This window comes from Alosa pseudoharengus, unplaced genomic scaffold (assembly GCF_046254945.1).
Source record: "Alosa pseudoharengus isolate Yale_2024_CS ecotype anadromous, Long Island Sound unplaced genomic scaffold, YU_APseudo_1.1 YU_APseudo_1.1_scf_18, whole genome shotgun sequence".
Taxonomy (NCBI): domain Eukaryota; kingdom Metazoa; phylum Chordata; class Actinopteri; order Clupeiformes; family Clupeidae; genus Alosa; species Alosa pseudoharengus.
The window spans coordinates 35,576,345-35,686,538 of record NW_027468650.1 but is presented as its reverse complement, the minus strand read 5'-3'; the positions used below and the strand labels follow the sequence as shown (position 1 = coordinate 35,686,538).

The 110,194-nt window shown below is 41.9% G+C and overlaps 6 protein-coding genes across 9 annotated transcripts in view; 2 read left to right on the top strand and 4 right to left on the bottom strand.

Moving 5' to 3' along the window:
- Window positions 1-24,040: 24,040 nt before the first annotated feature.
- Window positions 24,041-60,492, bottom strand: fen1 (flap structure-specific endonuclease 1). 2 transcript variants are annotated; one of them, XM_076291077.1, is made up of 12 exons: window positions 60,420-60,492; window positions 58,900-58,994; window positions 58,601-58,703; window positions 51,667-51,769; window positions 51,231-51,294; window positions 51,002-51,111; window positions 50,582-50,718; window positions 49,817-49,883; window positions 49,602-49,733; window positions 28,177-28,328; window positions 25,364-25,478; window positions 24,041-24,130 (listed from the first exon to the last, which is right to left on the bottom strand). In XM_076291077.1, the coding sequence occupies exons 1-12, from the start codon at window positions 60,479-60,481 to the stop codon at window positions 24,053-24,055; spliced, it is 1,218 nt and encodes a 405-aa protein (XP_076147192.1). In that variant the 5' UTR covers window positions 60,482-60,492; the 3' UTR covers window positions 24,041-24,052. The 2 variants fall into 2 exon arrangements, with proteins under 2 accessions (XP_076147192.1, XP_076147193.1); XM_076291078.1 differs by lacking the exon at window positions 60,420-60,492 and adding an exon at window positions 59,295-59,396.
- tm9sf1 (transmembrane 9 superfamily member 1) lies at window positions 59,534-76,551 on the top strand. Of its 3 annotated transcripts, none has more exons than XM_076291074.1 (9): window positions 59,534-59,950; window positions 60,489-60,709; window positions 60,837-60,968; window positions 61,209-61,331; window positions 61,905-62,263; window positions 65,141-65,295; window positions 65,721-65,906; window positions 73,340-73,613; window positions 75,194-76,551. In XM_076291074.1, the coding sequence occupies exons 2-9, from the start codon at window positions 60,497-60,499 to the stop codon at window positions 75,585-75,587; spliced, it is 1,836 nt and encodes a 611-aa protein (XP_076147189.1). In that variant the 5' UTR covers window positions 59,534-59,950; window positions 60,489-60,496; the 3' UTR covers window positions 75,588-76,551. The 3 variants fall into 3 exon arrangements, with proteins under 3 accessions (XP_076147189.1, XP_076147190.1, XP_076147191.1); XM_076291075.1 differs by having other exon boundaries at window positions 60,463-60,709; XM_076291076.1 differs by having other exon boundaries at window positions 59,534-60,006.
- A 1,136-nt stretch (window positions 76,552-77,687) lies between these two features.
- Window positions 77,688-79,650, bottom strand: nanog (nanog homeobox). The gene is made up of 4 exons (XM_076291183.1): window positions 79,269-79,650; window positions 78,479-78,837; window positions 78,265-78,387; window positions 77,688-78,014 (listed from the first exon to the last, which is right to left on the bottom strand). The coding sequence occupies exons 1-4, from the start codon at window positions 79,648-79,650 to the stop codon at window positions 77,688-77,690; spliced, it is 1,191 nt and encodes a 396-aa protein (XP_076147298.1).
- Window positions 79,651-82,187: 2,537 nt separating this feature from the next.
- Window positions 82,188-99,003, top strand: ipo4 (importin 4). Its single transcript, XM_076291073.1, has 30 exons — window positions 82,188-82,616; window positions 82,942-83,028; window positions 83,121-83,200; window positions 83,312-83,353; window positions 83,474-83,603; window positions 83,870-84,049; window positions 84,350-84,415; window positions 84,502-84,603; window positions 85,713-85,796; window positions 86,239-86,397; window positions 86,511-86,564; window positions 86,673-86,782; window positions 86,973-87,081; window positions 87,524-87,653; window positions 87,842-87,955; window positions 88,050-88,163; window positions 88,970-89,093; window positions 89,278-89,389; window positions 89,483-89,610; window positions 89,770-89,847; window positions 90,038-90,095; window positions 90,412-90,517; window positions 91,960-92,153; window positions 93,114-93,164; window positions 94,521-94,646; window positions 96,361-96,587; window positions 96,877-97,009; window positions 98,013-98,117; window positions 98,265-98,334; window positions 98,439-99,003. The coding sequence occupies exons 1-30, from the start codon at window positions 82,551-82,553 to the stop codon at window positions 98,567-98,569; spliced, it is 3,270 nt and encodes a 1,089-aa protein (XP_076147188.1). The 5' UTR covers window positions 82,188-82,550; the 3' UTR covers window positions 98,570-99,003.
- Window positions 99,004-99,890: 887 nt separating this feature from the next.
- On the bottom strand, window positions 99,891-103,288 carry LOC143131539 (uncharacterized). The gene is made up of 4 exons (XM_076291182.1): window positions 103,285-103,288; window positions 102,043-102,268; window positions 101,240-101,481; window positions 99,891-99,991 (listed from the first exon to the last, which is right to left on the bottom strand). The coding sequence occupies exons 1-4, from the start codon at window positions 103,286-103,288 to the stop codon at window positions 99,891-99,893; spliced, it is 573 nt and encodes a 190-aa protein (XP_076147297.1).
- Window positions 103,289-109,144: 5,856 nt separating this feature from the next.
- The window catches only part of rec8b (REC8 meiotic recombination protein b), a 13,783-nt gene continuing 12,733 nt past the window's right edge, over window positions 109,145-110,194 (bottom strand). The window contains exons 15-17 of the mRNA XM_076291181.1: window positions 110,121-110,194; window positions 109,868-109,974; window positions 109,145-109,639 (exon numbers count right to left, since the gene is read on the bottom strand). The exon at window positions 110,121-110,194 is cut by the window's right edge and continues 52 nt beyond it. Of these exons, the coding sequence (XP_076147296.1) occupies window positions 109,554-109,639; window positions 109,868-109,974; window positions 110,121-110,194 (267 nt within the window). The 3' untranslated portion in view covers window positions 109,145-109,553. The remainder of the gene's footprint in view (window positions 109,640-109,867; window positions 109,975-110,120) is intronic.

Below are 110,194 nucleotides of genomic sequence, written 5' to 3'. Positions count from 1 at the left end.
GTTTCGGTCCTCCAGGACGTTTACATTCGGACCAAGGGAGGAACTTTGAGAGTCTGTTGATCCAACAGTTGTGCCAGTTGTATGGAATCCAGAAGACCAGGACCACCCCTTACCACCCCCAAGGAAATAGAGCTTAGATCGGGCCCAAAAAATCAAGCCCGACCCTACCCGAGCCCGTGCACATTGTGCCCCAGCCCGACCCGGCCCGACACATTAACTGTAATTATGAGCCCGAGCCCGATTTAAACCCGACATTTTTTAAATACGTGGGCCATTATAACTGACGTTCTCAATTACAATTTCGAGTTGTTTGAGCTACAGAAATCCGTTAAGAATTATATTAATGAATAATGCAACAGAGGATGAAGAATGTAAACTGTTTGTTTATTCAGAATGGAATGGATCGCAAATGAATCCGAATGAAGAAACGTAAGCCACTTACAACGTAAAATTATGTCCCTGCAGCAAAACTCAACGCATTTCTCTGTGAGGGCTTGCCTCGCTCTCAGGTGTATGCTTGGAGAAGTGACAAAAGAGGACATGGAAGGCTGGCTATCATTATTTCTGCCATGGCAAGCCTGCTTCATGTTCATCTTAAAGTCTTTTTGCTGTCATAGGTGAACATCGTTACGTAATGCACACAACAAAGCATAGCCTACCTGACAAATGCATACCTCCGACTTTTCTCCAAACTTGCTCGAAGTTATTTCTCCTGTTTTCATTTTTTCTTTACATCTTCAAGCTTCACGTTGCACTTAAGCTACACAACACAGCACAGCAGGCCCGGTGTAATGCGTGCGAGTGGAGAAGCTGCGCATGACACGTGTTGCGCAGATGACATTACAAATGACATTTTGTAACTCTGAACATACAGTATAACTTTGTACACCCTTGTTACGTAGGCCTACTTTGTTAAATATATAATATTTCTGACTATGGCATAGCTTTAGCTCTCCACCCAAGTAGGCTAATGATTTAAAAAAAAAAAAAAAAAATCTTGATCAAGAACCCGGCCCGGCCCGGCCCGAGGATATGATTGGATATATCGGCCCGACCCGGCCCGCGGGCTCGGGCTCGGGCAGAGAATCTAAACTCTACAAGGAAATGGGCAATGCTAAAGGTTTAATCGCACCCTGCACGACCTGTTGCGCACCTTGCCCCCAGCTGAAAAACGCTGCTGGCCTCACCACCTCACCCAGTTGACCTTTGCCTACAATTCAACACCTCATCAGACAACAGGGCATACCCCCTACTACCTCATGTTCGGACACCATCCCAGACTACCTGTAGACTTCCTTTTGGGGACCGGGGAACCAATGCAGGGAGAGAGCACGCTGGACGACTGGGTTCATGAACATCAGCAGAGCCTACGGATAACCCAGGAACATGTCCGGCAGAGGGCGGGGAAGCTGGCACAGCGTCGGAACCAAGGCCACAATGATGGGGTGAATGATTCGGGACTCGATGAAGGGCAGCTGGTATACCTGCGGAACCACCCACCAGGTAGGAATAAGATCCAGGACCATTGGAACCCGGCTGTCTTCCAAGTCCAACAGAGGCCTTCGGGAACTGGGGCAGTGTACACCGTGGCCCCTATTGACGGGGATGGACCGTCACGGCAGGTACACCGGGCTGAACTAAGGGCAGTCCCTGAAGCACTACAGCCGGCAATAGAGACAGCCACTCCCTCCACGAGCAGACCAGAGTTCCCCACCCCCTCCACGAGCAGACCCGAGTCCGTCGCTTCTGCAATGAGCAGAGCTGAGTCCGCCCCCTCGGCATCCGCTGAAATGCAGGAGGATGAAACTGTAGCCATGGCTTATCCTGACGACTATCAGGAGGCCCACATGTCACCCAGGTCCCTTCCCCAGGAAGAAGACACCCCAGAGGAAATGCCTCCACCCCCACGCCGCTCGGACCGAGTGACAGCAGGGCAGCATGCCAACCCACACCGACTCCCGAGGTCACTGTCCATACGGAATGACGAAGCGACTCTGGCAGAGATGTGAGGGCAAGGCGGCCAGCTCCCAGCCACCATCGTCAGGGCGCCGATTCATTTGGAGGGGGTGAATTGTAGCCTGGGCCAGTAATAGTTTGCTGTTTTCCCTATCTCTCCCGTTCTGCACAGCTAGTCTCATCATTCTCTCTCTCTCTTTCTCTCTCTCTCAACATATGCTCTACGTCATTAAGTGGGAATGGGGTGATTGATTAAGCTACCTGCCGCATTACCGACTGGCTTATTTATAGGCACCTGGGGTCCTTAAGCCGGTAGCTCGTAGTAAACACAGCTGGTTCCGGGTTGGTGGTACCGCACCGCGAGTCCACAGGTATGTCGGAGTTTCTTTCACGTTCTGTTGTCACGATAACTAGTTTGCTAAGTGGGCATTTGTTTAACTGTTGTATAGGAGAGCAGACGCGGGCAAGACCGTGGCAGGCTTGTGTGTGCATGTGTGCGAATGCGGCCGTGTTTTTAGTAACGTCAGCTAGAAGGTACGTTATAGAACTGAGCTGTGTGTTTGCCTTCTTCTGTCTGTAGTATGATACTGGACTCAATGTAGCATTTTATGTACTATTTCACCAGTGTCCGGCAGCACGGTTACTGTAGCGGTGGGTGACTGGTTCTCCAGAAGCCATAGCCTCCTTGGACAGGTATGTACTAAACCTGATCTGTACATTGCTTTGCATATTGTCAGGCCATAGCGGCCATTCATGTTGGTTCTAATAATGTAGAACACTGCAATGCTGACTGGCTAATATTTTACCATGTATTTAATTGTTGATGCTCTATTGCCTTTTTCATGTTGGCTGTCTGTAATTGCTACTTTTGCTCGACAGTGCAACCATTCTTACCGTGTTTGTTTTTATGCTTCCAGTGTCAAAGATCCCTGCAACTATACAACGTTGCTAGTTGCTGTTCTCTTTTTACTTATATGTTTGGTGCCGTCCATAGTTTATTTGTTTGTTTGGGTTGTCTATCTTCCTCTGGCCTACCGGCCGTAGTGTTTGTGTAAAAAGGGTGAGCCGTAGGCTAGAGTGGATTTATTTTGTTCTTTTTTTTATTAAGTGTGCTTGCAAAGCAGCACACTTATTGTTCTTCTTAAGTTTTCTTATTATTAATTAGTGGGTTTGATCCAGCAAGCCCACTATTGTTCTAATTTCGTGTCGCTGGCCCTTGTCGTTTTCGCGGTATTCCCGTTTTTCTGCGTTTTTGGGCCCCATTGAAATGAATGGCGGAATGTTCAAGGATTCTAATTCGATTGTGACATCACAGCTCTAATTGTTTAAGCTTGCACCTGGCAGAGTTCTAAGCCATCTGGCAGAGCTCTAATGGGCTGGGCTGGGCTGTCTGTGTATATGAAGGTGTGTGCATGTAACTTTTGACCCGTATGTCCGATTTTCATAAATGAGGTACCGTTGGAATCCTTGGATGAGGCCGAGTTCCATGCCCCTGATCAAACCCACTCTTGCAGTTCCTCGGAACCGCAATTCTAGTTATATCTTCTTTTTCACCCACTTTTTGGCCGAACTACTGCTCCTAGACCGTTTGAGCTATCGACGCGGTTCGAACTCCAAAAATTCAGGCCCGAACCGGTGTAACTTGCTTGTTAATTTCGTGTCGCTGGCCCTTGTCGTTTTTGCGGTATTCCCGTTTTTCGGTGTTTTTGGGCCCCATTGAAATGAATGGCGGAATGTTCAAGGATTCTAATTCGATTGTGACATCACAGCTCTAATTGTTTAAGCTTGCACCTGGCAGAGTTCTAAGCCATCTGGCAGAGCTCTAATGGGCTGGGCTGGGCTGTCTGTGTATATGAAGGTGTGTGCATGTAACTTTTGACCCGTATGTCCGATTTTCATAAATGAGGTACCGTTGGAATCCTTGTATGAGGCCGAGTTCCATGCCCCTGATCAAACCCACTCTTGCAGTTCCTCGGAACCGCAATTCTAGTATTATTATTATTATTCCCGTCTCCCTAATTTTTTTCCAGCTCCTGTGCCTAGGCCCTTTGAGACAGAGACACCGTTCCAACTTTAAAACGTCCGGGCAGTACCGGTGTAACTTGCTCGAGAAGATGACGTCAAGTGGGCGTGTCGTTCGTCCGCCATATTGGATTGAATAGAAAGCGAAACTAAATTTTCACAGGTCACAAATTGGTCCGAACGCCACGAAACTTGACGTACATTATCATTGGACCAAGCCTCACAAAAGTTACTAGAAGGATTTTTGATTTTCGAAAGCGTTTGCCCGTCACAGCCAAACGAAATCGGCGGCGAAGCTCCGAAACAGGAAGTCGTCCATATCTCAGGAACACTGTCACATATCGATACCAAATTTTGTATATGAACTGGGGACTCCAGTGTGAGGGTGCATAAGCTAAAAAAAAAAAGAAATATTCCAAAAGTTTCCATGATTTGGCAAACCACCCACAGGTATTTGGTAACTCTCACCATTCACCTTTGCACCATTCACCTTCTATCACAATGCCTTCCAAGTATGCTCAATGTCTCTGGGTAGCCACAATGTCTCCGGGCAACCTTGCCCAATCATGAAATCCTTGCTCTGCCATGGGATAGTATGGACTTACGAACTGAAAGAGCAAGGAGAACAGTAGCTATATATAGCTTACATAATAGAGTTGTTTTCACATTGACGGTATTCAAATTAAATTTTTCATTATTGTTAAATATCATGATGGGAGTATTATTAAACATGTTACAAGTATGCAAATGCATATGTTTACGGGCATTTAGGTTTTACTGTGTTGTTTTGTTGTAAAGACATGCAAGGCATTCTGGGCCGTAATGAAAAGTGGTCGGCAGCACTCCATAGGCTACGTATTAATATGAATAGGTGTTTCTGTAAACCTAGGGACAATAAACAGCTATCTCTGTTACAAAAACGAGCTGGTAATCGCTCATTGAAGAGGGGACTATGATAAAAAGATTTTTTTCCTAAAAGCATGGAGTTGACGAAAGAATAAGCAAGCAATGTCACTTTAATGTTAAATAGCCTAACGCTAGGTTGGCAACGTTGTATTACATTTCACTGAATACGTGTGAGCTTCACAAGTAAGGAAGGTGCAAATATTATGTAATTTATCATGGGAAACCTCCCAGGGCCCGTCGCTACCCCCGCAATGCAATTGCTGGAAAATTCTATACAGGTCCTTTCTGACTACCGGCGTGCCTTTGACCAGGCCAAGGCTACAGCGCAGACGCTCACAAATTAATTGGGGGTTCAGAGTACATTTGAAAATGTTAGAGCACGGAGAGTGAAGCGAACTATCGGAAGATGAGCACTTAACCGATGCAGAGAAATTCTTCAAAGTGCAGGTATTTAATGCAACTCTGGACATCATAATCAGTCAGCTCTCCCAACGATTTGCAAGTATGCGGGAAACTTGTCATGTGTTTGAGTCTTTACGTCCTATGACCCTTCAACTCGCAGGTGATAATGAACTGCTTGAAAAGGCAAGACGTTTGTCAGACCATCATAGCAGGGACATTGCACCGTCATTCCCAACATTCAGGTCTTGCTTTAAAGCAGAGATTTCACAGAAGTCATCTATTTTTCAACTTGCCAAAATGCTGGTGGTAGATTATGACAGTGTAACATCCACATTCGGGTAAGTGTGTACTGCTCTCATGTTGTTTCTGACATTGCCTGTGACTGTGGCAACAGCTGAGCGATCTTTTTCCAAACTCAAACTTATTAAGGAGCAGCATGGGGCAGGAGAGGCTCAGTGGGTTAGCTATCCTGTCCATTGAAAATACGAGAGCAAGAGCATTAAATATTGGGAACATCGTTAACGATTCAACGAAAGGCTCGTAAGATGGCCTTCTTCTAATGGCCTAATTCACGCATATTGGGGATTGTATGCATATGAATGATTTTATTTGGTTTCTGCACGGTTAAATAAGTTAGGCTACATTAAGTTTTGTTTCTGCGCAGTGCGAGTTTTTAAGCAAGCAACGCTTGCAGTTTCAGCAGAGGGTTGAAGAAGCGCATTGAGCGCATTGAGTGTTCCCATAATTCCATGCGAGTTGATGTTAATGCAGTAATATTAGATTACCATGGCCTGCAGGCTGTTAATACAATTATTTTTAATGTTTTCACATGTAATGCATCCTATGTAGTTGTGTGTTTTTATTTGAAATTGTAATATGTAATTACTAAACTACTTCGGCGCCTTAGGCCCTTTGTATAAACAATTGAAGTCACCCTTAATGTGTATTGCATGTATCAGAGCTAATTCATCCTGGGCCAAATTATGTCGATAATGGCCCGCACAGTGCTCTCACTCCTGGGCCCACCATTGGTTTGTTACGCCACTGCGTAATGCCATGGTGATTTGATATGAGATGCTAGCACTCGTAACTTCGTCACATGTAAATTTTAGGACTGTTACTATTTATTACTAACAGTAATTCACGAAGCACTGTAGCCCTAAAAGTAGTACCTACGTCTGTGACAGTTTAAGGGAACTTGCATTGTAGTCATAACTAAGGGATGCAATAACACCACCAACAACCAAAACTAGCCTATACTCATTGTCAACATGTACATGAAATGTAAATTTTCAAATTAAAATGTTTTCTTTGCAAACGTAGGTATAGGCGTATGGTGACAGATTAATTTAATAATGCTGCTGTGTGAATCACGGTAAGCGTGAATGAAGTGGCCACTTCTTAATGGGACCCACTGTATGGAAGTGGGCTAAGTAAAATAGAGATGTTTTAAATAAGATAAGGTTAATCAGAATTCTACGATATGCCCGCTTGACAACGGCAGAGATAGAACTGGCCTTCATGGCAACCAAAGATCTGAGCTGTGTTGCAATGTGAGGCAAAGTATAGAAAGGTGATGAAACATACAGAGACAGGTCAAGAAATATAGTGCAGTGTAGACAGTAGTATACAGTTGATTTACAGACTGTGGTTTAGATTAATATGAAGTATTCCTTTATTCTGAGATAGGCTACATAGGCTCTCAAAACAACCCCAGGCTCACAAAACAATCCCAAACAGACATAAGGTCTTTATAGAGCAAATCCATATAGATTATTTGTCAAAAAAGTAATACCACATTAGGTAGAAGCTTTTTATTATTAATCGTAATTCACATTTATTTATTAAATAATCGATTGCTACTGACTGTCCACGAGATCTGCCAGTCAGCTGGAAGGAGCTCGTGACTCACGCATAGGGAATCACGGCAGATATTGTGCGAAATTTTGGTTTATGGCTATCGTTTAGGTGTCCTTCCTATTCATTAGCATCAACATGATGACTGACTAAATAAATGACTATGACGTTTAATAAACCATTGTAGGCATACAAGTTATCATTATATCACATCACATCAATTAAGTGTTTTCTGTAGGCTAGGCTACTGTGTGACATGCTTTACACTAGGCTACAGCATATAAACAACAATAATAATCAACAATAGGCTATCAACATGTTTGCAGTATCACTGTTGCAGAAATCACATACAAGAAGGCATCCTCTTGATTGTTTGTAAATTTTTGCACATTCCAACATAAGGAAGCAGCATGAGGAAACTTGTCGTTTTTCTGCCTTATTTTCTAACTACTTTTACGAGTCTGCAGTATCACAGCTGTTACAAGAGGGTCTGGCGTCCCTTTGTTGTGATGCACTTCCTGCGACGCGGTCATTCGTCTCTAAATGACTTAACTCCCTCGGTCAAAAGTCCGTAAGCATAGAGTGTCCCAGTGACTTCCGTTTTACTTCCGCTACAAGGGACCTATCTTTCAAAAAAATATGAACGGGAGTTAATGGAGAGATAACAATTCTTTTTTGGTCCAGTTTGAATTGTGCCACGAATTTCACATATGATGTGTGTGAATTTAAAAGATAATTTTTCACGTCAAGAAAGTACTGTTGTTCGATAGACTTCAAAAGTTATGTTGGCCCAACGGTATAGCAGCCGTTGGCATGACTTTGGGCCAACGTCATTTTTGACAGTCATTAACTCGGTTGGCTTATGACCAATTGCCAACGTTGGCTTATAACCAATTGCCAACTTTAGCCATGTTTTTTCCTTTTATAGTTATAAGCATGATATTTGAGCTTCTAGGATCTTACAGAAGTCCATTCATAGCTTAAATGTCATAAGGAATTAAAACAGACAGCAGTTATAACCTACAGGTAACAATATAATTTATTATAAACAATACAAACAAACAAACAAATAAATAACTTAAAAGTCGTCATCATCCATGCTGCTGCTGCTGCTGTCGTCCCTGGACACTGTATCATCACCTGAAGTAAAGAAGATGTTCATTAGACCTACAGATCGGCAGACATTCGGCTGCAGGTAATGTTTGTTTATGCCTCCTAATAAAGTTGAAGGGAGTCAATTGGCCTAATTTTCAATTGTTGGATATGTTTGCAACACCATGTTGAGAACACATTTGTAAAGAATACTGAATGATAAGGCTGCCATGATGCAGAGCTAGGGAAGTTGAGGACAGAAAACAATCATATTTTATTAGAATTTCTGTGATAAAAAGTAAAAGCGCTGTAGTTTTAGCTCCTAATGCAGAGCTATAGACAGTCAGCGTGTGCATGCGTCCTGATCAGACCTGTATGATTCACTCATTTGGATAGCCTATTCAATTGAAAAATAATAATAACAATAGTCTATAGGCACAAACAAACAACTAAGTAATAATTGAATATTTTTTTTTTATAATGCATTATTGCAGTGTCAAATTGTTTAGTTTTTTATTCAAATAACCAGTGCAGGAGTAATGCATTATCACAAGTAATGTACTGCAACACCTGCATGTCATGACTCATTGTGTCTTCATTTCTTTTTTCATGACTGCCTCACAGTCCCTGGCGGTTATTTTCTGAACAGCCGATGCACCTGAACAGGTAACAGTTTTTTTTAACTCTTGGCAATGCAGTACAGCAGTACAAAACTCATTAGATGCACACTCACAAGATGCTTATGTCAGCATTAGAGTGATTTGGTTACACACCTCGTATCACAGCAGTGATCTTAAAGGCTGAAAAAGCCTTCTTTTTCCCCCCTCGCCCCAGCCAGTTGAATTGCTGTGCGAATTCGTCATCCAGGATGTGGCGCAGCATTGGCCTTACCACATCCCCGGGGTTGCAACCTCCCAGTGTTGCGAGGTATGCAGTCTACAGATGAGAACAGAATGGATACTAGTGTTTCAGAAAGATTAGATTAGATTAGATTCAACTTTATTGCAGAGTACTAGTACAGAGACAACGAAATGCAGTAGACAACGAAATAACTTAATGTGATTTACAGAAAATTAACAGTGTTGGTCATTTGGTCTTTTGAATCAGGGCCCAGGGGGCTAATATTTTTGATTATAGTGAATAATTATTGATAATTATTAACAAATTGTGACCATACCAGGGCTTTCTTTTGTGGTTTGTCTAATAACTCCTCAACTCTTGTGAGGTCCTCATCACAGGTCATTGGGAATTTGTACTCTTCAGACAACTGGCTGGTGTTCTGGACCGGTTGTCTGCTAGTAAGAGCCTGCAAAAGCAGGGTGTTCTGTCGAACCTGTGCCCGTAGTATGATGTGATCACGGTCTGTAGGACGGAAACAATTCACAAGTTATTGTCTTCATGCTTAGCATACAGATTCTTAGTATTCTTGCTGAAATCAAGATGTTTGTGTACCAGATTGCACAGGGGTAAGGGCCCTTGGTGGTGTAGCCGATGTTGATGGCTGGACAAGTACTGTGGATAAGAAGAGAAATGCTTTATTGGACAGTGGACATACTTGGGTCATTGTCTTGCTGAGTGGTTCAATGGCAATAACATGTAATGTTCATACACACCGCCTGAATGGCGGTTTTATTTCATCAGACCAAAGGACAGACTTCCATTGTTCACTCAGTAACACATCATAGTCTGATTTAGTTTTGTCTTAGTGAAATTGCAACTGTTTTGTACCTGTGTCTTCATTCTGAGGCATATGGCGGGGGAAAACAGGAGGTGGCTGGACGGGGTTCTGCACGTTTTTTTGCTGAGGGCCTGCATTGGGACAAAAAAAACAAAACATAAAAAGGCATAAACTACTGCAATGTTGGAGTCTTCTAGCCTGATTATCTGTTATCTAGTGTGATATTAAAGAAAGAACGCTTTTGAACACCTCTTTTTGGACAGGTATGGAGACAACTCCTTCAGTTTTGTAGAAGGCCTGCAATAGAACAACAGAATTATAAACTATGTTGGACTTGATTTCTTTTTTGTCAGTGTACATAATGTGTACTGCACAATTCTTACATTCACACTCGTTTGGCTCCCTCGTCCTCCGATGTAAGGGAATTTTTCCTCATAGCTTTTGGCAGATGTTGCCTGGCTGCTTCGTAAGTACCTGCATTTAAGAGAAGCATAAGTAAGTTACCTTGTTGAAGGCAAAGGTGGGACATTTATTGCAAAATCACATACAGTAGGCCTAGGCTACTTCCAATGAAGCTATACATGGATTTTTTACTAGATGTTGGTATGAACCCAAGCAGTCCACATATAATAAAACATGTTTTGAATTATATCCATAAATTGAGTCATTTGTAAAAACACAAGGTGGGAAATATTGAACGTGTTAAAAAAAAGCAGTGTCCCAAGGCTACTGAAGGTAAAGAATCAGATTAACCCTTACGTGCCCTACCATTCTAATTTCGTTACAATTGTAACGATGACCAATCGTCTAATATCTCAGCTGTCCAATCACTGATTTTATTTCTGAAATCTTCCCCGTAATGTTGACAACATAAACTTCTATTTGATGTGATTGGTTAAGGGGTTTATGGCGCGAAATGTTTTGGATACTTGAAGATGAGTCATGCAACAATAGGGAGGGAAAGTGAAAACCAGCGCCCCAAGTGGTTGCGTTCCTATCGAAGAGCAGTTCCAATGTTAAGTCCCATAGACCTATTTTAAAAAAAAATAGGTAACACTCCATAATAAGGTGCCATAATAAATAGCAAACTAGTAATTACCTAACCCTTTGTTAATTGTTACTAACATATCTATTTGGTACAAGTTAATAATTTTTTCATCATTAATTAAATATTAGTTGTTTGCATAAAAACTGTATGTTAATGCTTTAGCAAATCTATTAACTAATATTGCATTAATATGTGATTACTAATTAACAGTTATATTTTACATCATTTAAATGTTTATTTGCAAACTACTGTATATGTTAATAGAAAAGTTAATGACATATTATTATTTAACTAATTGTTATTAAACTGTGCTTCTGCCTATCCCAATATGAACCACTCTCCATAAGACCCTTAGATAGATACTGTAGATACTTTATTGATCCCCAAGGGGAAATTCAAGAAAAAAACATGGAGCCACCTTGACATGTTGCCACTGTTGTCAGCGCCGGAACCGCTTGCGATAAAGTTGGCTAAGCTTAATTAATATATTAGTGGTATATAGCTATAAGCGTGGGGTCCCTTATAGTGTTGCACGGTGTATCGATACTAAAAAGGTATCGCGATGCCTTCACGAAAAAAACGATACGATTTCAGACGTTTTTAGAATCGATACTTTATTAAAATAATAACTTCTGTGTCTGTGTCAACTGCTGCTCCCACTGCTCCTTGCACGCATCTAGGCAAGTGGGCGTGTCAAGCAGGCAGCTCTGAGTGAGTGCGTGCGCAGCCAACGTCAACATAGTTCTTTGCCGACAGTTCTGGTGCCTTACCTGTGTGAAGCTGGCCCCCCATGTTACTCAAAAATGATTAAAAACACTGATATTCGTTTGTGCTATGTTTGTGCCGGTTTGTGCCGTAAAAAATATCGTTTGTGCTGTTAAGGGTTTTAAGTAATTAAACTTTACATTTTTCTGGCCAGTGACGTCACTCAGCCCCCCATACTTGTCCAAATTTCCCCAAAATAGTCTCAATCGTTTGTGCTACATTTGTGCTCATTTGTGCCGTTAAAAGTAACATTTGTGCTACTATGTTTTTAAAGATATTCCACGTTATTTGTTACACGTGTGACGTCACTCAGCCCCCCATCAATGTCGAAATCTTTCCAAAATAGTCTCAATCGTTTGTGCTAGGTTTGTGCTGATTTGTGCCGTTAAAATAAACATTTGTGCTACTATGTTATTATGGTTTATTTATTACTCGCGTGACATCACCAGCCCCTCGTCAATGTCCAAAACTCACCAAAATTGTCTCAATCGTTTGTGCTATGTTTGTGCTGATTTGTGCCGTTAAAAATAACATTTGTGTAGCTATGTTTTTAAAGTGATCACGCTTTGTTACAGGTGTGACGTCATCCAGCCCCTTATCAGTGTCCAAATCACCTCAAAATAGTTGTGATGGCTTTGGCTACGTGCGTGTTGATTTGTGCCATTTAAAGAAACGTGTGTGTACTATGCAGTGCGTGTGTGTGTATATTCACTCCAAGTTGGCCTACCATAACTCATCACTGCACTGTAGCCTATATTCTCTAAGATAAACAAATGTATTCTTCAATAATTGTATGCATCAGAATTACAGTGGATTGTGCACACAAGCAGCACTTAGGCTTTGTTGCTGACCCAAGTCTCCAAGGCCACCGTGGATATATGAAACTTTGCAAACAGCAAAGGAAGGAGGCAGCAAAGCTAGGAGTTATTTTAGATGGACAAGAAGGTAGGCTAAATTGGTATGTTTGTCAAAATGATGTTTAAACATTAAAGTCATACGACAGTAGGCTATACTAAAACTAAAGGTACATTTGTAGCCTTTTTAGCACTTTATAAAGTTGACTAAATTATTAGGCTACTCTTTAGCTATAAACCTAAGAAACAGCTTCCTTGCACTTGTGTTTTCTGCTCAGATCAGGAGAAACATTTGGTAGGCTACAGTTTGGGACGATTTGGCCAATGTGTGTGAGACTGATGTCATGCGCATAGCAGATAGAACTTGGTAGGCTAATGTAAAAATATAGTTACAGAAAACACATTGATGGGCTGGGCATCACGTGTAATAAACATAGGAGAAATGTCGGCGCAATCAGCACAAACGATTGGGTAGGCTATAGGCCTAGGTTTGGACATTGATGGAGGGGCTGGGTGATGAGCTAGGCTACAATTGCTGGACAAGGCCGCTGGACAATTTACATAGTAGCCTACCCTACAAACGTTTATTTAAATGGCACAAATCAGCGGCTATTTTGAGGAGATTTGGACACTGATGATGGACTGAATGACGTCACACATGTAACAAAGCGTGTTAACTTAAAAAACATAGCTGCACAAATGTTATTTTTAAAGACACAAATCAGCACAAACGTAGCACAAACGATTGAGACTATTTTGGGGAAATTTGGACAAGTATGGGGGGCTGAGTGACGTCACTGGCCAGAAAAATGTAAAGTTTAATTACTTAAAACCCTTAACAGCACAAACGATAATTTTTATGGCACAAACCGGCACAAACGTAGCACAAACGAATAGCAGTGTTTTTAATCATTTTTGAGTAACATGGGGGGCCAGCTTCACGGAGGTCTAGGACCTGTGGATAAAACAAAAGGTGTGCTATTTCTATTTCGGATACATCGCGTGAAGGCAAGTCATCAGGTACACAAAGTCATTTAAAAGCAGTAGGCTACGCATGGAACTTGGCTAAACACCTCGCAGATATATCCCAACATTTTTAAAGAGTTCAAAGAACGACAGGTTAACGAATATGCTATAGAAAACACGACTACATGGTTAGTGCCAAGTTCTTCTCTTATGTTTTAGTCTAGCCTAAGTGAAACGAGTATGGTTCTCTGGGATAAAGCGAACCTTCCTTCATCAATGAATTTTGACGAGACAGAGCTGTAATCATTTTGACGAGACATAACGAGCTGTAATCAAGGGTGCTAACGCGATGAAAGCGCAATGTTCACGCCAGAATAACATTACCATAACTTGTAAACGATCTATTTCATGTTCGGTCAGTAGCAGCCTACTACTGGTAATATTTGTCATGGCATGTAGACTGCAATTTGTTCAATAATTATTGCCCAGATGTAGGATAGGCTACCCGAAATGCGCTAATTAAAGCCCACATCATAACACCACCAAAGCGTGTTGAGTACGTGGTAGCAAATCATGTTATCAAAGAAATAGACGTAATGTAGGAATGCACACAGATATATTGCAACAGACCGTAGGCCTATCTGACGAAGACCTGAGTGGTTGGAACGTCGTACTTGTACACTGGGCACAAAGAAGACTATCCTCACATTTTCCCCTTTGCAACTGTCAAAGAAATCCCATGAACACGGGAAGGCCTAGGGTAGCCTATACTGTACATCAGATGGCCTAAAGATTAGGCCCCTCTGCATAGCATTCAGTGATTTGCATGCAGTAATTTTAACACTGACCTTGATCTAGCCTAGTTTGGCTATTTAAAGCTACGTTATTGCCACAACACAATGTAAATGAACTATAACAAACAATAAAGGACTTAATCACACAAAGTAGGCCTACTATTTTACTGACTATAAAAAAATAATAATTATGTAGGAAGTTTAGAACCCAGAATTGACCTACACACTACAAAAGTGCACCAAATTCAACACAAATGACTCAATACACTTGGAGGAGGTATGAGTCCTTTCTTCTCCAGATATCTTAGGATTTCGCCGTAGTATCGTTTTAGTATCGAGCATCGTGATATTTATGGCAGGTATCGTATCGAAGTCATAATTTTGGTATCGTGACAACACTAGTCCCTTATAATAAAGTTGGTTAAGCTTAATTAATATATTAGTAATATATTACTATCAGTATGGGGGACTCTTATAATAAAGTTGGTTAAGCGTAATTAATATATTAGTAGTATATAGCTATCAGTGTGGAGCCCCTTATAATAAAGTTGGCTAAGCTTAATTAATATATTAGTAATATATAACTATCAGTATGGGGGACCCTTATAATAAAGTTGGTTAAGCTTTATTAATATATTAGTAATATATAACTATAGTCAGACGGTGAAGGGACTGAGACCAAAACTGGCTTATCACATTTATTCTTTTAGGAAAAGTTAAAACAAAACAACAAGTAGTTGAATGGGCTATATTACATGCATCATTCCTATACCATCACTGACAGCCCTACTAGCAAGGGAGAAATGGAATGTTCAGGTGCACAGAACGAGTTTATTAATATTCTGAGACTCACTAAACACTCACAGACGTAGACCATACGGAGGTAATGCATAAACATAATGCTAAACTAAATGTACATTAATTTCCTGCTAGACTGAATTGCACTTTCCATGCACACTAAGCTAAACTGCTTAACTACACTGAATGCATGGAAAGTTGCTAGCGGAGTTTACAGCTAGTCACGTTAGACTCAGTGTGTATGAACTCGTGGTCATAATGAAAACATTAATAAACATTCTCTAAGTCGCTAGAATTGCACCCAAATCGTTAGCATCGGCTAACTAGCGCCAGATTTTGGAGTGCAGGGGACAAGCCGAGATGGGCTATGAGACATACGTTCAAACTCGGTATCATGTTTCAACACACTTTAGGTCAATATCACACCGGAATTCTCCTTTAAGGAGAAATGGGAGAAGACACTTTTTTTATATTGACTTATTTTTATCATACATATGATATTTTTGGCCACAACAATTTTTTTAGTGATTTTATAGTTTGTTTTCTTTGTAAATCTCTGGTTTTGGGCCATTTCATACTCCGTGGAAGCTATGCACTATTGTCACTTCGCGTGCCCTTCTCACCTTTTTCACCCCTGACCAGTTTGCATGCCTCCACTAAATACCCCTCATCCCCCCTCCTCTGGACAAGGGGAATAGTGCTGTGAGTATCAAGTTCCTTGACTTCTCCAGTGCTTTTAACACCATCCAACCCCTCAGACTGGGTGAAAAACTCCTGCAGATGATTGTGGATGCTCACCTGGTATCCTGGATTGCAGACTACCTGATAGAGCGGCCACAATTCGTCAGACTGAAGAACTGCCTCTCCGACACCGTGATCAACAGCACTGGAGCTCCACAGGGAGCAGTGCTCTCTTCAGTCCTGTTCAACCTGTATGTCTGACTTCTGCTACAACACAGAGTCATGCCACATGCAGAAATTTTCAGACGATACTGCAATTGTGGGGTGTATCAGGGATGGGCAGGAGGAGGAATACAGGAGCCTGGTGAAGGACTTTGTGCAATGTCCAGAGGTCTAAGCCCGCTCTGCTCCCAGTTATCATTGAGGGGGTCAATGTTGAGGTGGTAAGCACTTACAAGTATCTGGGGATACATCTGTACAATACACTGGACTGGTCAGTCAACACTGAAGCACTCACAAAAAATATGAACACATTTCCCCCATCCTAGCATCTTTAGACTGGCTACCTGTTAAAAGTCTCATTGACTTAAAAATATTACTTCTAACATACAAAGTCATAAATGGCTGGGCACCTATATTAAAGATCTTTTAGTACCATATTACCCACCTAGACTGCTACGATCACAGAATACTGGAATTATTGTAATCCCAACAGTAGAGGCAGAGCTTTCTGCTACAGCGCACCCCTCCTCTGGAATTAACTCTCTCCATCAATTTGATTAGCAGACACCCTCCCTATTTTCAAGTCTAGAATTAAAACATACATCTTTAGTGCCTCCCATAGTTAGGTATGGTGTAGTGTGGAACTTCAGGGTTTTTATTGGAATGGACCACCTCTGCTGTGTCCTCATGTGACTGGCGCCCTAGTCATGCGTGTCATGGTGGCAACTGACTACCCTTCACCATGCCTTAGGTATGCTGCCGTAGCATAGCGCTGTCATGGACTTTTCATGCGTCACGCCGTACAACTCTGCTTCTTTCTCTCTCTCAACTCCCCCTCTTACCTCTTGTCTTTGTCTTGCCATTCAACTCCCTCTCCTCTCCTAGGCAAGTTCAACTCCCTCTTCTCTCCCTCTCTTGCCTTTTGTCTCTATAGTATAACAGTAACACTATATAATACCATTGATATACTTATTAATACTAACCATCATGACTTATAGTAATACCTACTATTTATCTCTCTTTCTTACCTCACTTGTGAGATAAACTATTACCAGTTATCAGCCATCCTTGTGTTTGGCCCTCATCGCACCTGAAGTCCCATCCCTATGACTGCCCTATGTGATGACCCTGTGCCCCTTCAGGCCTTCTCCTGTCAGTGCACAGGCTGGGCATGGTTGGGCTAATACCCTCATTGATGGTTAGGGTGGGGCTATATAAGGGGTTCCTTATCTTTCTGATTAGGCATTTTTCTTACTTCTTGCAGGCACTCACTTTGATTCTCTCACACTTGCACTTTGCTCTCTCCCCTCATTTCTAACTCTCTTTCTCTTTCTTTGTCTTTAGGCCTACTTCACTAGCTCCTTTGCATCCATACACTCATACACGCACGCCACCACTCCCATTCATTTCCCCCAGCCTAGACATTTTGCATTGGTAACCTTGTGCTTTACTTTAATAAATTAATATATTTGGTTTGAACCTTGTTGTCCGTGTCCCTCTTTATGTTTCGGTCTGGGAACGAGCTGGCCGTAACACCTACCATTGCCTATTGCAGTCCCCTTGTCTGGATTCCTGGCCCGTGCAGCCTAGCTACCCAGTACTTGACATATGACAAATCCTAATCCCTATGGACAATACATGCCCTACATTGGACTATTTGAATTTTCTGACACTAAATAGGATTCATGCATACATCGTACTGGTTATGTAACCATCTTACCTCTTTGTAACATACCTCAGGTTGTTGTGTTCTATTCTGTACACCTAACTAACCTATTCATTTATTATGTATACAGTACAGACCTTACTGCCCTGTAACTGACCCTAGGCAGATGGGACAGGCTCTTGAGTCTTGTATCCACTCGAGGTTTCTTCCTATATGCATCTCCAATTCTAGGGAGTTTTTCCTCGTCCCTGTTACTCATGGGCACTCTCTGAATGTTTAACACTCTGTTAAGTGCCATGAGACATGAGTAATGTTTTGGCACTCTATAAGTAACATTAAATTGAAGTTGAAATTGAAATTATTCACTGCAGCACATTATACTGATTGCTTACAGTTTTTTTTTTTTCCAAATCCAATTCCACTCCCTTTTGTTAAGTTCTATTAATTTAATAAATCTAATATATGTATTGCTACGGCCATGTGTGGTCTTTCCGTACTCTGTTACTTTGCTGAAAAAAAAAACCAGCTATAAACCAGCTTATGCTGGAAGCTTGTTTTAGCTGATCTTTGCTGGCTTAGTTGGTTGGTTGTCACCAGGATGCTGTTGGTAAAATATTACATACCAAAGTGAAACATGAAATCCATGAGAATCATACAAGGTTTAAGTACAGCAAAGCATAGATATTCATACAGTAAGAGTGGCAAAGTCAGGAATCATCCAGGCTACCTTAATCAACGACACAAATGGCTGTTGACGCAAAACAGACAACAACAAGTGATATCAACACTGGCGCCTTACATTATCCATGTTCAGAAGAACAGCGCAGATGTTATACAGGGTCGTGACGCAGACGTAGAATCATACTCGAAGCTGGTGTCACACTCCACCTCAGTCCTATTGATGAGAATGGGGCTGTGTATGCTAACATATACTTGGTGTGAGAGCTAGGGACCAAATCCTGAGGATATTCATACAATATTATGTTGACTTGTGACCACTATGGGGGTGCTAGAGTTATGAAAATGAGCTCATATCTCAGCAAATCTTATTAAAACTAAACTAGGTATGAGAGGTTATGTGGTGTAAGGGGGAGGGGGTTTATCAGTGTGAGTGTGGGTGTGTTGCCATGACAGCCCCTGCTCTACTGCTTGGCCCCCAAATATAGCTGCAGAGCTGCAAATTTAGAGAGAAATGGACAAAATCCATGAGCTGTGAAGCTTTTGGAAAGTTTTCAACTTGGTCTGTTGGTGGCGCTACAGTGCACATGATAAAGTCTTGTAAATTAATGGGTGGGACCTTACCTTTTGCATTAATCCACTGATCAAGTTTGAGCTTGATACATCAAAGCATTGCAGAGCTATTTGCATTAATGCTGTTAAAACATTGATGGATTTTGACCAGTTGGTGGTCCTAGATATTTGAGGTTTTGGGGGCTGTAACTTGGTGAAATTGGTCAGTGGCCTGAGTAGAATAAGTGTGCAAAGTTTGACCATTTTACTATGCACATTTGTATGTGCTGCCATGGACTCCCATGGCACTAGAAAGAAGCATAATAACAAATCCTACTAGCCCTATAGGGTCCCTACACAGCTTCAATGCTTGGCCCCCAATAAGACAAGGTAGAAACACTAATGGCCCCAAAAATGACAGAAATGTGGCAAATGACTTTTAAGTGATAGGGACCAAATGTAGTGCTGAAAATGTATAATCAGAAAATAGGCCAAAATAAATTTCCCATGACAAATGCATTATGGGAAGTCTAAACCAAATCTAGTGCTGAAAATCATCAATTTCTCAAATACATTTTATTTTCAAGGGCCATTTTTCACGATAGAATTTCATATAGGGGGTGTCATTGGAAATTATATTTTCAGAGGGGCTAAAAACGCCATTTTCCACCCTAGAATTTCACAAGTGGGGTGTCATTGGAAAGAGGAGAGAGTGTAGTTTCAGAATGTGGTGAAAGATCCCTTCCAAAATCCTTCTTGAGATGATTGTGGCTGTTTTAGTGCTGAATTTCTGCAATTTCACAAAATACATACTATATTTTCAAAGGGGCTAAATATGTGATTTTTCCACCATAGAATTTCACAAGTGGGGTGTCATTGGAAAGAGGAGAGAGTGTAGTTTCAGAATATGGTGAAAGACCCCTTGCAAAATCCTTTGTGGGATATCTGTCGCTGTTCAAGTGCTGAAATTCTGCAATTTCACAAATACATACTATATTTCCAAAGGGCAAAAAAGGCCATTTTCCACCATAGAATTTCACAAGTGGGGTGTCATTGGAAAGAGGAGAGAGTGTAGTTTCAGAATGTGGTGAAAGACCCCTTGCAAAATCCTTCGTGGGATATCGGTCGCTGTTCAAGTGCTGAAATTCTGCAATTTCACAAACTATATTTTCAAAGGGCAAAAAAGGCCATTTTCCACCATAGAATTTTACAAGTGGGGTGTCATTGGAAAGAGGAGAGAGCGTAGTTATAGAATGTGGTGAAGGATCCCTTGCAAAATCCTTCCTGAGATGAGTGTGGCTGTTCTAGTGCTGAAATTCTGCAATTTCAACAAATACATACTATATTTTCAGAGGGGCTAAATATGCCATTTTCCACCATAGAATTTCACAAGTGGGGTGTCATTGGAAAGAGGAGAGAGTGTAGTTTCAGAATGTGGTGAAAGACCCCTTGCAAAATCCTTCGTGGGATATCGGTCGCTGTTCAAGTGCTGAAATTCTGCAATTTCACAAACTATATTTTCAAAGGGCAAAAAAGGCCATTTTCCACCATAGAATTTTACAAGTGGGGTGTCATTGGAAAGAGGAGAGAGCGTAGTTATAGAATGTGGTGAAGGATCCCTTGCAAAATCCTTCCTGAGATGAGTGTGGCTGTTCTAGTGCTGAAATTCTGCAATTTCAACAAATACATACTATATTTTCAGAGGGGCTAAATATGCCATTTTCCACCATAGAATTTCACAAGTGGGGTGTCATTGGAAAGAGGAGAGAGTGTAGTTTCAGAATGTGGTGAAAGATCCCTTGCAAAATCCTTCGTGGGATATCTGTCGCTGTTCAAGTGCTGAAAATCTGCAATTTCACAAATACATACTATATTTTCAAAGGGCTAAAAACACCATTTTCCACCATAGAATTTCACAAGTGGGGTGTCATTGGAAAGAGGAGAGAGTGTAGTTATAGAATGTGTTGAAAAATCCGATGCAAAATGACATATAGGCCGTAGGGTATACATTTACTGTTGAAAAACGTCAAAATCTGCTACCAACTACATAACGACCCCCCCCCCCCTCTAAATTACCAAATTATTTAATAGAACACAAAAGGCAACATTTATCAAAACATTTGGCAATGGAGTCAACAGAAAAAAGATATACAGGCTTTTAAACGTCTGAACAATGCCTGTTCATTTGCAACAGGCACATGCCTGTGTTATCGCGGATTTGCGGACAACCCTGCCCCCTTGTGGTAGAAAATTGCAATATTTAAGGTGGAATCGAAACTTAACTCCCCGCGATCTGAAAGTGGTGCTAACTTCAGTCTCGTGGGCAGTCTGGCAGTTGACATTAACGGTATTTTTTATTTATAATAATCGCGTGGCTATTGTTATGTACAAAATGTTCTCTCTCGCGCTATCTTTCTCTCTATCTGCCATAGCCTAAATGTAGTCCACAATCTGTTGTTAGAGATGCAAGATACATACAGTACCTGATCTGTGATGAACTGTAGGTGGAGATGTCCTCGATGTTTAGCCATTTTTTCTTAGGAGAGCCTTCGTCCAGTATCTTTCCAGGGTCTCACTTCCAGATTTTTGAATATTTTTTTTTATCACCATATGATGTACTGCACTGCACTTTATGGACTGTCTTCTTTCAATTATTATGTAAACAAGTTATAGACCGTTGCATTGAAAAGGAGGTTCTAAGTGATACTGGTAGCAGCAGTGACTGATCAGATTGGATTTGCAGTGGAATATTCTGAAAGTGATTGCAGAGACATGGAATCACAAAATTGGCAACATCCTTGATGAATGCTTGAATTTACTCCGGTCACACAATAGCAGGATTCGACTTGATGTAGCCGCCTGCAGCTGTCTTAAGCTGACTGAATAATGTGGTCATTTGAGATTCTTATACATTTTTCAACCATGGCACAATTGCAGGTTGAAAATGTATCAGAATCTCAGAAAATAATCATGTTATGCAGTCAGCTTAAGACGGCTGCAGGTGGCTACTTCAAGTCGAACCCCCCTAATTTCTATGGCCACCAGTATGCTTTTAATACTCATGTTTAAAATGATACACAATGTAAGTGGAAATCAACTTAATGACTTGCTCATCTTGATCGGTTGTCACTGTCTAACATCACTTCCTGGGTTAACTTCTTTCTGGGTTGGGCCATTTCTAGGCTTTCCCCCCCCGACATTGCACTGTGTCCCAGCTCTTTTGGCCTACCATCAAAATTTGAGGAGGTTGTCATGTATGGATTCCCAAGAGTCCAAGGTTTCAAATGGTGTATAATATTACTATGCGACATAGCAATATGGTGCATACAATTGATTTAGAATGTTACTGATATGCAAGTTGTTACGCCAGAATAAATACAGATTCCAAACAATCTCCAAGCACATTCTGTATGTAAAATACAAAATTTTATACTATTGAACAACAAAGCACAAAATGGGTAAAAAAAGGTGACGGCGCACAATAAATTAAACAAAATGAGAAAAAAAAAACAGGATTGACCAGGGCCCATAAGCAGTTGAAGTTTACCGATAGCTATACGCTCATGCAGAAAATGGTGAAAATATTTCATTTTTGTAAGGGTCTGTTAAAAACACAGGTGTAATTCCAACGTTGGGCCAACACTGACCCAACGTCAGCTGCCCAACCAATTGCAATTTGATATTCTTGGTTGGGCAGCTGACATTGGTTCAATGTTGGCCCAACGTTGGAATTCCAACTCTTGACGCTGCCAACCATTGCCAACTATTACCAACGTTGGGCCAACCTCTGCTTGCTATCTGGGTCGGTTAAAACCTATCCACCTTTTGTAGTACGGGTTAATCGGGAAGTTACGCCACACGTGATCAAGTTACTCTCGAAGTTACCCAGATAAGCCAGTAACCCCGCTTCGTAGTACAGGCCCCTGCAGTATATCGGGTAAACAGCGCCTTTCTCCGCCCCCTACCGCAATTTACGAACGTTAACAACTGAACGACATACTTTAATCACAAGCACATTTGAATAAAGTTAACTGATGACAACATTAAAAGGAATCAAACATTTAGCGATCATGAAATAATACATGTTTACAAGCAGGAAGATAATGAAGAGCAACAGTGCTACTCAAACTACTTGTGCACGTAGGCTATGGAAGATTGGTCAAATCTAGCAAGTAGGAAAGTTTAAGTGGATGACGTGAAAGTAAGACTTTTCGTCGGATACATCTTGTGCACTTAAAAGCCCAATACCCAAAGCATTTAGGGATCATTATTTGTGTAGCCTAAATCCTTACTCAATAATGACTCGCATTATTTATTATAACATATGAACATCACATTATAGGACTTCGAGACACAGGGCAAAACTTCTACACCACCATCCCCAAAATGTTATTCCAATGAGCCAATGAAATAAATTTGCACCTGTAGCAAGGGTATAATAGGTCAACAATTACTTACTTTTGCATGTTGAAACTATGCAAACAATGTCAGCCATTTATAGACCTCAAAAAGAAACCAAAAGCTGCCCCTGCAATCTTTGCCCATATAAGGAGATCTGGGTACCATATTTGGGATCTTTTTGTAGGCGAACTTCAGAGGTCTATGGCAGCATATCTGATGGAGATATCTAAAAACTGTCCTTTCTGATCATCATTGTGAATATGTTGTGCTTCCCCTCTTCCATTTGCTTGTTAAAACTTTGCAAATGGCAATGCCTCTGCATCAACTGAGCATTAACAAACATATTTTGCCTGAGTATTTGATTAGATGAGAGCATGTCTAAAAGATATTTTTCTTCCTCATCTATTCTTGTAGATACTCGACTGTCCTTTCTGATCATACACACTTATCATGGATCATCATTTCAACTGAAAAAAACAAACAAAAAAACACGGTGAACATAGACAAAATGAATAGAATCTACAAGTAAATACGCGCTCAAACTTTATTCAAGGTACACACACACAAAACTATTTATTAAAACATTTATCAACACAAGTTCATTAAAAGGATATTGCAGCCAGTATTGCTTTGAATCATAAAGAAAGAGTGAAACAGAATTAAGAAAAAAGGAATAGAAGAATGTACTCCAATGATTTGTCCTCCTGCCTTCTTTTATTTGCCCTTCTTAAATTTACCAGGTGTCGCTCCAGTCTTCTGCTTCTTCTTGGCTGAGCCATTCAGTTGTGGCTCCTGTCAACAAACAGATACATTAAGAAAAGGCCATCATTTGCCAATGGCCGGCAGCCATGCTGTTGTTAACTTTGTAGTGATCATTTTAAATTTCTTGCAGTCATATGACCAAATGGTGAAGGATAGTATCTCCAATTTTGGGTGTGTATACTAATACTTCAGCTCAAAGGTTTCAATTTAATTTCACTTATAGAGCGCCAAAACATTACACATGTCTCATGGCACTTTACAGAGTTTGATCCCCGACCAGTGGGAACGGCTGAAATGTCCAGGGGTGGGTAGTAACGCGTTACAAGTAACGCACGAGAGGGGACTTCTGGGAATGAGGTGGGCTGAGTAGACATGTGACGAGCTCGCTCCCACAACCACGCTTCCAAATGAAGGACCTGGTCAATTTTCTCCTGTCCATAGCACTTCCTCCCGTATTGATTACTTTCGCATCGATAATAAGCTCCTCTCATCAGTCAGATTATGCTCGTACAGCCCCATTGTGATATCAGACCATGCAACAGTAGTTCTTGTCATCTCTCTTCCTGGCAGATCCGTGTCCCGTTCCCCCGGCGCTTCAATTCCTTACTACTTTCTGATCCTAACTTTATCACAACAATTAGGAGCCGCATTGATCTTTTTATTTCCACCAATGTTAACCCAGATGTTTCTATTTATTTCCACCAATGTTAACCCAGATGTTTCTATGTATTATTTGCTACAGTCCCACTTTTGCGAGCTTGTGGCCTTTCTCACAGTTAGCAAGACGAATCACATTGTTACACTGGAAGAACCCCCGCGCTCCCTCTCACTCCCAGTGACTGCTTTTCAATCAATAGCCACTTAATGCTTATTCTGGCTATGACAAGATAGCCTACAAAAGTGTGTCAAATAATATTAAAGTATATTAAATAAAATATATTTGAATTGGGCTGTTAAAATGTGTTTGATTATATTAACCTACAGGAGGAGAAAAGCAAACAAGCGTAAAGGATACTTTTGTATATCTTTAAAGGGCCATCAAAAATATAAAAATGTACAAAAAAAAGTAACTTGTTACTTAAGTAAAAGTAAAAAGTACTTTGTTAATAAATAACTCGAGTAGATTTCTCAGTTGGGAATATTTAAAAGGAATGTCTGCACGCTGGAGTAACTCTTCTGGAGCTACTCCGACACACTGGAGTATCTCGGGAGTAGTTCTCCAGTGTGTGGACATTCATTCTTTCCCTCTTGCTTGTTACCAACCTTGCGTTTGGAGGACAGTGAGCCTGTCACTGTGAAGAAGGTATCCAGACGTCCCTGAGTGCTCCCCTGGCGACTCTTCATGATCTTCTTGCAGCCGTTACGTATGCGTTCCTCACTGCAGACACAACAGGCCACATAACAGAACTGAGGTCAGCCTCAACTTCCTCATCCATGACAGTGAGTACTACCAGCTTAACGACCACTCATCAAAATGTTAGTTACTGAATAAAGTCTGGAGTCATTGCTTTATTCTAAGAAAATGAATGTGTATTACTGATGCATTAGCTGCATTAGAATATTACTGATGACTACATCATTGTTTTATCCAATGCTTAGCTAGACACACGTCATGAAATAATGCCGTCCACTTTACACCAAGGGCACAGTTCTTTTAAAGAATGTAAAGAGTGAGAATACCACCTAGCAAAGCAGAAAAATATATACGCTGCCAGTACATCACCTTATATTATAGTATATCTGTCTATAAATGACTGGAAACTTCACAGGAGTCTTGCTACGGGCACGAGTAAATGCAGTGCCAAGTTTGACGTTGTTTAGATAAGTAATGCAAAAGATACCGTTAAATATATCGTTAAAAGAAGCACACATTGGCTTTCTCCGCTCTACTGTAGCCACTCCCCCTCTCACACAGCATAGCGCAGGACCAGAGACAGAGAGGGTAAGCGGAGTTTTGGCAGCACTGAATCAGGGCTGCAAGATATTTGGATGATTATCATGTCTTACCTCAACAATAAAGACTCCCTGTATGCAGAACAACACGCCAAACACGGGTACGCAGTGGCTATTCAAAATGACGTAAACATGATGTGTAAAAACTGACACTTAAAATAGCCCAGGCTACTTTGGACTTGAGACTTTGAATAAACAAATGAAATTCCGACTGCAAGGTCCCAAATTGAAAAGAGCGATAGGCTAATGGTCCCAAATTTAAAGACGTTTCAGAATGCCACACAGCTAGACAACGAGTGTCAGACAGAGCGGCATGTCACTTACAGAGGTGTCAATTAACGAAGTACAAATACTTTGTTACCTTAGTTAAGCAGAAATTTTGGGTATCTATACTTTACTGGAGTAATTATTTCTTTCCTTCTACTCCTTACATTTTCATACAAATATCTGTACTTTCTACTACTTACATTTTAAAAATAGCCTCGTTACTTCTATTTCATTTTGGCTTGTTTTCATTTCTTTCATTTCATTTCACACTCCAGCAAGGAGGTTGGTAGCCAGGAAGACCAGCCAACCCGTGTGCATCCCTGGAAGAACTTTTCAAAATCGTTGGATGCAAAATCAACTCCTTTCGGATGCTTTGATGCAAGCTCTGCAAGCTCTCCAAAAAGCTAACAAAGCTAATGGCTTTCAAAAACTCGCCGTCTAATTTGAAAAAGCTTATTGAGGTAAGCTGAGAGTTTGTTATTATCAGTCGATTATTGTGGTAACCTAGTAACGTACTAATAGTAAATTCGCAATGTTTGCTATGGCTAGGTTGGCCAATCGTTGGATGCAAAATCAACTCCTTTCGGATGCTTTGATGCAAGCTCTGCGCATCCAAGTATCCAAAAAGCATCCAAAGCTAATGGCTTTCAAAAACTCGCCGTCTAATTTGAAAAAGCTTATTGAGGTAAGCTGAGAGTTTGTTATTATCAGTCGATTATTGTGGTAACCTAGTAACGTACTAATAGTAAATTCGCAATGTTTGCTATGGCTAGGTTGGCCAAGAGTACATGCCAAGATATACCATGGTTTGCTTGCTAGCAGTAGGTTATGATTCAATGTTGCAAGTTCGTTTGGTGGGCACTGTGTGAGATTTCAAATTCAACTTTAGCCCAACGTTATCTGAGCTTATATTATTGCTATATGCAATATTTGTAAGTTAATTGTGCGAAGCTATATTCTTAGTTGGTTGATAAAGCATGTACTAAGGGTAGGCATGATCCTGTCTGTCTGTGTATGAGTGTGCGCGCGTCTGTGTGGGGCAGTCCCTATGGGTCCTCGTAAACAGGTAATTGGCCCAACAACCAACTATCAGCCAAATGTGGTTTAAAATTAATTTAGTCTGACTATCTCATCATTAATGCTACTTTTCAGTCATGCCAGCAGCTGCTTGTCCTAAGCCGTCCTAAAACAATATTCTGGTCTGCTCAACATAACTGCATAGACCAGTGAAACTGCTTCCTAATAGGCTACCAGAGATTGTTGAGTCACATCCCTCGGGCTATGGGTTTTCTATAGGAATGGCATGTATGAACACAGCACTAGTAGATATAATGGCGCTCAAATCTGTAGTAAAAATGAAGGCCACAAGCAGGACAGGGATTGAGAGGGATTACGTCTGTAAATGAAAGGTCAATTGTATTAATTTTCCAGGGTGCCTTACTTAAAGGGCCATCAAAAATATAAAAATGTAAATAATAACAACTACTTGTTACTTGAGTAATTTATTAACAAAGTGCTTTTTTACTTTTACTTGAGCAGATTTCTCAGATAGGAATATTTACTTTCACTCAAGTAATTTTTGAAGGGAGTAATTGTACTTTTACTTGAGAATAGATTTTCAGTACTCTACCCACCCCTGCTTATATCTTACTTATAGGCTACCAGAGATTGTTGAGTCACATCCCTCGGGCTACGGGTTTTCTATAGGAATGGCATGTTTGAATGGGCACAGCACTAGTAGATATAATGGCGCTCAAATCTGTAGTAAACATTAAGGCCACAAGCAGGACAGGGATTGCTAGGGATTACATCTGTAAATGAGAGGGCAATTGTATTTATTTCCCAGGGTGCCTTACCTAAACTGTTTCTCGTCACACATGAACTTGAGGAGTCCTTCCTCGTCTGGCTCGTTCCACTTGAGGTCCACGGTGGAACAGTCCACCACCTCTGGTTCCAGAAAGAGCCTGCGGGCCTCCTTGTACAGCCAGTCTTCGGGTGGCGGGTATTTCTACAGAAAGCACCAGTCACACAAACATCAATGATGCATTGGCACTGTTAACCCAATAGATAATACTTAACAAAGAAAAATCAAAAGAATTGAGGCACTGCTGTACAAAAATAAAAAGCCTTTATTGATCAGTGGCTACATGCCAATGCATTTCGACTATTCAGCCTTCATCAGGGCATGTGGAAGAAGCATAGGTGTGCACATTTAAATTTTGTGAGCACAGGTAGAGAGAGGTAAGAGTGTTAATATTTTACCATTGCATGCCAAATATTTTAAATTAAGCAGGACAAATCAATCTCTGAGCCTGCTCATACAAATTTGACCACATCAGGAAATCTGAATGAGGACAGTCAGTCACCTATGCCAGGCATGTGCACACTTAAACGTCAAAGGGGGCTTGAGCACCTAGAGCGCCAAAACATTGCACATGTCTCATGGCGCTTTACAGAGTGTTAAACAATCAGAGAAGGCCGATGAGTAACAGGGGCGAGGAAAAACTCCCTATAATTGGAGAAACATGTAGGTAGAAACCTCGAGCAGATCCACAACTCAAGGGCCTGACCCATCTGCCTAGGGTCAGTACAGAACAGTAAGGTCTGTTTACATGATAAATTAATAAGGTGTAGCGAAAAGAACATAGTGTTTAAAGCCACCTGAGGTGTATGTTACAAGGAGGTGGGATGGTTACATATCCAGTATGATAATGCATGAATCTTATTTAGTGTCAGAGAGTTCAAATAGTCCAGTGTAGGAAATTAATTGTCCAAGGGGATTAGGAGTTGTCATAGGGCAAGTAGTGGGTTGTTAGGCTGAGCCCCTGCCTAAAATCTCTGTGCACACCCCTGACCTATGCAATTGAACAACATCGCCATTAGAGGGCACCATTTTACCTTTGATGTTATAAATAGGGTTGGGTATCGTTTGGGTTTTATCCGATTTCGGTGCTAAATCGATACTTTTAAAACGGTGCCGGAACCGGTACTTTGTTTTTACAATAAAATAGTCTAAAGCATGAATTGCTTTTTTTTTTATTGATAAGACAAATTTGAACATGAAATGTTCAAACCCTAGGAAATTATATTCAATTTACTACCAATATCTCATTGCTCCTACGCATAATACATTTAAATGTTAAAACAGCTTGCCATGGATGCACACACAAGTAAGCTCTGCTTTCAAGTTTACCCAGTGTTCAAGCCAGCTAACTTTTAACATGATCTTCATATTCATTGTGATGCTATATGGGCCTCATGCACATGAAAGATTAGTATCATGCCATTATGTTGTTTAGAACACACCGTGAAATAATGTTTTCATCTTACAACTTGCTGATAACATTTCAAATAAATGCCAGTTAGCGCATTAGCGAGGATATTGTGTAACGTATACTGTTGATGTTGTTTCATAGCCTTTTGCTTGTATGTAAGGCCCACTGCTAGATTTTGACAGGAGCTCGTGATATCGCTTTAAAGTAAGCTACGTGGGCTCACGCAAGCTGTCAAACACTGTCCACTCGCCTATGTATTGCACCCCTCTGGTTTATACATCCAGTGTTTATGTTAGCTAACTGTATCTGGATGTGCTGCTATCAGAGCAAGACGTTAGAGATGGCGCATGACATGCAGTGATGCCTTGTATAAAAAAAACGTGATTTAAGCACCGAAATGAGGCACCGAAATCCACATTATTATTCGATGCAGTTACTACCGTTTGCGTCGGCACCAGTGCCATATTAGAACCGTGTTTCGGTGCCCAACGCTAGTTATAAAATAAAATACCACATCCTACATTTAGTTGGTATGACGCCCACCTGGGTGCAAACCACGACCCCTATGGGTCTAGTGCAGTCAGTGGGGGGCTTCTCTCTCTCTTTCAAGTGGGCACTCTTTCCTTTCATATAAGCACTATTTGACTTCTTTCCTTCACGGACACGCTCTCTATCATTCTTCATCTCACTCTATGATCATTTCCTTCCTTTGCAGCCAACATCCTGATACTGATCTACTAGACGCTCACCACATCCATACACGCACAACATTGCACCAACATACCCTAAACACATATTATTGACCTGATTTGATAGCACTTCTTTAAATAAATTATTATTCTTTACAACTGTTTCTTGTCCCTCATTATGTGATGGTGTGAACGAGCCCACGCCGTTACAGATGGCAATCAAGAAAAATGCTGGATAAAACATGTCCATGTAGAGATATGTTGTGTTGATTGTATTTAATTATTCATCACAGGAATGATTTTACAGTGAGCTGACTAAGTTGTTAGCTGCTTCTCTCACTGCTCCTCCTCGTCTGTCTTCTCTCTCCCCCTGTATGTACACACTGCCGCCGACTTGAGCTTCAAAATTACAGAAGTCACTAATTTTCAATGGAAGCCGGCTTCTCTCAGCGGCAAGAAGCTGCACATCCGTCGGCATTGCTTTTTCAGCGCTTTGGCCGTGTTAAGCAACTATATGGTAATGAGCTATGACGTGGTTCAGCGGCAAATGACCGGCAACCAATTCAAAATGAGGAGTACACAGACGAGAGCAAAACCTGTGAACTTCAGTTCTTACCATAGACTCTATGGTTCCTACATAGTGCTGGGCACGAATGCCGATGCCTTTACAACACTGACCGAAATGCTCCAATCCTATTGTATATATCGAAAAATTTATTATATTCTGGTGCCAAATTCTGATAACCAAAAAACACTTGTGTGAAGAGATCTAAAGTGGCTGGTGATTGGCTGCCTGGCTGCATTACTTCAGAAACAGAAATGCATGCCACCTGTAGTGCCAGCATGATTAACAAGAGATAAGGGTTCTCCAATCATGCCATGATGAATGGTTTCTGTCCTTTTGTCCCCAATTAGCTAATTGGGGGCCAAGCAGCGAAGCTGCGAAGGCACCCATTGTGTTTCTATGATTTCTTATTATTAGAGTGCATGAAAATGCACTCCACTGTTCTTCCTAGGCTTCTTCTTCTTCTTCTTCTTATTAGAGTGCATGAAAATGCACTCTACTGTTCTTCCTAGGCTTCTTCTTCTTATTATTATTATAGTGCATGAAAATGCACTATATTGTTCTTCCAAGTCTTCTTATTAGAGTGCATGAAAATGCACTCTACTGTTCTTCCTAGGCTTCTTCTTCTTCTTCTTCTTCTTATTAGAGTGCATGAAAATGCACTCTACTGTTCTTCCTAGGCTTCTTCTTCTTCTTCTTATTACAGTGCATGAAAATGCACTGTACTGTTCTTCCTAGGCTTCTTCTTCTTCTTCTAACGCAGTTAATGCAGCTTCAACCGTTTAACGTAGAAACTTCATTCAAACTGCGTTGCGTAGGTCTTACTTACATGTGGGCTTTGTATTTTTCATCTTTGTAACTTTTATACTTTTTAAACTATTAATTAAAAACTGTTCAAAATTTCCCCATAGAATTAACATGGGCTGATGACATCACAATAGAGCCGTTAAGCAATTAGAATCCTATGGCAGGTGTTCGGGCCACCTGGATCTCAACTGCCAGTCTCAGGCTTTAAGCATACAAACTGGCCCTATTAAGACTACACATCCTGTCCAACTGCTTCCTCTGCCAAAAACTGTTTCAAAATAAAAGTCCTCACTACAATATTTCACTGTTAAACAATTTAACCCTTTAAACGACTGAACTTTTTAACTGTTTAGCCATTGTAACTGTTACTTGTCATCAACTATGACTTCTACCCACTGTAGCTAGTTAGCATGGTTAACATAGTTAGCATGTTAGCATGCTAGTTAGCATTTTTTGTAAAACTGCTAAAAATGATTAGCTAAGTTAGCTAAGTCACATGGTTAGCATAGTTAGCATGCTAACATGTTAGCATGCTAGTTAGCATTTTTAGCAAAACTGCTAAAAATGATTAGCTAACTTAGCTAAATCATATGGTTAGCATACTTAGCATGCTAACATGTTAGCATGCTAGTTAGCATTTTTAACAAAACTGCTAAAAATGATTAGCTAACTTAGCTAAGTCACATGGTTAGCATAGTTAGCATGCTAACATGCTAGTTAGCATAGTTAGCATAACTGCTAAAAATGATTAGCTAAGTAACATTGTTAACATAGTTAGCATGCTAGCATGCTAGTTAGTATAGTAACTTGGTTAACATTATTATCTTTGTTAACATAGTTAGCATAACTATTAGCAAACATTGGAGACATTCCAACCGTCAACTATCTGCCTAAATAATTTAACCATTTCAATTATCAACCTATTTAACTGTTCAGTCATTCCAACTATATTAAACCTTATCTACCAAGCAAATAATTTAACCATATGAACTCATCATATTTTTGCATTTTCATGCACTGTATTTCCTTCAGGAAATGCTTTTCTAGTTATAGTGCATGAAAATGCACTGTACTGTTCTTCCTAGGCTTCTTCTTCTTCTTCTAACGCAGTTAATGCAGCTTCAACCGTTTAACGTAGAAACTTCATTCAAACTGCGTTGCGTAGGTCTTACTTACGACATGTGGGCTTTGTATTTTTCATCTTTGTAACTTTTATACTTTTTAAACTATTAATTAAAAACTGTTCAAAATTTCCCCATAGACTTAACATGGGCTGATGACATCACAATAGAGCCGTTAAGCAATTAGAATCCTATGGCAGGTGTTCGGGCCACCTGGATCTCAACTGCCAGTCTCAGGCTTTAAGCATACAAACTGGCCCTATTAAGACTACACATCCTGTCCAACTGCTTCCTCTGCCAAAAACTGTTTCAAAATAAAAGTCCTCACTACAATATTTCATTGTTAAACAATTTAACCCTTTAAACTACTGAACTTTTTAACTGTTCAGCCATTGTAACTGTTACTTGTCATCAACTATGACTCTTACCCACTGTAGCTAGTTAGCATGGTTAGCATAGTTAGCATGTTAGCATGCTAGCTTGTTAACATGCTAGTTAGCATTTTTAGCAAAACTGCTAAAATTGATTAGCTAAGTTAGCTAAGTCACATGGTTAGCATGCTAACATGTTAGCATGCTAGTTAGCATTTTTTGCAAAACTGCTAAAAATGATTAGCTAAGTTAGCTAAGTCACATGGTTAGCATAGTTAGCATGCTAGCATGTTAGCATGCTAGTTAGCATTACTGTTAAAAATGATTAGCGAAGTTAGCTAAGTCACATGGTTAACATAATTAGCATGTTAGCATGCTAATTAGCATAGTTATCATAACTAATACAAATTATTAGCTAGGTTAGCTAAGTCATATGGTTAGCATAGTTAACATTTTAATATTGTTAGCATGCTAGTTAGCGTAGTTACTTGGTTAGCATTATTATCTTTAACATAGTTAGCATAACTACTAGCAAACATTGGAGCCATTCCAATTGTTAGTTATCGTCAACTATCTGCCTAAATAATTTAACCATTTCAATTATCAACCTATTTAACTGTTCAGTCATTCCAACTATAGTAAACCTTATCTACCAAGCAAATAATTTAACCATATGAACTCATCATATTTTTGCATTTTCATGCACTGTATTTCCTTCAGGAAATGCTTTTCTAGTTACAGTGCATGAAAATGCACTGTACTGTTCTTCCTAGGCTTCTTCTTATTCTTCTTCTTCTTCTAACGCATTTAATGCAGCTTCAACCGTTTAACGTAGAAACTTCATTCAAACTTTGTTACGTAGGTCTTACTTGGGATAAGAGTGCTATGTATTTTTCATCTTTGTAACTTTTATACTTTTTAAACTATTAATTAAAAACTATCAAAATTTCCCCATTGACTTAACATTGCCCTTTATGACATCACAGCAATTAGAATCCTGTGGCAGGTGTTCGGGCCACCTGGATCAACTGCCACTTTCAGGCTTTAAGCATACAAACTGGCCCTATTAAGACTACACATCCTGTTCAACTGCTTCCTCTGCCAAAAACTGTTTCAAAATAAAAGTCCTCACTACAATATTTCACTGTTAAACAATTTAAGCCTTTAAACTACTGAACTTTTTAACTGTTCAGCCATTGTAACTGTTACTTGCCATCAACTATGACTCCTACCCACTGTAGCTAGTTAGCTAAGTTAGCTAAGTAACTTGGTTAGCATAGTTAGCATGCTAGCATGCTAGTTAGCATGCTAGTTAGCATTTTTAGCAAAACTGCTAAAAATGATTAGCTAAGTTAGCTAAGTCACATGGTTAGCATAGTTAGCATGCTAGCATGTTAGCATGCTAGTTAGCATTTTTAGCAAAACTGCTGAAAATGATTAGCTAAGTTAGCTAAGTCACATGGTTAGCATAGTTAGCATGCTAACATGTTAGCATGTTAGTTAGCATTTTTTACAAAACTGCTAAAAATGATTAGCTAAGTTAGCTAAGTCACATGGTTAGCATAGTTAGCATGCTAGCATGTTAGCATGCTAGTTAGCATTTTTTTCAAAACTGCTAAAAATGATTAGCTAAGTTAGCTAAGTCACATGGTTAGCATAGTTAGCATGCTAGCATGTTAACATGCTAGTTAGCATTTTTTACAAAACTGCTAAAATGATTAGCTAAGTTAGCTAAGTAACATGGTTAACATAATTAGCATGTTAGCATGCTAATTAGCATAGTTATCATAACTAATAAAAATGATTAGCTAGGTTAACTAAGTCATATGGTTAGCATAGGTAACATTTTAACATTGTTAACATGCTAGTTAGCATAGTTACTTGGTTAGCATTATTATCTTTGTTAACATAGTTAGCATAACTGCTAGCAAACATTGGAGCCATTCCAACTGTTAGTTATCGTCAACTATCTGCCTAAATAATTTAACCATTTCAATTTTCAACCTATTTAACTGTTCAGTCATTCCAACTATAGTAAACCTTATCTACCAAGCAAATAATTTAACCATATGAACTCATCATATTTTTGCATTTTCATGCACTGTATTTCCTTCAGGAAATGCTTTTCTAGTTCTTATTATTTTTCTTCTTCTAGCGCAGTAAATGTAGCTTCAACCGTTTAACGTAGAAACTTCATTCAAACTATGTTGCGTAGGTCTTACTTAGGACATGGGGGCTTTGTATATTTCATCTTTGTAACTTTTATACTTTTTAAACTATTAATAAAAAACTATTCAAAATTTCCCCATAGACTTAACATGGGCTGATGACATCACAATGGACTAATTAACTTGATTTGCACCTGGTATCATCTTCCAGCTGCTCATCTAGGCCCCATCAAAGAATCAGTTCAACTGATTGCACCTGTATCAACTGCTTTCTACTGAACTAGACCAACTCTCTCTGTCTCTCCATTCTACAAGGATATAAGACACATTTCCTCCAACTTTCTATCCATTCATCCTCTTCAAACCATTCACTCATCCACCCATTAAACTATCCATCAACATCCATTAAACAATCTGCCTATCAACATCCATTCAACTTCTGTCTATCAACATCCATTACACTATCTACATTTAACTTTTAAACTATATACTCTGTCTCAGGCTTTAAGCATACAATATGGCTCTATTAAGACTGCCGTTAAGCAATTAGAATCCTATGGCAAGTGTTCGGGCCAGCTGCATCAACTGCCAGTCTCAGGCTTTAAGCATACAAACTGGCCCTATTAAGACTACACATCCTGTCCAACTGCTTCCTCTGCCAAAAACTGTTTCAAAATAAAAGTCCTCACTACAATATTTCACTGTTAAACAATTTAACCCTTTAAACGACTGAACTTTTTAACTGTTTAGCCATTGTAACTGTTACTTGTCATCAACTATGACTTCTACCCACTGTAGCTAGTTAGCATGGTTAACATAGTTAGCATGTTAGCATGCTAGTTAGCATTTTTTGTAAAACTGCTAAAAATGATTAGCTAAGTTAGCTAAGTCACATGATTAGCATAGTTAGCATGCTAACATGTTAGCATGCTAGTTAGCATTTTTAACAAAACTGCTAAAAATGATTAGCTAACTTAGCTAAATCATATGGTTAGCATACTTAGCATGCTAACATGTTAGCATGCTAGTTAGCATTTTTAACAAAACTGCTAAAAATGATTAGCTAACTTAGCTAAGTCACATGGTTAGCATAGTTAGCATGCTAACATGCTAGTTAGCATAGTTAGCATAACTGCTAAAAATGATTAGCTAAGTAACATTGTTAACATAGTTAGCATGCTAGCATGCTAGTTAGTATAGTAACTTGGTTAACATTATTATCTTTGTTAACATAGTTAGCATAACTATTAGCAAACATTGGAGACATTCCAACCGTCAACTATCTGCCTAAATAATTTAACCATTTCAATTATCAACCTATTTAACTGTTCAGTCATTCCAACTATATTAAACCTTATCTACCAAGCAAATAATTTAACCATATGAACTCATCATATTTTTGCATTTTCATGCACTGTATTTCCTTCAGGAAATGCTTTTCTAGTTATAGTGCATGAAAATGCACTGTACTGTTCTTCCTAGGCTTCTTCTTCTTCTTCTAACGCAGTTAATGCAGCTTCAACCGTTTAACGTAGAAACTTCATTCAAACTGCGTTGCGTAGGTCTTACTTACGACATGTGGGCTTTGTATTTTTCATCTTTGTAACTTTTATACTTTTTAAACTATTAATTAAAAACTGTTCAAAATTTCCCCATAGACTTAACATGGGCTGATGACATCACAATAGAGCCGTTAAGCAATTAGAATCCTATGGCAGGTGTTCGGGCCACCTGGATCTCAACTGCCAGTCTCAGGCTTTAAGCATACAAACTGGCCCTATTAAGACTACACATCCTGTCCAACTGCTTCCTCTGCCAAAAACTGTTTCAAAATAAAAGTCCTCACTACAATATTTCATTGTTAAACAATTTAACCCTTTAAACTACTGAACTTTTTAACTGTTCAGCCATTGTAACTGTTACTTGTCATCAACTATGACTCTTACCCACTGTAGCTAGTTAGCATGGTTAGCATAGTTAGCATGTTAGCATGCTAGCTTGTTAACATGCTAGTTAGCATTTTTAGCAAAACTGCTAAAATTGATTAGCTAAGTTAGCTAAGTCACATGGTTAGCATAGTTAGCATGCTAACATGTTAGCATGCTAGTTAGCATTTTTTGCAAAACTGCTAAAAATGATTAGCTAAGTTAGCTAAGTCACATGGTTAGCATAGTTAGCATGCTAGCATGTTAGCATGCTAGTTAGCATTACTGTTAAAAATGATAAGCGAAGTTAGCTAAGTCACATGGTTAACATAATTAGCATGTTAGCATGCTAATTAGCATAGTTATCATAACTAATACAAATTATTAGCTAGGTTAGCTAAGTCATATGGTTAGCATAGTTAACATTTTAATATTGTTAGCATGCTAGTTAGCGTAGTTACTTGGTTAGCATTATTATCTTTAACATAGTTAGCATAACTACTAGCAAACATTGGAGCCATTCCAATTGTTAGTTATCGTCAACTATCTGCCTAAATAATTTAACCATTTCAATTATCAACCTATTTAACTGTTCAGTCATTCCAACTATAGTAAACCTTATCTACCAAGCAAATAATTTAACCATATGAACTCATCATATTTTTGCATTTTCATGCACTGTATTTCCTTCAGGAAATGCTTTTCTAGTTCTTATTATTTTTCTTCTTCTAGCGCAGTTAATGTAGCTTCAACCGTTTAACGTAGAAACTTCATTCAAACTATGTTGCGTAGGTCTTACTTAGGACATGGGGGCTTTGTATATTTCATCTTTGTAACTTTTATACTTTTTAAACTATTAATAAAAAACTATTCAAAATTTCCCCATAGACTTAACATGGGCTGATGACATCACAATGGACTAATTAACTTGATTTGCACCTGGTATCATCTTCCAGCTGCTCATCTAGGCCCCATCAAAGAATCAGTTCAACTGATTGCACCTGTATCAACTGCTTTCTACTGAACTAGACCAACTCTCTCTGTCTCTCCATTCTACAAGGATATAAGACACATTTCCTCCAACTTTCTATCCATTCATCCTCTTCAAACCATTCACTCATCCACCCATTAAACTATCCATCAACATCCATTAAACAATCTGCCTATCAACATCCATTCAACTTCTGTCTATCAACATCCATTACACTATCTACATTTAACTTTTAAACTATATACTCTGTCTCAGGCTTTAAGCATACAATATGGCTCTATTAAGACTGCCGTTAAGCAATTAGAATCCTATGGCAGGTGTTCGGGCCAGCTGCATCAACTGCCAGTCTCAGGCTTTAAGCATACAAACTGGCCCTATTAAGACTACACATCCTGTCCAACTGCTTCCTCTGCCAAAAACTGTTTCAAAATAAAAGTCCTCACTACAATATTTCACTGTTAAACAATTTAACCCTTTAAACTATTGAACTTTTTAACTGTTCAGCTATTGTAACTGTTACTTGTCATCAACTAGGACTCCTACCCACTGTAGCTAGTTAGCTAAGTTAGCTAAGTAACTTGGTTAGCATAGTTAGCATGTTAGTTAGCATTTTTAGCAAAACTGCTAAAAACGATTAGCTAAGTTAGCTAAGTCACGTGGTTAGCATAGTTAGCATGCTAGGGTGTTAGCATGCTAGTTAGCATTTTTTATAAAACGGCTAAAAATGATTAGCTAAGTTAGCTAAGTAACATGGTTAGCATAGTTAGCATGCTAACATGCTAGTTAGCATTTTTAGCAAAACTGCTAAAAATGATTAGCTAAGTTAGCTAAGTCACATGGTTAGCATAGTTAGCATGCTAGCATGCTAGTTAGCTAATCATTTTTAGCAGTTTTGCTAAAAATGCTAAGTCACATGGTTAGCATAGTTATGCTAATGCTAATACGTGCTAATACATTAACATGCTAATTAGCATTTTTAGCAAAACTGTTAAAAATGATTAGCTAAGTTAGCTAAGTAACATGGTTAACATAGTTAGCATGTTAGCATTGCTAACATGCTAGTTAGCATAACTACTAAAAATGAAAACATTAGCTAAGTTAACTAAGTTAAGTATTATCCACCTATTTAACCGTTCAATCATTCCAACTATATTAAACCTTATCTACCAAGCAAATCATTTAACCATATAAACTATCCACCTATTTAACTGTTCAGTCACTCCAACTATATTAAACCTCATCTACCTAGCAACCAATATAGTTTGTTTTTACTCTGTATGATATTTTACATCATATTTTTTGCATTTTCATGCACTGTATTTCCTTCAGGAAATGCTTTTCTAGTTATTATTCAACATCTTTCCTCTGCCATTGAAGTCTATGGCAGCCCATAGAACCGTCTGGTAAAAAGTTGTGAAATTTGGCACACTGATTAGGGACTGTCCCATGATTAATATCACCAAGTTTCATGATGGCACCACAAGCACTCTAGCGCCACCAACAGGCCAAAGTTGGACATGCGTTCACGCACGTAACTTTTGACCCGTCAGTCCGATTTTCAAAAATGAGGTATTGCTGGAATCCTTGGACCATGCCGAGTTCAACGCACCCTATGACGTCATTTTCCGCCATGATGGATTTTCCGCCATTTTGGATTTCATCAAAATCACTTAAAATGTATCAGAGGTCACAAATTTTGTCCGATCGACACCAAACTTCAAAGATATCATCTACACACCATGCCTCATTAATGCATTGCTTTTTGTCTCCGGAACTAAAACCGTTCGCGCGTAACAGCCAATCGAAATTTGTGGCGAAGCCGCCAAACAGGAAGTGAGCTCATATCTCAGCAACCCATTGATCTATCATAACCAAACTAAGTACATGGACTCAGGACCCAATCAGGGGGACGCTCAAGAAATCTGGTGACCTTTGACCTCTAGGGGGCGCTGTAATTAAGAAACATGCCTTTTGGCCTGTAGCTGCAGTTGTGCTTAGAATTAAAATGCACTAGTGGTGTCTGGTAATACTGTTGGAGGTCCAAAGGCTAACCCAAGCCAACTTGTGATGTCATCGTAATTGATTCGGCCGCCATATTGGGTTCAATCAAAAAAACTTACACATTTTCGCAAGTCACAAATTTCAGTGGATCCTCACCAAAATTGGCAGAGACCATCTTCAAACCATGCCTTATCAGTGCATTTCTTTCTGGAACAATTGACAGAAGCATTCGGCTGTAACAGCCAATCGAAATTTGTGGCGAAGCCGCCAAACAGGAAGTGAGCTCATATCTCAGCAACCCTTGCATGTATCAAAGCCAAACTGGGTGCATGGACTCAGGACCCAATCAGGGGGACACTCAATAAATCTGGTGACCTTTGACCTCTAGGGGGCGCTGTAATTGAGAAACATGCCTTTTGGCCTGTAGCTGCTGATGCGCATTATTTTGCAATGGAGGTCAATGGCAGCCCATAGAACCGTCTGGCAAAAAGTTCTGACATTTGGCACACTGATTTAAGACAGTCCATTGATTCATGTCACCAAGTTTCATGTCGGCACCTCCCGCGCTCTAGCGCCACCAACAAGCCAAAGTTGGACATGCGTTCACGCACGTAACTTTTGACCCGTTGACCCGATTGTCAAAAATGAGGTATCATTGGATTCATTGGACCAAGCCGAGTTCAACGCACCCTATGACGTCATTTTCCGCCATGATGGATTTTCCGCCATATTGGATTTTAGTGAAAGTGAAACTAAAACTTCACAGGTCACAAATTTTGTCCAATCGTCACCAAACTTGACTCACATGATCTTCAGACCAAGCCTCACAAAAGTTGTGGTGTTTTGTCTTCGGAACTATAACCGTTCACCCGTAATATCCAATCGAAATTTGCGGCGAAGCCGCCAAACAGGAAGTGAGCTCATATCTCAGCAACCCATTCATCTATCATAACCAAACTAAGTACATAGACTCAGGACCCAATCAAGGGGACGCTCAAAAAATCTGGTGACCTTTGACCTCTAGGGGGCGCTGTAATTTAGGAACATGCCTTTTAGCCTGTAGCTGCTGTTGTGCTTAGAATTAAAACGCACTAGTGATGTCTCGTAATACTGTTGGAGTTCCTTAGGCCGACCCAAGCCAACTTGTGATGTCATCGTAATTGATTCGGCCGCCATATTGGATTTAATCAAAAACACGTACAAGTTTTCGCAGGTCACAAATTTCAGCGGATCCTGACCAAAATTGGCAGAGACCATCTTCAGACCATGCCTGATGAGTGCATTGATTTCTGGAACAATTGAAAGAAGCATTGGCCTGTACCAGCCAATCGAAATTTGTGGCGAAGCCGCCAAACAGGAAGTGATTTCATATCTCAGCAACGCTTTCATGTATCAAAACCAAACTTAGTACATGTACCTCCGACCCCATCAGAAGGACGCTCAAGAAATTTGGTGACATTTGACCTCTAGGGGGCTCCGTAATTGACAAAAATGCATTTTGGCCAGTAGTTGCTGATGCGCATTATTTTGCAATGGAAGTCAATGGCAGCCCATAGAACCGTCTGGTAAAAAGTTATACAATTTTGCACACTAATTGGGGACAGTCCAATAATTCATTTCACCAAGTTTCATACCGGCACCTCAAGCGCTCTAGCGCCACCAACAGGCCAAAGTTGGATTTGTGTTCACGGACGTAACTTTTGACCTGTTGACCCGAATGGCAAAATGAGGTATCATTGGAATCCTTGGGCCAAGCCGAGTTCAACACACCCTATGACGTCAATTTTTGACCTTTGTGTTTAAATCACAGCAAGTGTGATCATATATCAGTCAATCTTTTATTTTTGATGTGAAACTGATGACAGCAAGTTCCATCCAGTTCATTCTAAAGCGTGCGTGCAAGGGCGGGGTGGGATGGGCAGGGGCGGTTGCGGCGGTGGGCTGGCTGGGGGAGGGGGCGGCGACACTCAGCCCTGGTTCAGCTCCACAAAATCAGTTATGTTTTGATGTGAAACTTGACCTTGTAACTCAGCCAATCTTGGGTTGTATGGCATGGAACTTGCTGTGACTGCTTAAGGCTATATGTCTGATGCAACGGCATTGACTTACATGGCAAATCTGGCCTGCTGAACTGCCTGCTTGGCCCCCACATTGCTGCTTGCAGCTATATTTATGCTTAGTTCTACTATCCATTTTACATTGGTGTTCCATACAATCTGCTTTCCACAGCTCTGCTGTCTGTGACAGAAGCCTTAAAGGTGCCCTGCCACACAAAACCGTTTTTACTTGTATTTTTTTTAAACATGTTAGTACCATATGTGTTTGTGCTATGTCGTGAATGTGAAATTGAACAGCCAACTCCTCTGTCAGCTCTAGCCACTGAAAAGAAATAAGCGGAGAAATTAGGCCAATTGCAAAAGCTCTTCAGATTGACGTGGAATTAATGAGCTCATTACTATTCATGAGCTCGCCCAGTTGAGACCTTGCCCACAAAATTTGTTTAGCTCTGTGACCGTTTTCGTAGGCCTATGCAAGGATGGCTGAATGTCAACGGACTTGTGCGATATGCACAAATATAATTTCAAATATAGCTGCAAGCAGCAATGAGGGGGCCAAGCAGGCCAGCTCAGCAGGCCAGATTTGCCATGTAAGTCAATGCCGTTGCATCAGACATATAGCCTTAAGCAGTCACAGCAAGTTCCATGCCATACAACCCAAGATTGGCTGAGTTACAAGGTCAAGTTTCACATCAAAACATAACTGATTTTGTGGGGCTGAACCAGGGCTGTGTCGCCGCCCCCTCACCCAGCCAACCCACCGCCGCAATCGCCCGTGCCCGTCCCACCCTGCCCCACTCTTGCACGCACACTTTAGAATTAACTGGATGGAGCTCGCTGTCATCAGTTTCACATCAAAAATAAAAGATCGATTGAAATATTATCATGCTTGCTGTGATTTCAATGCCCCCATAGAGGTCAAAGGTCACCAAATTATTTGAGCATCAACAGGATGAACCAGACGGTTCTATGGGCTACCATTGACCTCCATTGCAGAATAATGCAGCAACTACAGGCCAAAATACATTTTTGCCAATTACAGAGCCCCCTAGAGGTCAAAGGTCACCAAATTTCTTGAGCATCCTCCTGGTGGGTCCTGAGGACCATGTACTAAGTTTGGTTTTGATACATGAAAGCGTTGCTGAGATATGAGCTCACTTCCTGTTTGGCGGCTTCGCCGCAAATTTCGATTGGCTGTTACAGGCGAACGCTTCTGTCAATTGTTCCAGAAAAAATACACTGATAAGGCATGGTCTGAAGATGGTCTCTGCCAATTTTGGTGAGGATCAGCTGAAATTTGTGACATGCGAATACTTATTCATGTTTTTGATTAAATCCAATATGGCGGCCGAATCAATTACAATTACATCACAAGTTGGCTTGGGTCGGCCTAAGGACTTCAAACAGTATTACCAGACACCACTAGTGCGTTTTAATTCTAAGCACAACAGCAGCTACAGGCCAAAAGGCATGTTTCTTAATTACAGCGCCCCCTAGAGGTCAAAGGTCACCAGATTTCTTGAGCGTCCCCCTGATTGGGTCCTGAGTCCATGCACAAAGTTTGGCTTTGATACATGCAAGGGTTGCTGAGATATGAGCTCACTTCCTGTTTTGTGGCTTCGCCGCAAATTTTGATTGGCTGTTACTGGCGAACGGTAATACTTCCGAAGACGAAAAGTGATAACTTTTGTGAGGCTTGGTCTGAAGATGATCTGTGTAAAATTTGGTGGGGATCAGAGAAAGTATGTGACCCCTGATACATTTTAAGTGTTTATGATGAAATCCAAAATGGCGGAAAATCCATCATGGCGGAAAATGACGTCATAGGGTGCGTTGAACTCGGCTTGGTCCAAGGATTCCAACGATACCTGACTTTTGAAAATCGGACCTACGGGTCAAAAGTTACGTGAGTGAACACACTTCCAACTTTGGCCTGTTGGTGGCGCTAGAGGGTTTGAGTTGCCGACATGAAACTTGGTGACATGAATCCTGGGACTGTACCCAATTAGTGTGCCAAATTTCCCAACTTTTTACCAGACGGTTCTATGGGCTGCCATTGACTTCCATTGCATATAAAAACGTAGAAACACAATGAAGTCCTCGCAGCTTCGCTGCTTGGCCCCCAATAATAATAGGAAAACGTAGAAACACAATGAGGTCCTCGCAGCTTCGCTGCTTGGCCCCCAACAATGCATTTTGCCCAAGAACCCAGACTTGAGGATCAAATGGCTTCAGTTTATTTTTTGGATTTGGCTTTGCAAAAAGGTTGCTGTTGAAGCCTGGAACAGGCTACCATCGCAGTCTACGACCAGTGCCTGTAAGTAAAACATAATTGTCAACTCAAGGAAGTGCAGGTTTAATGAACTCGCTAGCCTAGCAGGTTTTATTTATGCACATTTGGACAATGCTAGCACTCGCTAGCCAAGCTAAGTTCATGCCATGAAGCTAAAATTAGTTGATAATGGCAGTCGTGTTATGGACGAAACCTATTAGCTGTTAGCCAATCAGAGTCAAGCAGCTTAGCTCGTTGAATATTAATGAGAACTGGCGCAAATCGAGCTGTCTTCGCGTAGGCTTTCAATACCACACTAGAATGGCTTGAAACAAGGTAACCAAGGCATGTTTTCCACAAAAAATGTTAGAGTCCATGGTAGAACTTCAGACATTACCACAAAGTAATGAAATACGTGTGGCAGGGCATCTTTAAAAGAAGCCAGAGGTCCTCATCCTGTTTGATTCATCAGCTGCCTTCGGTACTGTTAACCACTGTATCCTTCTTTCCATACTCTCAAACATGGGCATCTCTGGCTCAGCACTTTCCTGGTTTGAATCCTACTTCACAGACTTGTTCAATGTGTTCTGTCTAGGACAACTCTCCGCATATCAGTACCTATATCCACAGGTATGCCCCAGAACTCGTTGCTAGGGTCCCTTCTCTTTGCTATTTACACCACCTCACTGGGTCCAATTATCCACTCGCACAGCTTAGACTAGCAGTCTCTGAAAGAAGATCTAGATGGATGGGGCCAGGCTACAAGAGCAGGCCCTGAGTATAAGATCAATAGAGGCTGGGGTCTACCATACAAGGCAAGATCCAAGGTGCAGGCTGTGTAGGCAAGTGTAAGTTCAGTTAGGGGCAGCCGTGGCCTACTGGTTAGCGCTTGGGACTTGTAACCGGAGGGTTGCCGAACCCCGACCAGTAGGCACGGCTGAAGTGCCCTTGAGCAAGGAACCTAACCCCTCACTGCTCCCAGAGCGCCGCTGTTGTTGCAGGCAGCTCACTACGCCGGGATTAGTGTGTGCTTCACCTCACTGTGTGCTGAGTGTGTTTCACTAATTCATGGATTTGGATAAATGCAGAGACCAAATTTCCCTCACGGGATCAAAAGAGTGTATATACTTATATACTAAGATGCTGGCCGGCAAGGCATACATGGAGCGCCATAATTAATAAACTAGTACTTGTAAATTACATTTAATGGTGATTTCTGTCTATTTATTGTCTTTTGTACCTTTTCAATTTCCGCCTACATTCCATGTATGTTGAAGAATATGTACCGGTATTTGCTACATACTCATAAATGGTTAATTTATCATTTCATTATATGAACCAACTACCTGTGGACATACAGTCCACATTTGGAGAGTATCTGATCATTATTTCCAAAGATATATGGAACAAAGCAAATAATGTCCTTTTTTCAGAATCCGGAATTTTCACAAGTTCCAGTTTTGGGGAGGATTGAAATACCATCCAAAAAAACTAGTTGTGCAGTAAAAATTTTTTTATTTTTTTATTTTTTATAAACTAGACATATCAAAGATATAAAAAAACATGGTTGTTTTGTTTTACCTCAAGTGGAGGTACCTCAACTTTTGAGGGCTCTGTTTCCTTTACTATTAACTCTCAACTCAAAAACCACTACGTTAGATGACAAATGTGTGTAGGGCAAAACGTCTGACTGCATTTCAGACCTCTATATTATCGATAGTTTGGCAGGCGAGATTATCCAAACTCTGCGTTATTTTGCCATAGGAAAAAAAGGAAAAAGTATGGACACATTGTATACAAAGAGGTGTGTTGTCTGGAGAGGTGTATTGTTTTTTTTCACGTAGTGCCAAAGAAATTAAAGTGTGGTTCCACTTCATTAAAAGTGGATGCCAACAAAGTGAAATGCCACTTATGTGAAAAGCAGTTTTCATTAAAAAAAAATTGCACTAATCTAATAGGCCACATTTACATTTCTTCACTTTAATACTGCAGATGTTAAGTAGGCCTATACAGCAATGTCTTTACAAAGTTTGTATTTTTATGTTAAGTTGTTTCACCATTAAAGAAGAATGTATTTTTGTTGTTGAAATTGATTTACAAACATATGGCATCAGAAAAAGTATAATTTTAAACCAGCATCGAAACCAAGGTATCGAAATTGGCACCATATTACAATATTTTGAACGATACCAAGCCCTATTTCTACGAAACATTTGTTCCGTTTACCGTTTTTGATAACGAGGATGAGAGGTCAAGTCAAGTAGTTAAGTGTTTGCAGAAACGTAATACTTGCTCAAGGTCTATATGAGTGATATATAGAGAATCAATAACATGAACATGGTGCCCGAAATGCTATTTGAATAGGCTGAGTAATGTTACATGATTAAGTTATGGTTAGTAGAGATATACAGGCTATATTTTCCGAGGTAGTGGCCAGATGACCATTCAAAATTGAGGCAAGCCCAATTTCACATTTGTATCGCTTCTTGATAAAGTAATGTTTAATATCAAATGAAGTTAATTTATGTAGGGATACATTCCAGCAGGTGTCTGGAATATCTACTAGCTGCTACTAGGTTCAAGCTGCCAAAACGGGGCTTCCAGAGCGTTTTTAGAAGTTGGCAGCGGTGTGTACATGCAGTAACACCTGATAACATTCCTTGGCATGGCAATATGAGCTGGCTCCATCTTACGATGCATGCAAGACATGGCATCCTAGCAGTTTCACGGTCCGATATGATGAGGAAAACAATACCAGCATCATGTAAAGTGGTACCATAAATAAGATTAAGACCGCCAAAATATTTTCATATTAACTAGGCCATCACAGATTCATTTTGTTGTTTTGTTGTCTTTTTACTAATGACATTCCACTTTAACACCATTGTTTAACAGATCATCTATATCTATGGTGTGTGGGTTAATATAAAAACATTTCTCTAATCTCAGTCTCTTGAGCTAACCTTGAGATGTAACCTTGAGGTGTGTCAACAATCTGAAACCATGATTCATGATTCATCTCTGCCCAATAAACTTCATTAAAGGAAAGAGTTTGGGTCAGTCTGTAAATGCAACCTACCAATCAGTTCAACACCATCCTAAAGACACTTAAGGCTCTGGCATGGTCCTGCGTCACATTTTACGCGTGTCCAAGACGCGAGTCATTTTTGCCGTGGACGTGAAGCATACTCCAATTTCTGCTGTCCTGAATGCACGTTAAATCGTTAAGGTTAGCGCCTGCGCACTACGGATTAACTGTGATACTCTGCCCCACCAACTGGGGGCGGTACGTCGAGCCTGAAAGTATGACACAACCACCAAAGAAGCCTGAAACGCCTGAAGAAAAGAACTTGGGATGTGCGAGCACTGAACGAAGGAAGAGCTGATGAAGGAAAAAGCACCACGAGTACGTTCGCCTGTCTGCTGGGAAGTTTGATACGCTGGCCCATCGCATCGCTCCATTTATCATCCACCAGAACACACACAGCACACCTGTTGGTATAGCTGAGAGACTAGCTTAGCCTACTTGCTTATTAGGCTAGAACTACTTAGCCTGTAGCTAAGTGACTCGGTGCTGCGAGGGCAGCAATATTGGTGCGATACAAAGTAAAGACATTTTTCTGAACACATGCTGCAGTGTCATGGTAAGAAAGAGTTGTGCGTACAGATGTCCTCAATTAAATTTTTATTGAGTCTTCACACCTGCCTCATACCAAAAAGTATGAACCAAAAACCTGTAAATATGACGTGTCAATAAAAGTTTTGAAGTAACTATTTGTGTTCATAATGTATAATGTCTCACTGTGATAATGGGTGTATTTAGAGCGAGAGGTAGCCTAGGTTATTCCTTCAATTATTATTATGATAACGCATTATCCGGTGTTGACAGGCGAGTTTCGAGATTGAGTTCAGCATTGTTCAGGAGTAGGCTAGGTGATAATGATTGCACCTGGGAGAGGTAGGCTACATTCCCTTTATTATTATAATCACTATTGATAACGCATTATATACGGAACAGGCGAGAATGCATCTCGATCAGCAAGTGTTACTGGGTTTCGCCTGAGCGTTGTAGATAGATACCTTTAATTGGCTTTGGGTTTCGCGATTTGATTTCAGCATACGCTCATTTTTAAAAGATGCATTTAATCCGAAGTCATGTCAGCTCTCTATGCAGGGAGTAGGGCTGTCACTTTTTATTCGAACATGACGTGACGTGAAATATCCGTAGTCGAACTATAATTAAACTATACGTTTTTTAGTGCTGTGTAGCGCATTTCTACAGTCTATGATTAGTTTTATTTTATTGTTTGCCATCTCATTCAGTGCTATATGATCCAGGGCTCATGACCAAATCAAGCCAATATAATAGCCAGTAGCCACAATGAGCCCAAGCAGCCACCCTGTTTCGACAATCAAAGGTAACGCACAGAACGGCCAGCAGACAAATAATTACGTCCCCAACTCATCTAAAATGTGGTGTCTTGAAATACTTTGGGTTCTACACCATAGATGGTAAAGTGACCGTTAAATATAATGTTAAAGAATGTATCTGTGGATTGTGGCTTTACATCGGTCGAAGTTGACTCCATGTCGTGGTGTCTCACGTAACTCAAAGCCAGGCAAGCTGAGGACAGGCGCTCTGTTCCATCGTCGTTATGGTAACCAAACAAGTCTTCTTCTGTCTAGGTTTGTTTCTACGTTTAAGTGTTGTTCTTCTATGTGGTCCACCTAACTGGAGGGGAGTGTTTACAGCAGTTCCGTTTCACACATGCGCAGTCTACGCGTCACTTTGACGCGTGGTCTTAAATTTCGGTCGACTCAAAGACGCGACGCATGCTGTAAAAATGAAGCAATTCTCGTCACGCGCTGACCAGTGCCGCGTGCGCGGGACACAGACGCGGGACCGTACCATAGGCTTTACACCAGCATTCACTACTTGGTAGTTACCCTGCCCCCAACAAACACAGGGGTTGTGGACTCAAACAGTAAGTCATTCCCGTTACATCCTGTTATGTATATTAAGATGGCGTTGGCTTTACCTTGAGGTCAATATTCTCCAGAATCTCCTCAATGCTGCCATGTTGTTTGATCAGGTCAATTGCCCTCTTAGGTCCAACACCCTTGATGGTCCCACAGTAGTCACAGCCCAGTAAGATACACAAGTCTATAAACTGCAAGTGTGAGAGGATTGATTAAACACAAAACATTTGCATCTGCAAGGTGATCATGGAGTAACATGCGGACAGAGAAATACCTGTTCATGTGAAAGCCCAATTTCTTGTAGAATGCGACTGAAATGAAATTCCTGAATGGGTAGTTTCCTGTGGAAATTAAAATATCCATGGATATGAAGTGTGAGAGTAGAGAAGCTTGATAAATATGCTGCAGTCCACTTGCTGGTAACATTGTAATTAATAAGCCTGTTTATGCTCCCTTTCCATACAGAAATGGATACGTTTCATACGTTGATCCATTTTGTTTGTGTCCATAAGCTTGAAGTAAATGGGCAAAAAAAACAGACATTATGAATGCAGACTATGGACAGAAGCTTCCGTCTGTATTTGTATCCATTTTTAACGTTGAGCATAACTGATCCTTTAGGGCAGTTATAGTAATAAGCGGCTATAAACACAATGTAATCTTAGTAGTATTATTAGTCTACAGTGTGTATGTTTCCATACAGTGCTCTGCTGATCTATATAACACTGTGTGTTAAGTGGTTGGCAGTATGTCCAGACCCTTTCAACCACACAAGTGGTTGGCAGTATGTCTAGACCCTTTTAATCACATGAATATGTGCATTGAACAGAGGTGGCACAGAAAACGATATTGAGGTAATGGTAACTTGGGGACAAAAAAACAACAAGTCTTTAAAAAGTCAACATTGTAGAGCATTATGCTAAAGTCCAATTCATTTTCATTTCAAACTAGCTGTGCTGGTTTTGAACATTTCAAACGAAAAACCCTCTAGGAACACATTGAACGGATCTATAGTGCAGTGCACTGAGAGTGACCATACTTTGCCTCGCTGGCTGTGAGATGCCTCAGCAAGACGTTGGTTCCGAACGTCAATCCGTCCATATCCTCTGTTGCCGTGGCGAACACCTTCCCAGCCTTCACCAGGGCAGCACAGCTGGCCTCCGCCTCACAGGGAGCCTAAACAAGAAGAGAACAATGCTTTACTTCCTGTCCATGCTGACAGCTTAGCACTTTTAACCCGGCTTCCACCCCGAGTCTTTGGGGACAGTGGCTCTTATAACATAATTGACATATTATGTCGCTTTGGATAAAAGCATCTGCTAAATGAATAAATGATGTAATTGTTAACATGTACTCTTTCTCTAAAGCTAATTTACTGAACAATTTCAAAAACAATGTTGTCTAAATTTACAGCAAGGCTCCCAGAGTGACACGGGTTAAGGTTTTACCCAAAACTCACTTCAACATATGGGACTCCCATTAGCGAGAGCAGCTTCTTGCATTCGTCATTGTGCTGCTTTGTGACTTTCACAAGACGCTTGGTGAACTTGTCAATGTTCTCCTGCTCACCTGAGAAACAGTCAATTAAAACACCCAAATGGTCAAAGTTTTTTTTTGTATTTATTATTAAGATGGGGTGAAGTTTCAGGAAGGTGGAACTTTCAAGATCAGCACTCTCTCAGACCTACCTGCCTCCTGGGCCTGGGCAAGTTGTTTCTCAGCTTCTGCTCTCCTCTCCGTTCTCTTTTCCAGCTGTCCCCAGCAAATAAAAGATGATTACTTTACATTTTGTTTTGCAAAAACAACATACCACTGACCCTTGTAGAGGCCAATACACAGAAAGGGCAATACACAGAGGACCCAACCTAGTTTTACAGTGTAATGCGTTCTGTGTCCATCTCATGATCTTTGAGCTGATTCAATTCATTTTCAATATAATGTTGATCAATTACTCCCTAACTGCACCCACACCACGAAGAATACAACTGGTGTCCATCGGCAGTGCCAGACAAAGAACAGTGTGAAACTGACATCAAAAATTGCTTAAGCAGTCTAAGTTTGACAGTGTGCATTTGTTAAGGTGGTTGTATGGTAATTGTGAAGAGCTGAGTAAATGCTACGCACCTCTCCAGATTTCAGCTGTGGGGGTTTGCCATCAAACACGTAGACAGGTTTAATTCCATTATCCAGCATGCGGATGGTCCGATAGAACAGGCCCACAAGATGGCTGAGGTTAAAAAAACAAACATTAACTCTGAACAGTTGGTAACTGGAGGAGGAGAATACTGGCAGAAATAACAGGCAGAGAATACAACAAATTACATTTATACAACGCTTTCCACAACACTCAAAGCGATTCACAGTGAAGGGGGAACATCACTAACAACCACCAATGTGTAGCACCCACCGGGCATCAGACGTTTAAATCAGCATAATCTACTTTTGACTTTCTCATTTCCAATCCATATCCAGTAGCAACCCTTTATTGAGTCTGAAGTATTATTTTAGATTATCTACCCAGCATGCATTGCAAAGTTCTGTGTTACTTAGATTGACTAAAACAATATCTTTCTACCATGTCTCTGTCTCAGGTGTCATATTGGTTATTATTTTCATTTTATTCATGCAATAATGATTGGTGTCGTTTATGCATGAAGCTGTCTTATGTCATAACATAAGGGACCGTTCGTTATTTATAAACGGGGTCACCGGAGGAAAATAGGGGAGGGTCATATATTTTTATTCTTTGTTGAGGGGAGGGTCACCTAACTTTTTTTTGTCTAGGAGGGAGGGTCACCCATCTTTTGTATTAATGAAAACAGCAAAAAATCAAAGTGGCTTGTTTGATTGTTGATTTCTGTCGCCATATAACGTTCTCTTTCGTTCCATAGCTCTGTCAACATTGAACAATGAAAATAAGGGAGATTTCCCGGGTTTCTCACGCAAAATACGGAAAATGTCAACATTTGTCCCCATTAACGTTGGAAGGGTTGGAGCAACAAAGTAGCCTACTTTATTCACGCCTAACAGCCTATATCCATTTGGTCAACTTTATCCAGCCCTAAAAAAGCTAAATTTAACTTTGGTTTACTTGTAGATTACCGTGTAGCCTAACTTTAAACAGTGTGCATGCTTAACATAAAGCACTTGTGCTTCATTCATCCACACATCCAGCTCCTCACGTTTTGACAAGCATTTCTACCAATTGACTTTGTTCATGCCCATATCTAGCTTTGCTATCTCCATCCTTTCTTTTTTTGTTGTTTGCAAAAAAATATATAGTATTTATTGGTAACCAGCAACAAGTGCAATTTGTTATTCGCTGTCATTCTCTCTCCTGCCAACAAAAATGTGTTACGTTCCAAGTAGCAGTGCGTAATTCTGCTTCATAAAAGTTGAACAAATACATTTGGTCATATAAATAGCCAGTTTATGGTCTACAGTGTAGTTGGTAAGTTATGGTAGGCCAACTTGGAGTGAATATACAGGGGGAATTCTTTGTCTAGCCGAGTAGCCTGGCAGGTGCGCACGTAGGCATAGCCTACGGCCGAACACTGCAAGTGCTAATGAATCGTGCTCTCACGACAACCACGTCGTTAACTTACAGTTTTTCTCAGTCGCTTTGGTGCTATTCTCACATCACTATTAACATTTGCACAGCAGTTGCAAAACCTAGTGGATGACCTGCAAAAGCATGTCACTTGCTCAAAATGGATAGTCCATTCCTCAAAAGCACGTATTCATGTCAATGAAACTGTCAGTGTCATCAAAATGAGAAGTCTCGACACCATCGTTTATGAACAAGATAGTCAAATGGCTTTGTCATGTTTTCATTATGACAGTTCTCTCAGTGTTTTCCAATGCAAAAAAGGGCAGAACTCGGTGACACTACCTGAACATGCTCAAGACAGCACTATACAGTACTTGTACAGCCATTTGAAATTACAGTAAAGTTACACATTGCTGTAGTTAGGGGAGTAAGTGAGTACAAGACACTGAATATGTACATTTTTACTGTATGCCCTTTGCAATTCTACAGCATTGTGACAGAATTTGATAACTAGTTCAACAATTTTGTATGTAATGACTCAAGCAATGAAATGAAGACTATTAGTTTTATAGGGAACGACTATTCAGTATCCATAAGTATAGTTCATTTTGATTGACATGACATAAGCAAATGATAATGTTAAAAAACAGCAGAGAATTGTATGAAAGCAACTGATACATGTCCAAAAGCATTTGCAATTTGTTCAGAGGAAGGAGAATTTGCTACTATAATGTGCACAAATGACTAAATGTTGTGGAGGTTGAACTAATAGTTATGAGAATTTTCATTCTGATCTGCAAAAAGCACCAAAGCGACTGAGAAAAACTGTAAATAGGCCTAGGTTAACATCACTCTGAGTTCGCATTCAAGCAAGCAAAACGATGATTTGAATACATCTGTTTCTCTGGAAGGGCAAGGGGTAACAACAGGACAACACAGAGACAGGCCAGAATGCAGGACTAATGTTATGAGAGTATTACAGTAATATGGGATATTCTACGGGAAAATATTAAAACGGCAAGACAGCGGGGAAACGTTCAAATGATAAACCCGGAAAAAGTTGCCATGTTAGGTATTTTTCGGTGCCTGTGATTATTTGTGAAATTGTGCAAACGGACTTTTCAAGTCATTTGAGAAGGAAGGAGTGTAGCAAGCTCCCAAATTGATGCTCGTCTGAGAAATTGAGTTTTGGATAATGTTCAGCTTCGGTAGCTTTACAATGACTGAGGAAGCCTAGAGACGAGTCCATAGCAATAAGTTCATGTGTTGAATTTGTTATTACCCAGTGTGCTTTGTTGAATGGTCTCAATGCTTTATTGTTTTATTTTATGTGAATACTTACTAGAGGAGTAACTTTTCAAGTAGGCTAATGCAGTTGCAGGAAGTGTGCATTTACTTTCCATGCTTATTGTGTTTCCACAACAATGTTAGTGAGTAAATCTACTGAAATGGCCACCATCTTGGTGAAGTGTGATGTGTAAGATCAGAAAGCAGAGGTTGGTTTTAGGGCGGTAGGGTAGGGCAGGATATGTTGATGTGTTTTCATAGCGCGTAAGAGCGTCGGCACAAGACGTAGACAATTGGCTGGGGAGGGTCATGTCATTTTTGAAAATGCTGTTGGAGGGTCGTTGAAAATTATATAGCAGTCAGGGGAGGGTCATGCAACTTTTGATCGAAGCACTCAAAATCCCTCCGGTGACCCCGTTTATAAATAACGAACGGTCCCTAAGTTGTACCATCGTTTTATGAAATGTGCTCAAATTAGGATTTCGTCATGATTACCAGATTCATCATGAATTTGTGTCATGCATAAAGATAGCTTATATTATCATAACATAATTATACCACCGTTTTATGAAATGCTCTCAGATTAGGATTTCGTCATGAGTACCGTATTTATCATGTTTCGTCATGAATTTGTGTCACTTACCTCAAGAATAGCAGTAATTTATGCAGAAATGTGTCAAACGTAGGCCCTATAGACGTAGTTCATTTCGTTGCATAGTCGTTGACAGTTGTTCAGTTTTCTAACTTTTATTTTGAAACTCGGAAGTAAACGCATAATGTCGTATCGCTGTTTTCTCAACTGCTTTGGGCTCAGTGTCGCGTTGTTACAATGTCAGAAGAAGACTTAAAAATAAAGTCAAATGACGGCTAAACGAACAACGGCTGAGATGACCGCAGTTGATAACACCAGAGAATGTCTAATAAGGGGAGAACCGCCACTCTCGGGAAACTTCCGGTTTCTGAACTGGTTGCAGTTCCTTTTCTGGTTCCACATGAGGGCGCCAGGGCTCCAGAGTGCGACCAATTTGGTCGCATATGCGACCTAATTTTTCAAAAGTGCGACTAAAAAAAAAATCGGAGGTCGCACCGTTCTAGAGAGGAAAAAGTGTCCGCATTGAAACTCTACCTTTGGTTCAATAACAGACACATATTTGGCCAATATCGTGGTTTAAACAAATCACAGATGGTGAAGGGCGGCACCTCCCCTCTGATTGGCCGTGGCCCAGTGCCTGTGTGTAAATTTGAAAATGTGTGTGCTGCAGAGAGAGAGAGAGAGAGAGAGAGAGAGAGAAAGAGGTCAGAGACCCGTCAGATAAACAGAGTGGATGTAGTTGTATTACAGTGTGGTCACATAGGATAAATGTCCCCTCTCCCCACTGCCTTTCAGCGGCTGGCAGCAGCAAACCGATCAGACGAGCCAGAGATGATGATCAAGTTTATCGTTGCCTACGATAGGCCTAGTGAAACTTCCCTTCACCAAGTTCAGTCCGAAATAATTATTCACCAGAAAAATTGTTTGAACGTAAACCCGACGTACAGGAATGCCACTTGACCGAACGACAGAGATACAGATATCGCCGAAAAGGAGTGAGTCATTGACCGCAGTTACATGCAGGGAGTAACCCGGTTTTTAACAGCAATATTCGTTTTGCGCGCGAGTTGTGTAAACTCATTCTGATGGCATCAATCAATTTAATCCGGTATTTGGCGCAAACCGAATATCGCTGCTACATTTAAAGCCAGAATATTCCCTGCATGTATACAGTGGTCATTGTGTACGGTGAATTGAATGGACACATTTAGATCGAGCATGGCAAGTCATTGCAATAGCCTATAATAATAGACCTACCATTTAGTTACTGCATTAACCATGTTCTTATTGAAAATTTAAAAATACTAAAATTAAAAAGTAAATTGCATTGTGGGGCTGTCAAACGATTATTGCAATCATCATTGCAAAATCACATAAAAATCCCCCAGGCTACTTGGAACATATCTTTAAATTGTGCTCAAATACATTTCTACGGAAGATGCTAGCATGGCGAGCTGGTTTAGCCAAGGCCTAAAGATCATGAAGGATAGTATGTAAAACATTGAGCCATGAGATGTGCAGTTTGAAGCCCTTAAAATACGTGCACTGTTAATTTATTCACTGTTATTTTTATTTAATACATCTTGAGTAGGGCTGGGATAAACGATTATTTTTTAAACGATTAATCTAGCGATTATTTTTTCGATGCATCGATTAATCTAACGATTCATTTTTTCAGTCGATTTCGATTCGATTTCGATTCGATTATCGATTATCTCCCCATTAATTCACTAATAGCAACTTATACATCTGAATGAAAAAACATGAATTCTTTAAACTATATCTGAATGAAAAAACATGAATTCTTTAACATTGCAATATATGTTTATTGCTCTTAAGATTCCAAAATAAAAGACTATACAAGTGCAAAGTAATGCATTCTTAGTCAGAGGTAGCATTCAATAAAGTTCAGTAGTGTTTGTCTAATTGAGTGCCTGTCATTTTAAGACGTTTAACACAGTTAAAAGGCTGCTGATGTGTGGATGCAATTCATAACGTAGTTAGTTCAAATAACGGTTTGTTCTTCTCCTTTGGACAAGCACTTTTGAGTCTTGGAAAACACTTTTCCATTTACATCGGGATTTTGCAAACATTCAGAGTCAATAAAATGAGCCCTGCATGAGTAACGAATACAAGCACCAAGCAGTAAGCATGCTAAACTTGACATCCAAACAGTATTCTAACGTTAGCTTTGAGATACTGCTTGATTGCATACTGTAACTTAACTTAGTTTAGTCTCCTCAATGTACTATGTTGTGATAAGACCTTAGCAGAATTTACTTTAACTTTAATGCAGCAGTTTTGAACAAATTTGTGCAGCATGGTCACGATGCTAAGCGGATTTAATAGCAATTTAGCCCACTGTGTTCTATGCAGTGCTTCTATGTGGCAACAACAATCGTGAATATTTTGTTAAATGCACATGCAGAGGAGGAGCGTCTATGAGGAGGAGCAGCGGGCTCGTTACGAGACAGAGCGGGCGGGGCGAGGAAAGGCTGTGTGAGTAAAAAGTGCAGCTCAATGAAATTATTTTAGCTTATCTTTAATTTAAATAGTAGGCCTACAACATAGAACATCAATGTGTGGTGGCCGGTTTTGATTTCGTGGTGCCCAGCCACAGATTAGTCAACGTATGGAAAACACTGAAGGTGTAAAATTAAAAATATTTAGCAGCACACGTTATGCTTGACGAATCGACGCTCATATTTTGCGTCGACGTATTTTTTGCGTCGACGTCATCGATTACGTCGACGCGTTGTCCCAGCCCTAATCTTGAGATGTTTTTAAGTTTAAATTTCAGCTCAGTGAAGCACCTAAAGCACCAACACTTCATTAAGTTACTTTTCTTGTAGAATTGTAAATCATAAGTCATAGGACAACCTATATAGGACAGTAATTAATGAAAAAAAGTGAACCTGCTGTGGTGTTAAATGTGATGTGGTTGAAAATTTGGGTGCACCTAACTTTTGTGCTGGTGCACCTAAGAAAAAAAGTTAGGTGCACCAGTGCAACCAGTGCAAAAAGTTAGTCTGGAGTCCTGGGCGCTCACGAATAAGTGCAGAATGAATGGAGGCCTATGGAGCTGTACCGCTCAAATCCACTTTTCTCGGGATATAATTTTCCCCCCAGAAATTCGAATGTTGCAGTCGAAAGAGGGGGCAGAGAAAATACAAACCGCTGAGTATTATATTTTTTGAGTCACTTATTTGTTCTAAAAAGCCTTTCAAATGTGTCAATGACGTCATTCATTAGCAGAAAGCTAGTGTGTTGTGGGCAACAACGACCTAACCTGTAAGAAATCGAAAGGACGTGACTACTCGTTCATTCAACTTTTGACCTATAATCCATATTGAGCTTGCAGAAACCACAATCAAATATTCAATTTCTCAACGACAACCAGGTGAAAGAGACACATTTAGCCGTCTAGCTCCATAGACCCCCATTGTTTTTGCACTTATTCGTGATCGACCCTAGCGGAACTGCAACAGATTGCAGGTACAATGGAGTTAATAGGGAGTGATCCGGCTCTCCGTAAACGGGCTCTGATAACACACAAGTGTTCACTTTGTTAAACAGATGTACGGTACATCCGGAGTGTACAATCAATGTAAGACACGTGCTTTCAGTACCTTGTGGTCTCTCCATCATCGTTCTGTAGAACATTGCCGTCTTGTCTTACCGCGATAAGAAACTGGTAGATACACATCGATGCATCAATAGCAATCTTTCGGCCTGGGTGTTAACACAACGAGAAAAGTGCAAACGTTAGGCATGCCTTGTCAATAAATGCAAGATGAAGTTTTTTGCAATTCAAGGCCATAAGGAGAGGCTTTACTCAATTATTGTTAATTGTCTGCTCTGACCTACCAAGGTTATGCTTAACAAACAGGTTACACGGTTACATCCTATAACTATCTATCGAACTTACCAAAGAAGCTTTTGATGTCTTGTTCTTTGATGGCTGCGGCTGCATGGTCTGCAATCAACTTTGCAAGCCCGTGTATTCCCATAGTGTTATTAACTCTACGATACAAATGCAATAATTCAGAGCAGACGAGACGTTATGCAGTGGTTTATAGAAAAACACGACACCGTCCATAACCAAAAAATTAACATTACTCTACAGAATTGCTGTAACGTTAACGTTAACAATAACAACTGAAGGTAGGTTAGCCTACAGGTTCTTTTTCGACATGGGCATGACTGAGAAAAACATACGATATTGCTTATCAGACAAACACCAGTAGACCTTCAGCGTAAAAAAGTTTGTCAAAATTTCAATGTAGGCATTTTTGACATTCAATTCGTAGGAGTAAAACTTACCCTCGCACGCTAGAAAGATCTCACTACCACTGGCGCGAAGAAAATGCGTCTGTTTTCGCGCGAAATTCTAAAAGTAGGCATTACTACACGATACAGAGTGGTGATCCAGCTTCTGTTGCATAGAATCGATTGCTCGATAATGATTATTTCGTCCGGATCAGGGGAAAGAAATGGAAACATATCTGCGCTGGTTTAATACGATTGGTTTGGGCTGTATGGTATCCAGAGGGTAAACAGCAAACAAGCGGCCACTGTCGGGACAAATTGTAATGTCCACTTTAAAGAGAATATTTCTTTGTGTTAATACATCTAAAAACAAAATCAGTTATTTTGATATTAGCATTATATAAGCAGGTGGAGGTGTGTAGCGCGTTTTGCCCCGCCCACTCCGGAAAAGTAGTCGACATTATTTTGATTTTTAAGGTGACGTGGAGTAGGCTGTTTCACGGCACTCAGCACGGCATCATGTCGTTTTGAACAGCACAATCAATTTAGGGGTCGAATGTAGCCCTCGCACTATTGTTAATTTGAACGTACATAAGAAGATGTTATGGAATATTTGTATTTGAGTTGGACAGTTTCTCAGAAACACGGATAAGAGAAAGTGACTGTTCCCAGGCCTGGAATCAGAAAAATCCTCCAAGCAGCACCGACAGGTTTGTTAACGTTATCGTAGCCTACTGGAGGAAGCTGCGGTAACGTTACAATAAGAGTTAAGTGCCAACACGGAAATGATGTTAAAAACCCGGCAGATCTGACATGTTTTAACGACGATATGAGAACATCGGTCAAGTATGCTTCTATCTCGCCATTTGGTTTCATCTTGACAACATTTCGCCAGACAGACCAATTAAGTTAGCTTACCAACACAAGTTGCTTACTTGCTAGCTGTCAACTGCCGTTAACTACGGAAATTGCATGCTAAAATCGTCAAAATGTATTTTTTCCGATAACGTTATTATTTATCAAGTGAAGCGAAGGATGTGTTGTCGCACTTTTAAGAACTGTCGCTACATCACTACTGTCGCTACACCTTGCAAAATTAGCTAGAATTCTAGCTAGCGTGGTTAGCTTGGTTGCTATAGGACATTATAACGTGAAAAAAGGTTCTTTTTCATAACTCACATTTTGCTGCTATTAAGTAACGTAAGTGTATGTTTTGACGCAGTGAGGTGAACGTTTTTCATTCACCAGGAGTCGAGATGACGCCAAGGTTGGGTTTATCCAGCCATCAGTACTCCAATGGAGTGAGGAGGTACTGCGTCTTGGCTGTTTGCCTTCTATCTCAAATTGGATGTACGGCAAGCTACAACCAAGGAGATGCAGTCACCCTTTACGTCAACAAAGTTGGTCCTTACCACAATCCCCAGGAGACGTATCACTTCTACACCTTACCTGTCTGTAGGCCAGAACAGGTAAGTCACATGAAGTCTACTAGAAAACAAACATGACACGTGGCCAACAAAAAATGTAACTGTAATGTCCATGTCTTTCTATATCTTGAGTTGGTGCGTTGCAGTTTATGACTCTTGTCCTGCTCAGGTGCGCCATAAAGCCTTAAGCCTTGGAGAGGTGTTAGATGGAGATAGGATGGCAGAGTCGCTATACAAAATCCGCTTCAGGGAAAACACAGACAGACAAACACTGTGCCAAATAACCCTCAACGAGAAAGAGGTAAACCAGCAATCTATGCTCACTGATAAAACAAGAACTTGCTGCTATTTTGATTATTTTTTTAGTTGTTGATTTTAGCAGTTTGGCCAACAACTGATTAAGAACAGCAGTTTAAGCTGGTTCTTGCATGCACGTGGAACCAAATAAAACTGACTATTTGTGTTTTGGTGGCTGTTGGTTCAAGCTGTTCAGTGACACAGGTTATTAATGGCTGCACACTGAGCTGTTTTCTGGTCACAGGTGGAGCAGCTGAGAGAGGCTGTGGAGGAGCTGTATTATTTTGAGTTTGTCCTCGATGACATTCCCATCTGGGGCTTTGTGGGCTACATGGAGGAGAGTGGCTTCCTTCCTCACAGCCATAAGGTTTCTAATTTTTTGCCCTATTTTCTCTTTATCTCTCTGTCTCCTTCTCTCATACACACAGCACACGCGCGCTCACACACACTCACACACTCTGACACACTCTTATTCTTGAGACATCAGGCACAGTCTTCTGTGTAAAGTAATTTTTGTGTTGCTCACCTTTTCACTCTTGCTTTTCCTTCCTACTCAATAACTGGCCCTCCTCCATCCCAATCACTCCCCTGTCTATTTATTGTTGTTTTTTGTTGTCAATGTTTGTCCCTTGCTAAATGTGTAGTGTATTTATTTTGTTTATTTTGTATACACTACAGTCTAAGTCTATAGTCTACATGTATTGTCCCTGTATGTTGTTTTTATGTGTGTGTTACTCTTGTAAGAGTCAGATCATTAACTGAAATGATAGTTGCAGTGTTAGCAGGCACCCAATTAAAATGTCTATCTCACACTATTAACACAGCAACTAGTGACCTTCTCTTTCCAGTGACTGATGGTGTAGTGAACACATTTGCTATGGTATCCTTGTTCTACAAAATCTATGTCAGTTCTCATGGTTCTCAACATTTCCCCTAACAGGTGGGTCTGTGGACTCATCTGGACTTCAACATCGAGTACAATGGCGACTCAGTGATTTTCGCCAATGTGTCGGTGAAGGACGTCAAGCCTGTGCCCCTGGACGAGAGCGGCGGGCTGAGCCCAGGGGGGATGGGGAGCTCGGCTGGCAGCCTGACGGTGACGCACACGTACAGCGTGCGTTGGTTTGAGAGCCCACTGCCGTACGTGCGGCGGGCAGAGCGCCTGCGCGACTACTACTTCTTCCCCAAGACGCTGGAGATCCACTGGCTGTCCATCATCAACTCGCTGGTGCTGGTGGTACTTCTGCTGGGCTTCGTCATCATCATCCTCATGCGCGTGCTCAAGAACGACTTTGCAAGGTAAGCAGAGCAGAGGATGGAAGGACAGTTAGAGGTTCTCCTTAGAGGCATGGAAAGTGCTCACTGGAAAGTAACAAGGCAGTAGTAACATGGATAGTTGGCATAAAATTGAAGTATTTCAGATGTCAATGACAGACATGCACATGTTCCATAATGAACAGAGACAAAACAGTTTGGTAGCAGAGTGTTTTATAATGTAGCAACTAAGCTATCTCCCAGTTGTAAATGCTTATTTGCTTGTGCCCACCTGGGCATAAGGAGTGCAAGCAAACTAAGGAATGAATTCAGTGAACACAATATGAAGTATCAGCAGCAGTGCTATTACACACCATGGTTAGAGTAGAGAGTACCAGTGATGTCATAATAGTAATCACATCAGTTATCCTGTCCTATCCTTTAAGTTATCACAGACTGCAGAAGGCAAGCACAAATATACAGTATTAAATCCAGGTGTATCGAAGATACACAAGTGATCAAATGTGCATATTTGTTAATTGTCTTGGAGTAGAGCAGGGCTAGGATGAAACTGGGGGAGGATGAATCTGAGGAGGACTGAGAAAATATGAGAAGAAATGGGAGGAGGTAGGAGTAGAGGACTCTGTGTGTGCACGTTCCTTCCCTGTGTGTGCACGTTCCTTCCCTGTGTGTATATTTTAGGCAGCAGAACTAGAGTAGAACTAGTGTGAGAACAAGTGACTGAGTTTAATTTGAAACCCTGGACATGTGCTATTTGTGCCAACAGTTATGTGGTACTTCCTTCTTAGTTTGCATTTTACAAACGTTTTTTCAGGCTTAATGCCTCTGTCCAGCCATCTGTCATACAGATAGGGTTGGGTATCGTTTGAATTTGAACGATTCCGATTCCAATTCCGATTTCTTATTTCGATTCCGGTTCCTAACGATTCTCGATTCCGATTTTTTTAAGAGGCAGGATCAAAAAAAGTTTAGGATATTTTAAATGAGCAAGCTAACCAACGGTCTTTCTCAGGGTATCTGCACATTTTCCAAGTGCAAATTTAAAGACTTTTAAGACCTTTTCAAGACATCTAAATGAAACTTAAGACTATACCACGGCAAAAAGATATATATGACTTTATGCAATAGTTTTTTTCCCCTACTAATTTTAACCCCCACTCCATTTTGGATGTCTACAGAAGTTACCAAATATATTTTGGCGAAAGAAAAATAATTGTGTGTGAATTACCTTCAAAGCTATAAATGCCCAATTTTAGGGTCTGGGCTGCTTGCTTTTGAAGCTGGCTGTGGTTTTGCTTACTGCTGAGGCTGACTGTTCTTCACCTGTGTCTGTAGTAGCCTAGGCTACTTGCCAAAGACATGTGCACTGGACTGGATTCCCTTCAATATTTTTTCAAAGTTAGACTAAGCTATTTACATATTTTAATAAGCCTACTTTATATAATGTACTATGTGCATCTATTGTCCAATATGCAGCACAGCAAATTAAAGTTAATCCACTACTTTACATTTTGCATACCAGTTGTATCTAAACCAACCAAAGCTTGACTGAAACATCGTAAAACCATTGACTTGTTTTAAATTAATTAAGAGACAGGTCCTCCTCGCGTGATCCTGCTGAAAACTGCTGGTTTCATCTTAAGCACGCACGTATTATGAACGCACGTTTTTTTTTTATGTAGCCAGTCGCCGACATTCAAAAAATATGCGGTTATAGTTCACAACTTTTGCTAAGTAGGCCTAGCCTACTGGGAAACGCTGGCAAGCAAGCTGCTGGCAGATATTACAGGTAGGCTATAACATTTTCTTCCAGGCTAGGCCAGCAACACACGCTGGAAAGATGCAAACATAATCAACTTAACATACAGTATTTCCTCCTGATTGCGACGCACTGCACATAATTTGAGCAGCAGTCTTCGCGTCCATAGTTTGTGAAACGATGCTGCATCCGAGCAACGATTTTAGATGCCAAGCGCAACTCCAAAAAGGAGAACAAATGAGCGTCCGGCTTGAGGCTGCGCCGGACGCCGGACAGGGCTTTTAAAATCAATATGTCCGGCCTAAATCCGAACGTATGGCCAACCTATCGCTCTTTCTCCCGCTCATTCTACCGTAGGCTTCCTCATTCCACGTAGGCTACCTGTATATCTCTCTGGCCTCAGCTACGGCATATTATTTTGTACATAGGCCTACTGTATTATTACCGTTTTCACACCTTTAACCACACCCGTGAAAAACATCTTCACTCTGCAACCACTACACTTCCTCCCGTAGCCTAATAGCCTAGTCACTTATACAATTGCGTTTTAAATACACGAAACTGGATTGAGACATCACTCGCTCTCTTGCACTCGCTGGCGGTCCCATACGCACATTTAATACCTCTCTTTTGAAAATTCAGTTGTATTTAAGACTATTTAAGGATTCGCGGGAACCCTGCTTTTGAATGAAATAGTCTGACCTTCTCCATGAATTTTAATTCTATGAACTATGCGCTTGGTGTGGTGTTCAGCCGTTTCTTCTTCCGGTCGGCGGACTGGGAATCGAAACTAGGAATCGAAATTTAAACTTTTGAACGATTCCGGGAAAATCGCAAAGATAGTCCCGGTTCCAACCAATACTCGATATTCGATACCCAAGCCTACATACAGATGAATAAGGATGTAGAACCAATACAACAAGGTCACAGGCTTAACTCCTGCTTATCAGATAAAGTGACTTTTGACCTGATGCTACCCCTATGCTGTCAGGAATATAAATATGACCGCAGACCGAGATGTGTGATGGCACTGCTGATACTTTATATTGTCATAAATATGACAGCATACCCCTATGCACAGGCACATTTTAAGATTTAATCAACTGTCATTTCTGAACAGCTCTGGTTCCCTCTATCAACAGGTATAACGTGGAGGAAGATGGTGGTTGCGATGAACTGGACCAAGGGGACAACGGATGGAAAATTATCCACACAGACGTCTTCCGCTTTCCTCCTTATAAAAGTCTGTTGTGTGCAGTGCTGGGTGTCGGAGCACAGTTTCTTACTCTTGCAACAGGTAACTAACAGGTCACTATAAGCTTAAAAGAGGAATTGTGTAAACAATCAGGATAAAAAATATATATTTCTATTCATTTGAATATTTTAACAAACAGGTTTTGGTCAGGTTAGGTCTGCTCTGCATTTTAGCTTAAATTTTATTCTATAGCTGTAGCTTTGTAGCTTAAATGTTAAATTGCTTAATTGTTAATAGCGTATATGTTATTCTATTGCTTTAGCTGTAGCTCTGTAGCTTAGTTGTTAATATGCTTAAATGTTAATAGCTTAAATGTTGCTCTAAGTCGCTTTGGATATATGCGTCTGCCAAATTAATAAATGTAAATGTAAATGGTCACTACTCGAGGAGTTCTGTAGCTTCATCAAACGTGGTTCAGCCTAACCCCCACTTCTCATCCCCCTTGGAAATCCCTCCCCTCTCTGTAGGAATCATCATCATGGCGTTGCTGGGCATGTTTAACGTCCATCGCCATGGCGCCATTAACTCTGCTGCCATTGTGCTGTACGCTCTGACAAGCTGCGTGTCGGGCTACTGCTCCTGCAGCTTCTACACGCAGATCCATGGCCAGCGCTGGGTCTGGAACATCATCCTCACCTCCAGTCTCTTCTCAGGTACCACACCAGCACACTCTGTCCCAAGTCCACTGACTCTGTATGACGCTAGCATACTTACTGTGTACCACACCAGCACACTGACTCTGTATGACCCTAGCATACTTACTGTGTACCACACCAGCACACTGACTCTGTATGACCCTAGCATACTTACTGTGTACAACACCAGCACACTGACTGTATACACCACTAACATACTTACTGTTTATGACACTAGCATATTGACTGTGCACAACACCAGCACACTGACTGTGTACAACACTAGCACACTGACTGTGTCTCAGGCCCACTGACACCGCCTCACCGACTGTATACTTGAACTGAGGGTGTAAAAGCTGAGAAGTAGAACCTTGTCTAGGAAGAGTGCTTGTCATATTGATGCAGTTCATGAAAGGTTATAGCCATAGATATATATGGTTATAGCTCTTGATTTTTTTTGCCAACCAGAATCAATTTAATCTGACTTTTTCAGACTGTACATCAGAATAAAGTACATCAAGTTGACATTCTTTTGCTGAGTTGTTACCCTTCTGGTTGCCATGGCACCGTACAATGGCGACAAGCTACTGTACGAGTTGTGCTCTCCCTACTTTGTGTACTTTTGTTGTTTTTCGTTCCAAATGTACATAACTGCCATATTGTCTATGACCGTATGACTCTCCTAGACATCAGAAACAGTGTAACAGTCAATATTAATGTAACGGGATTACCTATGGAAATTGTTCGGAACTCCACAAGCGGATCGGACATCAGGCCTTCTCATCGGAGGAGGAGAGGGAGACGAGGCGGCGTTTTGGCCAGAATACGACAGCGTCCAACCTGGCCTCCCATCCCTACTCTATTGCTGGCTAATCTGCAGGCCATGGAAAACAAACTGGATGAGCTCCACTGTCGCATCGGCTCATGCAGGGACTTGCGAGAGTGCAGTGTACTCTTTTCCACCGAGACCTGGTTTAGAGCCATACAACCTGGCGGATTCTCTGTACACCGTTCATATCGTAACACTGAGACTACTGGCAAAACAGAAGGAGGAGGTCTCTGTTTTTTTTTTTATCAACGTCTTGGTGCACAAATGTGGAAATAATCTGTCATGTACCCCAGGATTGGAGTATCTGACTATCAAATGCCGCCTGTTTTACCTACCGAGAGAGTTTCCTTCTGTACTACTCACAGCTGTTTACATTCCACCAGACGCGCCTGCTACAGCGGCACTTGATGAACTGTATCTGCAAACGAGAGTCAGCACCAGGAAGCAGTCCCTATCATAACGGGTGACTTCAATCACTTCAACCTGAAAAAAGTCCTTCTCAAATACTACCAGCATGTTACCTGTCCCACCAGGGGTGATAGGACTCTTGACCACTGTTACACCCCACTGAAAGGCTCATACAATCACTTCAAAAGGACCCTGAACAAACTGATCAACATCTTGGACAATGAGTGTCATCCACTCCACAGCACTATTGTTAAGCAGAAGAGCCTGATCAGCTGGAGACTTCGCTCACTGCCTTGCACAACAGACAGACTGAGGAAGTCATTCATCCCCAGGGCCATTGAACTGTTCAATGCATCACTTAAGGGAAGAGGATAAATAGACTTCTCCGCATAGTCTGTCTGCCTCTTCACCACCTCCATGTCTTGAACTGTCTGTCCACTAGCCACTTTACCATTGTCTTCTGCCTCACTGTTTGCGTGCTTCATTAGCACATATGCACAACCCCTCCCTCCATGCCACAGCCGAACTGTGACCACACTTATTCCTTTCTTAATATAGTTATTTATACATAGATATAAACTAGGGCTGTCCAAATAACTGATTAATTTCGATTAATTAATTTGAGAAAAAATAACTGATTAAAAAAATTAGTGCAGATTAATCGATTCCATATGACCTTTGCCCCCGATCTGTTCTAGTCAGTAAAAATTAGACTGTAAAATGAAGGAGAGAGAAGAAAAAATGCTGCCTGGATCATTGATTGGAACATTTACTTTTAAAAAACGGCCTGATGGTGTTGATAAAAAATAAAGTGTTGAAAATAAAGTCCTCTGCAATGTCTGCAGCAAGGAATTTGCATATCACTGGAGTTCATCAACTCTATAGTCGCACATCAATGCAAAGAAATAAGTGTTGACATTGAGGGGAGTGTTAATTTATTTTCATAGTGTCCCCTAGGTTATATCTGTGGCCTGAAATGCCTTGTATGTGAAAAAAACTTCTTCCCGAAGCACTTTATTTTGAATTTATTTTAATTTGAAGCACTTTATTTATTTCCTCAGCATATTAGGTCATATCATAGATTATTATGGCAATTATTTGAACAGTGAAAATAATAATAAATATAAACTTAACCGAAGTGCAATGCTGGTCAGCAGAACACGAGTCTGATCTTCAGGACTGCTTTGAAACAACGGATTGGTCTGAGTTCAAAAACTCCTGCGGACCTGGACGAATACGCCGACTGTGTGTCAGATTATATCAGGTTCTGCATGGACTCGTGTGTGCCTTCCCGAACAGTCCGAACGTTTCCCAACCAGGGGGGCGTTTCCCAAAACCATAGTTGCTAACCTGTTGGCAACTTAGTTGGTTGGCAATGGGAAATTGCATTGCAACCAACAAAGTTGCTAACGTTGCAAAGTTGCTAACTTAGTTAGCAACTAAGGTTTTGGGAAACGCCCCCCAGAAGCCCTGGGTTAACAACGCTGTTCGCCTGAGCCTGAGGGAGAGGACTGCGGCTTTCATTTCCAACGACCCGGTCAGATATAAGATCTCAAGGTACTAAGAAGGAAAATAAAAGAGGCTAAAAAACAGTATGGGAATAAGTTGGAGAATGACTTCAGCGACCCCCGTCGCCTGTGGAAGGGACTGCAGGCGATCACGGACTATAAACAGACATCACCTCTGCTTACTGACATCCCTGCCTCACTTCCAGAAGAGATAAATACATTTTATGCTCGTTTTGAGTCTCACAACTCTATTCTGGTGGACGAAGGTGCATTTCCAGCGGGAGGTGACATCTTACAGGTGTCGAGCTGAGGTGAGCAAAACCTTTCAACGTGTTAATGTTTGCAAAGCTGCCGGCCCTGATGAAGTCTACACTGACATCTTCAACTTGTCCCTTTCACGGTGCACGGTGTTTCAAAGAAACAACAATAGTACCAGTTCCCAAGAAAAGTTCTGTTTCTTGCCTGAATGACTACCAGCCCATCGCCCTAACATCCGTGGTGATGAAGTGCCTGAAGAGACTGGTTGCAGCTTACATCAACACACACCTCCCTGCTTTCCTGGATCAACTCCAGTTTGCATACAAACACAACAGGTCTGTGGATGATGCTATCTCCATTGCCTTGCATACTGCCCTAGCTCACCTGGACAAAAATAACACCTATGTCTAGATGCTGTTCATTGATTACAGCTCTGCCTTTAACACTGTTGTACCATCTAAACTGGTGTTAAAGCACAGACCTGGGACTGAGCAGCCCAATATTCAGTTGGGTGCTGGACATCTTGACCAACAGGCCCCAGTTAGTTAAAATAGGCAACAGGAAATCATCCAAGCTGATGCTCAACACTGGCATCCCACAAGGCTGTTGTCTCAGGCATGAAAACAACAGCATCATCAAATTTGCAGATGACACTACAGTGATTGGCCTCTTTAGCAACAACAATGAGTACTCCTACAGAAAGGAGGTGAGAGACTTGACTGTATGGTGCCACAACAACAACCTCTTCCTGAACATCAGCAAAACTAAGGAGATAGTCATCGACTTCAGGAAGAAAGGTGGCAATCACGTCCTTCTCTGCATCAATGATTCACCTGTGGAAATGGTCAGCAGTTTTCGGTTCCTGGGCATACAGATCACCGACTCCCTTTCACGGTCCCTTCACTCCATCTGTATCCTCAATAGGGATCCGAAACACGGTTCTAATATGGCACGGGTGCCAACGCAAACGGTAGTAACTACATCGAATAACAACGTGGATTTCGGTGCCACTTAAATCTCTGACGTTTTTTTTATTTTTTATACGAGGCATCACTGCACATCATGCGCCAGTTCTAACGTCTTACTCTGATAGCAACACATCCAGATACAGTTAGCTAACATAAACACTGTATGTATAAGCATAAGCTTAGGGGTTCATCACCAGGCTAGTGAACAGTGTTTGACAGCTTGCATGAGCCTATGCCAAGTAAAGTAGGCCTAGCTTACTTTAAAGCAAGATCACAAGCTCCTGTCAAAATCTAGCAGTAGGCCTATCTACACAAAAGCAAAAGACTATGAAACAACATCAGCAGTATACTTTACACAATAACCTTGCTAATGTGCTAACTGTCATTTATTTGAAATGTTATCAGCAAAGTTGTAATGTGAAAACTTTATTTCACAGTGTGTTCCGATTAACATAATGATATTAATCTTTCATGTGCATAGGCGCATATAGCATCACAATTAATATGAAGATCATGCCAAAAGTTAGCCTAGAAATCTAGACGCACCCTAGCGGCAGCAAATGTAATTTGAGGAAATGTAATTTGCTGCCCGGGCTAGTCTAGCAACTCTCCGTTGGCTTGCGAGCTGGAAAAATTAAACTTCGATAGGGCCAATCACATCGTGTATAGAGACGTTAGGCGGGCTTAACAGAATGATTGATGGCAGAGTTGCAACGGTTCGGCTTGAATTCCCTGCTACTTGAAAACAAAGAAGATGGATGTTGCTGTTGGCGAACAGCGTGACACGAGTTAAGCTTTTTTTAAGTTGGCAAAAGTTTGAACTAGCCAACTAGCTCCGCTGGTGGGAAAACGCATGGGATTCATGAGTTGTCCTATTGCGTGCAGAGGGAATTTGAAAGACAACCGATTATCCCGCTCCTCGGACTGAGCACCGCCAATGGTGAGTCCCCAGACCGTAAATGTAATTTGAGGAAATGTAATTTGCTGCCCGGGCTAGTCTAGCAACTCTCCGTTGGCTTGCGAGCTGGAAAAATGAAACTTCGATAGGGCCAATCACATCGTGTATAGAGACGTTAGGCGGGCTTAACAGAATGATTGATGGCAGAGTTGCAACGGTTCGGCTTGAATTCCCTGCTACTTGAAAACAAAGAAGATGGATGTTGCTGTTGGCGAACAGCGTGACACGAGTTAAGCTTTTTTTAAGTTGGCAAAAGTTTGAACTAGCCAACTAGCGCCGCTGGTGGGAAAACACATGGGATTCAGGAGTTGTCCTATTGCGTGCAGAGGGAATTTGAAAGACAACCGATTATCCCGCTTCTCGGACTGAGCACCGCCAATGGTGAGTCCCCAGACCCTACATTTTAATGTGAGTCTGGCTCGCCAGGCTAGCCAAATTTGCCTTATCAATAAAAAAAAAAACAATTCATGCTTTAGATCATTTTATTGTAAAAACAAAGTACCGGTTCAGGCACCGTTTTTTCACCGGCACTATTTTAAAGGTATCGATTTAGCACCGGTATCGGATAAAACCCAAACGATACCCAACCCTAATCCTCAAGAAGGCACAGCAGAGACTGTTCTTTCTGAGGAGGCTAAAGAGCTTTGGGGTGGAAACAAAATGCTGCACTATTAAAAGCGTCCTGACTGGATGCATCACAGTGTGACACCTGTCTGCTCATGATCTCAAAGTGTTGTCAAGGACTGTCAGGACTGCATCCAAAATCTTTGGGGCTGACCTCCCTCAGCTTCAAATCTCTACTTCACACGCTGTCAAAGGGAGAGCTGAGCCCATCATCCAGCTCACTCCCTCTTCTCTCTGCTTCCCTCTGGCAGTTTTTTTTCCCCACAAGCTGTCAGAATCCTAAATGTCCCATGTCCATGAGATTTTATTTATGCTTTGCATGCAAGTATAGTGGTTGTGTATGTGTGTGCATATGTGTGTGTGGGGGTGTGTATATATATTTATGGCTGTATGGCTTTGCTATCTACACCACCTCCTTGGGACAGATTATCCGTTCGCATGGCTTCTCATACCACTGCTATGCAGACGACACACAGCTCTATCTGTCCTTTCCACCTGATGACCCCTTGGTTTCAGCACGGATCTCGGATTGCCTCTCAGACATAGCTACATGGATGAAGGCACACCACCTCCAGCTGAACCTCTCAAAGACTGAACTGCTGGTCCTCCCAGCTAAACCTACCATACACCACGACATCAACATCAAATTTGACTCTCTGTCTGTTTCACCTACCAGGACTGCAAGAAATCTAGGAGTTGTTCTCGACAACCAACTAAACTTCTCAGATCATGTTGCCTCAGTCGCCCGGTCATGCCGTTTCGCACTCTACAATATACGGAAAATCAGGACTTACTTAACTCAAGATGCCACCCAACTTCTGGTTCAGGCAATAGTCATCTCACGACTTGACTACTGCAACGCCCTCCTGACAGGTCTCCCAGCCTGCGCAGTGAAACCACTTCAGATGATCCAGAACGCGGCGGCGCGCCTGGTCTACAACCAACCCAAGAGGGCACATGTTACCCCGCTACTCATCCAGCTACATTGGCTACCTATGGCGGCCCGCATCAAATTCAAGGCTCTAACGCTTGCCTACAAAGTAGTCTCCGGTTCTGCTCCCACCTACTTGAATGCCTTCATACAGACATACGCTACCTCCAGACCGCTGCGCTCCTCAGACGAACGACGTCTAGCTCTACCTCCGGTACGCTCAGGCCAATCCAAACTTTTCTCATCTGTTGTTCCTCGTTGGTGGAACACACTGCCAGTTCCTACAAGGGCAGGGAAATCCCTCTCCATTTTCAAAAAACTCCTGAAGACCCAGCTCTTTAGAGAACATCTCCTCTCATAGCAACACTACAACAAGTCTTGCTGATCTTAGCACTCACCAGCCGTCTTAAACGGACACGTAACTGTTAAAAACAGCACTCACTGATGCACTTATTCTTACTGTACTTATTCTTATGTTTTTTTTAAATTGTCCTAATATTGTTGAGAATCGCTCTAAAACTTAAACTGTTTACCATGTTGTTAGTCGCTTTGGTTAAAAATGCGTCAGCCAAATGTAATGTAATGTAATGTAATGTAATGTAATGTAATAATGGTGTTGATAGTTTGGCTATATGTGGTACTGCACAGTCCTTCTTCAACTCTCTTTATTTAAGCTCCCCCCTACTGTCCTCCTGTGTTTATTTAGCCCTCCTTGTACTAATGCAACTGTGGCACAAGAATTTTGCTATACTGCAAAGTATATCTGACAATAAAACTTGAAAGTACTTGTCAGCGAATTTTTAGAAGACCACTAAAGAGTTTGCTATTTAAAAATAAATTATAGGGAGAGTGGAAATGTGGTAATTCTTTTGAAACCCACAGCCCTCACACACGCCTTTCCTTTGTCTTTCTCTTCCTTTCTTTCTTTTCTTTCTCTCACCCACTTTCTCCTCATCTTTTGTCTCAGCTCCTCTCTTCATCACGTGGAGCGTGGTGAACTCGGTCCACTGGTGGAGCGGCTCCACCCAGGCCCTGCCCGCCTCCACCGTGCTGCTGTTGCTAGGCGCCTGGATGCTCGTGGGCTTCCCCCTAACCGTCATCGGTGGCATCGTGGGCAAGAACCGGGCGGGCAGCTTCCAGGCGCCGTGCCGCACGCGCAACATCCCCCGGCAGATCCCCCAGCAGCCCTGGTACAAGCACACTGCCGTGCACATGGCCATCGGAGGCTTCCTCCCTTTCAGGTGAGTCACAGGAAGTCCCTTAGAACAGTCCGACATGTTTGTGTCAAGCTCTGCTTTATGACTTGAAGATCTGGGATAGATTTAAGCAATAAGCCCCGAGAGGCCTTAGGTTACACTGATTCTACAACAGCTAAAGGGCGTTGTTAGGCACGACGCGCTAGCGGAGTGCCCAAAACCCCCCTTAGCTGCTGTAGAATCAGTGTAACCTACGGACTCGAGTGGCTTATTGCTTTTCTAAAACTGTTATAAATGCCTGGCCAAGTTTCATAAAGTAAAGCCACAGCAACTAGAAATATAACGAGTTATTCCTAGATAATCATTCTTCTGCCAATAAATATATTTCCTCTATCTGAATGGTTGCCAAGCAACGTCGGGATGCAGCTACTTTAACTTTTGTATCAAGTTATGGTAGCGTAGTAATATAGAACGCAATGCGGTCAAGGTGTATGTTTATGCTGCATTTTACAACGGCATCAAACGCGATTCAGCCAATCACAATCAAGGACCGGAACTATCAGTTTTAGAATGATACTTAATTCATTTCATTCAAATTACCAGTGTTTTTTCAAAGTTCTCAATGTCTCGTTTTAATTTTTTTGTGTCAACCGTTCCCGGGACACTGAAAGACTAAGCTGCATGAAACTTGGTGGGCATGTAGCCCCACAAGGATGACTGAACCATTGATTTTCATTTTGATCAGTCGCCCAGAGTTTTGTGGAATTCCATTCATGGGGGGCAATACAATAAATTAATTTATGTGTACATTTAATGACTGTACACAAATTGGCCTGCAGATGGTGGTGTTGAACGAAGGGTTGCTGGATGAAGTTGAAATGTACATGCACACACAGGCATATACAAGCATGCATGCATGCACGCACACACACAGGCACATAAACATACACACACACACACACACAGGGCTGGGACGGTAACCACATTACCGCAACACCGCGGTCACGTGAGATATCTTCCTGTTAGGAAATCGTAGAAGACTCAAAAAGAGATAAAAAATACTGCTTAAAGAGTTGGATGCAATAGTTAAATGAACTCTTTACTTTTCAGCACTTCAGAGGTGTTAACAAAATGCGGCGCATATCCACTTGCTGGTTACAATGTTGTAGAAAATATAAAAAGAGTAAATCCACAAAAAGGAAAACTGAGTAAATCCACAAATAGAGAAAAAAGAAAATACAATAAAAATAGTAAATCCACAACTGAAAAAAAAGAGAATATAAGGAAAAAAGTGGCCTACTGGTAAATGTGCAGGACATTTAGGTTCTGCTGTAGACCCTCTTCTGTTGGAGACAGCAGAACCAAGTCATCCGCAAAAAGAAGAAATTTGATTTCGGAGTCATTTAATAGGAGGCCAGGAGCTGCTGACTGCTCGAGTCTTTTTGCCAATTCATTAATATATATATATTGAAGAGGGTCGGTGATAGAGGACAGCCCTGTCTCACACCCCATTCTTGAGTGAAGAATTCTGTTTGTTTGTTTCCAATTTGAATTGCACATTTGTTGTTTAAGTACATTGTTTTTATTATGTTGTATGTTTTTCTCTCTCCCCCCCCTCCCCCCAGTGCCATCTCGGTGGAGCTATACTACATCTTTGCCACAGTGTGGGGCCGTGAGCACTACACACTGTACGGCATCCTGCTCTGCGTCTTCGCCATCCTGCTCTCGGTAGGCGCCTGCATCTCGGTGGCGCTCACCTACTTCCTGCTGTCAGGCGAGGACTACCGCTGGTGGTGGCGCAGCGTTCTCAGCACAGGCTCCACGGGCATTTTCATCTTCGTCTACTCCGTCTTCTATTACCGCAACCGCTCGAGCATGAGCGGCGCCGTGCAGAGCGTGGAGTTCTTCGGCTACTCACTGCTGACTGCGCTCGTCTTCTCGCTCATGCTTGGCACAGTCTCCTTCTGGGCCTCACTGACCTTCATACGCTATATCTACCGGAGCCTTAAGATGGACTGAGGATTTAGGGTTTGCGCCTACGGGCAATTCTAGGGCATGGCTAAACACACACACACACACACACACACACACACACACACACACACACACACACACACCATACTCAGTCAACGTACACACACGCCTCTTAAATATTCAAATGATCCAAGTCCCACCTTCCCCAAGGTCCCCATGTTAAGCAGTTTGGCATAGGGAAGGGTTGAGTGTGGACGCTTACAGGAGTATTCTGTGCGGGCAGGCTTCGCCAAACTCCAGCTGATTGTTGAGTTATGCCTGAGCTGGTTTTTTTTTTTCCTTTTTGAGTTTTTAAGACTTTGGTAGATGCTGTCACAGCAGGCATCCATGAGTTACTCTCTCTAAGGATTTTTTGTTGAAAGAAGGGAAGGGGGGAAAAATAACTGGTTGGGGGAAAAAACAACTGGTTGGGGAAAAAACAACTGGTTGGGGGAATACTGCAGAACTGACTTACATATAGAGCCCAATAAAAAGCTCAAGTCATTTGTAGTTCAGTAACTTTAGAAAAATGAAGAAAAAAATAAATAAAACCACAGGTGTCTTTGATGGCTGCCATGGAGCAAGCGGTACTCCAGGAGAGCAGAGAAAAACGTGAAGCGGAGGCCTTCATTCTTACAAAGGTGAACAGGGGAAACATGCAACTGGACCAATCAGAGTTCAAAAGGGAGGAAGAAGGTTTGGTAGGTGTATGGAGTGAAGGCTGTGGTGCTCTGTCAGGGGAATGCAGCCTCGGTGCAAAAGAGTGTATGAAAGTGCAATATCCATATGTGGATGGGTGGGGTTGTGTTTGAAGTTTGAAGTAGACATGTTGAGCACACACACGTGTCAGATGTGTCGGGTTAAGGGAGCAATATCATGTACTATAGTTACCATCAACTGTGATAAATTAAGTTGTAAATATACAATGTTTTCAATAAAAATCACATCTTTTTTATTACAAATCACCAAAGCAATCAGTTACCTTTTCTCATATTACATACTTTCATGACATTGTTTGATCAGGTCAGGTCATTCAATAGAAAAATGTAGGCCTACAAAAGATTGAATCAAGTTTTCTGCAAATGTTTGCTTCTATAACCATTTCCATGGAGAATATAGCGTGCCCCTACTTCTTTTGCAGAAGCATGGCTTTCATTCAAGGTCCAAGTGAAGTAAGGGCTGATGTGCTGATCAAACAAACAAGCATTTACTTAAGACACTTAATGTTCACTGAAAGTCTGTCGCAGCAATGAACCACTAACTGTCAACACATTTTGGCTTATGTAGCCATCTTTGTGGCTTAAAGCAAAGGAGTTCTGTGTGAAGTAATTAGAATTCTCACGGCACATAATATCCTCAACAGCCTGGCTCATGCCCAAATTCCTGCCCAAGACCAAGCCTTGCATTTTACTGCAGTGGTTCCAAGGTCCATAACTTCAAATCAAAAGAATGTTTACCTGAGCTTATCGTCTACTATAGTCCTTAACTACACTAAAGTTGGCAACATTTTGATTGAAACAAGCAAGAAACTGCACTTTTAACCACAAAAATGAAGAATGAATTAAATATAAGCAAATGCAACATTTATTGTAGGACCACTTTGGAACTCCGGTTGGGCAAGTGGTCAAGATCACAAACACTTCTGTTTTTTGGTCACGTTTAAGATAATCAATTTTAAGGTATCTCGCAACAATGCTGAACACATTACGCATCATACAATATACACATTCAACCTGCAACAAGAATCAGTGCAGCAACATCCCCATTTCTGTACATATTATGAGTAGTGCATTGCATAAAGGCTGAATTAAATACATCTCATCAAAAGCATTGGTAATCATAAGCTAATGGGCAAGATTAAATACTCTGAGGTAAAAAGGTAGAAAAATAGAACTCGAAAGTAAAAAAAATTGCTCATAATGTAAAGCCATGAAGCAGCCAGCATAGTGTTTTACAGAGATGCAAGAAAAAAACAAGGCATCTCAAGACTGCATCTAAAAATATATACACAATTTATAAAACACCAGGGTCATGACATCTCTTAAAACAAAAACTATGTACATGTTCACATAATAAAGGTCTCTGGCCTTATCTACAGGCAATGATTCAGGATGACCACTGGGTGGCACTATGCACCATGGCCATGTGCGTTGGGCTGCTACCAGCATCCACCCCATTCCCATCGTCAGAATTGATGCTGGTGTTGCCATTGGGGGGCATAAAGTTGGCAGGGCTGGGGTACTCGTAATGGGACATTGTCGGTGGGAGAGGCCAGTTGCCCTGAGGCCTACCAGTTCCCTGGGGAGGAGAGTGCGGTCGCATGTAGCTGGGGTAGAAGGCTGCAGGTTGGGGGGAACTCTTCTTGAAGACGGCCTCTCTTAGTTGAGGGTTTGAATACGGGTCCTGAAGTAATGTTTGGGAATCCGTCTGGAACTAAAGGAAGAGAAGCTGTTAAGAGGCAGCCCAAAACATGGTTTAACCATAAACTAAGTAACCATAAAAAAAGTTTAGTGGTTTTGTTGGTGTGTGACGTCCTGCCTTTAAGGCTTTGCTCCAACTTTAGGAGTGCCTCCATAGTGGACGGGCCATACTCTTCCCCTGTATTGTTGCCCGTCTGCCAGGGAGGAGGCAGGCTGCACACAGACTGGGGGGGGGGGGGGGTTAATCTGTTCAAAGCACTGACCTGAGAATGTGGAGCTGGTGGTACACTGGGGTATCCAGAGTTGGCATACCGCTCCGACACCCAACCATTTTCCTTCTGGTGCCTTTTGAGCTTCATTCTCCTATTCTGGAACCATGTCTTCACCTTGAAAGTATCAAAATATGTCAATTCAACAGTTCACATTTTGCACAATTTGTAGGCCAACAATTTAGATGGCAAATGTATGACCACTCACTTGTTTGTAGGTCAACCCAGTAACTCCAGCTAGGGTCTTCATTTCTGCAGGGGTGAGGTACCTCTGCATGCTGAACCGGTGAGTCAGTGCATTCATCTGGCCCTCCGAAAACGCAGTACGTACTTTGGCCTTGCGGTTCGGTGTTTTTCCTGGTGGTGACTGAGGGATGGCAACAGCGCCCTGGCCCGGTCGCACGTCGTTCAGACTTGGCTCATCCCCAATGGTAAGGGAGCTGGACACGACCTCTGTGCCATCTGGACTGCCACTGACAGTCTCATCATCCGTTTCCTTCTTGGCCCATGTGGCGGGGTTTTCCGGAGGAATGCATCCTTCCCTGCTACTGCCCGAACTCCATGAATCTACAAGAGACCGCCAGACATTGAGCAGCGTATTCTAAATTGTACATCTCCGAGTGCAATGAAATAACTCGACAGAAATCGTTCATCCCGTGCATGTCTTGTGTTTAGCCACAGTGTGGCGCTACTTCACTGCAATTGCACTCATTCAACGTTCGCTAAACATGGAGAATGCAGCATACACATACTTCTCCTTTGTAGAAGAGATCGTGGTTTTCGTTCAAGATCCAAGTAAAGTAAGTACTGAAGCGCTGAACGCCAAATATACAAGCATTTACTTTAACTTAACGTACACTTCTAAACGTTTTAACTGAAACGGTCTACGACGCAGCAAAGAACCACTAACTCAACCGCCAAATGGTGCTAACATTAGCCGGCTAGGGTAACTAGCGGACGTGTGCATTTGCAAATTGTTGCCAATTACATTCCATTACCTGGTGTGTGGGCCTCAGAGTCACTGGGGTTATCACTTCCTGCTCGCTCGCTCTCCTTTGTGTGATCCTCATAATGACTGCTGCGATTTTGAGAGAGGAAAAGTCTGCCACTCTGCGTGTGAGTGTCGGAGAAATACAGCATTGGACCAGGGTAGTGAGCTGTGCTATTCGACGTGATTTGCTCGGGGCTCCCAGGTGGAGACTGGTGTGGTGCTTGCGTCTGGTAGTAACCTCCATTGACTCCGGGATGATTGTAGGTCGTCTCGGTCCAGTTCAGGTTTGGATGAGTTTGTTCAGAGCCAGGTGGATAGAGCAGTCCGTAAGCATATGCGTGGTATGAAGGGTTGAAGTTGTAGCTTACCGGCACCTTCCAGTCCGCCATAGTTTGGATAATTCCGTTAACGTTAGCAACTTATGTAAAAAAAAAACTTATTTAAAACCTTATTTTAATTAGCTAGTTTATGAGCCCGAGGTTCGGCCTCTAGTCCAGCATAAACTCAACCTATAACTTTACGGATTACAGAAAGACGAAACCAGTCTAATTGCGCATAGTTAAATGCACAAACCCCACAGCCTTCAAACCATCAAACAGTGTAGGTTATTCAAGGGGTTTTTATAGTCATGGAAGATCAGCAGTGAGGGTGTTGACTTTGGGGGTGTGACTGAAGAGATAGCATCTAGATAGACTAATCAGACCATTTCTTGAGTATAGGCTTTGATTGCAATCACGCCCCCCGCCCATTAGGCCTACAGTGTATGTTTTCTGAAAGGTATCATCGACAAAAGTTCGAACATAAAGGTAAAAGAAAGAACATTCAGAATTTACATTTGATCACTTCCTCAATAACAACAAACATTTTCTATGTCATGTATTGTGCAAAAGATAGGACTGTAAACTTACAGTGACCTAATGTAGATGTTTTTATCCACATGTTCAGACTGGGACTGAATGTTGTGAAGTGAAGCATTGCTTACATCACGAATGGGTTAATTTACTTAAATACCTGAATTTTCATTCATGTTGAAGTTAGTAGTAAGACTATTACAATTTTCGGAATTGAATAAAACATAACCCCTGGGTAAAAAAGTATATATATATCTATCTATCTATCTATCTATCTATCTATCTATCTACCCCACCTGCACCCACTGTTCAGTGAATTGCAGTTCCATTAAATCCTTTAACCAAAGTAGGCTTGGACCAACACAGAGCATCTCAGATACCAAATGAGGAGTTAGCCCCCCTTATGGATTAGTCTGATTTAAACAGTTGTAGGCACTTTCGCTGTTTCACAAACTATTTGCCTTAGACCGAAATAGATTATATTTACTTGTTTTGCTTTGTTTTTTGTGCAATTTGTATTTTGCTATTTGATGAGTATAGCCTATAGGTAGTCTAAAATAGACTAGAAAGTGCTTTTGGATGGAGCTGTAACTTTGTTGGTCATTGTGGAATGATTAACCTATCTTGCGCTATTTCCAACTGGTTTTAAGATTTTAAAGTTAACCGTTGTGTGGATAATGCCATCAGCCTCTGGCATCAGTGTCTTAAACGTAGCTAGATATTGCGTGTTTTTTTAAGGAGACGGGAGCTGCTGGTACATGTTTACCATGCATGTTTACGTCCACAACCTGTTGCATTGCAGCGCCATTGCGTCACTGGAGTTGCTTGAATGAACCTGAGTTGACGGAATATTATCATCTAAATGGGTTCGTTTGTAGTCTAACGCCTCGACGATATTAGAATGAGAATGATTTAGATGGAGCCCAAAATATGTGATAACGATTAGCCCATCGGACGATCAGCGCAGGCCACAGATCTCTGGGCAGGGACAGATGAGGTGAGAAAAGGTTTGCAGGGGGGGTAGACTACTCGATTTGGAATGTTTTCAATCTTAAAGACGTAGACTATTTTTGTTGTCTTGAGAAGCTTCTAGATTGTAGCAAATGATGAAAATACAACGTCTAACTGTATCCAAGTGAGTAGCCCAAATGCACCATTCTCTGTTCAATGCACAGTCCACATCTGGAAGGTATAGCCTACTGTTTAAGCATTTCGAAATTGAAGTCGAAAATAGGGGAATTTGTTTATCAGTGTTCCATCAGAAATATATAGCTGTTAGTCCAAAAGCATATCAATCTGTTTCTTACATCAGATGTTTACATTTCCTATACATGTTTTACCTTAAACCTAGGCCTATTATTGCACGCATGTGGCCTACCTGACAAACATTTCGCCAACATTAAAACTATTTAAGGTGAAGAAAACTGACTCCAAATGCAATCAGTCGTCTTCAGTGTCTGATGTACAGTGACTTGAATACACAAAGTAAAAAATGCATGGTGCAGAAATGTATGGATAGCAAAAAAGTTTTAGTCTGTCAGAACTGAGGTGCAGATGACTTACATTTGCTTTTTTTTGGGGGGGGGGGGGGGGGGGGTGCTGTAGGCTGCTTCTGTAATGTGCTGCGTGATCTGTTGTTTTATGGTTCAATACAACTCCTAACCTTCAAATGGGTTTCAAAAGTTGTGCAATTCATACCCAAATTGACCATTAGCACCTAATGATCTGCTAGTGCTACAGCCCTAGAGAGTCAATAGGGTGAAAAAAAAACGTTTAGTCCCCGCTGAAACAGCTGCTCCTGGAGCAGATCAGCTGGCTGCATCACATTGGTTTAAAAAAAAAAAAATACAACTAAAAAAACTTATTTGGTCACATCACAACACACTTAGCTATTTGCAGTCTAGTATTACAACACATAGAATCGTGTGTGTGTGTGTGTTTAAAGGCAATTAATTAATTTTAAAAACAAACTAGTTTTTTGCACTTCATGCTAAATCACCATCCATAATCCCTCCGTTCCTTTGGCTGGCGCTGTAAGCCGTACACGCCGGGTGTAGCTCACTATTCGGTGCGGGCCCTTTAAGCGACGCACGAGGATTCATCAGCGGTTCTGTCCCGCGTGGGGTTTGTAGAAAGAATCTATGTGAAGAGCGACACTCAAATATCAACCGCCGTCGCTTCTGGATCTAGTTCTACGGCTAAACATATTTTTAAAGATCTATTTATGCATTGTCGTATATTGCTTGCTTGATTCTTACAAGGAGCGGGTGAGACACCGGTCCTCTCCACGTTGGCTTCGCCTGGACGTGTTGACAACAGTCACATAACTTGCTGTCTATTTTGCCGGCTTGAACTGGCCTATAGTTTTGAATAAAAGCATCATCTTTGACAGCTAACGTCGGTCTAGCTGCTAGCTAATTAACGTTCAACCAGGGAAGATGACTGAGCATCTGGAACAGATCCTATCACAGCTCACGCAGCCTGACAATGCAATTATTCAGCAGGTAATCTTTTATTAAATCTTTTACAGCATTTACCAAATTTACCAGACATGTCTGCTTTTAAACAATTAAAATCACTGGCTGGTGTGATCGAGACATTTTATATCATGTGGGTGTCATACCCATGCCGGTCAGCTGTTGCCCTGGCTAACTTAGGATGGCTAACGTTGGTTAGCTATGGAGGTTACGTCACGACCCTGGATGGTGTTTGCATTAGTTCTATCTAGTCATGTTTGGGTTGACAGTGACTTCATTTGTATCATCATGGAAATATGCATTGGTTTTAAACGCGATATTATTAACCACAGATGTCATTTTACCCCACCAGGCCACAGTACAGTTGAAACAGGCTTTCAAAGACCCTGCCATTATTCCAGCACTATGTGCAGTTATGACAGGTTCCCAGAACCCGCAGGTATGTCAAGCTACTGGTGGCTGTTTACTGATCTATTGATCGTAGTCATGTTAAGTTAGGAATGACCTATATGCTAAATGTTTGCCTTTTAGATCCGCCAGTCTGCAGCTGTTATGTTGAGGATGAGGGTTAAGAAGCACTGGAAGAAAATAAGTCCAGACCATAGAGAAAGGTCAGCACCCACACAAGCTTTTCCTGATGTCCTCATTTCCAAAAATGTTAAAACCCTGCCATTGTTTGAAGATGCAGTGTTGCTTAACCTTGAGTATTTTTTCATCCTTAGTTTAAAAGCAGTAGTCCTTCAAGCTTTCCAACAAGAGACAGAGTAAGTTTGTGTACTTAATATTCTTGAATGCAATTCATGTTATTAATTGTAGTTATTGTACAGTCATAATCATTTGTCCTGAGCTACCTAAATGGCTAATACGACGTGTCTCCTCCTCAGACACACAGTGCGTCACTCCCTCTCTCAGCTCAGTGCTGTGATGGTCAAACACGAGACACCAGACCGCTGGCCAGCTCTGCTGACTCTGCTCAACCAGTCTACTCACAGCACCAACCCTCAGGATAGACAGGTGTGGTCATTACACAGCCACGCTCTGTTGTTTGCTGCTGCACATGTTTTGCCATATTTATTTTTTCCACTTTTTTCCATTTTCAGTTATTAAGAAAAGAGATGATGATTAGGTCTATGAATTCCACATTTGTTTCTACTTTCTGTTATCTCCGCTACTCCTTATCCCTTAACCTTGATCTACATACAAAATACACCTAATTGGATATCTCTGGGGTCAGTGAGTTCTTAACAATTTTGGACATCATTGGCTCTTCCCCTCCTCAGGTGGGTCTTCTGCTGCTGAGTAAAGTGGTGGAGTCCAACCCAGAGCCCTTCAAGCCACACTACCGGCAACTCCTGCAGTTGTTTGGCACTGTGCTGCAGGACCTGAACAACCCCACTGCCCTTTACTACTGCATCCTCACCCTAACTGCCATCACAGCCTACACTGGCTCAGAGGAGATGGTAAGGGCTCCTCTGTTATGTCTGTTGTAAAAGGCCCAGAAACGTGTTGCCATGTTTAAGCCACACTTCAAGCACTATAAACACCAGTTTATATGTTTATCTTTAAAAGGAAATGGTAAGTTGCTTGTTTATCATTCAAATTAAATGAGCGGGTGTGGTTGAATTGAAGTCCACACCCTATTGTAAGTAGCATCTGATTTGATGACGTGTACACATTGCATGCCTGCATGATGAATTGATGATGGTCCTCCTCTAGGTGTACTTGATACGTCACTTATTTGCATGTCTTATGCTCTCCAGAATCTGATGCGTTCCCTTGTCCCGAGACTGGTCACTGCCCTGAAGCACCTAATCAAAGCGGATGAGGTGAGGACAGTTCCAGCCATGTCTGGAAGAATCTGAATACTCTTTAGCAAACTGCTCTCACCAGGGCTTTGGTCTCTCTGCCCCAGGGCCAGGCCAGTGAGGCCATGGAGGTGCTGGATGAGCTGATGGAGAGCGAGGTGTCCATTATCGTCCCTCACCTAGCAGAGATCGTGCGTTTCTGTCTAGAGGTAAGTGCAAAGCATTCTGATGTAGTTAACGTTTGCTGTGCAGCAAGGTTAGGGCTTGTCACTCCTGCGCACCAATAGTCCCGTTTCCATTGCCACACCTGGAACTTGATTTTTACAGGAATGGGAACGTTTGTGCGTATTTCCTTTAGACGAATGGCTCGGTAACGTGACATTCCGGGAACTTCTATGGGGCCGACGGAGTACCTGCCTCGGGGGAAGGTACTTTTGTGCGGCCCTGAAAGAACTCAAGATGTAAATGAGGTGTGAACGAGGTGTGGAAGTGGAAGATGGCAAGCACATTTTTTAAAACCTAGCAAGGCAGACATCAGTTACAGCTAAACTGATTACAAGTTAGGCTGTTAACTTGTTGAGTTGAGGTAGCCAACACTGGATGAACAAATGTCCGCTAAAAATAGGCTTTTACTGATTAGAATTTCAATGGTATTCATTTAACTTTAAGCTGAAGACAGGCAAGCTACCTGTTGTCTGAATCATCCAAATCACTCACTGCATGTGTGAAAGAAACAGTAACATTGGACTTGGGCTACCCATCAATAAATCTGCACTGATAAGACAATAGTAGCGAGGTTTAATTGATGGAATTAATTTTGTGTGAGTCTAGGCGAGGCCGGGGCGAGTGGCACTCCCGTCCCGTCTTACCTGCTGATCCAGCATATTTCTTCATCTTTAGCTTCGCCTCTGCTTGAAAAGTGTCTCATAACACGTAAGCTTTATCATATTGTAAGCTACCCTATAGCCTAGATAATAACAGACACTAATGCGTTCGCTCTATGCTTAATAAATTATACGTGTGCTTACTGTGCTACATTCATTTAGTGTCTATCCTTCTCAAAAGTTTAGACAGTAGCCTAGATTTCATGTTCGTGGGTTGTTGAAGTGTAGACCATATAACTGCTCGATATCAACCAAGTTAGCTAAAATGACATCTTGACTGAAAAAGCTGCATATGGGCATGTCCTGTAACAAACTTCCAGAGGCTGGCGAGTTTTCTGACCAGGGTCCTTCAATTCCTCCTAGGTTTTACCCGAACCCTCGCAATGGAAAGGGGCCTACTATCTATGACTGGATGTGTTTTGTGTTCCTTTAAGATCGGTGCGGATGCTTCACTGAGTGACTCACTGCGGGTGAAAGCTCTTTCCTGCATCTCTGTCCTGATCAGACTGAAGAGCAAGGTAAGCTTGAATACATAAATACATACTCTTTTATATATATATATATATATATATATGTGTGTGTGTGTGTGTGTGTGTATATACGTGTATATACACTACCACTATACATTCCACACCATTATAGACAAAATACCAGCTGAGATCATTTGCATTGGGTTTTTTTACTCAGGGCAGCAGTTTTCAGATTACATAATTGCAAAATGGTTCTCCAATGTTTTCTCAGTTAGCCTTTTAAAATGATATCAGATTAGTAAACAGAATGTGCCTTTGAAATATTAGATGAATGGTTGCTGATAATGGACAACAATGTAGATATTGCATTAAAGATCAGCCATTTCTTTCTACAACAGTCGAGAACCCTTTTGTGTGTGTGTATATGAAGTACAGTGATTATATATATATATGCTCTGAATTATGTTTTTTTATTATTATTATTTTCCAGGCTGTGCTGAAGCAGAAGTTGCTGAATCCCATTCTCCAGACCGTGTTCCCTGTGCTGAGTGCAGCGCCACCTCCTGGTGAGGAGGACCCGGAGGACGAGGAGAATGGCGAAGATGATAATGACAACGATAATGAGAGTCCCAAGCACTTAGCTGCTCAGGTCAGCTGCTCAGATAGTAGTATGCTGCTTAGGTTATGTCACACACCCCTGTGTCAAACGTTTGTCTTGATGAATGTCAGTAGTTTACCCCCCAACCCCCCTTCCTTGTGCAGGTCATTGACACCATGGCTCTCCATATGCCACCCGAAAAGCTTTTCCACCAGCTGGTTGGTATTCTTTTTGACACCTATACTAACAATATATCTATATGGTACAAATGAATCAATTCTTCAGGACAATATGTATGTCTTCTAAGCATTGATATCCTGTTTTAGATGCCCCTTGCACAGGGTTGCTTGGCAAGTCAGAACCCCTACGAGCGAAAGGGAGGGCTCATGTGTCTGGCTGTACTGGCTGAGGGTTGTGCTGACCACATCCGCACAAAGTGAGTAACTCACTGAGTACCTGAGTATACAAAAGTTGTTCCCATCCAAGGTGTCCCTGAGTACCACACTCCTCTATCTGAAACCTTTTCACTGTACCTTTGGATAACATGTTAATTACTCTGGTAGTGATGTATAGATGAAGGAGAGTAACCTGCTGAATGCTGTTGTGTGTGTGTGTGTGTGTACTAGGTTGCTGTCGTCCATGCTGCAGACTGTGTGTCAGAGTCTCTCAGACAGTAACCAGGTGGTGCGCAGTGCAGGGCTGTTTGCCTTGGGGCAGTTCTCTGAGCACCTACAGGTCGGCTTATACCTCCACTTTCATCTTGCAACCAAAAACACTGTTTAGTATTAAAAGTACTAGAATGATCTTGAAGTGTAGTCAGTTGCATTTTTTGTGACAATGGAAAATGACAATAAATTACAACAAATGTCTGTTGTTACTAATATTCTTTACTCAAAATATTGCTTGCTTATCTACAAATTTCACATTGTATTAGTATATGTGTGTACCATAAGGTATGGAAAGTGTTTGAAGAAGACGCTAATGATAATTTCCAAGTGTGGAATTTAAAATCAGAGCAGCAATCAGAACTTTTGAAAGTGTTTAATTTAAAAATTAAATATTTAATTTTGTCTGTGGCAAAGTGTTTGTTCCTTGTGAATCTATATGTCCTTACATTTGATGCTCCTGAAAAGTAGTGGGAAACCATTAAACATGGGTGTCTCTTTTGTCTCCTCAGCCTGAGGTTAGTAAGTACCATGCAGAGCTCATGCCACTTCTGCTGGGCTACATGTCTGGTCTGAACCAGGCCAAGATCGGACACGTGACCAAGGCCTTCTACGCCCTGGAGAACTTTGTGGAGAATTTAGGTGAGAGTCTACCCCAACCAGACCTGCTTGTTCTGTTGTTTTTCCCCACAAGATGTGAAGATATGTCACCTGCCCCATTTACTCTATTGAACTTTTTGTCTCATTTGTTGTTCCATTTTCTTTATCTGTGTTCTCTCTCTCTCTCTGTCTCTCTCCCTCTCTTTCTATCTCTCCCTCCATCTGTGCAGGGGATGATATTCAGCCCTATCTCCCCACTCTGATGGAGACAATGCTATCTGCTTTGAGTAGCTCTGAAAGTCTGAAGATAAAGGAGTTGTCTGTCAGTGCCATCGGAGCTATCGGTAATGAACCTGCATTCTCTGGTCCTGTAGCTTTTGGATTGACGTCTCATTTGCGGCGCAGCTTGTCTAAGACCATCCCTTCTGCCTCTTTCAGCCAATGCAGCCAAAGAGCAGCTGGTGCCTTACTTCTCGCCTGTGATTGAGAGCCTGAAGGGCTTCCTGACTGACACCCGTGATGAGATGAGGGCCCTACAGACACAAGCCCTGGGTAGGCGCCATTACTCATGCTCCATCTCACCTCCGCTTTCATCTCAGTGCTTTAGCTATTTATTGCACTAGAGTGGATACAGATACACACTGCATGCTGCTTTAGCCTATTTGGTTATCAGAGTTTGTTATATAATGATGATGCGCCGTTCAGAAGCGTGGGACGATGGCCTCTGTCGCCCCCGACCGATCGAAAGAGAATCGGAGTGGCGGAGACCGGCGCCGTGAGCCAACCAGTGCGGCAACGCAGAGTTTGTGTATTTATAGCAGTCTGTCTTTTTGTAATGGTATTTCCAGAAATATGTGTTATTTATCTGAACTGAGACGGCCCTTATATAGTTTTTATAAAAACATACCAGGTTTATGATCTGTGGTCAACTTTATTAGACTCTTGGTCATCTCTGGGGCATGCTAGCCTATTTTTAATGACATTCACACTAAAATGATTCTACACTAAAATGACTTCTGTGACTAGATTGTAAGTGGCAATACCTCTGTTGCTATTAGAGAGAAACTCTTAAATGCCTCTGTCAAGTCTACAAGTCTTCTCAGTTAGCCAGGCACCAAACCATCTAAAGTGGGTTATTAGACAGAGTGATTGAAAAGGTCACACTGTCCCTCTACTTGAACTGAAGTGAAGAAATATTCGAGCCCTTTCTGACTTGTATTTTCTGGCTTAGATTACCTAAGAGCTTGAAACACAAGTACAATACTTCACATAATTCCCTTGAATCCAGTGGATTTGAGCTCTGTAGTATAGGCTGGAGGCTGGAGAGGTAAATAGCTGTGTCCCCTCCCTCCCTGCAGACACTCTGTCGGTGCTGGCCCGGACCATCGGCAAGGATGTGTTCAGCCCCCTGGCTGCTGAATGTGTGCAGCTGGGCCTGAACCTCACTGATGCCGTGGACGATCCTGACCTGCGCCGCTGCACGTAAGGACCAGAGCTGTGTGTGTGTGTGTGTGTGTGTATGTGTGTCCACATGGGTCTCCGATAATTGGTGGGATATTTCTTTTGCCCTTTCTCCCTGTTTCTATAATATGTTTTTCTTATCTTCATTTGCCTCTCTCTCTCTCTCTCTCTCCATCCATCCATCCCTCCCTGCCTCCTTCTGCAGGTACAGCTTGTTCTCTGCTGTGTCCACGGTCAGTGCTGACTGTCTGGTTCCTCATCTGCCCGCCATCTCCACAGTGATGCTGCTGTCACTCAAGTCCACTGAGGGGGTCAAGGTCAGTGCCGCTGTGAAGGGAGTTTGCGCCTCTTCACTCCTCAGTACCCTAGTGCTGTCCTCATGCTGATTCCTGTTCTCTGTGCTTTGGTAGGCCCATCTGGAGGAGGATAAGCAGTTTGTCCTTCTAGATGATGATGATGAGGAAGAAGAGAGTGGGGCGGGCGATACCATTTTGGATGACGATGGAGATAATGATTTAGCTGTACAGGACGTAGCTGGGTAAGGGGCCTCCATCCAGACCCTCTGTCTTTCTCCCTCTCTTGCACGCAACTCAAGTCATTCACTCTCTCAATCTCTCTCTCTCTCTCTCTCTCTCTCTCTTCTCACTATTAGATTTTGCGTTGCTTAACTTTAGTCAGCATATGCATTTCTCTCCAGGTTCACTGTGGAAAACGCTTACATTGACGAGAAAGAGGACGCCTGTGACGCCCTGGGAGAGATTGCCTTCAACACAGGGTGAGGAACACACATACGCACACACACACCTGCCACTTCATTTGAGTTCACAATTCAATGTTTCAATTCAATGTTTTACATTCATTCGTTCAACCATGCTTGAAACGTGCAACATACAGAGATGCCTAAACACTGATAACCCAGAGATGCGTGATTCCTGACGTACTGCTTGTTTCCCTGTGCCTTTCAGTGTTGCCTTCCAACCCTTCCTGGAGTCCAGCTTCCAACAGGTCTATGAGCTGCGCGATGTAAGTCATTCACAGATAGGGTTGCACAATTATCGCAATCGTAATCGCAATTATCGAATCGCAAAAGCTACAAATAATTGTGCAGTTTGTTTTGTCACCAATCAGGGGTGGCACAAATTAAAGAGACATTTGGAATATTGAACTGAATCAATTAATTGACATTCAAAAATCAAATCGCAATCGCAATATCTGTCAGAAAAAATGCAATTAGATATTGTCCCCAAATCGTGCAGCCCTACTCTCAGATGCGCGTGTCTCCTTTAGGCTCTTGAAGGTGTGTGTGTGTGTGTGCTAACGGAACATCCCTGTGTTATAGTTCCCCCATGAGGATGTGCGTCGGGCAGCATTCGGAGCCATGGGTCAGTTCTGCCGGGCTCAGCATAAAGTGTGGCAGGCCAGCCCAACCGAGGAAAATCACCAGGGTAATGTCCACACACAGACACACACTTAATCAGTCGTACTCACACAGCTGCATGCTAGCAAGTATACAATTGCACATGGTCACATTCAGAGAGCTCAGAATCCAATATAGACATTAACCTATAGAGACACAGATGCTTGCAAATTCCCCCCTCCTAAGATTTCTTTTGTTATCTCTCTCCTTTGTACACCCTCCCCCTCCCCTAATCGCCCTCTCCTCCTCCTCTTTAATATTCTCTCTCATCACCCTTTCCCTCCACACCTCCCTCTTTCATCTTCTCTGGCCCTCGTTCTTCGGAAGGAGCCGCTTTCTTAAGAAACTAGTGCAGTAAGCATTTTCATAGAGAAGATCACAGCACCCTTTGAACACTGACACCAGCAGCGGAAGGAAAGAAGTTCAGCCAAACTACTTTTTTTACAAAGTACAAAGCTGTATATTGAGGTGCCCCATATCATAGTCATGCAGTGTAGACTTTTACATGAGTCATTTTCTAACAGGGTCAGACTAGCACTGACTTCAGTAGTCCTGTATCTGTGTCCTGAGGCGTAGTATTTTTAGCTGGCCTTCTGTGACCAGGCCTCAGTGTGCCTGGACTTTCCATTCTTGTTTCCAGTTGTTGTTTTGTGTGTAAAATCACAGGTGGGTATTGGCTTCACTGGTCCGCATTAAGTGACTGCGTCTGAGCTGCAACAACACTACGCCACTCTACTCTTCTGTTTTCTATTGGTGTCAGACCAAGCATATTTACCATGTTTATCAACAAAGTCCCTTTCCACTAAAGTGTGTCTGCTCTATGAACTAAAGAGCTGGTGTGGATGTGTGAAACTTTTTTCTGTTCCAGAATTGTGTGTTCAGTAGATACCAAGACCTAGCAACGCATAGTGTGTGTATGATACACATCATGTATTTATTGTAATACTACACAGTAATAAGTAACTTGGTGCACCGTACAGCAACAGTGGTGTAGAATTACAGCAGGGTGACCTGTCTTTGAATTCCCTAATGCCTAATGATTCAGGATTAGTCGGATCTGACAAAATTTTGAATAAGGCCGAATTCCTATTTGTTTGATCAGACTCACAATGCCGATTAGAAGATGTAACAATCCGCTTCAGCTCTGGTCAGATCCAGTTGGATTTCTGGAATGTCAGATTTTTTTTTCAGCTGTCTCGCCGTGTGAGAAGTTGAACGTCGTGTGAGTTACCATGTCGTCTGGGCCGAAAAATATTGCACATTATCTGCCCACATCGGAGACCCTCACATCGGCTGAGGCTCACCCTCAACCTCAGACCTTTTGTTTTGGATTGATACAGTCTCTGTGTGTCTCTCTTTCTCCCTTCCAAACAGGCCTATGACCCTTGACCCCTAATCTGAACAATAGTGTCTCTACGAGCCTCTTCTGTATGTTCTTTGTTCATGTTTCCCCCTCGTCTGTCCCTGTAGCGCTGCACAAGCTGCTGGGCGTGGTGCTGCCGTGCTTCCTGGAGGCTGTGCGGGCGGAGCGCGAGCGGCAGGTTGTGATGGGGGTGCTGGAGGCCCTTAACGGCGTGGTCAAGTCCTGCCAGGGGGAGGCGCTGCAGGTGCCAGGCAGACTGGCCGAGATCAGCCACGCCATCAGGGACGTGCTCAAGAAGAAGGTGAGGGCTGCTGCTGCTGTGTCAGTGTTGGGGTAGTGGAGGATAGAGCCCGACCGATTGGGGATTAAAGATCAATACCGACTTTGATATTTGAGGATTTGAAAAAACCTATAAACGATAAATCAGCCAATATTCATTTTTAACACAAGGTTAAAAATGTGTTCTAATATGTAGCATATTGAAAAGCTCTAATCAAGGTGTGATATTTTGTTTAAATAGGCCTAACTATCGGGTATCCTAATGAATGGCTCTTTTACAATAAGTACAAGTACAAAAATACAAAAATAAAACATTTTGAGTATTAGCATGAGGTCTTTAAGGTCTCTCAGGCTTAAACCGCACTACAACTGCGACCCAGCTGGAGAATAGAAGAGACGCCTATTTTCTCCGATTGACGTGCGCGGTTCTGTGCAGAAATACAATAGAAAGACCAGTTGACAGTCATAATTTGTGTTTAAAAGGGGAAGTGGCGTGTTCTATAAAGTAGCAGAAATAGGGTGACCACCAACCACACTACGAAAAGTGCTTATCTAACAAAATCTATCCAAGTGTTATTAATCCTATACCAAGATCAAAAACTCGATTTGGTGTTTTTAGTAGAAAGGCACAATGATGTATTAGTTGGGCTCTAGTAGAGGACCGTATTTGTGTCGGAAAGTTGACCTTGTCTAAATTTATGTCTGAAAGTTGACCTCTGCTTCACCTCAGTAAACTAATTAGACCTCAGTAGAATAAATTACCTTGATGGTTTTCATGGTCATGATTTATTTTATTGTAGCAATTGCTGTATACCGTATCTATGTATCTAATGTTTTGCCATCTCTCTCTTTTACCCATCTCCCTCTCTCTTTTACCCCATCTCACTCGCTCTTTTACCCCATCTCACTCTCTCTTCTCTTTTACCCCATCTCCCTCTCTCTTGTCTTCTCTCTCTTCCTCCCTATCCCGGTCCTCCACCAGACGGTGTGCCAGGATGGGGGTGGTGACGGTGACGATGATGACGAACAGCAGGTGATTATTTTCGGAGTCCCTGTAGACTTAAGTCATTAGTGTCATTAGTCTGTGTTTACACAGTTCAGGCAGTTAATGGGAAAATGACTGCATGATGTGGCAGCCAGGATTTGACCCGTTCTGTCTTATGAAGAGCTCTGTCTGTCATGACTCACTGTCGCACCACACTGACGAGCTTTAATCATGGGTAGAGAGGGAAGAAAAGTCCCTTCAGTGGGGTATTAATATGCTGTTGGATGCTTTGGACTGTTTTCCTTCTCTACAACATGTACTCTGTCATTAGAAAACAAGACTTTAGCAGTGTTTCCCACAGAATTGGATTTCGTTTGTGGTGGTAGCTGACTTGGGCAGCACGTACATGTATCTTTGATGTCAATACATTGTAGGTGTGTAGGCCTAATTAAGTTCCTGTCACTTTAAGACGTTTGTGAAAGGTTGTGAGAGGAAGGTTTGCAGTTTTAACACAGTTAAAAGGCTACTGATATGTGTGGATGCAATTCATAATGTGTTCTATATAGTTAGTTTAAATAAAGGCTCGTACTTCTTTTCCTTGGGACAAGCACTTTTGAGTCTTGGAACACACTTTTCCATTTACATTGGGATTTTGCAAACATTCAGTGTCAGTCAATAAAATGAATAGAGCCCTGCACGAGTAGCCTAGTCAAAATTGACAAGCAGCTGTAACTAAGCATGCTAAGCTCGACATCCAAACAGTATTCTAACATTAGCTTAGAGATACAGCTTGATTGCATAACTTAATTTAGTAAATAGGGGACACTAAACTATGTTGTGATAAGACCGTAGCAGTTTTTAACGAATTTGTGCAGCATGGTCACAATGCTAAGCGGATTTAATAGCAATTTGGCCCGTCGTCTTTTTATGCACTGTATGTGCCAACAACAATCCTTCAACAATTGTTAATGTTTTGTTAAATGTACATGCAGAGGAAGGGTGTGGTAAATTTCATGACTAATGTATGGCCAGGCAGCCACCAAGGGATGATGTCATGCATATGTCTATACATGAAACAGGCCTGCTGTATGTAATCTAGATTCTAGACATTATTTTTATGGACAATACGGTAAACTAATCCACCAATATGAATAATTGAGTAAACACTGATTGGCTAAAAAGGTGTCTGCCATTTGCATCTTGCATCTTTAAATTTGTGACCGTGCAGTTGGAATTGTCGCTTGTGTTTCCAAAGTAGGCTATTCAAAGTATGATCGGCATGCTAGAGTAGGAATGGCAAATATATTCCCTGAGCCCATGTTCTGTATGCTAACCATGTGCATTATCTGTGGAAATGCTAGGCTGTTAGCATTACCTTGACTGCTCCCTATCTGTGCCCCCCAGGCAGAGTACGACGCTATGCTGCAGGAGTTTGCAGGAGAGGGCATCCCTCTGCTGGCATCGGCTGTGCCCGCTGATACCTTCTTGCCCTACCTGAACGAGCTGCTACCCCTCATCATCAACAAGGCGGTGAGTGGCAACTCCCTCACTTCAGTTTCATTGTTAGGATAGCTGTATTTCTATTGACTTCAATTGACCGATCCCAAGCCCCGCCCCCTTTTACCACATCACAATGAGGAATTCGGAGGACCTCGGTCAACCTCGGTCAACTTTGAATTTTCTAGTGTCCATTCTGTATGACAATACGCCGGTTATGTGAATGCTATAATGCTTCTTTTGCGAGTAGCCTAAGTAACTAAATAACTAAAGAGCTCAAAAAGGTTCAAATATATGCCTGGGATACTTGTAGAAGTGACATCCGATATCCTGACCATGTGAAACGTTAACACACATAGGCCTAACTTTGCATAACTTTGGATAGGCTGCTACTTTTCAGTAAAGAAATCTGAGTGTGTACGAAAATGTTCCCTTTATTTGTGTTCATAACTACACACAAAAACATAACTAAACCTGGTTTCCAATGTTGAAACGACAACATAAGCCTACTACGCAAAAAATTATACATACCTTGCAGGAACTGAACTCGCACACTCATACGATTGGAAAACGTGCAAATAGGCTACACCTTCAATCACGTATCGCCACACACAACAACTTTCAGCTTTTAGGCACAGGCTACATTGCCATGTTTAACTTGGGATAGAAGACTGTTCACAGAAATAAGCTAAAATTTTTTCAACAAACGCAATAATAGCCTACTGCGATGCATTATTGATGGCTGAACGAGAGATAGCCAATGTCTTCTAAAGATCAAATCATGTGCCGATTCAAAACTATGCCTTGCTGTATAGGCTATGCAGTCTCGAAATCGCCAATATTAGGCCTAGGCTTACTACATTGCACACATTTAAATAAAGTATAGCATAAGCGGGCACTGATGAAAACCCATATACCACAACATATCTGCCGTTTGCAGACGTGAGTGCAAGACAAATCACGTCTGCAAACTGCAGATATGTCGCGCGTGGTATAAACTCAGATAGATTTAGTGGTTTCTTTTCAATACACTTGTATCATGTTTACTTGAACGTCCTTCTAAAGCAGCCATTCAAAATAAGTAGGCCATCTGCCTACCGAAGCGAAGCCATCTCTCCATCTCCCCAACATGAGCTGCTTAACAGGCTAGCACTCTCCCAAGTTGCGTGGGAACTTGGATCTGCAGCACTTGCTCCCGTCTTCAATTAATCCTCGAAATATGTTTTTTGTTATGGACACGTCAACACCATATGTTTGCACAGACCTGTTTATTGAATCAGTCACATCTGCAGCAAATAAGGTAAACTACCTGCTCGTGATAACGTGCTAATTGTTTATCCCCAGTTAACATGCATCCCATTAAGATCCGTAACACCGAATTGGTTTGTCCTCAATTTGTGGTGTTCCACCTCGTTGATAACAGCGGACATTGTGGATGTGTCCTTCCGCATACTGAAGGCCTTTCTGGCCTCTGTTTTTTGAATATATCAATATTACTTGACGTAGAAATCCAGCATACACTGTTGCACTCGGCTAAATGGGGGTGCTGCGTCCCATGGTGAACACGCGTTCTCGCACACTTTCCTGCAAACTTGTCCGACTTAGCAACAGTAACTATGGGCCTGACAATGGGAGGAGGGGCTTGGGATCGGTCAATTTCAGTACACTGGATCAGCGCTGACACCAACTGTGTGGCCTCTGGTGAGTTGTTGATGACTAGATGACTAGTTTTGGCTGACCCCCACAGAAGTCCTCATGTACAGTGGCCGATCGCTCCTTCTCTGTGGGGACCCTTGGGGAGACTCTGCACGCGCTCACTAAGGTGCAGGGCGGCGCAGGCGTGGCCGGACGGCTGTCCAATCGGCTGCTGCCCGTGCTGGTGAGCGGAGTGAAGGACAGTGACCCAGAGGTGCGGAACAACAGCGTGTATGGACTGGGAGTCCTGGCCCAGGCTGCTGGACCCATTGTCGTCTCGTATCCTCTTTGTGTGTGTGTGTGTGTGTGTGTGTGTGTGTGTGTGTGTGTGTGTGTGTGTGTGTGTGTGTGTGTGTGTTTTCATGTACAATCTCTTCACGAGGTGCCTTTACACACCCACCCATATCCATGTTCATACAGTATTTACATTGTAATGTCAGTCTGTTTTTACTTCAGCACATGTATTGTTTCTTCAGTGGATATTGAAGCTGGACAGGTGTGCAGTGATTGTGTGAGGATTCTGTTGTAAATGTACAGATTACGTAGTAGTCCTTTACCCAACCATCAGAGATTACCCTATGATGCTCTCGCTCTTCTCTAACCTGCTGGCCAAGGAGTCGGACCGTAGGGTCATTGACAACCTGTGTGCTGCCCTGTGCAGGATGATCATGACCAACTTTGAGTGCATGCCAGTGGACCAGGTACTGCCTGGCAGTTCTCACATAAAGGAACACGCCAACTTTTTGGGAAATTATTTATAGAAGAGGATACATACGGGTCATTCCGTGTCAAATCTAGCTACCCCACGTACCATTTTAATCCTATGAAAATGACCGAAAAACACAACCTTCCCTTGTTTAATCCTTAAAAATCTTCAAGCCCATTATATGTGGAGAGCTCAAATATTTTTGAAAAGTTTAGCATATACTGTAAAGAATTTTTTTTTATTATTGACACAAAATGCGCACTAAAACAAGTTTATACCAAAGATCCTTGGCTTCAACCCTCTCTGTTTATACTACCCTTAATGTCGGTCTTTTTGCACTTTTTCCAAATCTAGGGCCTTAAAGGAAATCAGTGAACATGCCGTACAAACTTGTAATGGTTCAGTCATATTGAGAACATGTTTGTCTTCCACCCTACAAAGTTTGGGCTGCCAATAGATAATACTTTTCATTGTATTAATGCCAAAACATTGCTTCCCAGATAATGTGATTTTCAGGCTGTACAACTGAAGTCATTTCAAGGGCTGAAAATAATATGAGGACATAGGATTTGAACAGAAATATTTTACAGGCCTTGGTTTTAGGACCCATTCTTGATATAGACAGGGTCTGAGAGTCTCTGAGAATCTGAGAGTGCAGCTCTCTGAGAGTGCAGCAACAACCTTATCTGATTTGACACGGAATGACCCATTCCCCTTCTCTGCTCTGTGCGGGCAATAACCAAGTCTGACACTGTTAGCCTAGCTTAGCACTTACACAATGCACAGGAAGCGGGTTACACCAGTTAGTCTATAGCTAGCATAAGCTGAATTACAGTATTGTACTATTCCTCTGTCAGTTAACTTATCCTCTTACAAAATGAATAATAAAAAAACACACACACACAATAGATGATCAGTCTGTGATGTGCCTTTGGGCCGAGTTTTGCAAATCCTGCCTTTGCTTCATTGCTCCACCACTTCCCCTTTGCCTGCCTCAGGTTGTTCCTGCCCTCATAGCACAACTTCCCCTGAAGGAGGACCTGGAGGAGAACAAGACTGTCTACCAGTGCCTGGCCTTCCTCTATTCCAAAAACCCTTCACTGGTACGCTGCACAGCTGCTCTCCCAGTGGACACGTCAAGTGTCATTAGGACAATAGCTCTAGAAGTAACAAGTGGCATCATTTTAGTCTGTCATCTCCCATGCTCACTGCACTATTGAGATGTGTAATGGAATGATGTTTGCTAATAGGTCGTAAGCCAACTGAAGCCCATCATAGCTGCTTCCAACCATGTCTTGGGAACAAAAGACATTGATGAAGGTAAGTGAGGTTTGGAGACCACCATGGCCATTCTGTGAATGCATGTGGTTGTGGTTATTGTCGTTGTGTTTTGTCTTTTTGAAATATCTGCCATGTCTTTATAGAAACCCAGAATACCTTGCTTCTGCTGCTCAGAGACGTTGCCCAGCGTCACTCCCAGGAGTTCCAGGGTGCAGTGATGTCACTTCCTGCAGAGCAGCGGACCAAGATGACTGCAGTTGTCACACAGTCGTAGCACCTCCCACAAGGCCTTACATTCACTTGAAAACTAGCCAAATTTGTCATAGATTTTTTACTATACCACAGATAGTAAAATACATAAATATCAGAAGCCAAATATATGCACATTTCAGCACTTAAAAACGCTTAACAATTAAAACTGTTACTCCAGAAAAGGGAGAATTTTCTTTTAATTTATAGTTTAACTGGTCATATGTTCAGTGTTACTATTTTACTTTTATGTTTAATTTATGTTCTTAGTTACCAGTTTTGTTTTGTGGTTATTATTTTTTATTATTATTTTTCTCTTTTTTTTTGTTTATTTTCTGACCTCTAGGCTTTTTATCAATTTGCTTCCAGTCCCACTCCACAATCCCACAGTACTCTGGCTTGACTAGTGTATGTGTGAAACTATGAATTTTTCATTCTATAAATGCTTTTCAGAGATTTGCTGCCTTTGCATACTTTTTCCTAGAGGTAGACCTATTTATCAAGCCGAATATTGCCATTTTTAAAATAATCAGCATCAGCTGCTATTCCGAGTATATTGAGCCGATTAACAGGCAGGTGCATCTGCGGGTAGCCCAGTGTTGTTCCTGTGGAACACGTGTAATGCCGGCTACCCCTTGTGTCAATTAAATTACCAGCAGACACAACAACAATGTGTTTCCTGGGAGAAAAATAAATTATTGTCTTATCATTCTTAATCATGCTAGTACAGGAAAAAAACATCCAGATATTGGCCAAAAACACATCGGCAACACACATCGGCCATCGGCTGACCCAGATCGCCATTGACCATAGAAATACCCATATCGGTCAAGCCCCCCCCCCCCCCCCCCCATACTCTTGGACTGAAAAATTACACAGTGACAGCTTCATAATTTTTATTAGATGGAACACAATACAGTCCAGCTCAGTATTCAGTGCTGGTGGTCATGTATTTGGCTGCTTTTTCTTTGTAGCTGTTGTCGTTCACATATGCAGCATGTTCTGTTATCTCTTATCCTCATCACAACATCAAGTCAAATTAACTCTTAATACCTCCAAGTTATAAATCATTGTCTGTTTGTATTACAAAGTAACACTGACAGGCTATCTGAACAATATCTTCACACAAGATATAGAGAAGCATTCAGAATTAGACTAGAATCCTGACAATGGCCTACACTAGTGTCCTTCTCGGCACATTAAGCAGAATGAACTAACGCTGCCTTAAAGCTCTTGCATTAGAGCACAGATGGACGCCATCGTTTCGGTGTGCAAGGCCTGTCTGTTAAAGATCTCAAAGCAGGAAAAAAAAGCTTATTGAGCCGTGCATTTTATCTCTGGTGCCTTCACTCCTCCGCCGGCAGCTCGGCATTCTGGGTCCTGGCCTCCACGGCCTCTGTCTTTGCCTGGGAGAGGGCGTCTATGTCCAAGGGCAGAGTCATCTCCACTGTCTCAAATTCATCCTGTGGCAATGCTGGAAAGCAATCAAGAATTCAGTTTCTAAAAATCCTATAATAGAGCACCAGTTAAATAAAGACAATTTAGATGTTTTTATTAAGCTGGAATTCCTAATTAGGAAATGTTTCAACATAAAACAGTCAGTGTATGAACACTAACACTACCATTAGGAGTTCCTAATCGGAACACGCATTCAGCAGCAGAGTTCCGCAGTGGAGAGCTCATGCTGACTGGACAAATACCACACATCTTCACTGAGTCAGCCCTATAGCACAGCGTGCTGGTGTGGTCCAGAGAACAGCCAGCAGGACAGAGGTGGGTGCAGCGGTCCCTGTGCTCTGGCCAAGAGACGATAAATGAGGCTGAGGTCATTCCTTTCTGCCGCTGAGGAATGGGCGTCTGGCATGGGGCAGGAATCCTCAGCAGTGTGAGAATTCAGGCTAGCTGAACATTTGTTCTATTACCTAATGAAGGAGGGGCCGGATGGGACATGATCCCATTTTCCCCAAGTGTGCCATCTCTGGAATGCCTTGTGGCCGACTGTATTGTGGACAGCCGCCAGTAGAGCTTCACTATAGTCTTCACTAAGGTAGTGGGCTGACGCTAGAGCCATTACTGTAACAAAAAAAAGATATATTCTCTGAAAGCAGTGGGACGCCTTTCAACATAATTAACTGTTTGAAAGGACCAATTTATGACTGCCGTCTCGAGTGACATTTTGAATGAGGATACCGTGCTACCCTCCAGCGCCTGCAGAGATCAGAGTCTCAAATATGAGTGTTTCTGTTTTTTCACCCTCTTTAATCAAAGGGAGGCCAGAGCAACAATTAACCACACTGGACACAGTGACCACTGGAGTGAAGACGAGATGAGAACTGATGGCATTTTTGATCAGAGTTCCGTCTGAGAAGAAACTCAACCCTTCACTTCAGTGATTTACTGACTCAGTAGAAACAGGAATATAAAGTGTATAGATAGGCAAATCAGCAGTGTTCATGAACCAGAAAGGATAGACTAAACCTTCAGACGAGGGCTGACAGGAAAGATTAGATCACTGGTCAGCCACAAAAGAGAAACAAAAGCACCAAACTGGACTGTCCTCTGATGGACTGATGTTGCACTATGAAGCCAATAAGCAATCCATTGCATTGACTAACAGAAACAACAGGGTCACGTGTACACTGCAACAACTCTGCGTCAGGTACAGTAGGCAGGCAGGTAGAAGCTCTCTGCTCACCTGGCTCGTTGTCTTTGTCAGTGTGTCTCCAGGGTGTGATGTCCACTCCGCTGCGGGTGAAGGAGCGGTCTGTGTGGGACTCGGTGCTGTAGAGGACCTCCTGGCTCTGGTTGTCCCCGGGATGTTTGGCCTTCACGCGAACCTCCAGCAGCGTGATCTCCTTCTCCTTGACCTTTCCCGATTTAGTTCTCACCTGGGTGCGTTTGGTGTCCACCCATACCACCCGCTCCTTCACCGCTGACCTTCACACACACACACACACACACACACACACACACAATAACATGCTTAGGTCATTTCTATTCCCAGCTAATATTGACTACATACTTCACAGTGCCACTGCACAGCATCAATCACCATGAAGCCAACTTTTTTCCGACTATGTGTGATTTTCGCTCTCCAGAATCAAACTCATGGAGTTGGTGGATTGCCCATCACCACTCTTAACATATTCAGAGCTCAGCTATCCATTTTCTCACTTATTTACACGTTCAGATCACTAATGCCACTACATCTCTACACCTGCACTGCAGTCATATTAGAAATCAAAGAGCACTTGGGGGGGGGGGGGGGAGGGGTGTTGTGGCACAACAGGCTACAGTGCCCATACCATGTACGGGTCTAAGTGCCCACGGGGACCCAGGTTCAAATCCGACCTGCGGTCAGATCTCGATCCCACCCCATCTCTCTATCCCACTGACTTCCTGTCACTCACTGTCCTATCCTATAATAAAACTGACTTGACTTGACTATCCAAAAGCCCAAAAAATATACTTTAAAAAAGGAAATCAAAGAGCACTTACTCTTCAATGCCCAGGCCGGCAAGGGTGGTGTCCAGGAAAGGGAAGGCCTGGTCTGGGCTGAGGACCTCGATGGGCAGGGAGACGCACATGGGGACGTCCCAGAGGAGCTGGGAGAGTTTGGGTCCTGTGAGGGGGCTCGTTGGCTCCCCGTTCACTTGCTCCTGTGGCTGCTGCACAGCCGAGCCCTGGTGCTCCTGCACCTCTGTCTCCTGGCCCGCCAGCTTGTCTGGTTACTCACACAACCAAAGGAAAGGAATGAAAGTGATCTCCACAGAGTCGGGTCTTCCGCTCTATGTCTCTGTCCTGGATCCTTGTCCTTCTCCTTGTCTGCTTGGGGTCTGAGTAGTCTCTACTCGTCTCTGTCCAGTAACGCTTAGGCTTTTCAGCCGCAGTCCTTAGTTCATGTTCCCTTTAGGGGGTCAGTGGTTTTCAACAAGTCTCGATTCCTACGCTGGGGACAAACGGCTGGTCAAAGAAGGATGGTCAAAGCGTGTGGAGCCTCTCCTCCTTGGATGTCTGTGTTGTGGGTGTGAGGATGTGATCTCTCTCTTTCCCTCTCTGTCTCTCTCTCTCTGTGTGCTTTGATGAGCTCAGAAATAATCTCCCCCTCCTTTTTAAATACTCGAAGCGACGATGTGTAATGTGGCGTCGGGCCGTGAAGTTTATTAGGCTGTCAGGGCGCTGACAAACAGCCTTGTTGTGTGTTTCTTTTTTTTTTCTTAAAATGGCAAGGGAATCCTCCTCGGCTGTCCCCCTTGTCCTAATCTCTCTCTCTTTCCCTCTCCCTCCCTCCCTCCCTCTCTCTTTCTCTCTCTAGAGTACACACTAGACCCTGCGAGTCCTCTGAGGTCCTTGTGAGTGCGTGTTGATGTCTAAGAGGTCATAGCTCTGGTGTTCTGAGCATAAATCAAGACAGCGTCCATCTCCTTGGGAAGAAATACTGCATGACAACACCTCTGGTGGAGTCTGTGCGTGTGCAGGGGTTGGTCATCTCATGATGGGACAGAATGTATGTAAAATTCTTCACATACTGATGACTACTGCGCATTAAGCAGATGTGTTTATGAATGCGCAGCACAGGTAAGGTAATAATGATCTGTACTCTTTGGGAGATGAGCCCTTGACCTTGTCATGCCACTGTACTTTTTCTTCGAGCTGAGCTATGCTGTTTAGATGGATTAACAGAGTTGTGCATTGATGTTCCACTATGTAATGCTTTGTTACAATGTTTCAGAGATGTACCCATATAAACGCAAAACATTAAAAAGGCAAGTGAATAATATTTATAAATAATTTAGATAAATAATAATAAATTATTTATATAAGACCAATTGATTATCCATACAAATGATTAATGGAGCATGTCCTGATAATTAAATATGGTTCATTAATCATACCTACAGCAAAATAGTTCAGGCTCAGATAAATATTTAGACCCCAACTGCTTATTCCTCATCTTTCCCCCTTTCAGTCCCCCAATCTGTCCTCTGCACTGTCTCTTTCTGCCAGCCACGTGTGAGCTGATGGATTTATTGATATCTCACAGCTACGTGTCACATTTCTAAAAGCAGCAAAAACACTGTTCACTTCCATAACTTTTAACAGCCTTAACATGCCCTTTGTGTCCATGTTCATAAGACCCAGTTATGCTCCTGTCTATTACAACTGAAAGTAAACAACATTCCTTTGGCAAAGTGTAGATATGCTGACCGTGCTACATACCTGCACGTCTCAGCAAAGATGCATCTCCATAGAAACCAGTATACATTAAATATTGACCTTCAGCATCAATGTTGTTCCAGAGCTTATTAACATCTCTGATCACATGGTCCAAACAAAATAATTCACATTCCACAGGTAATTATTAAAGATTCCTGAGCAAACCACCAATAAGAATTACAAACATAAATCTACAAAAACAGAATAATAATCAAGCAGAGAGAGACATACCAATATAAACCAGTGTAAATCTAAATGTAATAGTCTCATGTAACTCAGGCCCAGACCTCAAGAACACTGGCCTTACAGTAAGCGTTAATTGTGTCCAATCAATCAAACCTCGGCACCTTGTCCTCACAAGGATTAGTCCAGAGAGGCCGTCCAGCTCTGGCCAGATCGCATGCCAGCTTCAGCTTTGGCTGGCTCTGCCTCTGGGATAGGAACTGTGTGATGCCAGCATCTGATGCCAAAGCGGATGCCAGTTGCCAGGGGCCTGATGTCAGCCGCTGACGTCTGATAGAGTGCGGACCAAGATGCCACACCTGAGTGACACGTTTGGCGGTGCCAGCTCCGCGCGGCACTTACGCATGTGCTCTAAATGCACGGCCATGCTCTCAGTCTGGCCGTGTGGTACAGGCTGTTTACAGGAGTTTACACAGCTGATCGGACGCTTCATAATGCAAATGAACAACATTTTTCAGAAAATGTTTGGACAAGAATATTAATTTCCTGAAAATGCAAATTGAACAAATACACAGTAGTTATGAAATTCAACATAAATATTTATTTATTTCGCAGAGACATTTATCTAAAGATGTTTATAGTAAAGATCATTATTATTTCATCAGTAAATGGGAAACAACCACATGGCCTTGACGTTGTTCACACCTTCTTCCACTAGTTGAGATACAGTACCACACTATGCACAGCCCTATCGTCATCCTGTGTGTGTGTGTGTGTGTTTGTGTGTGTGTGTGTGTGTTTGTGTGTGTGTGTGTGTGTGTGTGTGTGTGTGTGTGTGTGTGTGTGTGTGTGTGTGTGTGTGCATGTGTGTGTGTGTGGGTGTGTGTGTTTATGTGTGTGTGTGTCTGTGTGTGTGTGTGTGTGTGTGTGCATGTGTGTGTGTGTGTGCCTGTGTGTGAGGGCAGCCACGGGGGTACAGGAAGCATACCTAATGTCTCTAAGCTTATTTCAAAAGCAGCGTGTCCTTTCCACTCATTGTTTATTGCGCAGCCGTGCTACATTTCTGTGCTCTGCTGTAACTCTGCCCCTCTCTCAGCACACTTTAATTGAGTGAAGTCATTCAGGCATGAGAGGGCTGTTGTGGTTTCTGCCAGCGTGGCACAACGGCAACTGGACTGAGGGGACAGGGGGGCACAGGGTCAGCCAGTGGGTCTGCACTCAGCAACAGATTAGATTGCTCTCGACAGACAGGGTAATATGGCAGACACACACAATTGATTTGCTCAATTCCACATTTGCTCAGTTCCTTGATTGCTTTGATTCCAAATTTTTCCTCAGTTTTACTTCCATACATATTGTTACAAATGTTAGATTAATTCCATGGTTATCTGGTAATCTGGTGTTTGTGTTACTCAGTCTTAGTTCAAAGACGCAACTGTCACAGAAGCCTTCAGAGGCCTAATTTTTACTGGAGAGACTTTACATGTGACATTTATCAAAGGGAAGACTCAGTGAAAGTGTGTGTAAGAGTGTGTAGATGTGTGTGTCATTGTCAGGGTCAGAGAAGGACAACTCTCCTGAATCCCAGTCCAGCTGCACTCTGATCTTCTGGGGTTTTCTGCCTCACTGTACTCCCCGTTGTAGTACAGGAGCCGCCACAGACCGGTTCTGGAGCTGATGTTTTCTTTTCTCATTGCAGACTCAGCCATCACGCCCAAGGCCCAGTCAGTGCTCTCACCCACCTTTACATCCCAGCAGTGTTTCCCTGAGCTGAAGCCCTCTCAGAGCCCAGGACCACAGCACTGGTGTCAAACCTCTCGGGGGCAGGAGGAACTTGGAGGGAATCACTGAACCTGACGGTGGTCAGGTCTTTAGACAAAGACAAGCGACAGTGGGCAGAGTTGGGGTCTAGAATCACTGGAGCTGGAAGTAAAATGAAACAGATGAACAGATATAACTGTTGTATTATATTACGGCAGAACGCGTGACCACGGCCGCAACGGCAGTCGAAGCATCAAGCCGGATTACCGGCGATGCTACTGGCACAATTCTTAATGTGCTCAGCACAGCAGCGTCTTCTCAATAGTGCCACGGAGGCGCTGCATAACGTAGTGCTCTGTATTATATACATTATTAGAGTCTCGTGTAGGTCAAAGTCCGTCGCACAGCGGCGTCCTCCTTTTTCGTAAAATTGATTTTTATTTCTCTGGCTGTTGCAATTGATATCAATGATTAATATGAATGAACGAAAGTGAAGTTGTATGCAACAGCAAACCCTAGCTTACTAACAGGTTGGAATTTTGAAATGTCACGTGACGTGATGTCATGCAACGACGTGATGCAATCGACTCCTACGGACTTTCCCCTAAAGATGCCAGCTGCAGCAGCAACATTTCCGGAAAGGTACTGGCTTGATGAAATTCATTCTGGACTCTCTATCCGACCACATAAAGACCTCGGGATACTTCGGTTTGGCTTTAGGGACCCTCTACTCACTACCACGTAAGTGTAATGTTGTTTGGAACTGTAGAAGAGGTATAAAAATAGCGTTTTGTAGCGGCGAAATGACATGCCCTGGTCACTTCCAGGGTAACGAGTTTTGACTAAAAACGGTAAAATCGAACTTTCTCAAAACACATCCGAATGACATGATTTTGATGTCAACTCAACGTATGTACTCCCAATCATCCGTAAATTGATCTAAAGTGCATTTTACTCCGGATAATTCCTTTAACAGCAGCGTCTGCTCCATAGTGCCATGGAGGCGCTGCTTAACGTTGTGCTCTGTATTATATGCATTATTAGAGTCTCGTTACGCTGGCTATTGCGTGTAGGTCAAAGTCCGCCGCCCAGCGGCGTCCTCCTTTTTGGTAAAATGTATTTTTATTTCTCTGGCTGTTGGAATTGATATCAATGATAAATATGAATGCCCTCACTAAAAAAGCACAACAAACAGAAAGCAAACAGTTATAAACAGTCATGCACTTGGCTTCATGAGATTTCACGTGCCCGCTCTCGCGAAGGAGGGGGGGCGCTGTGGTGCAAGCAGCTGCTGTATCTTAGGGTCCAAGTAGCCACAGGTACCCCGATTTGAATACCCCCATTCCTCTCTTTCTCCCATCACTATTCACTGTTCTATCTGAATAAAGGCACCCCCCCCCCAATAAAATATATACAATAGTATATATTTGAAGTCGCCAAAATATTGCATTTCTGCATTAGAACTGCATAATTACTCCAAAACTGCAGTTCTGATACTTGTAGTATGTAGGGGTTTGACTGTAGGATTTTATTGAGATTGAGGAAACATTTAAACCATCAATATTTTTTAAACACTAAGACAAATGCATGATTTCACACACATAACCTTTCCCCAGACTACATTTCCATGTGAAGTTAGAATTTTGGTTAAAATTGTAACTAGTCTAAAAACTTTCAAGTTTTCTGTTAGACTCTCCAATTTACCTGGAGGAACAGAAATAGAATGACTCTTTAACTATAATCTTATTATTAATCATAATGGAGCATTTGGGTTGGATCAATCAGTCAATCAAGCTTTATTTATATAGCACCTTTCATACAAACTTGTAATACAAGCATGTGTGTTGGATCTGCTTTCCAGACGTCTGGCAAAAAGGGAGTAAAATTTAGTCTGGAATCCAGGTCAGCTGACCTCATATTATAAACCATCCCCAGCAGAAATGACTGGGTGTGTGTGCTGCAGTCTAGGTGAAGGACGAGACAGCCTGAGCTCAGTGAGGCATGTATGTATGTATGTGTGTGTGTGTGTGAGAGTGAGAGTGTGAGTGGAAGCTAACATTGAGGTGAGGGTGGGGTGGCACTGTGTGTCATTTTCATAGTAACACACATTGTGTAAGTTGGCATTGAAGGCTATGGAATGCATCATAGGTCTAGAATGTCTATTTATACTCTCTGTACATAATATATATAACCCTCTGTCTCTGTAGACATGTCATCTGGAAAACCTGCATTTATCCAACTATACACTGTACATAATTCATCTCTATTGTCTACATAACTGCACAGAATACCGTACTCAATCTGCACTTTGGTATTTAATGCTTCTTTGCACTTCTGGTTGGATGTCAACTGCATTTCATTGTCTCTGTACCTGTACTCTGCTAAATGACAACACAGCTGAATCTAATCTAGCTGTGTGTTGTCTGTGGTTCTTTGCCAGGTAGGATGTGCGGTTCTTGTAATCCTCCACAGGTGCAGCAGCAGCAGGGGGCTACTGTGAGAAGCAGTTCACCTGACCTGATCATACCTCAGCATGGACTTCAGTGAATACGCATGTGTGTGTGTTAAAGTGACCTGAGTGTGCTTTTGTGGGGCAGATGGCAGCAACCGCATGGCTCCCCCCTGCTGAAGTCGGCACAGCCTCTCTCCAAACCACCTCAATTCACTGCTGATGTACAGCCTAAAGTGCTATTACCTCACTCAAACTATATTGCAGGACCTTCAGAGCCTTGAACAGGACATCCAAGTGGTTTACAGTGTACACAAAAAGGGTGATTTGTCATTCATCAGACATTTAAGTAAAAGCAATGAGCTAGTTACATCATGTTCTAGTGTCACCACACATGGCTGTAACTACCCCATGCATACCCCCATTCCATCTGCACTAAACAGGAAGCCCCTTGGCCACCAGCCACACATTATCTGCATTGCTTTAGCAGTGAAAAGCCAGCTGGGGTGGAGCAATTGGCTGGCTACTCAACAGGTGCCGAGGACTGGAGAACCTGAGTCAGAGTGCATGCTGGTACTCTACCGCCCACTAGAGGTTATCCATGGTAAAACAGGGTCATCACCATTCTACTGTAAATCTGGTGAGGTGAGGGGTCAAGTGGTCAAAACATTCACGAGAAAGAGAAAGGACACTCCAGTCCCTGACAGTGGGTGTTTAATGAGATTCGCATGAATCTTTTGAACACTTTTGGTGAAGGTGAATGTTACGTACACAATATTGCTGGAGTAGATTTGGAAAATACTTTTTTTGTACTCCAAATAACTCTAAAAAATAAACTTGGGTTTAAAAGTTTATTATGCAAAAAACTTTCAAATAACCATACTTCAAATACAAACAAGTATGTTTTTAAATAAATACAAATACACAAACATCAATAAATAATTTAGTATAAATACTACAACTTTCTTCTACATTTAAACCACAATAAAACAATGAATATATCTTACAAAACATGTTATAGCAAGTTATGTTCTGAAATAGTTTTAGAATCATTACTTGCAATATAATGCCTTCTTGCATTCTCATTTTCTTCTGATTATAAATGGTAAAAATGCTAAAAATGCCATTTATGAAACACTGTGTTTCAAAATGAAGAATTCAAATTCATCATCTCTCTACCCCACCTCTCTCATCTCTCCCCCATCTCTATCAGAATGCACAGTGAGAATGAAAATGTCATTATTTAGGTTTGTGCATGTGTGTGCATCTCTGTGTATGGAGTATGCTTTAGGGTCATAATGATAGTGCTAGTGAATGTATGCATGTGTGTGTGTTCATGAGTATCAGCATGTGATGGTGTGTGCATGAGTGTGTGTGTGTGTGTGTGTGTGTGTGTGTACTAGTGAATGCGTAATCCAGCTGTGACGGTTATGGGGTCAAAGGGCTTGGCCTGATACACTCCCAACCTTCTCTCACTCACAAGCACTGCAAAAAAACAAATAGACGTCAGGACCAATCTAAAGACGCCAACTAATACACACACACAGCAACCCCCCCCCCCCCCACACACACACACACACACACACACAGAGATATGTGAGAATATACAAACAAATGGTATTTATCTTCCACTCAAAACATCAGATAACACACAAAATAAATATGCACACACACATAGACAAACGCTTTCTCACTCTGGTATGTTTACAGTACCTAACAGGTTGTAGAACACATGCACCATAGTGCAGCGGTCGGCCTCTGGGGGCAGCATCGAGTCAAAGGAGATCTTCCCAAAGCGCTCCAGGTGGCTGCTGACCGCTCTGTGGACGGAAAAACAAAAAAAGAAACAAAAAAACAACAGCACTGCTGTGAGTCACAATTCACACACACACACACACACACACACACACACACACACACACACACACACACACACCTAAACACACACACTCACACACACTCATACCTGAGCAGGCTAGTGGTGGTGTGCTCCCCGGGCTCCATCTCTGTGACGGTCAGAGGCAGGTCCACTAGAGGTTC

Coding starts and splice junctions, on each gene's coding strand:
- ipo4 (XM_076291073.1), top strand. CDS start 82,551: ATGACTGAGCATCTGGAACAGATCCTATCACAGCTCACGCAGCCTGAC. Junction 90,096..90,411: donor AGGTCTATGAGCTGCGCGAT/GTAAGTCATTCA, acceptor CCTGTGTTATAG/TTCCCCCATGAGGATGTGCG. Junction 94,647..96,360: donor CCCTCATCATCAACAAGGCG/GTGAGTGGCAAC, acceptor TGACCCCCACAG/AAGTCCTCATGTACAGTGGC.
- fen1 (XM_076291077.1), bottom strand. CDS start 60,481: ATGAAAAACGTTCACCTCACTGCGTCAAAACATACACTTACGTTACTT. Junction 49,734..49,816: donor TTGGGCTTTCACATGAACAG/GTATTTCTCTGT, acceptor TCACACTTGCAG/TTTATAGACTTGTGTATCTT. Junction 24,131..25,363: donor CACTGTCCTCCAAACGCAAG/GTTGGTAACAAG, acceptor GTTTGTTGACAG/GAGCCACAACTGAATGGCTC.
- nanog (XM_076291183.1), bottom strand. CDS start 79,650: ATGGCGGACTGGAAGGTGCCGGTAAGCTACAACTTCAACCCTTCATAC. Junction 78,388..78,478: donor CTGGGTTGACCTACAAACAA/GTGAGTGGTCAT, acceptor GATACTTTCAAG/GTGAAGACATGGTTCCAGAA. Junction 78,015..78,264: donor CACCAGCTCCACATTCTCAG/GTCAGTGCTTTG, acceptor CTCTTCCTTTAG/TTCCAGACGGATTCCCAAAC.
- tm9sf1 (XM_076291074.1), top strand. CDS start 60,497: ATGACGCCAAGGTTGGGTTTATCCAGCCATCAGTACTCCAATGGAGTG. Junction 61,332..61,904: donor TCCTTCCTCACAGCCATAAG/GTTTCTAATTTT, acceptor TTCCCCTAACAG/GTGGGTCTGTGGACTCATCT. Junction 62,264..65,140: donor CTCAAGAACGACTTTGCAAG/GTAAGCAGAGCA, acceptor CTCTATCAACAG/GTATAACGTGGAGGAAGATG.
- LOC143131539 (XM_076291182.1), bottom strand. Junction 101,482..102,042: donor GCCGGCCTGGGCATTGAAGA/GTAAGTGCTCTT, acceptor GTGTGTGTGAAG/GTCAGCGGTGAAGGAGCGGG. Junction 99,992..101,239: donor TGACAAAGACAACGAGCCAG/GTGAGCAGAGAG, acceptor AATTTGAGACAG/TGGAGATGACTCTGCCCTTG.